At 40.2% G+C, this 144,179-nt stretch overlaps 1 protein-coding gene across 3 annotated transcripts; it reads left to right on the forward strand.

Annotated features, from left to right (window-relative positions):
* Positions 1 to 1,784: 1,784 nt before the first annotated feature.
* ZFAT (zinc finger and AT-hook domain containing) lies at positions 1,785 to 82,357 on the forward strand (the record flags this gene model as incomplete). 3 transcript variants are annotated; one of them, XM_082015248.1, is made up of 15 exons in its annotated part: positions 1,785 to 1,938; positions 7,271 to 7,531; positions 18,736 to 18,909; positions 28,775 to 28,925; positions 29,202 to 30,670; positions 31,836 to 32,068; positions 42,878 to 42,965; positions 47,621 to 47,770; positions 49,652 to 49,825; positions 54,395 to 54,483; positions 57,050 to 57,188; positions 66,978 to 67,096; positions 68,119 to 68,245; positions 70,314 to 70,444; positions 82,118 to 82,357. In XM_082015248.1, the coding sequence occupies 15 exons, from the start codon at positions 1,785 to 1,787 to the stop codon at positions 82,355 to 82,357; spliced, it is 3,699 nt and encodes a 1,232-aa protein (XP_081871374.1). The 3 variants fall into 3 exon arrangements, with proteins under 3 accessions (XP_081871374.1, XP_081871376.1, XP_081871375.1); XM_082015250.1 differs by lacking the exon at positions 18,736 to 18,909; XM_082015249.1 differs by lacking the exons at positions 68,119 to 68,245; positions 70,314 to 70,444.
* Positions 82,358 to 144,179: the final 61,822 nt, after the last annotated feature.

A 144,179-nucleotide genomic window follows, 5' to 3' on the forward strand; every position in this document is an offset into this window, starting at 1 on the left:
ACAGGTTTACTCTTCGCTGGGTGAGGAACTGGCTGGACGGCTGAGCCCAGAGGGTTGTGGTGAATGGCGTTAAATCCAGTTGGCGGCCAGTCACAAGCGGTGTTCCCCAGGGCTCGGTTCTGGGGCCGATCTTGTTCAATATCTTTATTGATGATCTGGATGAGGGAATCGAGTGCTCCCTCAGTTAAGTTTGCAGATGACACCAAGTTGGGTGGGAGTGTTGATCTGCTGGAGGGCAGGAGGGCTCTGCAGAGGGATCTGGACAGGCTGGATCGATGGGCAGAGGTCAACTATATGAGGCTTAATAGGGTCAAGTGCCGGGTCCTGCACTTCGGCCACAACAACCCCATGCAACGCTACAGGCTTGGGGAGGAGTGGCTGGAGAGCTGCCCGGCGGAAAAGGACCTGGGGGTGCTGGTTGACAGCCGGCTGAATATGAGCCAGCAGTTTGCCCGGGTGGCCAAGAAGGCCAACGGCATCTTGGCCTGTATCAGAAACAGTGTGGCCAGCAGGAGCAGGGCAGTGATCGTGCCCCTGTACTCGGCACTGGTGAGGCCACACCTCGAATCCTGTGTTCAGTTTTGGGCCCCTCACTACAAGAAGGACATTGAAGTGCTGGAGTGTGTCCAGAGAAGGGCGACGAAGCTGATGAGGGGTCTGGAGCACAAGTCTTATGGGGAGCGGCTGAGGGAACTGGGCTTTTTCAGTCTGGAGAAGAGGAGGCTGAGGGGAGACCTTGTCGCTCTCTACAACTACCTTAAAGAGGGTTGTGGTGAGGTGGGTGTTGGTCTCGTCTCCCAGGTAACTAGCAATAGGACAAGAGGAAATGGCCTCACATTGTGCCAGGGGAGGTTTAGATTGGATATTAGGAAAAATTCCTTTATTGCATGTGTGGTCAGGCATTGGAACAGGCTGCCCAGGGAGGTGGTGGAATCACCATCACTGGAGCTGTTTAAAAAACGCGTAGACGTGGCACTTCAGGATATGGTTTAGGGGGCTTGGTGGTGTTGGGTTGGTGGTTGGACTTGGTGATCTTAGAGTTCTTTTCCAACCTTAATGATTCTGTGATACTGTAATTATTTTTTTTCTAACAAATGTTACTATAGTGAAGGAAAAGTTTCTTTTTATCTTTTATGGTATTTAATTCTTCCTTCCTTCTTTTGTTTCCAGCACTTACACAGGTAATTAGAGAATTAGACTTCTTTAGTTAAGGTAAGTAGAAAGGTTAAGAACATGTAGGAAAGAACAGTGAGGTCCATGAACATAAATTAGGATTTGGAGTCCAGGTGTATTTCAGAGCTGCTTTGTAAAGGATGATATGTTTTACATTTATACCAAGTTGATAGACAACAAACCTGGACAGTGACTTAATGTCATATAAAACTTTACGATATGTTTGAAAAAAATATGATATTGTAACCTTGTCTGAGGTGGGAAGGGAAAAAAAGGTCTTAATCTCTCCTGCTTCCTTTTGGGTCTTTTTAGAAAATTTCTAAGATTTGAGCCAGAAGAAGTTTTTTGCCCTGAGAGGATCTGGGTAGAAGTTTACATCATTTCTTAAGTTAATTAATTTTGGGATTTATTATGAATGTCTTCATTTAACGGTGTAACATTCTTCATTTCAGCTCATTACTCTCTGTTAAGTGTATTAAGTTAACTGATAGTTACTCTCTTAGCTGAACCAAAATTCTCAGTAACTAGTGGTAGCACAAATAAACAACTTAAGTTTGGAAGTATTAACTCCTTGTTTTTAAACTTATTTTTCAGGCACCAATTCCATCTTTATGTGCAAGCTGTGTAACTTATTTTCACCAAATCAATCCGAACTATTATCTCATGTCTCTGAAAAGCATACAGAAGAAGGGACCAATGTGGATGACATCATTATTCCGCTCCAACCTCTAACAGTACCCACAAACACAAACAAAGATGGAGAAGGTACATTCAGAAATTGAGAGAATTGTAATTTTCCAAGTCATGTAGTTTTTCAATAAACCTGTGGTGTGATAATTCTGCATTGTGTACAGAACGTTTTACATAGCTTGTTTTTAGAATGGTCGCTGTACAACTGCCACCCTGAATTTCATTCAGTGCAGAACAGATCAGAGGACAGATGTGGTTGAACTCAGCATGTGATAGGGGATGATGATGACATTGGTCCATTAAGTTTAAATGTCAAGTACAGCAAACTCTGCTTCCTACAGCTATAATTTGAGCTGTGTAGTAGCAGTGGGAAGATTGTTTAATAGCAGTGGAAAACAACCAGGACACCATGGAGGTGGTGTCTTGAGGCTTAAGAATGGTGGTGTGCTGTTTGAGTTGTCTAACTTGTTTGTTGTGATTCAGATAATATCAAAAGTTCTATTCCAGAAAGGAAGTGGCATGATTCATAATTTATAACTGTGCTTTGATGTTGGCACTGGTAAATAAAGCAATCCGGTAGTCAAAGGTTGAATTAGTTATACAGAACAATTTTATTCTGCAGTGAAAGAAGTTACATTAATTCAATTTTTAACTGATTATAACTGCAATCCCTGGTAATATTAGCGATGAGCTGAAAATAATTTAGACTTCTGTGGTGGGTTGACCCTGACTGGATGCTAGGTGCCCACCAAAGCTGCTCTATCACTTCCCCTCCTCAGCTGGGCAGGGGAGAGAAAGTATAATGAAAGGCTCATGGGTGGAGATAAGGACAGGGAGATCAGTCAGCGATTACTGTCATGGGCAACACAGGCTTGACTTGGGGAAAATTAATTTAATTTATTGCCAATCACATCAGATAAGTATAATGAGAACTAAAATGGAACCTTAAAACCCCTTCCCCCTCACCCCCTCCCTTCTTCCCGGGCTCAACTTCACTCCCCGTTTCTCTCCCTCCTCCCCCCGAGCGGCGCAGGGGGACGGGGAATGGGGGTTGTGGTCAGTCCATCACACGCTGTCTCTGCCGCTCCTTCCTCCTCGGGGATTGAGATGTATATGCGTGTGTGTGTATATTTATAAAATAGACATATAATATCTATATAATATAGATATCTTATATATATTATATACATAATATGTATGTTTTATATATATTCTGCTCAGCTAAACTTCAGGGGATTAATTAAATATAATTCTGCTGTATAATAACATGAAGGCCTCATAAATAGAAATGTTCTGTGTTGGTCATGTTCTGAGTATTTTTGACACAATTGATTATTAAATGGACTGATTTGGAGAAGCTTATGTGAATAATTCCTGTGAAGGAACAGTAAAAAAAGTAGGCTTATAGTTTTATTTCATTATTCTCTTTTTGAAGTGCCTTTTTTATGTCTTTGGGTACATAGAGTGTCTTCCCTGAATATTGCCATTGCTCATCCAATGCCAGCCAACGTAAAGATTGGTTTCAGTGAGTCTGTGATGAGTGTAAAATCCCCAGAAACAACTAAGTTGGTCTTGGGGGAACAGGATCTTACTTTTAAAATCTTTTTAATGACCAATTTAAAACTTCTACTTCTGACTAAGCATCCTTGAAATCTCTTGGTGTTTTTTTTAAATTTATGTAATAGACTACTTTATTTTTAAAGGTTAAGTGGATTCTTTTTTCTAGCAAGTGGTGATGTTTCTGATTGACTTGGCTATGTGCTAACGAAGGACGACGTACTACTTTTCAGTTACTGTGTATTGTTAATCTTAGGTGATGCTTTGAACTGTGATTAGTACAATGCAGAGTGAATGGCTAGCTGGTGGCAAGCTGGGAAGAGAGAGACAGCTGGAATTTATGGTCATGTGCATCATTAAAAATTTAATTCTGGCATTGCTGACTCAAAGTAGTTTGAAATATGTTTTGTCCTGGAAGGAGGAGAACAAGGAGCAAGGAAATGAAATGACTGTCATAAGCATCAGAAGTTCTGGTGATGTATCGGTTGCCCATATGACCAGGTATGCCCAGACCTGTTCCTGTGTATGCTGCTACACAGCGCTTGCCACCAAGCCTTTTAAATGTTTGAGAACTGCTGTAAATTATCCTACCGGTAGGTTCATTTACAAACATTTGTAAAAGGTACACATTCTATATATGTTTGCCACACCATTAGTAGTCACAGTGATAAAAACTACAATTTTCTAAGCCATAGGAAAGGACCTACCACCAACCATCTAAAGGAGCAGTTTTCACATTTCCACTTGCAGACAAGATTTTGTTTCAATTTCTGTTTTAATACTTTTAAAATGTAAACTCATTAAAATTACATTGAAACAGTCAAGAAGCAGCATACCTCTTTTACCTGATTCTGCTTCATTTCTTTTTACTGGGTAATGTGATGATTGTAAAAGAATGAAAATAATATCATACACAGAGAATATAGTGGTTGTATTCACTCTTCAAATCTTGGGATTTAATTATTTCATAGTAACCTGAGCAGCATCCACATCTGTATTCCTCATATTATGTTTGACATGTTGGCGAACTGTGGCCTTTTTACAGGTTGATGTGAAGATAAATGTTGTTTATTTGCTTGTTTTAATTGGATGTTGATTTCTTTGACCAAGGCACCAAACACTGATTGCTGCCATTGACGGATATCAAAGTAACATGAATGGTAGCAAAGATAAGTTTTGAGAGCACCGAAATCACCTCTTTCTTTTTGTCTGATAACTGACAAAACCACTTTCACTGGAGTGCAATAGCACAGAAATTCAGAACACCACTGATGGAGTGTTGCAAAAACTTTTGTGAAAGGCTTGCTTTTTTCCTATTCATAATGAGGCTTTTAGTGTTCTTGTTACATTATGCTTAAGCAGACAGGTACTCAATCACTCCTATAACAAGACCATGCTTTCTTTTTCACTTGATATTAATTGCATGATTAACTCAAAGCTATGGTCTCTGTCTGTGGGTTTGTGTTTGTCTGGTGTACTTAAGGGAAATGTTGAAGAGATTTTGAATAAGATGCTACCGCCACCTCCGGTTCTCTTGCATCATCTTCCCTTAAGATTCCTTGAGGTCATTTATTTTTTCATATGCTCTAAGTCAAGCAATTTACTAAGGTCTTTTGGCATGGGTACTTGAAAATTATTCAGGTGGGGGTTTTTTATATTCTCTCATGATTTTTCAGACTTTTACATTGTCAGTGTCAATTTATCAGGCAGAAGGTAGGCTATTGGCTTGATAAAAAGCTTTAGACAGCTCTTAATCTTTACTCTTGATGTACTCTGGTTTTGGTGAAAGTTTCTGGAACAGGAGCAGGAGAAATGTAAGTTTTTCAGAAGAGGCACAATTTATGTGTAGTACTGTCAGTCTCTTTCAGTTTGAATAATCTCAAAATACTTTAAAACCTTTGGAACTGCAACAGTTGCTTAATTACATGTCGTTTTATAATCCAGAAGACATATTTCATGCTTCTCCCATCTGTGCTGTGAAAAAAGCAAAGCCTCCCGAAAAACCCCCCAAAACAGAAGTATGAAATTCTGAGCAGAATAGTTTTATTTTTTATTTTTGTACAAGTCTCAGGATGTGGAAATATTCTGGTGTAAAAAAACTTTAAGAGACTTCTTTGCTGTGGCTACCATAAGCTGAAACATGCATGAGATTTAAGTTTGCTTGGTTTTGTCTCAGCATTAAAAACGGAGTTCTTGGCAAAATTTTTGTATGTGCCAGTCCTTTGTCTCTGATATTACGAAGATGATGGCTGACAGGTGCTTCGTACCTGTTCTGTTTCACTTAGCACATATTAATGCACATTATACTCCGGGGATTTTTTGCAGTTACGACATCTGTATCAGGCTCTTTTAGTTCTCAAAGCTGGAATTCACAGCACGTAACTGAAGTTCTTAAACTGGGATCTTAGTCACCCTGGGATCAGAGATGATTCCAGCCTTATGTGGTCTGAACTGCACTCTGAAGAGTAGTTTCTCCGTTCCTTCAATACAGAAGACAAATACTAAGTAATCTGAGAGCTCAAGTGTTTAACATTAGATAAAATGAATCCTAAAAGCCTGGAAGAAGCCTGACTGTGTCCTGTTTCTCCATATACCGTCAGCCAAGCTCTTTTCGATGCACCCTAATTTTTCCTTCTATGCAGGGTAGATATGATACTTCACCAGATGTCTGCTAGACATCTCAAAAAAATCTTTTAAATGCTACCATCCTTTGCTTTTTGTGAACTGACTGCTTCTTCCAGAAGAGCAAGTTCAAAGTAAATAAGTAAAAACTATACAATAACAGAGAATTCCTCAAGAAGCACAATATAAAAAAGTATAAAAACAAGCAAATAACCCCCAAGATTAACAAGAAAAATAGAGACTGATAGAGACTGATTCTTTACATTGTATTAAATTATTAGAAGTAACTTGTGGCTAGGATGAAATCTCCGAAAATAACTTGATCGCTATCCAGAAATTTCCCCACTTCCCTCCGAGTATCTTCTTTTCTTGAGATCTAATTGGTTTGGTCAATGAAGTCAACAGTTACATCTGTGAGCGGATGATAGCAAGGTGGCTTTTGAAGTAACTACAGCAGTCATGAGAGAATTCTTAAGCAGGAAATATGAGTGTGTAGTTTTTTATGTTGTCGCGCATTTCTACATTCACTACATCGAATTGATTTTATCAATGTTTCCTCTGCAGAAATATGGAAATGCAGAGTTGTATTTATTAAGAATTGTGGATGACTTCTGTTTTTACTTATTTGTAATACTCATTAAGGAAACTTTTTTTTTTAAAATTTAGACTTCTGGAATTTATTTGTTGCCAACAATTTTTTATACCAACTTTAGGCTAGAAAGTGCTAACAATAAAAAAACACAGGAAATATTAGAGAGTAATTGTTCAACTTATTAAAAGGACAATGAGCTTTTGGTTTTAACGGGTAAACTGGTTTTCTCTGAATACATCTCAATACTTAAGCAATTTCTTTGAGAATGATTTAAATTAAAAAGGCTTTTTGTAGAGCATCAGAACACAGCAGAGCAACTGTGTAGAATATGCATGCTGATGCAGCTATACAACAATCTAAAAGAGTGCTTGCAGTGTAATTTCTGCAAAACTGTGGCACTTTGACATCTGCTGATCTCAGTAACACAAATGTTACTGCTTTGCAGCTAGCAAAAATGCCAACAAATACCACTGCTTAAAAATAAGTTTGTGTGAAGCTAACCTTTTTTTAAGCTTTAGGGGTAGAGGATCTCAAACTTCATTTAATAATGCTGTTTTACAAAGATCAGATGGATATTAGCTAATTAGCTGTGGAAATTAATTACAGCTTCTTTTTAACTTTAATTTTCTTTTCTAGAACTTCTTGTAGCGAAGAGGAAAAGGGGCAGACCAAAAGGGTCTACTAAGAAGTTTTGTGTGGATGAAGATGTGGCAGAAAATAACCCTGTTCCAAGTGAAGAAACTCCACCTGGGACAGAAGAAGGACTGGAACTGTCTGAAATCTCACCAGGAAGCTTGGAATGTAGAAAATGCAATCGCAAGTTCTCCAACACGCGTCAGCTGAGGAAGCATATCTGCATTATTGTTTTAAATGAAGGAGAGGAAGAAGGAGATGCAGGTAAGGAAATAGCCAACAAAAATATCTGAAGCATGTTGTGAAACAGTGTGTTTCCATCCTATGACCTGATTGGTAACAACTCATAACACAGTTAATTTTAAATGGAATGGAGTTATCTGTTTCTTTTAACACAAAAAGCACACTGAAGCAAAACTGAGAATAAAGTCAGACGAGGTATTTCAATTTTTTTCAAAAAGCTCAAAATGTTTATTTCACTAATGATTGTCTTAAACTTCCTGAAAGGATTCTTTTGCATATGCAACTGTTGTGTTTCTCACAAAGAGGATTGCAGTTTTCCAGTGAGAAGTGATATGGGCCACATAGCTAAGTATCACACATGGGTGAGGAAGGATGATGCTGTAGAGGCGTTTCTATACTGTGACTTGGGAAACCTGAATTCTGTCCTGTTCTTGTCATAGATTTAAAGACTGCTTTTCTGGATGGATTGTTTTACTGTATAAAAAATAATGCCAAACTCACTTCTATTTTACAAAAGTTTATGTGAATGACTGTCTCTGGAGTATGAGAGTTCATTGTTTAAAATTAGCTTTAAGATTGATTTGAATATATTCAGCCTCTCAAAGTTTTAAAATAGAACAGAAGAGAATGGAGTATTTTCAATTGGAAATCTACAATGATCATAGTAGATGATTGGGTTTGGGTTGGAAAGGACCTTAAAGATCATCTAGTTCCAACCCCCCTGCCATGGGCAGGCACACCTTCCACTAGACCAGTTTGCTCAAAGCCCCATCCAACCTGGCCTTGAAGCCTTCCAGGGATGGGGCATCCACAACTTCCCTGGGCAACCTGTTCCAGTACCTCACCACCCTCATGATCATCTAGTCCAACTGCAAGACCACTTCAGGGCTGACCAAAAGTTAAAGCATTTTGTTAAGGGCATTGTTCAAATGCCCCTTAAACACTGACTGACTTGGGGCGTTGATGATATCTCTGGGAAGTCTGTTTAAAAAGACAACAGCGGATATTCATTTAGAATAGAATCTAATTGAATTGAATCATAGAAGAATTTGGGTTGGAAGGGACCTATAAAGATCATCTAGTCCAACCCACCTGCAGTGAGCAGGGACATCTTCAACTAGATCTGGTTGCTCAAAACCCCGTCCAACCTGACCTGGAATGTTTCCAGGGACAGAAACATGGATTCAGCAATGACATAGACAGTGGGATTGAGTGCACTCTCAGCAAACTTGCAGATGACACCAAGCTGAGTAGTGCAGCTGACACCTCTCATATGAAGAAGGGCTGAGAGAGTTGGGGTTGTTCAGCGTGGAGAAGAGAAGGCTCCAGGGAGACCTTCTTGTGGCCTTCCAGTACTTAAAGGGAGCTGCTGAGAAAAATGGGGACAGACTTTTTAGCAGGGCCTGTTGCAATAGCACAAGGGGTAATGGTTTTAAACTAAAGGAGGCCAGAGTTCGACTAGCTATAAGGAATAAATTTTTGAACGTGAGGGTGGTGAAACCCTGGCACAGGTTGCCCAGAGAGGTGGTAGATGCCCCATCCGTGGAAACATTCAAGGTCAGGTTGGACGGGCCCCTGAGCAACCTGATGCATTTGAAGATGTCCCTGCTTATTGCAGGGCTGTTGGACTAGATGACTGTTAAAGGTCCTTTCCAACCCAAACTATTCTATGCTTCTACGGGCATCTACCATAGGAAAGGTGTTCCATCCCTCTGATAATTTTTGTGGTCCTCCTCTGGACCCACTCCAACAGGTCCATGTCTTTCCTGTGCTGAGAGCTCCAGAGCTGGACGCAGCACTTCAGAGGGGGTCTCAGCAGAGCGGAGGAGAGGAGCAGAATCCCCTCCCTTGACCTGCTGGCCACGCTGCTTTGGATGCAGCCCAGGATACGGTTGGCCTTCTGGACTGAAGCGCACATTACCGGCTCATGTCCAGCTTTTCATCCACCAGGACCCCCAAGTTCTTCTCGGCTGGGCTTCTCTCCATCCCTTCATCCTCCAGCCTGTATTGATACCGGGGGTTGCCCCGACCCAGGGGCAGGCCCCTACCCTTGGCCTTCTTGAATCTCATGAGACTCACACGGGCCCATGCCTTGAACTTGTTCAGGTCCCTCTGGATGGCATCCCATCCCTCAGGCGTGTCAACCGCACCACTCAGCTTTGTGTTTTCTGCAAACTTGCTGAGGGTGCACTCAATCCCAGTATGTCCTTGATGAAGAGATTAAAGGGTACTGGTCCCCAGTACGGACCCTGGAGGGACACCACGCATCATCGATCTCCTTGTGGACATTGAGCCGTTGACCAATACCTTCTGGATGCGACCATCCAACCAACTCCTCATCCACCCAACAGTCCACTCATCAAATCCATCTCCCTCCAATTTAGAAAGAAGGATGTTGGGGGGACCATGTCAAAAGCCTTACAGAGGTCCAGATAGATGACACTGGTAGCTCTTCCCTTGTCTACTGATGTGGTCACCCCATCATAGAAGGCCAGAGTAGAATAGAATAGAGTAGTTGGAAGGGACCTACAACAGTTGTCTAGTCCAACTGCCTATTTAACTTTGCTCAGAGGCGAATGTCACATGCATACAAAGTAATACATTTGTCCAAGTTCTCTGACTGTATGTGAGTTTTTTATTTGCATTAAAGTTAGGTTTTTGCATTTACTACAGCTGCTTAGCATGATATCCTGTTGAATCTTCTTGTAGACAAAATTTGCTATTGATTTTTCTCCAGTTTTCTATTACCCTTTTGTGTTCAGGCTGTCATGATATACAGCTAGTATGACTGTTTTACTTTCAGTGAGATGTAGAGTTTAACTTCTGTGGCAAAGACTAATTAAAATGGTTTTAGAATATGTTGACAGAGCACAGAAACTCTTGCTTTGATAAAGTACATGGTTATTTTTTTTCTATCATCAGTGGTAGGATTTTTCAAATATGCATAGTGACCTTTACTCCAGCTGTCTCACCTCTGACATCACAAGTGTCCATGCCCTTTGCTGTTTGTATGTGCTGGGTACGATGTTAACATTTGCATTATTTTGGCAATGTTGGCTTTTCTAATGTCCTTTTAAAATAAAATCTCAGATCAGAGTATAAACTTAAATTAACTGTTCTTGACCTGTTAGCTCATTAGAGCTCCTAAATCTTATCTTGATCTGTTTTGCTGCAAAGCACACTGGCAGATTTTTCAAAGTAAGTTGCTCATCCTTTTCCCTCCTTAAAAAGAAAATAACCTCAGTTTTGGGCAGATGAAATGTATTTTATTTATCCTCTGGCAAAAACAAACCAATTAAGCAAAGTCATTCTTGAGCAGCAAATAACAAGGGCTTCCAGTTGTTGGTGACTAGTGCAGCTAGAATGTGTCCAGCCCAAAGCTTCCTACCTTGACTGCAAACTGTGAAGGTATTGGGGACTGTTTTTTCCTGAAGGGATAATTCTTCCTTTGGAATACATCTGGGAAATTCAGTCTTCAGCCATCTATTGATTACAGTCCCATCACAGGAAAACTTTTCACTTTTGGCTTTACCATGTGAACTGCTTTGGGACAACTTTTCAGTTTCTGAATGCATGAGTATTATTTTCCTTTATACACCTATGTGTTTATGCACTAGGTTTTCTAAGCTTTAATTATACTCAGCAAAGATCAAGTCAGTACTTTAGGGGAGCCTGAGGAGCAACATAGTGTTAGCTGGATTGCTCGTAGGCTCCATGGACTGTGTTAACTAGAGCTCTGTCTATAATGGCAATTTAGAAATGTAGCTTGCGGATGCCTTAATCTGATTTAATTCCAGGTTGTTGTGTCACCAGTTACTGATTATTGAGAGATCTTTCTTTAGCTTCATTGTCATCAAATGGTGTTGCATCTAAATGTATTGGACACAGATGGTGGTGTAACTGTCTCAGCACATAGTACTGCAAGTATTACACCAGGTATTTATTTTGTGTGTGTGGTTTTTTGTGTGTAAAATGTTCAACCAATATTTCAGTTACTTGAGCAAATGTGGTTGATAACATTTTCTAGAGTGAGCTATCTCTGAGACAAAAACTTCTTGCAATCACACTTGTTTTGGTGTATATGAGAAGAGTAGTACTGAAACTTCTAATTTGATGAGATTTCTCTGCTGCTGAAGTTCTTAGAGCTAGGTGGAGAATTTTATTGAGGGTCTTTGAACCTTCCAGAGTTACAATATCTCCTCTCGCATTTCAGACACAGTAGTTCAGAGTGGTTGGCTAAAAATCGTAAGGAGCTTTGACTGCAAGTTCTTATCCCTTAGCCTCTGACCTCTTACCTAATACACACAGTGTTTTTCTTTCCCCTTTTTGTCCATGTCTTTCCCACTTGAAATTACTTTTATCAGTTTCTCTAATGGTTCTGGCATTATTCTGTTGTTTTTTTTACTACTTTCTCATGTTTTTCATTTCTTGCAAAGTTTAGCACTGTATGGACAGCTGATTAATAATCAAGTGTTTTCACTTTGCACTGGGTCTGGCTGGGATGGAGTTCATTTCCTTCGTAGCAGCTCATATGATGCAGAAGCATGGCCAGCAGGTTGAGGGAGGTGATTCTGCCCCTCTACTCCTCTCTGGTGAGACCCTCCCCTGCAAATGCTGCATCCAACTCTGTAGCCCTCAGCACAGGAAAGACATGGACCTCTTGGAGCGGGTCCAGAGGAGGCCACAGAAATGATCAGAGGGGTGGAATACCTCTCCTGGGAAGAAAGGCTGAGAGAGTTGGGGTTGGTCAGCCTGGAGAAGAGAAGGTTCCAGGGAGACCTTCTTGCAACCTTCCAGTACTTAAAGGGAGCTTCTGAGAAAGGTGGGGACAGACTTTTTAGCAGGGCCTGTAGCGATAGGACAAGGGGTAATGGTTTTAAACTGAAAGAGGGCAGATTTGGACTGGGTCGAAGGAAGAAATTTTTGACAATGAGGGTGGTGAAACCCTGGCCCAGGTTGCCCAGAAAGGTGGTAGATGCCCCATCCCTGGCAACATTCAAGGTCAGGTTGGACGGAGTTCAACTGATCAAGTTGAAGATGTCCCTGCTCATTGCGGGAGTGTTGGACTAGATGACCTTAAAACGCCCCTTCCAACCCAAACTATTCTGTGATTCTATGATTAACTATTATGTCACGATTTCAATACTTCTACCTAAACAAGCTACCAAGGAAAAGTCTTGTTTATTGTTCTTAATCACCTTAATATCTTACATGCTCAGCATTTGTGTATGAAGAGTATGATTCTATGATTCTATGAATTAGTGGCTGGGTAGTGGGATTTGGGTGGAAGACAGATTACAGCAGAGGGCAAATCCTCTTCTCTGGAGTGAGCTGTTCATTCCTACTGAATTAGGAGCATGCATAATTCTTAAAGATGGTACTTTTGGCCTTAGTTCAAAATGGTTTTGCCATCAGGATTCTAATTTAAATTATTTCTTTCTGTGAGTTATATGTCAATCTGCAGGGTAAGCAGCTGCATGTGTTCACTTTGAATGGCCATCTTATTTTTTTTTTCCCCATGCTGCTGTCTTGCTAGTATGGAAATATCAGCATCTTTTAGGGGATAAAAAAAGTAATTTGAATGAAGAGTAGTTTAAAAACATGCCAATTAGGGATGTGTAGCTGTGCCTGCAAAATGTCGTACATCCAATTATGAATGCAGAAAGCAGTATCTTCAATTAATGACTCAAATAGAATCATGGGACAGATGAACAACTAGTTCGACAGGACTCTGAAAGCAATGATTCACTCAGAGTTGACAGTAGCTTTACTCATCAACACAGATACGGCCATTTCTTAAACGTGTTAGAAGGCACAGGCACGGCGTTGTATTTCTTGCACAAACAGAAGCAAGCATTTAAAATGCCTGTCGCTAGATAGGGGAGGTCAGTTTATTTGTCTGTTGAATTGAAGTACCAGCTGACAGAGTGCTAAGCTGACTGTTTAGCAAGGGAGATGCAAAATGAGGCAGTTAGTCTAAATAAAATCTGTTTAGGAGTAAGCAAAACCCTTATGACTTGGAGGAACTTTGCTTAGCTGTGCTAAGTTATATATACTCCATTTTCTCATAAATCATCTTGAAATCGCTTATGGGTGTTCCTTTATAATACAACAAGAATTATTGTATTAAACAGGTGAATTGTCCTAGTTGTGAGAGAGAAAACACTTATTTTGACACTCTAATCCACAGTGCTAATCCTTAAGTAATTTCTTTCAGGAACACAGCTAAATTACTGATGAGATGTTCCCATATTATGGAAAGGCAGTTTGAGCCCTGTGGTCAAAGCTGAAGCTCTTGATTTTCACTAGAATATGCTTTTGTCTCCCTCATAATCCTTTCCTAAAGCACACCTTCTAGTTCATGGTTTTTTGGTATAGAGGGAATTCAGGAAGAAAGCAGCTGCCATTGAGAGTTAAGACATTTTTTGGTTTGGTGATTTGATGGAAAGTGTTGGTTTTGGGGTTTTTTTTAAGTCTCTTTCAGGTTACACATAGACTATGAAATAGTTATGTTTGAAGCAAAAAGTATTGGCAATGTGTGCAACCCCAGGTCCCTATCAACAAATTGTTTCTGGAAGATGCACGTTCCTCTCAGAAGGGGGAAGAATGGGGCTACTGCCATCAACATACATCAGACTAATGAATAAATTTTAACATTAAGTATCAGAACTTGACCAGTCTATAGACAGCTGACAATCTTTTTTTTTTTTTTTCATGTATCATGTGAGTGTTGAGAATGTTCGTACAAATACTCAGCACTAGTTGAAGGTGTATGATTAGCAAATCAATTGAATTCTCTTGCTTGCTTGTTTTTGGCCAATGTATGTGTGGGCTTTTTTTGTGTCAATGGAATTTGCATGGCACTCACCATCCTCACATCTTTGCAGATACTGAATGTAGTCCTCCTGTTAGTTGCTGGATGTTCTCAGCTTGTATTAAGAAGATGGAGGTTGAAATTCAATCCTTTGTTTGAAGTACTTATCAGCTTTGAGTTTCTTAAGAAAATATTTTCACATGGCCATAATCTTAATTTTTAGTGCTTAGCATCTGTGTACAAGGTTTATATGCATATGAAATAGTAAAATTTGAGTAACGAAATATTTTCATATTGCAATTCTGTATGTTATTTTAAAATCTTTTTCAATACCATTTTTGGAGTTCTGTTTTCAAAGCATAGTCGACTGTATTTATTGTAACACATCTGTTCTTTTCCACAGCTTTTACCCTTGGTTGAACTGAAGGAACTAGCAAACTGATCTGCCCGATAGGGGCACATTAGGGAAGAAAAACAAGCATGAAACATTTGTTAGCTTGTTACTGTGATAGTAGTTGTAGTGGGCTGACCCTGGCTGGACACCAGGAACCCACCAAAGCCGCTCTGTCCCTGCCCTGCTCAACTGGGCAGGGGAGAGAAAGTGTAACGGAAGGCTTGTGGGTGGAGATAAGGACAGGGAGAGATCAGTCAGCGATTACTGTCACCGGCAACACAGACTTGACTTGGGGAAATCAATTTAATTTATTGCCAGTCAAATCAGAGAAGGATAATGAGAACTAAAACCGAACCTTAAAACCCCTTCCCCCCATCCCTCCTTCTTCCTGGACTCAACTTCACTCCCCGTTTCTCTCCCTCCTCCCCCCGAGCGGCGCAGGGGGACGGGGAATGGGGGTTGTGGTCAGTCCATCACACGCTGTCTCTGCCGCTCCTTCCTCCTCAGGGGGAGGACTCCTCACCCTCTGCCCTGCTCCGGCCTGGGGTCCCTCCCACGGGAGACCATCCTCCATGGACTTCTCCAGCGTGAGTACTTCCCGTGGGCTGCAGTTCTTCACGAGCTGCTCCAGCCTGGGTCCCCCACGGGTGCCGTCCTTCAGGAACAGTCTGCTCCAGCCTGGGCCCCGCGGGGTCCCAGGTCCTGCCAGCAAACCTGCTCCAGCCGGGGCTCCTCTCTCTCCCCATGAGGCCACAGGCCCTGCCAGGAGCCGGCCCCAGCGCGGGCTGCCCACGGGGTCACGGCCTCCTTCGGGCATCCCCCTGCTCCGGTGTGGGGCCCTCCCCGGGTGCGGGTGCAGATCTGCTCCCCCGTGGAGCTCCATGGCCGCAGGGGCACAGCCGGCCCCCCCGTGGGCTTCCCCAGGGGCTGCCGGGGACCCTCTGCTCCGGCGCCTGGAGCCCTCCTGCCCCTCCTGCTCTGGGCCGGGGGCTGCAGGGCTGCTCCTCTCACACATGCTCACTCCTCTCTCCGGCTGCAGTTGCACAGGGGTTTTTCCCACTTCTCAACGCTGCTCTCCCAGAGGCACTGCCACCATCACTGATGGGCTCGGCCTTGGCCAGCAGTGGTTCCGTCTTGTAGCCGGCTGGCACTGGCTGTGTCTGACATGGGGGAAGCTTCTGGCAACTTCTCACAGAAGCTGCCCCTGCAGCCCCCCGCTACCAAAACCTGGCCATGCAAACCCAATACATAGTTATTTGTTAGAGTGGATCAGTAGCAAACTCAAGACTGTAGGTTGTCTTTTTCTTCCTTTTCTATTTTTTCATAGAACTCCAATATTCAAAAGTTAATAGAGTTACAGGTTAACATGAAAAGGAAATAAAACTGTTTTGTCATTTGGTTTCGTCCACTGTATTTTCTCACTGAAGTGACTAACTCTTGCCCTGTAATGGTTAGAAAGGACGATTTAGGAGTAGGGTGCTTAGATTCTATTCAAGCCTACTAGGAATTCATTATGTGATCCCAAGCAAAATGGAGAAAATTCTGTTGTCCTCATCATGGCTTTCCTTTAGCTAAAACATGCAAAAAATGACTTAGAGTTTTGTTCACAGTTATATCAAATCTTTTCTTTTTTTCTTTTTACCCATAATACTATCTCTAACTCTTACTGTCCACTGACAAAAGCAGAGTAATTAACCCAATTAATTTTTGGTTTTGTTGTTTAACAGTATGTGAAGTAGCCTCAGGGAAACAGGATGTAATAAGCAGCTTCCATTCTCTGTGTATTGTGATTCTTTATGAGAAGACTTTCTTCTGTTGGTGGCCTGGCCCTGCTGTGAAATTTGTGACGATTCATTTTGTTGTTGATAATAAAGTAACAGACGCTGTTTCATGAAGGAAATGTGGAAAAATGAACTTGTTTCCTCTCACCCTTGTTCATCACACCAAAAGAAAACATTGCACAAGAAATTGTGGGTTGAAGGGGATATTTCTGTATAGTCAAATATCCCTTTGAAGTATTGCAGAGAAATGCCGGTGTTAGAATTACATGGTTTCAAGATCGATCAGTAATTTACAACCATATTAAGGAGTTGAATGGGGACGTATTTATACCTATAAAGCAGCAGTATTTTCCAAAATCATAGAAATCTACAGAGAAAAAGGTAGTTGGGAAGAGGCATATATCTAATGTGTCTAATTTATCTAATGAAACTGAAGAAATCATTAGTGGGCACTGGAAAGCTGCGGGCTCGGAAGGCAGGATGTAATTTTCTGTAATCGAGAAACTGGAAGCTGGGGCAAAAACATGGCTAACGTGACTCCATGGAAAGATGGCTTGCTAACTGTGTTTCAACTCAGTTTGCCATGTGGTTGTTGCTCTTTCTAGGTATTGTAGATACGAATTTCAGATTAACGGATTAGCATCAAGTCATTAACAGTTGTCAGTATACAGATTTCTGCCTCAGTTTAGATTTCTCAGTATGCCTGAGGAATCTAAAATAATTCCTTCATCCTTTGTTTCCTTCTGGTTTTGTATGTAGTAACGAGCTTGCAGTTTATCCAGCTGATAGTTACATGATCAGTCCTAGCTCTGCTACTTGAGTTTGTGCTTGTGTCCTTCGTTTTTTTAAGGAACAGCCAACACTCTTTAACCAATTGTTCCATTAAGGTAAGGTCATGGGAGACAGACTTGCTTGAATCTCAGCTGAGTATTAACAAAATATTACTGAAATTAAACCACAGCTATTTCCATGTAGCATATCTTTTCACTGCTTTTGCTATTTGCATGTCATAAACAACTCTAGACACACTACAGCTTTGCTGTTACTGGTTTTATTTATATAGTGTTTCCCCATCTCAGCAGAGCAGCTACAGCATGTTATGAATACATTGAATGACTTATTCTGGAGATTGTGCCAGCTGCTTTAGATTCAGCGGAAAAAAAAGAAATTCACTGTGTTCATTTATAGTTTTCTTCCATCAGTTTTTTCTTTCCTTACTCATTACCTCTGGAACATTTCAATAGTGCCGTAATTTGCCAAGTTTGTTTTCTTTAGCCTTCATTTTCTACCACTTCATCTCATATATAAAAATATTTTGTTGGTATAAACTTGCAACCCTCAGTTTTTATTCTTTATGCTGCTAATTCTTTATATACAAGCATTTTTATTATTTTGTTTTTAAGAATTTCAGTAAGGAATTCCTCACTTGCTTTAAGGAATAAATAGCTTCAAGGAACAATTTAGGTGATTACTGACTATTCATTCTTATTCCAGATGAATGTTTTGACTACAACTTGTTGTGTTGTTTTCTAGTTAACAGGTCCGAAAGTTATCCAATGTAAGAGGCTGAAGACAATCTGAATAGTGACAGGGAATGATTTAGAAGTGCAGGTCTTCAAAATGGAAAGTTACATGTCAGGAGTTAGGTTGAACCAAAGAACTGTTTTAAACCTGAATTCTTGTGGAATCAACACTGAAAAAGAAAAGTATATTTCTAGCTATTGATTCACAATAACAGTGGCAAAAAAAAAAGTCTAATCCAGAGAGACTGTTGGAAGACTTTTCAATAAATAAGATGGATAAAGAATCTAATACTAGCAGAAATAATCCTAAAGTCATCAGAACAATTACATATGGGAAGGAGAAAAATAATTTGTTCATTAATGGTGAAATCATGAGAAATTCTACAAACTTGTAGAATTTTCACAAAAATCCACAATAATGACAAGATAATGTTGAAACACAAGTTTTTCTGAGAGTCCATTTCTAAAATTTTGATTTTTTTCTTTGTCTAATTTCTCTCGTTTCTCTATTTGTATAAGGATCATTAGATTTATTAAATAGTGGGAAAAAAGTTCCCCTTTAGGGACTCATGCACCATGTCTTGTTTTGATAACATGTATTTCTTTCTATAGTAGCATTAATTTTGTCCTAATTCTTTCTTGTAGTGTTAGTCACCCTGTTACCTGCATTTCTTTTGTACATAGTTACATTCTTTTTGATGTTTGCTCTTTAGGTAATGATTCTGACGTTGACCTTGACAGGAAGGAAGATGAGCGAGAAAAAACTCCAAAGAGGCCCAGAGTTCAGAAAACAGAGAAAACTCCATCAACTAAGGAGACTGAACAGGTTTCAGGAGCTAAAAATCCTATTATAAGTGTGGTTTTGACAGCACATGAAGCTATTCCAGGTAATCAGAATCGCTGATTATATAATCAAATTTGTTTTTATCCATGCTGACACTGTATAAAATGGTCATTGGTCTAAGTTTGACCTGCTTAGGATATTTGTTAGCTGAAAATTATTTAATATTATTTGGTTAATATCTGAATCTGGCAGCTACATAATTTTAGAACTACCATCACGTTTCTTCATAGGTATGACAAATGTTGGACCTGAGTGTAGTTATCTGCATTAATATCATTTATGTTTAATCTGTGAACAGTTTTAAAGAAGAAAATGAAAAAAACAGTGACCAAAGAACAGGAAAGTATTTTTCCCCTGTAATATCTTTATTACAGCTTTGATTTGTGTGATATTTATGATAAATGTAAATTTCTTTATGAAAACACAAACAGCTTAGTATATATAACTTAATATTTATGCATATAAATAGTTTGACAGAAAATTTGTATATATATTTGAAAATCAAGTAAAGTTCCTATATAATGATTAAAGGCGTCTTCATCCATAAATTTCTACAGAGCCTTTTCATCAAAGGATTTTGTAATAATTTAAAACCATTTATTTAAGAACTAAACTTGCATTTGCCTGTTTATATAAAACATTCACTCACCTGACTGGCAGAATCCCTTTTTAATAGTTTTGTGCATTATTTTCTGCTTTGTAGCTATATTGTTCTCCTTTTCATTATTGCTAACGTTTCTGAGTGTTTGTTTTGCTTATAGCTCTCAAGACAACTAGAATGTATTTATTTATGTTATTGTTGTGGGTTGGAAGCTAGCTGGATTTTCCATGTTCTTTAATATCTTTTGATATTGAGACCTGTGATATGCCTGGACTTCGTTTGCTAAAATGCATTTCTAATTGTGATGGTAGAGGAAGCTGGATGAGCTCACCTACAAATATCCTATGTGCTTAGAAGAGAAGTGAAAAACACTTTCACATTCATTGTTTGAGAAACATCAGACAGGGTTTGGGACTTACACTGAGCTGTTAAAAATTTGGTCTTGCAGTTTTGTAAATACGGGGGAACGTGGGAGAGGACCATGAGCACTAGAAGTGTGGAAACCTGGCTTCAGGGTGGTTTGAGATCTGCACCCTTCGTTTCACTAACCGCAGGCCCTTTTTTCTCGTGTGATGTAACCCTGGTCTCTTTCCTAGCTGTTGCAGAACACTCATTTTCCCACTGTCTCCCACCTCTTTTGCCTCTTTCCCACTGTATGTAGCTTCTCCTGCGTCCTGGTGCCCATTCCCCTCGCTGCCACACGTGAGGCTCCCCTCCTGTCCTCTACTTCTTCCTCCGGGCACAGGGGAGCATGGGATGGCTGGTTAAGGGACTCATGTAGGTGTCAGTAAATGGGTTCATATAGGTGTTGGTTTATGGATTTATACACCCATCCTCCCCTCCTCAGGGCTTTTGGGGAGAGCTGTAATTGGGGTCTCCTCCCTCCAGGTGCTAAATTTTATGAACCTTGTAAGAATTTTTGTCTTTGAGATCTTCACATTTCTGGTAAGGGCTAGAAGACTTTTCAAGAGGGGAAGGAAAGACGTGGTGGACAGTGCAATCAAAGACCTATTTTCTTAGGAAACTAGCCAAAAGATACAAACGAAATAATAGTAAATATAGATAGTGAAGAAAATTTAGTAAGCATGTGATGTGGGAGAGCAAATGAAAATCTAGAGGAGATTGGTGCCTTAATTACTACCTAGTAAAATTTTTCTTTGGACAAAAAAAGTTTCGATTTTCTTTACACATACGGTTTTTGAGTGACTCAAAATATTAAAACAACTTCAACTTTGGAGTTACTTATGCGTAGTACATTTTAGATTCAAAAGTATTTAATGAACTGAAGGGATTTACGGTCAAATGTGAATCTGGAGCTATTTTTGAAGGTACTCTCATTTATTTGATTGACCATTAGTAATCTTATGTTCAAGTTCCCAGCTAGAATATGTGTAATATAAAAGTCATTGCTGTTAAGACAGTTACGAATTACCATCCTACTTTTCAGAATTTGGAGGTTCTAGAAGATATTATATAAGTGGTTAACTCTTTGAAAAATCACAGGAAAAATATTACATTTAGTACAATTATGTTTTAATTTATTTTTCACTGCTTTGCCTTCTATTCTTTCATTAATTTCCATGATCTAGCTATATTTTAAGGTCAATAGCAATTCTTATGCTGTCCCCTTTCTCAGAAATACTTTAATGCCTGGAGTTTTTATAAAGATATTTCATAGTCTTTTGTTCCATTTTTCTGGAGTTTTATTATACGCTGAAAAGGTGAGTTATTGCTGTAGACTGCTGTTGAAGAATATAAATAGATAAAACATTTCTCCCTTCTCCCCTGTTTTCAGTGTGCTAGATCATCTGTAAAGTTAAGTTGAAAATAAAGTTTAAAAGTGGTTAAGCACTATCAGAACTTAGTCATCTTTCAGCAAGCATTAGCATTCTGAGGCCACCTGTTATCCTGCTTCAAAGATGTATGGAAATATCCCTTTTTGTGTCCAGTGCAGTAAAATCCTGTTGAAGATACCACATAAGCATTCTGCCAATTAGAAAAATAGAGAAGGCTTTAAGAATTAGTTGTATTTTATTCATGGTATAGAAGAAATATGCAAACTGTATGCCTCCTTAAATGAAAGAGGCTTTTAGGAGTATTACATTAACAGTTTGCTGTAATTTTCATAGACACTATTTAGGTTTGGGACACTGCTTTACATCATGTGTTCAGTAAAAAAAATGAATATGAGCCGGCAACGTGCGCTCGCAGCCCAGAAAGCCAATTGCATCCTGGGCTGCATCCAAAGCAGCGTGGCCAGCAGGTCGAGGGAGGGGATTCTGCCCCTCTACTCTGCTCTCGTGTGACTCTATCTTGAGGACTGTGTTCAGCTCTGGATCTCTTGGCATAAGAAAGACGTGGACCTGTTGGAGCGGGTCCAGGGGAGGCCACAGAAATGATTAGAGGGATGGCGCAGCTTCCTTATGAGGACAGACTGAGTTGGGGTTGTTTAGCCTGCATAAGAGAAGGCTCTGGGGAGACCTTATAGCAGCCTTCAGTACTGAAAGGGGGCCTACAGGAGAGATAGGGAGGAACTCCTTGTCAGGGAGTGTAGTGACAGGAGAAAGGGTAATGGTGTTAAACTGAAAGAGGGTAGATTTAGGTTCAATATTAGGAAGAAATTCTTTACTGTGAGGGTGTGAGACACTGGAACAGGTTGTCCAGAGAAGCTGTGGGATGTCCCCTCCCTGGAAGTGTTCAAGGCCAAGTTGAATGGGGCTTTGAGCAACCTAAGTGGAAGGTGTCCCTGTCTATGGCAGGGAGTTTGGATGATCTTTAAGGTCCCTTCTAACCCGAACCATTCTATGATTCTATAACCGGAGGGACCCCAAGGACCTTGAAGAGAGGGAGTGCTATGTTCATGAAAGTGGATGCCTGGTATCCAATTAAACGTAGTACAGTTTTTCATAAGCATCGCAATTAAGAATGAGAGTGAATAACTACAATTACATGCACATCTAAAAATACTTTGTTTTGAATGGCAGATACTTTTCTTGATAGTCTATTTTTAAGAACCAGTGAGTAAACTCTGCCAAATATTCAATCTCCTGTTTTTTTGTGTTTTATTTCACATGTTTAAATTCTGTAATATTATCAAGGCTTCTAAAACCAATTTATTTCTCATGTTCAATTAGTTTGATTCAGGAGAGATTCTACTTTGAACATTTAAATTGTTGTTTTATGAGAGTCCTGTAATATTTTAAAGTCTCAGCTTGTTACTAGGAGAATTGTTTTAAGTTGTTGTGAAGATGGTCGGTGGTAGAATTCTTGGGTTTTTTGGTAGAGCTCAAGATATAAAAAAATCGCAAAAAGTATTTAAATTCTTGATGCTAACTGTTTTTTGATTTCTGCTATCTGTAAAATGCCAGCTATGTTCTCATGATACTGTACGCTGTGCTGTAATTTATGAACACTTGGTTCCTTCTCCCATCGACATTTTTGGGAAAATCGGGGAAGAAGTGGAAGAATGTAATTTTGTGTACTATTTTGGGACTGACCTAGTTTAACTGATGACAGTCTTTTCCGTTAAACTGATAACAGTCTTCTGTTTAAGATGACTTTTTTGTAGCTCATGGAACGATGGCTGTGGGTTTATGACACATCCGAATGGATTTAATATCATACTGTTGCCAAGGGAACTTTCCTGCTTGTCTCTTATTTCCCAGTTCACTTCCCCTTTCTTGCAGCAGCGCTAGTGCTTGTGTCAGCCTGATTCAAAAAACTGGTAAAATAAACACACATACATGTGCATGTACGCACACACATACACTTTTTCTCTGTCAGAGAATTTTTTTCCTACGAGTTTTGCTTACTGAAATGTCTCACATTGGGGGCCACACGAGTTTCAAAAGTGGGAAGAGGGAAAGTGGTGACAGTTTTCTCAGGGGAAAGGAGGAGGATTGGGACTACCCCTTTTTAAAGTAGCTGGGTCAGTAAGTATAGACTGCTGTCACAGGGGCAGTACTGCCCTCCTGGCCCCACATTCCTGTCCTTTGGATCATTGTCTCTCTTTATGCAGTCGTGTAGTAAAACACACTAGAAAACTAATTATATATTTGCAGAAGGAGAGACCTGGTGTAGATTTTGGCCAGATCCCTTCTCTGATCCTCTTCATCTTTTGTAAACTCCTGTTGCTGGCACTTTTAAGGCATCACGAACATGTAGTTGAGTGGAGGGCTAGAGAAAAAGAAGCTAACCTTATGTGGAATTAAGCAAGGTTAGGAAAATTAAAGCTTTCCCCTCTGAATGTGAGCAGGTATCTATATTACCACAGGATAGTATAGAGTTAGTAGGTAATATTGATTTAGTATAGATTGATTTAGCTCAGCCAATCCAATGTCCAGCTCTGTTGAAAGGGGTAGTAATCTTCATCCCACCAGATGCAGCTCTGTGTTTCTATTTCTTTGAGTTAAAATATGTTTAACCTCATGGTGAGCTAACCTATAAAAATATTAAAATGTTCTTTTGCTTTTTTTTAAGCTTATTTTGGGGGTGAGGGGTAGGTTTGCATGGGGAACTTTATGGGTTAGTTTCTGTTGGTTTCACTTTCCAAGCAGTCTTACCAGGGGTCATATGCATTTGGAGCACATTCCAGAGGATATTGGAGAAGGTGGAAAAAATACATTCATTCAAAAAGAGACTGTAAGAATCAAATATTCACTTCATACCCTTAGCAAATTAATTTACCTGCACAGACCAGGGTGCCTAGATTATGAAGGTTTTTTTAAAACTTAAACATAAGCTGTGGGGCTTTTTTTTTTTTTTTTAAAGGTTCATCTAGTCAGATCAGTTGTCTCTAAAGGCAGCCTGTAGCACATCTATAGGAAGGTAATAAGAAACTTACTGTGTAAAGCCTCGCAGATTTTGACAGCCATTGAGGTGGTGGGTGCATGTGGATCATCATATTTAAAACATATCTATTCATTTGTATAAATTCTTTTGTGAATACATTTATATTTTCAGTCTCTGTAACATTGTGCAGTAATTTTTCCATAATTTAATTACACACAAGATGAAAGTGTACATTCTTTTGCTTTGTTTTAAGCCTGCTGACTGCTTATTTCTTTGAACTGGTCTTTGTTCGTGATTTATGAGATAGAGAATGATTATTCACAATGTTTTCACAGTATTTCTAATTTTAGAGGTCTTTCTGATATTCCTCTTTCATTTATCTCTCTTCCAAGCTGAAGGACTCTGAGATATGTATCCTTTTTCCACACAAAATGCTTCTGATTTTGTCTTTGTTGCTGTCTTCTGGTTCTTCCATATCCTTTTGTTGTCTATACTTGAAGTTGTAGGAGGTTCACAGAATTTAGTCGAATTTTAATAGAATTTGGTTAGTGATGTCTCCTGTTTTATTTCTGATCTATTCATAATAATTCCTTCCATTCTGATTACCTTTCAGTTTATTGATAAGTATTGGAGAGCTCAATAGTGAAGGGCAAGCTACTTTTCTAAGGGACAGACTATGAGAGACTAGAGGCCATCACCGAGTTTGAGCCAGAGATAAGGCATACTGGGTAATGCTTATCTGTAGAAGTTGCTGTCAGAATGTCATGAGGAACGCAAATCATTTTACTCTTAAAGCAGATTTACTTAGAACAGATGATATTGATTGAAAAGAGGAAAGCAAAAGTCATAAATAAAGTCTAGTAAATGAAAGTCCATTCTGCAGTTAAACTAGAGATATGATAGTGCTGGAGAAAGGATTTTTGTGAAAGAAATCATCAATACAGTTAACCTCTTTTTATCCCCTGATGTTTGTATCCTCTGACTTCTTGAAATGGTTCTCCAGGGAAACAGTTAGGAAAACTTTTTCTTCCTTATTGCCATAGGATATTTTTAATGGAAAACCAGTCCTTGTATCTGTTTGGCTTGTTCTTACGCTTTTCCCTAGCCTATGGCTGCTTTTAGAGACACAAATCTTGAGGGCATTCTCTTGGGATGTGGGACATGTGGGTTCACTACTTACTAGGCTGGGTAGAGCCTAGAAACCAAGTTGCTCACTTTCTGGGCATATGTCATGGGCTTCTCACTTTCTGGGCTTTAATCATTAGTTTATGACATAGCAGTGATTGCTGTGGCTACTGGACCATTAGTAACCCGTACTTAGGCAGCATCCCAAGCGGACGGAGGCATCTAATGTTTCTTAATGCTTCCGTATCTTCTAAGGGTAGGAAGTAACCATCTAACACGAGGGGACATGATCACCTACTGTGAGCAAGTACTCTGTCAGTATGTTCAAAGAACTGGATCTCCCTCTTTAGGTTTTGAGAGGCATTTGTCTCTCTATTAACTGCATAGGGAATTTAGAGGCGGTAATACTAGGATGACCTTTCGAGGGTGGTGAAACACTGGCACAGGTTGCCCAGAGAGGTGGTAAATGCCCCATCCTTGACAACATTCAAGGTCAGGTTGGACGGGGCTCTGAGCAACCTGATGGTAGTTGAAGATGTCCCTGCTCACTGCAGGGGGGTTGAACTAGATGACCTTTAAAGGTCCCTTCCAACCCAAACTATTCTATGATTCTGTGACCTGGAGCATTCTGTCCACTCCAAGTATGCAAAGTACTGGTGAGTTAGTACTTCTCTAGTTCATCTAGTTTAGGTGATGAAAATTTTATGCTGGTAGCACAAAAGTCTATTAAACAGTTCAACACTCTTTTGAGGAAATGCTCAAACATCCTGAAAGGCAGAAGAGCACAGAGGAGGGTTAGTGCAGAGCATTTAATGAGGATCTTTGTCTCACATTCAGGAAATGGGAGGCCTCAAAGAGGTAGCCATATAGAGCAGTTCTAGATCTGTTTTCTTTTAACTGTGTCATTCTAAATATAGAAGAATTTGCTTCAGTTTTAAGAATATTGAAGTATAGGAACACTGGTCTGATGTCTAATGTCTGTTTTATCATCTTTGTACTGAAGCCACTGATTGAACCACATCTCCTGTACTGCAGTGACAAGCTCCTGTCTCACTGGGCTACTACAGTGCGATTTGGGAGATGTGGTCCTGCTGGACAACCTGGCATTTGTGGGAGAGGGAGTGACAGGAAGAACAGAAATTATAATGTTCTGGAAACATTTAGGTTGAAAATGTGGAAGATCAGTTCTGATCAACTGGCAGAGTCTTTAGTACAGAACTGAAAGCATTATTAAAAATGAGTAGTAAAAAAAAGCCATTTTTCGATCCAGCCAGTTCAGTGAGCAACAGAGCTATTACGGTCTGTTTAGCCACAGAGTTGGCTGATATCCCATCTGACACAAAAAGCTTCAATAGCCTTATACACTCCCAAATGGCCCCTTTTCAATATATCTCCATTTCCCACTTTAAATCACTCTGAAGGACCCACAGGACCTCCATCTTTCTCCCCTGTCTTGTCTACAGCTCTGCTTTCCTCAACGTAATGTCTCTAAGTCTTTCACACATGTTGTTGGGTAACCCCCACTTATTACTGATTTTTCCTGTATACTCTCCCTGCCTTTTTCCTGATGCTTTTGCTAGTCTGCAGGCTAAAAGTTTTTTTAGAGAAACTAGTTTTATGGAAACTAGGGAAATTTGCTAACCAGCTAGTTTTCCTTGGACTGTGTGGTTTAGTTTTGCTGTTCTTATAACTGTTTTTTTCAGAGACTTTAAGTTAATACTGCATATATTTTGTAAATAATATCTTCAGGAACAGTGCTCTTTCAGTGGAACAAGAATTAATTTCATGCTTTTGTTAAAGGAATAGCTCATGCATCATTCTTTGAACTTTCTTCTTTCTATTCATCTATTTCATTTTATGTTGACATATACTAATAACAGTGAGAATCTGTTAAAAATATGTTGAGTATGTTGACTCTGTTTTTTGCTTTCTAGGCTCTTTCTAGGCTCTTGGGTCTCAGATTTCTTTGCTTCTTATTGTAAATTCTTTCCTCTGTCACTAAGGTGTATTGTACTTTTTTTACCTCTCAGCTTCTAATCAGGTGAATTGAAACGAGATCAGATACTAATGTAATATCCAACAAAAAGAAAATAAAGGGAAACTTACCAAATATCAGTTTTACCTGAAGTTGTTAACTTTGCTATTTAATTCAAAGAAATTTTCATGTGCAACCTCTCTTGCTTCCTTGTCCTCAGTATATGATATAATAATCTTTAATTACAGGTCCTGTAATATTTTTTTCCTAGGATGGATGGGTGATCATTTATTACTACATATTTAATATCTTATTTTCTTTTTGTTGTTCAGTATATGGTCCCTCATTTACGATTAATTTTTCATTATCAGACCAGAAAGCCAAATTTTTTTTTTGAAAGATTTTTCTATAGCACTTTTTAGTAGAATATGAAGATTTCACGAATATATATAGAATTGTAATATATATGTGAATAAATACATGAATATACTAATATATATAATTTCAACTTTTGAAGATGATAGCATTCCTGTTGAACACGTGGGTGGATGAGTTACAGACAGACAAAGAAGTTAAAAAGGAGGGCATCAATCAATAGCGGGTGCTTGGTTTGATACAAATCAGGTTTTGGTTTTGAGATTTTTTTTCAGTATAAATTATTATTTTCATGGGTTTTCATTACCTTCAATGCTAATTAAGAATGCCCAACATTAAGTTTTTTCTGCCACTGTTCAGAAAATAAAGAGCATCCAGCTAAATAATCTCAACTCAATCGCATCTCAGAATATGTTTATTTTTGCCTCAACTAACTGTAAAGCTCTGGGGGAGAGAATCTGATCTTACTGCATTCGGTAGAACGCCTTTATTCCTGCTTCTGATGGAGATTGAGAAGTGCTCATGGAACATATTCTTTCATTCTGGGGGGATGGCAGTATGCGCCAAAATATAAGCAGTAAAAGATCTGTTTAAGGAAAAGATGTGCAGGCTTTTAAATATTGACTAAACAGTGTCTTTTCCCCAGCCTTATTTGTGGAACTGATTCAACAGCTTGGCTGAAGTTTTCAAAGGATGTAGTATGAGGCAGAAGTAGAAAAATTAAAATTTCATTTTGAAAAGTTACAGTTTTTCAAAGGTGGAAGTATTTGGATGTAGGATCTCATAATAACAGGCATCAAGCACCATGAATAACCCTCAGAACCAGCAGTCCTGTCGTGTTATTTAAGCAGGTCTGTGGTGTGAGTACTGATGTATTCTGGTAGCATATCCATCATTTTAAGCACATGAATTTTAACAGCAGAAACTAAAATAGTTGAACTAATGATTAAAGAGTTTAATGTTTTGTTGACGCCTGTGTATTATAGACAATGCACATTTTAATATGACATTTTTAATAGCATTTTTTGTTCCGGCTTTTAGGAGCCACAAAAATTGTTCCTGTTGAGGCTGCTCCCCAAGAAAGTGAACCCACGACTCCAGAGGCAACAGTTCAAGACCCATCGCAACGAAGAGGATATCAAGAATATGCCATTCAGCAAACCCCATATGAACAGGCAATGAAATCAAGCAGGTAATTTTGAAGTACTTATTAGTTGTGTTCAAGCAAAATATGAATGAAATGCTTTCCGATCCATTTTCATGAAACTGAAAATTTTCTGAGCCTTTTAAATAAAGGAACAGCTGAAAACAATCTGTGCATAAGCTGTAGAATTTAAAAAGCCTGTGGAGAATACCTTCTCAAAATAAATTAAAAATTTCTTTCCATTATGAATATCTAGGGAAATTTTGATATATTGTGCCACCAAGTTTCAATATTGTAAATATAACTGGTTTGGGTTTTTTTTAGGTTGGGTCCAACTCAACTGAAGATTTTTACATGTGAATACTGTAACAAGGTGTTCAAATTTAAACACTCCCTCCAAGCACATTTGAGGATTCATACAAATGAAAAGCCTTACAAGTGTTCATACTGCAGTTATGCCAGTGCAATCAAAGCCAACCTTAATGTTCACATGCGGAAGCATACAGGGGAGAAGTTTAGCTGCGATTATTGTACATTCACTTGTCTCAGCAAAGGCCATCTCAAAGTCCATATTGAAAGAGTTCATAAGAAAATTAAGCAGCATTGTCGCTTCTGCAAAAAGAAATACTCAGATGTTAAAAATTTGATCAAGCATATCAAGGAAACACATGACCTTCAAGATAAAAAGGTGAAGGATGTTTTTGATGAGCTTCGCTTGATGACACGAGAGGGCAAAAGACAACTTCTTTATGACTGCCATATTTGTGAACGCAAATTCAAAAATGAACTTGATCGAGACCGTCACATGCTTGTTCATGGCGATGAAAGACCCTTTGCTTGTGAGCTCTGTGGTCATGGAGCCACTAAATACCAAGCCCTTGAGCTTCATGTTCGAAAGCACCCATTTGTATATGTGTGTTCTGTGTGCCTGAAGAAATTTGTCAGTTCTGTAAGACTCCGTGCTCACATCAAAGATGTACACGCAGATTTGCAGGAGACTTCTGTTTTTGAGAGTTCTATCAATCAGAGTTTCTGCCTGCTCGAACCAGGAGGTGATATCCAGCCAGAAGCCCTTGGTGAACGACTAGCACAGAGTGCAGATGAATTAACTATCGCGAGTACTGATGTTGTTAACACACCGCAACCGTCTACCTGTAAAGGTGAATCAACAGCTGCAGATGTAAACCATAATGGTCAACATAATGGTGACTTAAAAATCAATACGGTCCCTTCCTTAGAATTTGAAAATCCTCTGGTGGAGAATGTAACAGAGACACTGTGTCAGACAACAGACATAGCAGTCCCAAACGTTCAGTCCTGTGTAGCATCAGATTGCTTTCTGCTGAAAAATGGTACTTCTGGTCCTGATGAGTTAAAAGTTTCTCCTGCAAATGAAGAGGAGGTTAATCACTGCATTTCCATAAATGAGCAGGGTGAAGAAATTCAGCTTTTGCTGCCTGAAGACAAAAGTTTAAATCCCAGTCAGAACAATGCAATGACTGAGAACCTTTCAGTCTCTGAAGAGAGAAATCAATCTGTTCCTTCTAGTGAACCAGAAACAAGCAATCCACCAATTCAAAACTCAGCAGAAACCACAAACCCTTTGCCAGCACCAGAAGCTAGTGCAGCCGTCTGTCCACAGGCAGGCTCTTCTAATGCCGTTACACCAGACAGCAGGAGCGGAGCTGTTGCCTTTATGCAGATCTTGGATAGCTTGCAGAAGAGACAAATGAACACAGAGTTGTGTGAGAGGATAAGGAAGGTTTATGGAGACTTAGAATGTGAATATTGCGGTAAGGAGCAGTAGAATTATGTTTGGGTTTTTTAAAAGTTATGGAGTGGGCCATCTTTTTCCTGCTCCTCTGGTTTGTGTATCTTTGTAGCAGCATTGATTTTGTAGTTCAGTATAGATTCTGGGGTCCAGCGAGATTTACTTTTTGCTGTGTAAATACTGTGAAATGACTCAAATCTCCTCAAAAAAACCCACTAGCGGAATATCGCAAAGCAATGCTTTGCTAGGCTCAATTTTCTGTTGATGTGAAATTTGATAGAATTAGATTATTTCTGTCCACATGCCTCTCTCCATCTCATAACTTTCACTGGGATCAAGCACAGCAGATTTAGGCATACAGTCAGCATTAGTCAGTCCGTGCTTTAATGCTTAAGCTTCATTATCAGCTTAGTGTCAAATTCAGAGTCTTTTTCATATAGTATGGGAGGTTGTGTGATAATGTACATTCTATACAATAGGTAGGTATATACTGGCATATTTTTGTGACTTGTTTTGAACCATTCTTTTCGAGATAAAAGTTCACTGCATAGTATCAGATCAAGACTGTTCTGATTGTAATTCTTTTTTTTAATTTATGAAAGTGGGAATAATAGACCATTCCCATTCATTCTAACTGAATTTGTTTGTGTTTACATAACTGGAAAGAAAACGATTTGGGATATATATATGGTAGTCTTCATTCTTGAGAAGGGGAAGGAATCAAAGTTTGAAAAAAAAGTTTTTGAAACACCATAACATTATACATTAGATGAATTGCTATGCACTTTTTGGTGCCATTGTGTCAGAAAGGCTTTTAGGAAGGAGTAACACAAAAGGAAGTAACAAAAAAGATTTTGACAATCTCTTTTAGTGTACAGTTGTATTCAGGTCCTTTGTATAGGAGAACAGATTTAAAGGACTTTCTCATTAGGAAAAAGATCACTGATATGTATTAAAGTTGCCCTTGTTAGGCTGTTTCAGGATATATGACACAATCTTTTCAGACAAAAGTAGTTTTTTAAGCATTTTTTCAGTAGCGAAGGGTCTTTGGGACAAGTTTTCATTAAAGACAAAAGGGACAGCATTCAAACATTGTGTTTTGCCCTGAAATAAAATTGTGTATGTATTGGAATTTTCACTAAGAGTTTTTTAGAAATTACTTTCTTCATGTCTAATTTTCTTTTCAGGCAAGTTGTTCTGGTACCAAGTACATTATGACATGCATGTTCGTACGCATACTCGAGAACATTTATATTACTGCTCCCAGTGCAATTATTCTTCCATCACGAAAAACTGCCTTAAGCGTCACGTCATTCAGAAACACAGTAATATTTTGCTGAAATGTCCCACAGAACATTGTGACTACTCTACTCCAGATAAATACAAGCTCCAGGCACATCTTAAAGTTCACACAGAACTGGTAAGTAACAAACAAAACAATATGTTTTTCTAAATTCAGTGTCATCGTCATCGTGTTTGGAATTGCATGGCAATATTCGAAGACATAGGTAAGTTCTTACCCAAGCACTCTCTGCATACTTCTGTGCAGAGAATACATGAATTACACTAATTACATATTTAGTCCCTCTTGTAGTACTTTCCAATAGAATATGTCTGTATCCATTTTTTCATAGACTCATAGAATAGTTTGAATTGGAAGGGACCTTTAAAGGCCATCTAGTCCAACCTCCCTGCAATGAGCAGGGACATCTTCAACGAGATCAGGATGCTCAGAGCCCCGTCCAACCTGACATTGAATGTTGTCAAGGATGGGGCATCTACCACCTCTCTGGGCAACCTGTGCCAGGGTTTCACCACCCTTATTGTCAAAAATTTCTTCCTTATATCCAGTCGAAATCTACCCTCTTTTAGTTTAAAGGATTTAAATTAGTTTAAAACCATTACCCCTTGTCCTGTCGCAACAGACCCTGCTTAAAAGTCTGTCCCCATCTTTCTGAGAAGACCCCTTTAAGTACTGGAAGGCCGCAAGAAGGTCTCCTTGGAGCCTTCTCTTCTCCAGGCTGAACAACCCCAACTCTCTCAGCCTGTCTTCATAGGAGAGGTGTTCCATCCCACTGATCATTTTGGTGGCACTTCTCTGGACCCGCTCCAACAGGTCCATGTCTTTCCTGTGCTGAGGGCTCCAGAGCTGGACACAGCACTGCAGGTGGGGTCTCACCAGAGTAGAGCAGAGGGGCAGAACCACCTCCCTCGACCTGCTGGCCCCAATTGTTTGGATGCAGCCCAGGATACGGTTGGCCTTCTGGGCTGCAAGTGCACATTGCCGGCTCATGTCCAGCTTTTCATCCCTCAGGACCCCCAAGTCCTGCTCAGCAGGGCTGCTCACGATCCCTTCATCCCTCAGCCTGTACTGATACTGGGGATTGCCCCGACCCAGGTGCAGGACCCTGCCCTTGGTCATATTGAACCTCATGAGGTTCACATGGGCCCATTCCTCAAGCTTGTCCAGATCCCTCTGGATGGCATCCCGTCCCTCAGCTTGCACCACTCAGCTTGATGTCATCTGCAAACTTGCTGGTAGTGCACTTGATCCCACAGTTTATGTCACTGATGAAGGGATTAAAGGGTACTGGTCCCAGTACGGACCTCTGAAGTACACCATTTGTCATCCTTCTCCATCTGGTCATTGAGCCATTGACCACTACTGTCTCCATGTGACCATCCAACCAATTCCTTATCCACCCAACAGTCCACCTATCATGTCCATTTCTCTCCAATTTAGAGAGAAGGATGTTGTGGGGACCGTGTCAAAGGACTTACAGAAGTCCAGATAGATGACATCTGTAGCTCTTCCCTTGTCCACCGATGTCACTCCATCCCAGAAGGCCACTAGGTTGGTCAGGCAGGACTTGCCCTTGGTGAAGCCATGCTGGCTGTTTCGAATTACCTCCCTGCCTTCCATGTGCCTTAGCAGAGCTTCTAGGAGGATCTGTTCCATAGTCTTCCCAGGCACAGAGGTGAGGCTGACAGATCGGTAGTTCCCAGGATCCTCCTTGTTACCTTTTTTAAAAACAGGTGCAATATTTCCCTTTTACCAGACTCCAGGGACTTCACCTGACTGCCAGGACTTTTCCACTATCATGGAGAGTGGCTTGGCAACTACATCAGCCAATTCCCTCAGGACTCTGGGATGCATCTCGTCAGGTCCCATAGGCTTGTGTGTGTTCAAGTTCCTCAGGTGGTCTCGAACCTGATTTTCTCTTACAGTGGGAGGGACTTTGCTCGTCCAGTCCCTGTCTTGCAGTGCATCCACTCGAGAGGTGTGGGTAGAGACAATGCCAGTGAAGACTGAGGCAAAGAAGTCATTGAGTACCTCAGCCTTCCCCTCATCTGTTGTTACCAGGTTGCCAGTCTTGCTCATCAAGGGGGATACACTTACTTTGACCTTCCTTTTCTGTCTGACATACCTGTAGAAGCCCTTCTTATTATTCTTTGCATCCCTTGCAAAGTTCATCTCCAGCCATGCCTTGGCCTTCCTGACCCCATCCCTACACAACCGGGCAGCATCCCTGTACTCATCCCAGGATCCCTGTCCCTGCTTCCACTGCCTGTGCATTTCCTTCTTGCCCTTTAGTTTGCCCAGCAGGTCTCCCCTCAGCCACGCTGGTTTCTTGCCTTCCTTTCCTGATTTCTTACCCTGGGGATCAAGAGGTCTTGTGCTCTGTGGAAAGCATCCTTAAAGACCTGCCAGCTCTGTTCTTCTCCCTTGTCCCTGATGGCAGTTTCCCAAGGGGTCCTGTTGACCAACTCCCTGAAGAGCTGGAAATTTGCTTTCCCGAAATTCAGGGCCCTGACTTTACTCTTTGCTTGCCCCATATCCCTCCGGACTGTGAAGTCCACCCGTGCATGATCACTGCAGCCCAGGCTGCCTCCAATCTTGATGTCACCAATCTGCTCATGTGCGTTGGTGACCAAGAGGTCCAGTATGGCATCCCGTCTGGTAGGGCTGTCTATTAGCTGGCACAGGAAGCTATCCCCAATGTTCTCCAGGAGTCTCCTGGATTGCCTGTAGCTCACCATGCTACTTTTCCAGCAGATGTTGGGGTGGTTGAAGTCCCCCGCCAGGACGAGAGCCTGTGAGCTTGATGCCTCCTGTAGCTGCAGTCAGAAGTTTTCATCAATAGACTCCCCTTGATTGGTCAGCCTGTAGTAGACACCAACCACAAGGTTCCTTTGTTGCCTCAGTCGCTGATTCTTACCCATAAGTTTGGGGATCCCGTCCCTCTAACCTTGGTGTGTCATCCCACAGCTTGTAATGGGTAAGCCTGATATTATCCCCCTGCCACTTCAAGTCTAGTGTAAAGCCCTGCCAATAAGGTCAACAGTTTTGCCTTTAATTTTCCCCTTTGGTTTTCCCAGGATTCTCCGATTCTTTGGGTTTTGAGAGAGTAAAATGAGATCTGGTGCTCTTGTTACTTTACTTAATTCCATGGACCTGAATTCCCTTCCTTCAGAAATAAATGACTGCAGTAAAATGAAAATATGTTCCTATCTTAATTACTATAGACAGAAGAAGTTTAAGTTGTTGAAAATAATTATTTTTTTCCCCAGTAGCTCTAACTAGTTGCAGCCAATCTCTTTGAACATCTATAGGTTTCTGTTTTGGCTACAAAGATGAAGAGATCACTTTTTAAAGGGTCCTATCTTACTCAGTAAGCCTTCCAGCTCTGAATGCCATTGTGTTAAAAACAGGTCTGGTCTACTTCTTCAACGTGCCCTAATGCATGTTCTCTTTGAGACTATGAAGGGGCTGCATGCCCTCTTTGTGCAAGTGTGTGATCTTGCTCTGATCCAACACTATAACATGAGTAATCATTTGAGGAAAAATGTTTTCTACATCAACCCTGCTTGCATTAGTTTCAAAAGTATGTTTTAAAAAATATATTACGGTATTCAGAATAAGAAATATTTTAAAACTTAGGAATGAGATTTTTATTCTTCATTGTTGATTAAGATGCTTTTTTAGAAGTGAAATTATTTACATGCTTTTCTTGCAAGATTAAGAAAGAACAATTATTTTCTTTACATCAGTGTTGCCTCGCTTTTTCTTGTTGATCTTTTATTACTTTGCATGAGTGGCTCAAATAGGTTAAGCTATTGTCAGAAAAGTTCTGCATACCATGGACTTCTTTTCCTACCACGTGGCAGGATCCTTTCTTCTTGCATGGTATAATTGATGTGGGACATTCTAGACTTGCATATACCCAAAGAGGTTACAATATGCATACAGTCACAAAGTATATGAATACAGGTAAGTTCCTTCTTGTTCCAAACTGACCTCTAGAAAAGGTTATTCCTGCTCTTCAGGAATAATGAATTTATTCCACTTTTGACTGTAGTCTTTCCTGAAGACCTTTTGGAGTGCTTAGTTGGAGTGTATTACCTCATATAATTTTATATGAAGATACTGGTATTGAAGTACAGCTTAGGATTCCATAAAATGTTTGTCAACCATGCTACTTAAACTTTATTGACAGGTAACGCCAGAAAATTGGTATGAACCATGTCCTTACAATTTGGGTTTTTAATAATTTATGCAGTAAAATACTTCCAAAAGGCAATTTACCCTTCTCCTGAATTTAGTTTTATTCTTATTCCAGGAGAGGAGAAAAGAATGCCAGTTGTTTAATAACAACACTCACTCTTTTAACCTTTAAGAACAAGGAACTATTCACACAGATGGGCCTTTCTTCATTCTTTACACAACGTTATTCAGTTTTCACTGTCATTGTCATGTAAATAAGTCTTACAGACCCTTGATAGAATGCACCACATATGACACATTCCTCCTAATCACATGAGAAAGCAGCATCACAACTCATTTAAAGTGCTGTGATAAATATTGTCACACTTCCTTTTACTAGTGAAATGTGATGCTTAAATTAAGGATTCATGTTAATTTTTCCCCAGATGTGGACAATTTCTGCATAGCTACTTAAAAAAGCTGTTAACATACTGTGTTGACTGGTTTCAGGATGTCTTCTGCAGTCACCAGGTGGGCTCTTGGCCAATATTTCCAGCAGCTGAATTTACCTTAAAGGTGTTTGTAATAGAACAGAACACTTCGCCTTCTACTCTTTTTAAGTACTAATCTTTTGTAACTGAAGGGCAGCTTAAAAAACCAAAACAAAACAGGTGACACAAAAGGGAACATTTTTTCCCCTTTTGTCCCCCAGTTCTGTAGTATTTTAAACAGAATCTGAATTTGTTATGAAATGTACAGAAAGCTCACATAATAGACATTCATTAGGCTGCTTCTGAGCTTATTATGTTTGTGATGTCCATCTGATGGCAAAAATCTGTGTAAATGATGTCTGAGACTACTTAAGAAAAATTACATATCCTATATCCTTACAGAAGTACCTGTTTTTCAAGTGTGATGAATGTCCGGCAGCTCCCACCAGCAGGATCATTTTCATGTTACTGAATAGAACCGAGAAAATGCATTTCGTAATTAAAAACAGTGAGACAGCAAGATCTTTCAGAATTATGTTTCCCGATGCTTACCGTCAAATATATTTGAGTATTTCAATGAATTGAAAAATTAGATTTTACTCAGTAACTAAACTTGGCCATTCTCATATTGGCCTTTTTGCCTACTGCTTTGTGTATTTACTTAATGCATATCTCATTGAACAGGACCACTCATTCCAAATATAGTACTTTAACAAGCTATACGAAGTTAAATGTGGAAAGCTACTTTAATGTTAGGTTTTTTTTGCAAAACCAATACTTAATAAATATTAAGATTAAAGCTTCCCAAGAGATAGTGAATATCAAAATCTCATTTCAGTTCCTAGTATGAATGTATGCCTTTCCTTACCTTACTGCTGGCTGCTTTTCAGCTGGATCCTTGTCTTACTTGGTGAATAGGATAAATGATGGTTATTAAAAAGCAGTTTACTGTTCATTGCTGTCTCAGTGTTGGCCACACATCGTTGTCACAGTGAAGATTTTTACTGTTGAAATTTGGGAATTGTGGCTTGGCTTGATATAAACCCAAAATTTTGCGTATATTCTCTGATTTTCAGTACCCGTCATTTACTTCTAAGACTTGTGTAGTGTTTTTTGACAATTCTTGGCATTTATGGAGCTCTTAAGAAGTTCAAACCATGACACATGTGAATCACTTCCATGTCATAGAAGGGAAGGGGTGGGCAATTTGTAATGACTTTAGAATAATTTATAGTTATTAATGAGCTAGTGGTAAAGATTAGAGACTGGTTGTGAAACTAAACAACGCTGATGTGGGTAACAGAGTTTGTTTACAACCTCCAGTGGGATTTACAATACTCAGTATACTGAGCAGATAAACATCACAGAGAGGTTTGTCTCTGAAATGATTTTAAATCTATGTATGTACTTGATACTCCAAGATAAGCACCTCTATAAAACTGGAGTTCAGACCCAGAACCACCACTTGCTCTTAGGTGCCTACATCTGCATTCATGTACGTTTCTGCGTGTAAATGATTCTTGTCTTTGGAAGTGTGCACAGAAATTGCATTATGCTGCTGACCTTTTGTGTAATAGTGTAGTTAGAGCTTTCGGTAGGAAGTGAGATACTTATTTCCCCTTCCTGAGGACTGTTCATTTGCAGACCATCACTGGGCTGGCTGTGATACCTTTGCCTCTGGAGCAGTGCCACTGTGTAGTCGAGAATGCAAGGTACTGGCAAGGGAGGGAATGAACCAAAAAACCTGTGGTGCAGCGACTGGGCACTCAGTTAGAAAATGGCTTGTGTTCTTGGTCCTTGCTTCCATAATGGATGGCAGCTAGTCATTCATTTTTACTAGCAGTTATTTAAGAAAAAAATGCTTAAGCAGTACTGTGTGCGGGTGCTTGCCATTTTGTGAGCTGTAGTTTCTGCTGCTTTGCAGACTTCGTAAAAGTCTGTCTAACCATTTGCAATTTTTTCTGTCGCCTCCTTCACACGTGTGCATAGCCGCCTCCTGGGTATATCAGATCCTTTTAGTTTAGTTGCATTTTAATAGGACATCAGCTTAATTTGGGAATCTTTCATGAAAATTTTGATTTCAGCATCATGAGAACTGTGGTGAAGATTTCTGAATGTCTTCACTCCTCAGCGGCCTAATTCTGTTCCCATAGGCATTAGAAATTAAATTTTTGTTAATCTGAGCAGATGCAGGAACAGGCTTTGGCTCTCTATTGTCTACGAAATTATACAATCAAATGTGTTAATTGAGTTGTGGGAACTTTTGCAGGAAATGCTCTCAGAGTACCAATATTTAGTAGAGCTTTGTTTCATTTCCTGCTCATAAAATCATGTCTCTACTACTAAAAGAAGGGGAATGGACTGTTGATTCCTATAACATATTTGTCTAATTTGGGCCTAAACACTTTTTATTATGGCCGTGGTCTTAATTTTACATTATTAATGAAGTTGGTAACACTTGTAATAAGTGTTGGTACAGTTGGTAACAAAGCTGTCAAGTATTTCAGTCTTTGAAATTAGTGGCAGAATTGCTGTATAGGTCTTATAACATATGATCTTATATATTCTATGTATGTTTATAAGAGAAGATATTTGTGACATCAGAATGAATGTCTCTTTACTGATGAGTGTAATAGAATAGCTGCTAATGTTTCTGATGTTTTGCAGTGTAGGTCATGTTTAGTACTATTTGATTTATTAAGTAAACTTCAGAGTGGCCCGTTGGCTTGAATGCTACATATACAGAGGCTTTTAATTTCTTCAGGAAATTAGTACACCTCTCCCTTGAATTATCTTGAAACACATGCTTTAGAGAAACAAAATTCTCTTCACAGAGCTATAAATTGGTAATGCAATATAGCTGATGCTTTCTTAGCACAATTTTAATTCATTTACACAAGGCATTGTGATTCCTATGTAAGTGGCCTGATTTTATAATGAAACATAGCATAAACAATAAACTTCTGTGAGTTTCTTCCATTTTCTCAAGTTGGCTAATAGGGGGTTAAGCAAATCTCAGGAAGTGTGGATGTGACTTTGAAATTTAAGTAGCTGATTGGACTATGCAGCTGGTCTCTAACAAAGGTAGATCCAGCTCTCTTGATACTTTGCTTCTGTTCATGTCATCAAAAAAACCCTCAAAGGCATTTAAAAGGCAGGCACTCTGATAAGGCATAGGATAAATAACTTTTATTCTTACCAGAGGAAAACTTGCATGCTGAGAATGTGATGGAAGTATTACTACAACCTCAGTCTAAGTCCTTCAAAGTGTCTCTGTCATCGCCTATGACAAGGGCACTCTGAAGACCTAGAGCTGTGGTGGGAGAGACCTTCTCTGGGGCTCTGTGTTGAGACCTGGGTGCTCTGACATACTTTGCTTGCAACAGAGGATTTCTTAAAGGCTGGTTTTGAGAGGGGTGGGATTACGCTGAAGGACTAGCACTGTCACAAGGTCTCAAGGCAGTGACAGAAGTACACTTAAACCTTCAAAACTAATAACGTAAGCTCCAAAGGTCTGTGGCACTGACCTGGACAAACAACTGTGAAAGTTTTGGCTTCAGCTGGATGCTTTCTGTGATAGAATGGAGCTTGACAGATATGCTTGGAAGGGACTTTGCTTGGAATTCTAATCTGCTTGTTACACTGCACAAGAGACCCCTTCTGAAGATCATTTACTGCAGAACTTGTAATAGATAATTTTCTAACTCCTTGAAGAAAGCTGTTTGGATTAATTTGTTATTGAAAAATTTTGTTACCATCATCATGTGAAAAGATGTGTTCTTGGTGCCCATACTTTCATGCTGTTCTATAGCTCTTGATGCATTTAGTGATGACTTCGAGTTTTTTTCTCTCAGGCATAGGCTTATAGCCTTGCATTCCTGAAGAGTATTAGCAAGAGTGTAAAGTTGTCACAATTATACCATTTTACTTGAAGTAGTGTGTGTGGAGTGGATTGTTGGGTGTTTTTTTTCTTATTTAACTTTATGAAACAGCAAGGTGTATTTGTCCTAATGTTCTGAGCACACTGGGAAACACTTAATACAATGAGTATTAAAGACCAGCAACACCCAACTGTACATTAAGGGTATACTAATTTTTTTTTTTTGTTTTCATTTATTGTATGTTTTGAAACCAGTTATATAGCAAGTTTGAGGAACAGACTGAGATCTATCAACAAATTTCAGCTGGTCCCTCAAAAGCCCCTAAATGATACTGTGTTTATGTTTTTCTTACACACGCCAAATTATGAATGTGATCATGCAACCCAGTCTTTGAAAAGGTGCCACCATTGCTATGGGGCATTATTAGAATTAATCTACCAACTTTCATTTGAGCAACTTGTTTGTGTAGAGGTCCAAAATTATCAGTAGCAGTTTTATGTATAATAGGTTATATCATTTGAGAGACCCTAATTCTGCACATTAACAGCTCTTCCTCGAGAAGATTTTGTCAGCATTGTAGGCTCCTTGAACCTCTTCTTACAAAAACCAGCTGGTATTGTCTGCTGTTCCTTCTTCACTTGAGATTCAGAGCTCGAAATGGTGACTGCTCCAACTCCCTCATAGCAAGATATTCTCCTTGCTTTACTCAGGGTGGTAATCCTTTAGAAGCTGCCATCCCCAGGCCCTGGTGTAGGTTTGCTCACCAGAGCAAATGACCTTCTAACAGCGCAGGCAGAATTCTCAGTGTGCCATTGCCAAATTAACGGCAATGTCATCTTATGTTCCATATTCTACTGTAATGAAATTATTTATTGCTATTTCGGCCCATGAGTTCTAGGGCTACTTCTGGTTTTAACTTGTAGGTACTTCAGCGTAGGGATTTTCTTTCTCAGAGGTACATGATACTGAATGCAAATACTGCGTCATATTCCAAAACCTGTTTGCCATGAAAAATCATCAGTTTTGCTTTTCTTTTAAGAGAGCTGTCCATTTATATATGTGTAACTGTGGCATGCAGGCAATAATAACCTTCCTGTACATTTTTCCTCACTACTCAGAGATGCTGTTTGGTTTCAGGTCAGAAATTGGTAGTGTGCAGGACCCTTATTCTCCTGTAAACTGTTAATTTCTCTTTCATAACACAGGGATCTGTCTCTTTGATACAGTAATCTTCCTTCCACTCTCTTCAAGAAGTTTTCTGTCCTCTTGAAATAAGTAGTGAAATATCTGTTCTGTACCTTCAGCTCGCCTTTTACAGTGATCTCTTGGTAGTTTGGTAGGTACACATCTCCTACCAGGTAATATTTTACCTGGTTATGTGCCCAGTTGTCAGGACTAACTAGACTTTCTTCACTCCATCTGATGTTTTGATAATCCATTCCTTTGTTAATCTGGTCAGTGCAGAGGTGACTAGATGACCCACTCATCTGATTGACCGTCCAGTTTGTTGTGTCAGCAGGTACTTCTGGAAAGAACAACCTCTTCAATTTATATAATAAGCAGCAAAGATTATTTTAAATTAGCTAATTTACCAATTAATGGCGAAAAGTCCTAGATTTTATGTGGAAGTAGATGCATTTGTAAAAACACTAGAATTACAATTACACTAAAATTGCATGTAGGAAGAAATTGCATCAAAACTCTCCAGTTCAACTTGTTTAATGGTGTTAAATCTTTTATGACATCAGGGACACTGATAAAAGCCAGAGTAGTCTGTAAGTTTTTAAATAAAAATAGTAGAATACTTTATTGGTAATACATAAAATGCTGAATATTTATAAATAGTTAGAAAGGTAGACACTGAATAAGTGATGGCATCTGTCATTGTTAACTCTTCTACTCAGTTTCAGGCCATTAAGTAGTATTATAAATACACATACTGATGGATGTCTTCAGAATAATAAGATCTGATCCCTAGGTTTCAGAAGGGTGGACTTGTGAAAAAAAAAAAAACCAAAACCGCTGAATATTACTGCTTATATCAAATACGTTTTCTTCTGTTATGTGCCTTGATCTTTTGACTCTCGATTCTCTAAAGAGTCAGTCAGAAGATAGTGCTTACATTTATTGTGCATTTTCTCATGTGCTGTAACTTGGAGCCCTTCATTCATGAAGATTAATGATGTGCTTAGAATACTTTAATATTTCTCCTTCACTTATTTCACTATAAATATCTTCATTTTTTCCTTAAAAACTGAACCTTCAATTATAACTTTGTTGAGAATCATGTATTACTGAATAATGCCGATAGTGATTACACCAGTGGACTGATAATGCAATCTCTTTCTTTCTTTCTTTCTTTCTCACTTAAGGATAAAAAGAGTTATTCCTGTCCTGTATGTGAGAAGTCATTTTCTGAGGATCGACTTATAAAATCTCACATCAAGACAAATCACCCTGGTAAGAAAGAATCAAGGAAAATTTCTCAGTCTATTGCAATAAATGGATAAAGATTTAGAGTGAGCAGGGTAATGTGATTACATTCCAAAGAAAGAGAAGAGTCTATGTCTAATTTAACTGGTTTAGAGTAAGTATTGTATTGGGTTTGCAGATGTTAGAATTTAGAGTGAAAAAAGCTATTGTTACAGCTTGTATGTTGTGGAGTATATCAGATAATTGTGCTAGGAAATCTGTCTCCATCTGGCAAAGAACTAATTTCCAAAAGAGGACCTAGGTGAATTCAAATTAAGCATTGGGAAGTTTGGAATTAGGCATATAGACATCCTGTAACAACCCATGAGACATGAAATTCCCATTGGCTGTACATAAACTGACAGAAATTAATTTATTGTCCATTATTTTGTCTGTAGGTAATTCACATGAATGCAGAGGTCCCTGAGATGACACTATGCGTGCTCAGTTTGTGTGTGGCTGGGCTTTACCTCCAAGGCCAGATGAAGTCTGCAGCAGGCTCTTGAGCCAGCTGTGATATAGTATGGCCGGTGTTAAGCTGGAGCTGACAAGCCTGGCTGGATCCAAGCTAACCACTGCAGTCCATTAATGGAATCACAGAATGGTTTGGGTTGGAAGGGACCTTAAGGATCATCTAGTTCCAACCTCCCTGCCGTGGGCAGAGACACCTTCCACTAGACCAGGTTGCTCAAAGCCCCATCCAACGTGGCCTTGAACGCTTCCAGGGATGGGGCATCCACAACTTCTCTAGGCAACCAGTGCCAGTGTCTCATCACCCTCATAGTGAAGAATTTCTTCCTTATATATAATCTGAATCTTCCCTTTTTCAGTTTAAAGCCCTTGTCTTATCACTACATGCCCTTCCAAAAAGGCCCTCTCCAGCTTTCTTAGAAGCCCCCTTCAGGTACTAAAAAGGCTGCAATAAGGTCTCCCTGGAGCCTCCTCTTCTCCAGGCTAAACAACCCCAAGTCTCTCAGTCTGTCTTCATAAGAGAGGTGTTCCAGCTCTCTGGTCATCTTTGGCTGTCCTCTGGACCCGCTCCAGCAGGTCGATGACCTTCTTATGTTGGGGCCCCCAGAGCTGGACGCAGGACTCCAGCTCTGGGGTCTCACCAGAGTGGAGTAGAGGGGCAGAATCACCATCAGATCTCTCGATCTGCTGGCCACGCTTCTTATGATGCAGCCCAGGATATGGATGACTCTCTGGTCTGCGAGCGTACATTGCCAGCTGATGTTGAGCTTCTCATCAACCAACACCCCCAAGTCCTTCTTCTCAGGGCTGCTCTCGATCCATTCTCTGCCCAGCCTGTATTTATGCTTGGGATTGCACTGACCCAGGTGCAGGACATTGTACTTGGCCTTGTTGTACTTCATGGGACTCGCATGGACCCACCTCTCCAGCCTGTCAAGGTCCCTCTGTTTATACCTTGCATTCTACTGCCCTGATTTATCAGAGCAAGCACAACATAAAATGAATGCAGTAAGTCAGTGTGCTGTGCCAGAGTAAACAATCCTTTCTCAAATCTTGGGAACTCAATGCCAAAGTTCCCAAGTGACTGGTGCAGGGACTGATTTAAATCTAACTGATGTGAACTCGGCGGAGCCGCATTGGTGTGTCTATACTTTCCTCCTTGGTACCTGTACTATGTTGTGTAGAAAGGCCCACTGCTACTGTGGATCAAGGAGAGTTGACTGCATTGCCCAACATACTTTAACTTACCTACAGTGTTACAATTAAAATGATGTAACTTTTCTTGTCTTTGTCAGAAATACAACATAATGGGTAAAGCAGTAGTTTCTTACCTTGCTACTGCCACTAGATAGTGCTAGACCCGTGTTTTAAACTATTTCCTTCACTTATTTCAGACTAACTCCCACTTCAGCTCTTTAGTTACCAAACCTCTTTATTTGCAGACCACTCTACAACAGTGTGGTTGGAGGGCTTGTCATACATCAGGGGACATGTCTGATGCAGCAAATTGAAATGAGGAAGGGCTGCTGTGCTGTACTGTAGTCAGGAGGTATGTCACCCAGTAAGCATAGAAATTGAATCTCAAGAGTTGTGCCTATAAAGCATTTGTGCTGTCTCAGCCAGGGAGTATAGGAGGCCTCCCTAAATAATGTGATCTGTGAACTAGTACGTTATGTGCTGTGCCCATACAGGTTGCCATTGGTCAGCACTGGTCCATTGACTGCTGAATTATTAGTGTATGGTGTGACTGGGGTCCAGAAATACCAGTTAACTCTGGAGCCGTGACATGCTAAACTCTTGCGTTTAAATACTTTTGAACAATTCACTTGGTATCTGAATTGCTTTAAAAGTATAGTGTAAATTTTTTGATGCAGGAGAGTGTTATAATAGGGGTAAGCTTAAGAAAGAAAATCTGCACAGCCTATTATTGTGTGTCCTCATTTTTAATTCATATATCCTAGGCGAATAGAACTTAGAAGCAAAATGCCAGATTTATTAGATACGTCTCCATGGTGGTAAAGAAATACTACATCTAAGATATGCCTATGCAGTATCTATGCAACATATTTTAATATATGGAGGAGAATTAATGCACAAATATTTTTCCTGTGCATACTGTCCTTGTAATCAGGAGGAAATCGTTTATTCGTACAACATACTTAATTACAAGCCAAATAAATGTGAGGGGGTCTGATGGTATAAACTATCAAGTACTGCAGTGGAATGAGTGCAATGATATTTAAAAATGTAAATGGAAAAAAATAAAGATGAAAAGAAAAATGGAGACTGTTAAAAGGAACTGAATTTTAAAATGACATATCAAAAATTAATTTAAACTGAACTCTTCCATATTTATCATTAAAATGCTATTTCTGGAGCTCCCCTCTCCTTCCTTTCTTAATATCATTCAGCATGACCCCTCTCTTGTCTCTTTTATTTAATCAAGTAGAAAGTATGAAGTAAAACAGTACTCCTTACTCTTCTAGGTTTGCAGAGAATAGGAGTTGAATTCTGGTCCCGTGAAGGCACTGGGACAAAAATTTCTGTAGGCTTTGTTAGAGCAGTCTTTCAAACCAAAGAAATAAGAGAGCCTGGCTTTATTGCCAAATGGTTTGGGTACTCAGCAGTGAAGGAGGAGTCTTGGATTCTGGTCTCAGCTCTCAGAATTATCTACCTTTTCATCCACTGTCTGATTTAATATATTTGTTAATAGTCCTGAGACATGAGAGGCATCAGCTTTCATACTGAGCAGACATACTAGCCTGCAGTCATGAAGGATCTAAGCCATGGGAGGCAGATGAGGGTTCAGAACTGTGTCTGTATTTTTCTTTTTTGGGTACTTTAGAACGTATCGCTGCTTAGTTCATGGGCTTTTATATTTCCATTTTGAGGTTGTTTTCCTTGTGCATATGAGTTCAGGCAGGATTTTTGATTCCACTCTAGGGACCAGTCATCAGGAGACTAGGTATGGCAGTTCGTATATGGCAAAAATCTAAGTTTAAACTGTAACTTTCAAATTTTAAAAGATTTTGGGCATAATAAATCATCAGCTTTCATGTCTTAATGTTTGGATTGCATGAGTGCTGTACGTTCATTGATTCATGTGGTATTTAGTATTTTATTCATCTGAGTTGAATAATTTGATTTATTTTTTAAAAACATTTTTGGTAGTGTTTTCGTTATGTGTGTTTGGGATGTTTTCGTTCAAACTTCATTGTTTTGAGCTTTTTCAATGTGACAACCAAACCTTTAGATCGTATGAAGGAAAAACTTAAGAGAGTTGAGTGTGCTTAGGCTGAATAAGTGAAAGCTAGGAGAGGAATCTTAGTTGCTGTCTTCATCTCTCTAATAGCAAATTAAAAAGAAGACAGAGGCAGAGGCAGAATCTTCTTAGAAGTGTAAAGTGAAGGGACATGAGTTGAAGTAAGAAGATTCTGATTAGAAATTAGGAAAATAATTTTGACTGTAAAGGTGGTCGAACACTGGAATGGTCCAAGAGAGGCTGTAGAATCTCCATCCTTGGATATGTTCAGAACAGGACTGGATATGACCCCGAGCAACTTGTTGTAACTTTGAAGTTGGAACGCCAAAGTTGTCCCTGCTTGGAGCAGGTGACCTTAGAGGTCCCTTACAATCACATTTATTGCATGAGTCTCTTTTTTCCTTTTGCTTTAAAGTTTGTTTTTTTTTTTTTCCTGATTATCAGGCATTCTGATCATTATAGCTGTGGCTGAAGTGAATTGTCTTCAGATCCTTGACATCTGGAAATCTGGGGTGAAATTTTGAATAAAGTCTTTTGAAAATATTGAAGAAAAAAGTGCCAAATTAGCCTCTTGTTGGGAAAGTTCGTAGTTGGAAAATTATTTCTGAGGCAGTGGCACACCTATATATAATTTTTTATATTTAAAAAATATTTTTATATTTGATTTTTTTTTTTAACCAGGCAGTGAGGACATTGAGTACACAGATGAGGAGAGAAAGGACAGAACATCCTAGAAGCCCTAAAGGAAAAAAGTCCTTATGTTCTTTGCTCAGGTCTTACCTGAGTGGCAGTAGGGGAAGCAGAGCTTTTAAAAAGTTGAAGTGAATCAGGGTCTAGCTCTTCAATATTGCTTATAGAACAAATTCCCTCATGTCATTCTGGTTTTTATTATCTTTTACTTTTCTCTCAGAGGTTTCAATGACTACTATTTCTGAGATTCTTGGCAGAAGAGTTCAGCTAAAAGGACTTATTGGAAAACGAGCTGTGAAATGTCCCTACTGTGATTTTTATTTTATGAAGAATGGATCAGACCTTCAACGTCATATTTGGGCTCATGAAGGTAAAACTCTGGGTTTAAACTTTTGGGCATATAATCAGTCTCATATTCCACACAAGCTTTGCTGACATAGAAAGGAATTCAAATTTATTGCTATACCTGAATCAAATCTTTAAGCTACAGTAGAGGTTAAATAATTAGCTTAATAGATTCTGGATCACATATGAAACTGCACACTCATAACATGAGTAGACAGCTTAAATGTTTTATAAAATTAATAAGTTTCTCATTCATTTTTTTCCAAAACTCATTCATAAACACCTATAAAGTATTCTATAATAAATGTGAATAAGGAGGAGTGAATTAAATACATGCTCAGTCTCTTAAAACAAGTAATTTTCTGTATCTTTGAATGAATAACTGCTGCTCCTTTCACATTTGTCCAAGAACACTTGGTCTGAATATCTATTAGGAAAACAATTGAAATCCGATTGCTTTGATGTATACTTATAAATTCTGTGTGCATTTTAATTAAATCATGCTGAGCATGGCAGCTAGCTGACACAGACATAAACAGTGATGAAAAACCTGTAAGATAAAGCTGATCATATCTATGACTTTTTAGGGAGGAATTCCAGTAATATGGCAACACACAGATTAAAAATTCCCTTGAACTTAAAATCTATGCCCAGGAAAATCTTGTGTCTACCCAGTCTGTCTATTTTTATAACAGGTGGACGACCACTCATACACTCTTTAGTTAGTTAATAATCTATGGAAGAGATTGCCTGTGGTGTTTGAGCATTATTTTGAATTCTTTAGCCATCCCTCTGCATGAAGGGGATAAGAGGATTTGCTATGCCTGAACTGATATTTCAGGTTTCAAAGTGTTTGTGTCCATGCAGATAGTTCAGGCATTTATACTAGCGGTATATTTGTTTGAATGCCTTCACTATGAGCGTACTTGCCTGGGTGATACAGTAGCGGTCCTCTCCAGTAGCCTTTACTCCATTCAGGAGCTTAGGTAATTCAGAATTGTAGGCTTAGAGCAATTGCTTGTGTATTCCATAGATAGTTTGTTTATGCAACTGAGAAAGCTTGGAACCCATATCGTCTAACTAGCAGGAGAAAGAGGTGAATAGAAATTTATTCCAAAATCAAAGTGTGCAATCAAGTCTGCTTAAAGAAGGCTGTAATTCGTCATGCTTGTAAATCTAGTTTTAAGGTCATGAATATCAATGTAAAACTGCCAGAGCCTCATGAAGCTGTTGAACTACTCTGCCAGTTCAGATTTATTCAACTTTTCTTTGGAGGATTTACTTTGTTCTTGTAGACCTTCTGCTAGATGACATACTGTGTGTCTCTATTACATGCTTTGGACTCTTTGAAAGAAATGAAATTGTAAGTGCTTGCATCTTGCTGAGGGGGAAAGAAAATGTACTACTGCATGAGCCATTAGCAAATCTGATGCTAATTAAAATAAAACAGAGCTTTGCACGTTTAACTTATGAAGTACCTAGTGAAACACTCCTCCTAAAACAGGTTTCTTCCTTCTTTATTGTAGTAAATAGAGAATGGTAGTTACCTGAAAACTTAGAGAGGGAGATTTTGTTTTTACACCAGCTTAGGCAGTCTGGATTCTACTTTTAAATGAAAGATGGACATACCAAGACCAAAATATTAACATGGGTTCAATAGGGAAGTATTTAATTCTAAAAGAATCCCTCCATTCTCTTAGTAAGTTAAGTGATGCTGTCAAGAGGTCGGTGTCATTTACATAAAAGCTATAGAAGAAATTTCTTAAATGTAGGTATCAAAATATTAAAATATTGACCTTGTTGTCTGTGTTGTTCAAACAATCTGATATGTCTTTCAAGAAAATGTCTACCGTCTCATCAAAAAGTACAGCTCTTTTGTTTCACAGTATATTTTTTTTATTTTTAGGTGTCAAACCCTTCAAATGTTCTCTCTGTGAGTATGCCACTCGCAGCAAGAGTAACTTAAAAGCACATATGAATCGTCACAGCACTGAGAAAACACACCTTTGTGATATGTGTGGGAAAAAGTTCAAATCAAAAGGCACTTTGAAGAGCCATAAACTCCTTCATACTGCTGATGGTAAGTGCATGTTTCTTAAATCCAAGTTTATTTTAAGTCAATAAATACTGGCTGTACTATAGGACCTTATTAACAAGCATTTCTCGGTTGAACACTAAGTGCTACTTACATATTTTATTTATTCCCAGGAGACACTGTGAAATTATTCAAAACTTTGCAAAATGAATTTCTGTGAAAGACAGCCAGCTGTCCCTGGAATAACTGATTGTTCTGAAATTTTGGGTTGGCCTTATATCCCTCTTATAGAGAGCTGTTGATCTCAGCAGAAATTGGAAAATACAAATAGTTCTATGGTTAAGCCTCTTACTGCTTTCTTTTGTTAGAATATTGTTAGGAGTTGCCACATCCAGTAGCCCGATAGAGACAAGGCTGCTGCACCTCTGTGTCCTGAGGTCTAGTCAGTGGCAAGCCTGAGTGCGTATTTCCTGTAGGCACACATGCAGCACATGCATTTGCTCCATGATTTTAGTATTTCTGTGATGGTAACAGAAAAAAGTCAGAGGCACATCCAGAAAAATATCCTCTTTTATTTCAAAATTTGGGATGCAACAATACTTTATTCCCATATGATTATCAAAGTGAAGTAAATGAGTTAGCAAGATAAGTTGTACAGACCTTCATTGTGATTTAGTGGATTGATCTTTGTTACTCATGCAACCTTGTGAAACCTCATTCCACTCTTTATTGACCATTTCATGTAAATTCTTTTTAAAAATTTTTGCATGTTTACTAGCATTGTCCTTTCACAGAAAGCACGTATTCTCTGTTACGTCTTCAGAATATAGGTGAAGTTTTTGTGTCAGAGATATGTATTTATTTTTATGTATGCTTGTATCTATATGTATAACATTAGTGAAGTGGTCCCTTTTGCATTGATGATGCACATTATAGGAAGCATATAGTTGCTGTAGTATTACCAAAGTTGCTGTAGTATTACCAAAGTTACTGTAGTATTACGATGAGTCAGTAAATCACTCGTTATTCAAATGTACTTGCCATTATTTTGAAATAACTTAGTCAACAACAAGCAGGTGTTGCACATACACCTAAACTTCATATGCAAGAATCAATGACTTTACTTACGAAATGCAATCCTCAGCTGATTCCTGGCTGGGAGAAGGAGGCAGGCTGTATTTGAATTAAAGGGAAATCTGGAGCACAATCAGACTATAAAGGAAAAAAGGGCCTGTTTCTGTGGTGCCGTAAAAAAATCCCTGCATGGGGTTTCATTTCAAAACTTTTCTGTTTTGTTTTCACCATCTGGCCTGTCTAAATATTGAAAAGCAGCAATGAAAGTTGAATTTGGTTTTGCCTGTGAGTTACTTCTATTTCTTGAACAAAATACATACGTGTGTAAGTAATTATTGAGGCTGCTTTGAAATTTGGCACTGGTAAGAATAGCACTGTAGTTGTGCAGGAGCTAGCCTTGCCAGGGTTTGGTTTAAAGGTGTGAAGTTAGTTTTAAATTTACATTTAATTGCATGCAAAGAACTATGTTCTCTTATCATTTACTGCTAGGTCAGGCTGAAACCTTGACTCTAGAAGCAATGTTATTTCCAGGAGCCTTTTTTATCTGGCTTCAGACTGTCATCATCTTCTGCAATAACTGAGGTGACTGCATGTTTCTTTTTGATGCACCTCCCTTTTTCACTGATCCAAATAAATCCAAGACTACGCTCTTTCACCTTGCTTTTTGCACTTCCAAAAATGTTCCAGGTAATTCCCCGTACCTGTGGAAAACGTGTTTTGCCATCGGCTCCAGTGGGAACAGAATCTCAATGTCTGTGGAGTCTTAAGTAATTTTCCTAACTGCATCCACCCCAATAAACTCTTCATGCATTCCAAACACTTGTGAAAAATAAGATAACATTTGCCACTAGGAATGTAGTGTGTGAATTGTCAAAGGACTTTCAGCCTCTTGAATGCTGACAGTTTCTCTTTGTCCAGTGTCCCTTTCTATAGTGACAGCACTTCAAAAGTTCTTACTAGTGCATATCTAGTGTTCTTCAGTTATTTCACAAATAAATGAATTTGAAAGATGCTTTGCTGTTTATTAGTCTTGTCTTCCTGACTTATGAATCCAAGCAGTTTTTGTTCAAATATCAGCTCTGCAAGGTTAATTTAACCAGTGGAATATAAAGTAGTTTTCTATCTGCTTTATTCTTCTCCAGAAGGCAGACTTCTCAAGAGTGGCACAATAGGAAGCAATTCTGTAGTCCAGGCTTATTACTGTTTGTGATTAGAAATAAACCAGAAAACCTGTTTTTCATTATTTTAATCACATATCAGAAATTGTCTTCAGGTTTTTCATAGCTGTGTGTTATGGAAGTTTTTACCACTCAGTACAAAATGCTTGTAACTTTTTTGAGCAAGATCCAGGAACCTAACAAAACCTGATCTCTTCAGGATAATATAGAATATTCTGTATTGTACTTCTTCTCCATCCGTTCTTTTGGTTCTTTTGCTTTTGGAGTACTTTTTAGTACATACTTATTCCACGTCAGTCAAATACAGTTTGCGAACCATGGGGATTTAATACAGGACTGCAGTCTTTCTGTATTTAATACACCTAGTAATTTGGCTGGAGGTAGCAGGACTGATAGAATCTTAAAGCCGAAATATGGAGAAAGGGAGTATGAAACCCCAAGAATAAAAGGAAGGATATTGTGTTATTTTAAATCATAAGGAAAAAAAAGATCTGGGAGAGAGAATGCTTTGAAGGGAAAGTAAGAGAAACCTAAAGAATGGTAATATGTTTGGGAGTTTCACTCTTTGCAAAGCCACAAACAGCAACAGATGTTTCTCAAAAATGTCATTCATTCCTGTTAGAGAATCCTAAAAATATGTCGTGACAAAATTTGACCATCTTGCCTTGAGAAGGACTCAGACTAATGATTTCAGGGCCAAAGGCAGACTCTATCGATCACAAAGTCTGATATCTTGCAGAGTACAGGCCATGACTTAATCTAATAATTTTGCATCACATTTCTGCTGCATTGTAGTATATCTTTTTAGGAAGGGCTAAGCAGACTTGATATAAAGGCTTCATATGACAGGGCATCCATCTGATTTTTAAGTAAATTGTCACAGTCATTAATCATGCCCTCTGTTAAAAATACTGACTTTATTTTAGACAATGTTCTGAGTGTCAACTTTCCTTAGTTGAAATTCCAGTTCTTGTTCTTCCATTTTATTGTCGCTATTTCAGGTTGGAGACTTACCTTCAGTATTGATGCCTGACTAGAAAGCTCACAAGCTTGTAAAGAAATTTCAAGTATAATGTCTTGTCTGTAGAACTTAAAGTAACACCTTTCTTTGGATGATACTTCTGAACTGAAGTATTTTAAATTATTTTTCTAAAAAGCAACATATATAAATTGCTTTGACTATTTAATTGCATTAGGTTGTGTAGAAGACCTGCTTACCTGACCTTAACTAACTTTACCAGACAGTACAGTCTGCCAAGTACTCGAGAGACAGAGATTGTCTCCCAGTCCACTCTATGATTTTTGAAACAGTTGATGCAGAAGAGAAGTCATCCAACAAACAGTTAATTTAACTCCATAGATTTTGAGAAAATTTCTGCCCAGGTACAATAAAGAAATATGTATCAGCACTCTCCAAGAACAGGTCACAGAACTTACCCTTTATCCCTACTGTTTGGTAGCTTCCATCACTTAAGTCACCACATGTAAAGTTTGAACTAGTCCCAGTATGTGCTTTCTCTTGCCTTGTGTGGCTTTATGTGAGACTTAGGGGTACTGCAGAGATTTAGATGAGAAAGGACAAAATGTCATGATGAACAAGGCAAGCAGGCATCATTCAACCTGATGTTGATGGAGCAACTTGTGCCCATTGTTTTAAAATTGTGTGAGCAGAAGTGAAAGGTCAAAATGCAAAACCTTTGTATTATTTGCCATTCTAATCTTATTTTTGTCTACAGCATGTTTTATTTCTCCCTGTATGCAGGGTCAAGCCAGTGTAGAAAACCCTTTTATGACAGTTTGAGACATTATTGAAAGAGTGGTGCTAAACACATAACCAAATCTTGTGGTAGAAACAATAGGCATGTCATATCCTATCAGAAATACCTCAGTAAAACTTAGTGGAAAAACCAAGAAAATGTAAATGTATTTGAATCATAACAATTTAGTGCTTGAGTCAGAAGTAGGTAAAACATGTGAACATGATCAAACATCTGTGTTTTAAGGATTTCCAAACCTGCTTTACAAATAGCAAAATAACTATGCCTGCAGTTGTAAATAATTGATTTCCTTTTTTCATTTAGGCTACACTGTAACGATTCTTTTTCTTCTTTCCCAAGTGAATATCCCAGGAACATCTAGACTATTTAATGCTTATAATTTAAAGATGACATTCGAGCCTTTTGCCTTCCTTACTCTGCTCTTAGTTCTATTTAACCAAAATTTTGCAGAGCAAGTGCCAGACCTCTAGGATGGTTCATTGCTAATTCGTAGCATTTTTGAAATCATCTTTATGAGGAAATAGAATCAGTAGTTTTCTGAGCTTAATAGAAAAAAGTTATTCCATTTTCTATTCCCATTTCAGGAAAGCAGTTTAAATGTACAGTGTGTGACTATACAGCTGCCCAAAAACCACAGCTCCTACGTCATATGGAACAACATGTCTCTTTCAAGGTAAGAAAACATATAAATCATGCTTGCTGATAAGTCATTTAGAAATGCATGGAACTTCAGACAACAGTTTTAAAACTGGCACATTTTCCTGTTTGGTGGCAGTTATGGCATCTTGACATATTAGTATTTTGGCAATTTTTACTTTCTATTCAGACTTTTGAGATTCGGGTTATTGTATTCATGGACAATTTGTAATTAGTATCTTTACTTACCAAAACTATATGTACTTTGCAATATAAACATTATTGGGTTTTTTGACTGTCAGTTCTTGAGAGAACTAATCTAATATGTACCTTAAAATGTCCTAGGGAAGTAGGAAAGCAAATCCCGTACATCACTGTTCAGTGCCCACCTTAATTTTATCTGAAAGTTTGCCAGTCTAATGTACTACAGATGAGTTCATATACTTGAAGAAAATTGAAGAGGATTAATTTTAAAACACCCCATTTATCTGAAGCATGTCTTGGAAAGAGTTTTGAAGATTGTTAATGTTTCTCTGAAGTATTTAGATTAGGGATACGGTTTATTTTAATAAACTGTAGTATGGTTTTATTCCTAAATTTCACATTGGTTCTCAGCATGATAGGTCTTGATGTAATGAATTGTGAAATGTTATATTCAGGAAATAGAAATGATGCTAGTTTCTTTTCCAGAAAAATCCAGTATCTTGTTTGTATGAAAATGTTCATTTTAATGTAACACTTTATCTTAGCAATGAGCGTATTTCTTATTGAAAACATCATACTGCTTTCATATGCTGTATCTTTCATTATCTAACAAATCATTTTCCTTCTATAAAGAGTACACTTCAGCCATTCTTAATAAGTACCAATGCTACATACCCCTGTAAAGCAGAAAGGAAGACAGCCTTTTGATTCATGGTTTAAATTTTGGAAGACAAGACAGAGAAGAAAATTAAGCAAGTCATCTAAAGAGATGATACGTTTTGAACAAATACTTTTTTTTTTCTTAAGTATGTAGTTTTGCTGTGGACTTATCTTTTCAAAAGGATTTTTTAAAATAAAAATACATAATTTTCCTTCTTTAATGGCTAACAGGATGAATGTACTTATAATGCAGTTCTTGAAATATAGCTGGTTCTGACCTCAGGATCAGCTTTAGAATTGACTCAGCACCTCTTTGCGTCTCTTGTCATAGCCTGCATATGAGTATGGCTATTCAATGTGTTATCAAGAGAACTGCAAAACACTGAAATAGGTCAATCACGAGTATTTGTCAAAAGGAATTAAAAAACTCTCTGTTAGTAATGTATTGCCTCCTTCTGGGACAGTTGTTTGCATGCATGTCAAATTCAAAGAGGAATGTCAGTAGTTGTGTGACCTAATGACAATTTAATCCACCATGTTTCCAAGCTCCGTGAATTTGCAATCCTGCTATCCGATAGCAGATAACATGCAGGACATGCAAGTATGTAGAGAGTGGTACAAGAACACAGCAGTCTGTCTGGATTATAGTCTTTAAAAAAAAGACAGTTTCAACAGTAGAAAAGGAGACTACCCCTCTCTGAAAAAATGGATAGCTGAATATTACAGTACCCTCTGAATTGTAAGGTTAAGGAAATCTGAACAATACCTTTCTTCCTTATTTTTGCTGTTTGGAGACTGAAGGAAGGTCATGAGCAACAAGCTTAGGGGAATGTTCTGGTCAATGGACCCTGACTGCAGACATTTCCCTGCTTTAAATTTAGCTTCTTAATAAACATTTCTGTACCAGCCATTTTCTGCTGACTAGCTTTAGCTGGGCATGGTTGCTGTGCATGAAACATTTTGCATCCCATTCTGAGGTAATTGACTTTGACCCAAGGGCTTTGGTCAATGTCTGCATTCTTTTCCAGGACCCTAATGGTTGTGCCAAGCTTCCTATAATTGTGACATATCTCAGTCAGAAGGTTATTCTCAAAGGCTAACTTCAGGCCCGAACTTCTGTTTTCCTAAACTTTTTTCTTTAGAAATGTTTCTCCCTGTCAGTTGAAGGCAGACATATGTTCTTAAAAATTAATTTAGTTCCCAAAACTTAACTCACCAAATGGTCAGATGAATGCAAGTGCCAGTGAAAGGGAAGCAGCTGGGAGCATGTTGGAGAGAGAAGGAAAGGAAAGGGAAGAGATCAACCCTTTCAGGTACAGTTATTTGTTAAATTAGGTTGACTGTACAATCAGATTGTACCCTCAGTTATTTTAGCTCTCTTACTCCCCCTTTTCAGACCAAAGCTCACGGCAGCTGAGTCATTTGCTTGTAGTAGAAGGTCTCTGCGTGGTCAGACCTGTGATCATCAATTATGAAAACACACAGTTTACTGAATTACGAAAAGTAGGTAATAATCTTATAATGTTGAGAATACTCGGTGTCTTGCACGTGATAAAAAGTACCAAATTTTAGGTAACATCTAGTTACAACTTCCATTTATATCCAATTTTTGAAGGTCTCCTTGGAAGATGGCTAAACCAGAAATGAACATGGTTTCTTAGGATCAAAACATTGCAGCTTAGACCTGTGTCCTGAAGAGGTCAGGAAATGTGTTCTAACATTTTCCTTTTTCCTCCTAGCCTTTCCGTTGTGCACATTGCCACTATTCCTGCAACATATCTGGTTCCCTGAAAAGGCATTACAACAGAAAGCATCCTAATGAAGAGTATGTAAATGTAGGTTCTGGGGAGCCTGCAGCAGAAGCCCTTATCCAACAAGGTACATATGCACTATATAAGTCTTGTTATTTTTTTTGCTGAAGCAAACTTGATGTAAAGGTAAACTTCTGTGTGATATCCTCAGTTCATTAAGTGTTATATGATGACTCATTACTACTTTTTAGCGATTCTGAAACAGCCACCTTTTACCCTTCAGTGTCCTTTGTTCTTGGTTTCTAAGGGTGAGTCAACCAAAGCTTTGACTGACCTTGCTTGTGCTATTCATTGTTGCATTCATTTATCATTTTCACTTGTTTGACTCCTTTTGTGAGTAAAATATCACTGTCTGTTGAAATGAATGACAAATTTCTATCATTCTACTGATATATTTCTATGACAGTTTTGCAAGGTTGAGCTAAAGGTAAGGTTGAACAAATGTAAAGAAAGAGACTGAAGAGTAAATGGCAGCAGATTATTTCCCCACTAGAAAAATGGGGGAAAAAGAAAGTACAGGTAAAACTGGTTACAAGTCGTTATGCTCAGAATCTTGTTTATGGGCAAAGGAAGGACACCTTATCTATGTAAGTAACATCATGGATTTATTGTTAGTATAATGGAATTCTTAACAATGTAGTTCAAGAATCACAATTAGTCTAGATCTAATTATTAGTTTAAAAAATAATAAAATGTAGTTAGAGTACTTATATACAGAAGAAGTCTCAATAGTATTATTATTACAATTATAATGGTAACACACACACTTAGTTTCTACTCCTTTTCCTGGTTCCACTGTTTCTCTGACTCCTAAGATGGGTGGTTTCTCTCTGGTGTTGGTGTTGGAATGGGGGTTTCAGTAAGTTGTCAACATTTGGAGTTCTTCACTGGGAGGAGTATGATGTTCATCTTGATCTCCAAAGAAGAGCAACGAAGCTGGTGAGGGGTCTGGAGCACAAGTCTTATGAGGAGCGCCTGAGGGAACTGGGGTTGTTTAGCCAGGAGAAAAGGAGGCTCAGGGGAGACATTATCGTTTTCTACAACTACCTGAAAGGAGGTGTAGTGAGGTGGGTGTTGGTCTCTTCTCCCAAGTAACAAGTGATAGGTCAAGAGGAAATGGCCTCAAGTTGTGCCAGGGGAGGTTTAGATTGGATGTTAGGAAAAATGTCTTCCCTGAAAGGGTTGTCAAGCATTGGAACAGGCTGCCCAGGTAAGTGGTTGAGTCACCACCCCTGGAGGTATTTAAAAGACATGTAGATGTGGTACTTAGGGACATGGTTTAGTGGTGCGGTTGTCAGTGCTATGTTAACGGTTGGACTTGATGATCTTAAAGGTCTTTTCCAACCTAAATGATTCTATGATTCTATGGACTTCCTCTCCCTTTCCAGCTGGGGCCAGTTACATGTTTTCTTACACATAATTATGTTTTTCTTTTTCATTGGTCTGTAACTGTGGATTAAATCCAAATTTACTGCTTATAGTGCTCTTCATGTATGTTAAATACTATTTTTTGTTGTCCCTAAAACCAGTTTTATCTAACTCTGGATTTGCATATTTTTAACTAATGATTTCTGAGTTGTTTATAGCTGTGGGTTCTTATCACGCCATGCCTGCCCTCTGTGCTGCATCCTGTCTCTGCTTCTCAAGGCTGTCGTGCCAGGCCTGCAGTTCTCTACGTTACATCTCTATGTTGTAGTCCGAAATAGCTCATTCTGCCTAGAACAATTGCTTGTTGCTGCTATTTGTATAACTATAGTCAGACCACGCAAAGGTAAAGTCAAATAGATTAGATATAGACATCTGGTCCATTGGAATAATTGCTGTCACAGAGAAACTAAGTAAAGGCAACAATGATTTTGGGGAGGATCAAAAATTCAAGATTAAGTGTAAGGTCTAATGGAATGCCAGAAGGAAGAGCAAATCAGATTGTAGTACTTTTAACCACATTTATACAGTAGCATAAACAATTACATTCCTGGCTTTGTTTATAAATTTCATCCCAGCTGAAGTCCTCTACCCTTATGAAAAGATGGTCGGTGCCATTAGTTACTTTATTTCTGCTATTTCTGCTTGATACAGGTGTCACAAATGTAACTCATTCCTTGCAGTGTCTGAGTGCTAGCAAAGGAGGCATGTACAAGTTGTTGGTCTCCATAAATAGTTTTGCTATTGCACACTCGCGAGGCAAACCAAAGCAAACTATTGACTCTACAGTCAGATACTGGGTTTGGGTGTAAAATGTACTTAGACACTGAGGAAGCACAAAGCTCCTTCAGTTCTAGTGCCTGGTGTGGAGGGAAGTGGGGAAGAAGAGGAGAAAGCCAAATTAAATATTAAATTGTGTTGAAAATATTTTAATGCTTTGTAGAGTTGAGTTTCTTACTTTGTTTCTGATAATTTTAGAAAGTGTTTTCCCTATTTTTTAATAGAAACGACCAGCCTTTTTATAATATATTTTGGGATCTTCCAAATTTCTGGTTTTATTAAAGTAGAATAGACTAAAATAATGCTATTGTATTAGATAATGAATTAAATATAATTCTTCCGTGACACTATTTCTAAATAGTATTTCCAAATTGTTCATTTAACACAGAACATTTATCTACTGAAGGCATTAATTCATGTTAAAATAGTACTGAAATCATGACACAGAGAAAGACACTCGATTATGAGACTCTCCCTTTAAAGTTGCACTATAATGGAGAAGGGTACAACTACATTAAGCAGTTTGAGCCTGTCTTATTTTTATATGACACTTCTTTGTTTCCTTTCTGTCAAAATAAAAACAGAAATAATTTAAAAAGTAGATCTTTGTCTGTAAATTTTGGGGCAGGAATGTATAGTAGAATTTTACGATAATTTTCACAGACAGTGAAAGTTGTCAGGGAATCTGCAGTTTTAAAGAGGTGATATTTACTTGATGAGTACTTACAGCCTCAGTTCTGTAGTTATGCTGGTGAAGGAAGCACTGTGCACTGTGGGGAGCTTTGTTTGTCTTTCCAAATAGCTGCACACTGCGAGGAATTATTTGTCCATAGCCACTCTTAAGAATAGGTACCCAAGGTTGAATTCTGATAATATGAAATTAAGGATCATATTTATAATGTTTTGAAGAAATAAAACTAATATTATGCAAGTTAGGTTTTCCTTACCCTTTGGGAGCCAGATAAATGCACGTTTGAAAATAATTCTTTTCCACTGAAACAAAAAACCTATAAAGTTGTTGAGAACGCATCTTATAATGAAGACATTCAAGTGAGATGAGAGAGAAATGGCCTTTAATTTTTTCTGTGGTGGACATGCTTTCTCTACCACATTGGAGCTCTGGGCAATGATTAATGGGATGAAGATTAATAAGTGCAAATTCTGGATTCTGCACCTGGGATGGAGTAAGGTGGGGCACCAGTTAAACTGGGAGAGGAGTGGCTGGGGAGCAGCCCTGCAGAAAGGGGCCTGGGGGTGCTGGTCGGCAGCAGGCTCACCCGGAGCCAGCAGTGTGCCCGGGCAGCCAAGAGGGCAAACCGCGTCCTGGGGGGGCATCAAACACAGCACGGCCAGCCGCTCGACAGAGGCGATTGTCCTGCCGTGCTCAGCGTTGGTGCGGCCTCACCTCGGGTGCTGCAGGCAGTTCTGGGCCCCGCAGTTTAAGAAGGATGTGACGGTCCTTGAACGCGTCCAGAGGAGGGCAACAAAGCTGGTGACAGGGCTGGAAGGCATGTCCTGTGGGGAGTGGCTGAGGACTTTGGGCTTGTGTAGTTTGGAGAAAAGGAGGCTGAGGGGGGACCTCGTTGCTCTCTACAGCTTCCTGAGGAGGGGCGGTGGAGAGGGAGGTGGTGATCTCTTCTCCCTGGGATCCAGTGACAGGACACATGGGAATGGTTCACAGCTGCGTCAGGGGAGGTTTAGACTGGACATTAGGAAGCATTTCTGTACTGAGAAGGTGGTCAAACACTGGAACAGGCTTCCTAGAGAGGTGGTCGATGCCCCAAGCCTGTCAGCGTTTAAGAGGCATTTGGACAATGCCCTTAATAATTTGCTTTAACTTTCGGTCAGCCCTGAGTTGGTCAGGCAGTTGGACAAGATGATCGTTGTATGTCCCTTCCAACTGAAATACTCTATTCTGTTCTTTCAGTTTCTGACCTTGCATCCTTCTTTCTCTTCCCTTCCTTACACAGCATTTATATTTCCTGTGCTACCACTAGTGCTGTGCCTGCTTTCCATGTGTTCTTCTGCAGTGTGGAGTTTTAGAGCAGTAAAGGGACTTCAAATCCATGTAGTAGCTATGAAGTCAGTGCCTCTTACCCGGACTCCGCCATGAAGAAAGCCATCTTAGTAGGTGCACTTTTCCCACATGCTACCTCCTTTGCTGTCTCCATTTCCTGCTATGTGATGCATCTCATGGATCTTACACTTGAGCTCTAAATAAAAACAAGAGACCTGCAGATTTCTATCACACTATAGAAACATCAGTTTTGTCAATGTTTTGTTGTCTCACTGGGAAAAAAAAAGTTCCTTGTGGGAGACTTGAGTCAATTGGGATTTGCATTTGGAGTTGATAAACACAAGTCCTATTGAAGGTAATAAAAATTTTCCTGATTTTGGAATCAGAAGACCTTCTGTATCTGGGTCACACAGCACAAACAGATCAATATGAATGAATTACGCAGTATGACAACATATGTGCTTCTGAGCTGCTTGTGCCAGCAGTTGCAACTTGCTGCCTGACTAGCCTCTATCAAGTTTCAATTTACCATATTCATAGATCTGAAAAGCAATTTTGGAAAATTATTCATGTATTCATACAAGGGAAGAAGACCTTCAGACTTGATATTAAACAAGTCTTTTGAAATTAAAGGACTATAGACAAAAAGGAAAAGGCTGGAGAGCCAGCAAGCGAAAGCGTTTGGAAAAAAGTGAGAGGGGGAACTAACAAAGATTAACGTCTAATAAAAGCTGTCTATATCTATTCGTCTTTTTGTATTCTGCTTGTTCTAAGTTATCCACTGAGCCCAGAGTGAATTGCCTCATACTTCCTCATCTTTTCTTCTCTACTCTCAACCGGTTTTTGACTGCATTGCAGACATTGCAAACAGTCCTAACTGGAAATATTTATATGAATGTGGACTGCTGGACTCTACTTAAGATTCCTAGAATTAGTTTATAAACAAATGAATGATTCATAGAGTAGAAGAGGGAACATGCTCATTTGAGCAACTGCATTACCAGGGATAGACAGCAGTATTTAATTTCTGGGTTTATATTAGAAATTAGAAATTAGGATCAGCTAGGATCAGAGATATGCTTGAGATTTGTTTGTTTGTTTGTTTTTTAAATAGAAATCTATGATCTAACATTTATTTTAGTATTTTAAAGTAATAAAGGGAAATAAATACTATAAGAATTTGATGTATTCTGCATAGAGGACAAGAGTATTATACACACATGACCCATTAGTTTTTTTGTGAGACCCTGTCTACTTGCTCATTTGATAGCTTCCTTTTTTAGTTTCATTTGCTTTGTGCTGGACAAGTTGCATAAAATTTTTCCCCCAATTTTTTTTTTTTTCCCTTCACTGATATTCCCTACCATCCATTGTATTTCTTCACTCTCTGGGAGACGGATTTTCTGTTAGTGTTTGTGCAGCACATACATGATGATCCAGTTGTGGCATCTATGTTTTATTATACCACTATCACAGAATCACAGAATCACTAGGTTGGAAAGGACCTTTAAGATCATCAAGTCCAACCATTAATCCAGAACCACCATGTCCCCTAAACCATGTCCTGAAGCGCCACAGCCACACGTTTTTTGAACACTTCCAGAGATGGCGACTCTACCACCTCCCTGGGCAGTTTGTTCCAATGCCTGACCACCGTCTCAGTGAAGAAATTTTTCCTAATATCCAATCTAAACCTCCCCTGGCGCAACTTGAGGCCATTTCCTCTTGTCCTATCACTAGTTACTTGGGAGAAGAGACCAACACCCTCATCGCCACAACCCCCTTTCAGGTAGTTGTAGAGAGCGATAAGGTCTCCCCTCAGCCTCCTCTTCTCCAGACTAAACAACCCCAGTTCCCTCAGCCGCTCCTCGTAAGACTTGTGCTCCAGACCCCTCACCAGCTTCGTTGCCCTTCTCTGGACACGCTCCAGCACCTCAGCATCCTTCTTGTAGTGAGGGGCCCAAAACTGAACACAGTATTCAAGGTGCGGCCTCACCAGTGCCGAGTACAGGGGCACGATCACTTCCCTACTCCTGTTGGCCACACTATTCCTGATACAGGCCAGGACGCTGTTGGCCTTCTTGGCCACCTGGGCACACTGCCGGCTCATATTCAGCCAGCTGTCAACCAGCACCCCCAGGTCCCTTTCCGCCGGGCTGCTCTCCAGCCACTCCTCCCCAAGCCTGTAGCATTGCATGGGGTTGTTGTGGCCAAAGTGCAGGACCCTGCACTTGGCCTTATTAAACCTCATACAGTTGGCCTCTGCCCATCGATCCAGCCTGTCCAGATCCCTCTGCAGAGCCCTCCTATCCTCCAGCAGATCAACACTCCCACCCAGCTTGGTGTCATCTGCAAACTTACTGAGGGAGCACTCGATCCCCTCATCCAGATCATCTATAAAGATATTGAACAAGACTGGTCCCAGAACCGAGCCCTGGGGAACACCACTCGTGACCGGCCGCCAGCCGGATTTAACGCCATTCACCACAACTCTCTGGGCTCGGCCATCCAGCCAGTTCCTCACCCAGCGAAGAGTAAACCCGTCTAAGCCACGAGCCGCCAGTTTCTCCAGGAGAATGCTGTGGGAGACGCTGTCAAAGGCTTTACTAAAGTCCAGGTAGACAACGTCCACTGCCTTTCCCTCATCCACTAGGCGGGTCACCTGGTCATAGAAGGAGATCAGGTTGGTCAAGCAGGACCTGCCTTTCATGAACCCATGCTGGCTGGGCCTGATCCTTTGGCTGTTCTGCAGATGCCCTGTGAGCACTCTCAAAACCAACCGCTCCATAATCTTCCCTGGAACAGAGGTCAGGCTGACAGGCCTGTAGTTCCCAGGATCCTCCTTCTGGCCTTTCTTGTAGACGGGCGTCACATTGGCAAGCCTCCAGTCTTCTGGGATCTCCCCTGTTAACCAGGACTGCTGATAAACAATGGAGAGTGGCTTGGCAAGCTCCTCCGCCAGCTCTCTCAGTACTCTCGGGTGGATCCCATCAGGCCCCATAGACTTGTGGGTGTCCAGGTGGCTTAGCATGTCCTTGACTGCTTCCTCCTGGATTATGAGGAGATCATTACATGCTTTTTTTTAACATAAAACACTAGTTGTCTTGAGGAGTCTTTAGGCCAATAAATAAATTGTTCGGAGAGTGCGTATCAATGCCAGTTTGAAAAGTTGTGAAGCTGTATAATATTTGTGTGCATTATTTTGTTGCAAACATCAGTTTTGGTATTGAAAGTAGATAAGGTGTAATTTGTTGACTTTCTCTGTATGTTACCCATTACTTTAAAGAATTGTCTAGAAATTAGTTTTCCTGAGCTTTCATATCAAGTCACTGATGTGGAGTTATATATTACCAGTTTAATTGTATGCTTTTGTTATTTGTTCTTTAATTAAAGTCATAATGACAAAAGTTACAGCTTTAATTTATCTGGTGTATTGTTATAATAGTTTCAATATCAAAGGAAAGTGGAAAAGTGTCCACTCTTTCATGACAGCAGGTTTTTTCTAATAGTACATATTGGTGTGACATGAATATTTAATATTTTCTGCAACTGATAATGTCTTTGTCCTAATCTGAATGAAGGTATTTTGCTTTTGTGAACTGTTGAGTGTTAAGCCCCTTGGTAGGGAAACTATTTCAGTTTTGTGTAGAGACAGGGTATTGAGCATCTGCTATAATGGTAAAGACTTACAATACATTGAGAGCAAAGAGGGGAAATTGTAGAGCAGTAGTAAGTGTCAGTGAAAGACCCTAGCAACTAAGTGTAGTTCTATTTTGTTTTATCAAAATAAAAAGCTCATTTCTATTCACCTGATAGAATACCATATGGTAGGTTTCCGTTACTGTAAAGCTGAATGCTTTTTCTAATCACCTTATTCATTAAAGAATATGTGCAACAAGAACTTGGCTTATGACCAGCCTATGAGAGTATATTTGAAGCATTTGAACATGATGGGTAGAAGTCATCATTTGCCATGACAATGTGGAGACAGCCATCTGGTAGTATAGTTCCTAAAGTGGTGTAACACCCTTCCCTAGCCATTAGATTTGTTAGACTGAGTTCTGGTCACCTAATGCAGCAATTTATCACATGCAGATTATTTCTGTTCTGCTTTAGTCAATAGGGGGGAAAAAGAGAAATACTTATTTGCATAATTACAAGCAACTGAGATCTAACATTTGACCAAATGACTTTCATAAGAAAAAGAAGTAAAAACTGTTTAATCTAGTGTAGAAAATTGGATGCTTATGATTTTGTCATGCTCAGTTTTTTACCTGTAATGCTGCATACTCAGACAGTAAATGTGCTAAATTCATGCTATGCATCATTTTGTAGATAGACAGAAAACTTAAGTTTAAAGTTGTGTGTGTGTGTAAGTATAAACCGTAGAAACTCCCCAAAGGAAAGATAGTTGGGTGAAGATGACATTACATTGTTAACTCTTCCTGGTTTGCTTTGATGATGTGCCAGAAAAGTTAATAATACGTGTGTGAAACTTGAGAAGACTAGAACAGCTGTCTTAGAGAAGATTTTTTTTTTAAATTATTAACGTATTGCACTACTGTGTATGCTAAATATTAAGATTTCAGTGTTGTTTATAAACACTTAAAAAAAAATACTGGCACTTAATGAAAGTACAGTGCACTGTGGTTTTGCACTGTGTCCTGAAGGCCAGCAATGAGTTTCTAAGGGAGTCTATGACTTGAAATAAAAGAGTATTTACAGGGCAAAAGCATTAGTTCAGAATTATTTAAACCATGTGCTAGGCATGGTTTATGGTGGGCCTAAAGCTGAATATAAGTCATAGGCACCCTTGGACTTGAAAGAAATTTCACTTGGAAGCTAGGACTGTTCTCCAATGGTGCTGCTTAACTTCAATTTCAACCAGAATCATGACTGGGAATGATTCTGCACAGGCTGAAACATCTCTGAGGTTTGCAGTATTGTTTTGTGGCCAATCAAAAACCAGGGTGGCATTGGTCAAAGTTAATATGTTGTCATTCCTTCAAAAAACTTCACTTTCTACTATATGTGCTATTTCTAGAAAGGCTTTTGTTAGCAGAACAAGCACAAGTTCTCACCTGGTAGATAAGTTATTGTTTACTTTGCAATTTATGTTCTCTCTGTTATAGTTTGGCTCTATCTCCCTTAACACCTAGATCCTGAGAAATTAAACCAGTACTTCTAACATGGACCTAATTGCAGAGATGAGGCAGTATCTGAGATTAATGCAGATAGTTGTCTCTTCCTGCTCTTTCTAATTGGTCTGCGGTACAGGTTCCCCAGGGGGAGAGATGTAGAGGGAGCGAAAGATGGGAACAACATTCCTGCAACTTCACATCATCAGAGGGAGGCATGCAGAAAGGGAAGCAGGATTGCTATACCTTCACAGATATATGAGTTGTTCCAGAATCCTTCCATTACCATCATCCAAAGTTGCCCTTTAAGCATCGTAAGAGTTCAACAACTTCTCCCCCTCTCCTTTTTTAACGTTGGACGCATGGCTAAAGGAAACCTTCCTGAATTACAGTTACATGGCTTGACTGAGATGGGGTCAAATAAAATGGGTCTTTGCTGTTTGAAAAATAAATTACCTAAAAATAGCTCAAGGAATTTATTTGTGTTTCCTTGTAGGTGGCATTAAATGTCCTGTTTGCAGCTTTGTGTATGGTACAAAATGGGAGTTCAACAGACATCTTAAAAACAAGCATGGAATGAAGCTAGTGGAACACGATGGGGAGACCAAGTGGGAGGTAAGCCAAAGTTGTCATAGGTTTGGCCCTAAGATTTTAAAAAACTTTAGATACGGATAAGAATAAGAAGTATTTGCAAATGTGTTCTTGACTTTATATAAGATCAGGAGGTCATGTGATCTCTGATCTTCATTTTGAATACATACGTTGCTATGACTGTTGAGCTTGACTGCTTAACAAGTGCTTATTTCTGCATTTTAGGGCTCTAGTCCTCTATTTGCAGCAGAAAGGGTGAAAGTCTTAGCAAAAAATTGTGAAACTGAAAAACTTACTGCATATTGTTATATGCCAAATGTTCTCTGGTGTTAATTGCAAGATGTGCAAAGCTGCAAGCTTATATTGAATTAATGAAAAAAGCTTATAGTTTGGTCCAGAAAATGTTAGAATCTGGAAAACTGAGTTTGTAAATTGATCAACTAAAAAAAGGTACTATTATATAGAGTAAGTCTTCTATCATTTGTTCTGTGTTTCCAGCTTCAATCCAAATTATATAGGAATCACAGTATTGCTAAGATCAGACCTTAAAAAATTAAAGTTACACCTATGAATTTGGGTTATTAAGATAAAAAGAAACCAACAACCTGAATTTTCATGGTTTGGGGTGGGGTAGGGCAGCTACCTTGAAAGGGCTTACACTTTCAAGCTTTCCTCTGCTGTTATATGTGTAGCAATTTGTTTTAAAATGAAAAATAAAACTTTTACTCGTATAGAGCAGAGCTGACTGTAGATGCAGAAGCTATGGGAAAACCACAGAAATATCTAGACACTTTTATTTAAAGAACTATGGTTGGCAAGCTGAATCTTTTTCACTGCCTGAGTAGGTTATTGTTGGTGTCCAATGAGAGGAAATAGCCAGAAGTCAACTGCAGTTGGCTGACCTCTACAGTTTAAGACCTGTTCTACTAAATTCCAGGCATTCTAGCCCCCATTATAAACCTAATGCCTGATTTAGAAGAGCCATCCTGCAGTCCTTGTTCAACAGTTTTTGAGTATCTACATCTCGGCTTGGTTTTGTTTTCAAGTTAACTGCTGAAGTTTCTGAAGAAGCATCCACTCAGTATCTCCATATCACAGAGGCTGGAGAAGATGTTCAAGGTACTCAAGCTGCGGTAGCTGCATTACAGAACCTTAGGTATACTTCTGAGAATGGTAAGTTACCCTTTTTAAGTTAGAACACAAAATACATCCTTTTTCATAATTACCTAATTCTTTTGAGTATACTGGGTATTATATGGTCTCCTGTGAAACTATTAAAAATTATTAACTTACTTCTGGGGGTTTCTATTTTTCTTTGAGGATAAATAATGAGAAGTAACCATTCTTTACGAATTTCTGTATCCTTTAGTCATTAACACTTATCACACTCTGTTTTGCACTTTATTATTAGGTGTGTGGAATTTCCTGCCTGTATTATTAAATATATGTGAAATCAGCTATCTAGGCAGCGTAGATGATGTGTATCTAATGGCAATTCTCTAGCTATTATTTTTCTCCCTGCTTAAGTCAGCCAGACTGCAGAAGTGACATGGTGGAATAGCTCATTTACCATGTTCCCAAGACAGTACTAACAAACTTAATTCTGATGATACACAAAACAAAGTAAGCTATTCAATATTAGACTGAGGAGGAACAAGAGTGGCATTAGGTAATGATTGCTAAGTGGGAAAGAACAAAAACTGGGAGGAAAGAAAAAATGTCCAGGATTCTGAGAGTGTTAAAACATCAGAGACTAGAGAAGATGTTCATATATTTTGCTTTTATATATACAAATAAATGCATTGGTTATGAGAAGATAACATTTTACAATTGTTTACCATTGTGGTCTTTATAGTTCATAATACAGATGCATTTTAAAACCTCCCATTTTTAAAGGAATTTCCAATCATGTTGCAATTAAATTACGTTACTGACAATTACTGTATATTCTTTTATTTTAATGACTGGGAATTCTGAATGACTAAAAACCTCTTGAGAAATTTTTTTAAACTTTTATATATCTAAATTAAAATAAACATAATCACGGAATATACTGTACATCACATTTTTTATTTTAAGCATGAGGCTGTAGTTTTCAAAACACAATGATTTGCTTTAGTGCATCCAGCTTCGTATACTCTTCCAGCATATTCCCTCTAGGTATGAAAAACAGTAGTATCTTGTCTAAAGGCAGTTATATAAAAAAAAAAACCCTAAGGCAAGCAAATATTTTTCAGCACTCAGATAAATTTATTTCTTACGTAAATAACAAAGTATAACTACTTTCTGTTTGAAACGAAATTACCTGCTCTAGATCCCCATCACAGTATCAGCCTCAGTTTGAAAGGGTTTGGGATTAAGAGATTACCTTTATTCTATTTACTTTCTCTTTCCTAGTTCCAACAGTGATTACAGCAAATATAAGGCAGCTTTACCATGACCCTGAGAGTTTCTTTCCCTTTCTGACATATCTGTCATGCTGACACTGGGCGCGTGGGAGTGGTGGGCCACTGAAGGGGAATTCGTATTCCTGCATAACAAAAAACATTTTCCAGTGCACGAATCTTTCCTTTTCACACATTGGGAGAAGCGAGAGTACAGCTACATATGGTTGGGTTTTTTGTAAACTTGCCTTTCCTTTGGTGGGGCTACACACATCAAGAGGATTTTTTAAAATAGGGCAAACATGTTCTGATCCCATGCTTATAAAATGATAAGCATGAGCACTCTCAAGCAATTAACTTTTCCCTTCAGCACGTTAGTGATAACAGTACTTTAGGTTGAGGGGTATTGCAGATGGCCGGACAGATGGCAAACACAGGTTTGTAATATGCCAAATAGCTGTTGTGGTTATAGGTATAGAGTTCAGGTTCTGTTTAAGCTGGATGTCTGGCAATTTGTAAAGTCTTGCAGCTTCCCAATTTACAGTTACTGCTGTGAGTGGTACCTGTTGTTTGTTTATTCACTGTATTCTTTTAGAACTCTTTCACATAGGCATAAAAATGATCAGTGTGGCTTCACTTGCTGATTCATGCATTCCTCAGGCAAATTTGTTTTGTGAATACTTTCCTGCCACAGATCTATTATTAAAGTGTCATGTTACTGAGCTATTTGAAATTTATAAACAGCACTGTGGTTCAGGGTTCAGGTAGGAAGGGAGAGTGCCTGTAGCGCTTAGCTTCATATACCTTTAGAGCTGGTTTACTGTAATGATCTTATGGTTTACTGTCTTTCTGATAAGGTGAAAGACTGGATCCAACAGCTGTAAACATCCTGCAGCAAATCATTGAGTTGGGTTCGGAAACCCATGATGCCACTGCAGTTGCTTCTGTAGTTACCATGGCACCTGGCACTGTGACCGTGGTAAAGCAGGTAGGAGCTCTTTTCTTCTCTAAAACAGGTATATTTAATTTTTATGTACTTACTGTGAAATGAGTATTATTTTGCAAGGGCCAAATTTTGAATGACCATGCAAGACACACCTAGAATTTTTCCTAAAATAATTTTTTACTACATGTTGTGTGTATGTGTGTTTGTATGCCCACACACATACAAGTTTATACATATATACACATATATGTTTATACATATAAAGAAGCATGCATTTTTGCATGTATATAAAATATGAGTGAACAAATGCACATATATATGTATGCGTGTGTGTGAAAATACAGCTTTTTTCTAGCAGGTGTTTTCAGGCTTTTTAAAATAACATACCTGCATTGTGCATGGGCACTTAGTTCCATTGTCATCTAAAAGAATCAAGAGGCCTTTGAATTGAAGGTCCAGAAGAGCATGAAAGGGCATTGTTTGTGCAGAATTGTGCGTGCTCTGCAACAGCGTGGTAGGACCATACCCAAACATGAACCACTGTCTTTAGTCTTTGCAGTGCTGGCCTGTGGCTGAAGTTAGAAAGACTTGCAGGGTCCTAAAGTCATGTACCCTGGGGACAAATAAGACTTCTACTCAGTCTGAGTTCACACTGCCTTTCTAATGAGGGGTGCAACAGGAGTGATCTGCAGCTCTAGGAAGAATATTGAAGGTGTTCCTTACAGCCGTTCCTTATATGAGACAAAAGTCAGCATGGCCACCGACATTTGAGATGAATGAAGAAAAACTCAATTGAGTAGTTGGTTGATCTGTAATTAATTTTGTTGTTACCAGGGAAATTGTGCAAGACCAGAAGATATAGATCAATATTAAAAAAAAAAGTATAAGATCAATTGTTAATTTTAGGCTTTTGCACAAATTCTCTTTCCAGAAAAATGGTGGATTCAGCTGATAATTAAGTGATATAATTTGTGGTAGGCAACATGGTTCCTCTTAAAACGAGGCAAACCTCATAAGGTATCGATAGAAGTAACTTGTATGTCTGTATATTTTTCTTGAAGTTTGGTACTGCACAGTTTTTGCTAAAAATATTTGCAATGTACAGTATTACTAAAGCACTTTAGGAATTAAGAATGAGAAGATATACAAAATAAACAAATGAAAGGAAAAAAAAATTTCAATTTGAGGTGGCTATTGAGTGCAAATGTCAAGACATTTGCTTAGTATTTCTTCCTCACGGGTGTCTGCCAACTTTATTGCTGACATTTTACCTTTCCCCTCATGGTGTTCTCCAAGCTCCACTTGTTCCTCCTGTTTCGTCATACCTCTCTGCTTATCCCTTTTCCCATTCTGCTCAGTGATTCACTGAGGTCTCTGCACTTAATGTGGTTGATAAGTGAGGGAAGGAAAATACATGAGAAGTCTTAAATTCATGAAGAGTTTAAGTAACTCCTTTTAGTTAAATGAACCAAAACTCTGATTATTCTGAGTGCTAGAACTAACTTTTGAGTTCAGTATTTTTTTGTGGCGTTGTGAACGTTGAATTCGTGAGAGCTTCATAGAAGTGGGAAGTCTGTAGTCTGTGAAGGCAGTGTTTGAATAATTCCTAGATTTGCTGCCCAAATGTCAGAGAGACAAGGCAGAATTTCAAGACAAAGCATTTTGAGATGTTCCTGTGCAATATTGAACAGGTATTTTGATTAGAAACCATGTAAGGGATTTGTTTGGTTTTTTTTTAAGAATAACAGATCCAAATTTGGAAACTAAATTCAGTCACTAAAGAGAAGAGACATGTTAGTCCTATTATGTGGAAGTTTCAAAACAATTTTAACAGTGGAGTCGCTGCCAACATCTATGCTGTGCTATACATATGACCTGTTTAAGGGTTGAATGCAGTATTAGCCATTGCTGTTTGTCTATGCTGTCTGTCAATATTACTGAAACCTGTTCTTCCCTTAAAAATGCATCTTTTGAGGCCCCTCTGCTAAAAGCCAAGGAGAAAGTGACTGTTGAAGTCACAGCTGCCAAGGAGAAACTACGTTTCGATATTTGAATGTTAAACTTTAAAAATACATAATTAAAAAAATTCTCCTCCAATTCTCCTCTTCTGCCTCCAAGTATTAAATCTGATCAATGTCTGATTCATCTCAAAATCTATCGTCTTCCGTGTTCGACCATCTGAATTTGATGATAGCTTTTTGTAAGTAAATGTTTATATTCCAAATTAATTTTCTCTCTCACTTTTTAATCCATATTTCTAGCCTTTTGAGTTTACAAGCTGCTAAGCATTGATCACTTCTTTTTCCCCTGCCTTGTATACATCAATGACTCTCACTGGTCTGATGTCAAACTGTTACAAGCTCCACTCCTATATCAAATCAAATATTGAATTCTCAGAGCACAGAATCTCTTTGGTGCTTTTCTTTTTTGTTTTCTCCCTCTGCCTTTGGAGTCTTATTAATATAAAATGCCCTAACTTGAAGTTGCGCAGAAGCAAAATCAGTAAAGAATTTAAGTACATCTCAAGCTGAGTGATCTTCTGCTACCTCTGTTTACGCTGGATTTTACTAATGCCTTACTTTGCTGCTCAAAGCACCGTTTCTCTATTACCATGTTTCTTGCGTGTACTGGAATGCCTACTCATTTCTTTCTCTGGGAGCCTCCATGACTTTTCACTCTGTGTGTGCAGGAGTGTGCAGATCGGTGATTTCCCAGGGGAGGATTGGGTGGCAGTACACCTAGAGACAGCTGTCTGACCTTCAGTGGGCTTCATGGAAGTAGAGCAAGGACCAAGGGAGGTCTCTAGATGATGGTGATGATGATGATATTTCTCTTTTAAATTTTTCTCCTTTCATTTTTCTATTTTAATTTTTTTCTCTTTCAATTTTCTATATAAATCACTGTTTTATCAAAGTCTGTTTGATCTGTTACACAGTTTAGTTAGTTTCCACTTCTTCCCACCAGAAGATTGCTTCAGAATTACAGCCCCACCCATTTTTAATTTGAGGGAAAGAAGTCTTTAAATGTTATTAACGTGACCGTAATGCTCTCCTATTCAGAATTGTTAGCTTTTTTTCTTCAATACTGAGTTCCTTTCTGTGGGATATCATTCATTTGTACCTACAACTTTGTCAGGTTTTAATTATGCTGAGTTCCTAATTGTTAACCTTGAAGTGATCTTAAGACATGCTCATATTTCACTTTCCTGATGGAAAAATTATTCCACACTTTCTTCTCTGACCTTCAGCTTCTCTTGTGGATTGTGAGACAAAAAATTCATTCAGGGTGTCAGCAATATATCAGCATCATCTGTCACTGAATTTCCACTCTTGTTCTTTAATGGCCTCACCAAGTCCTTGCTTAGCAGCTTGGTTCCATTTTTTTTTCTTAACAACATTTCTTGTAGCTGCTCTGTTTTTTATGCGGTTGTGGTGTTTTTTTTCTTTTTCTCTAAGGACATACATTGTCCAGTTTTTTCATTACTTCTTACCTTCATATCTCATTTTTAGCTAGCCCTTGCAAGTTGCCTTCATATTTCTATATTTGCACCAAGAACTTTTTTCTAAATCCTAAATTATTAGAACATTTAAAAAGTATGTAAATGTTACACTGTATTGTTGCTATCTTTGTCTCCCATTTCCTCCCTGGGACCTTCACCCACAGCTGTCATCTTCCTCACTTTTCACCCATAAAAGTGCCATTTACGCTTGATCCTTAAAATTCTGTGTGAATCCAGATGTATCAGTAGTGCCTTCACCCTTTAGCACTTCCCCATGCCTGTGTGCTCAGGTACCTTCGGTGTACGGTACCTGTCGTGGTTCAGGTTAATGCAAGACTTTTGACTGCAGAAATAACCTTTGTCTTCATCCATAAGTCCTTTTCAGCAAGGATGAAAGATCTACAAGATGTCCAGTGTATTAGCTAGATCTGACTGGTATATTTTTTTAAATTGTTTTTTGCTAAGTCAGCAGAGGATAGAAAAGGGTACAAGACAGAAAGGATACCGTGTTTGAGGTGTTCTTCTATTAAATTATTGCTCTGGGTTGTATGTAGTCTTATTGCATGTATATTAAATCATAAGTACACATTATAATGGACGTCAAATTAAGATCAAATTCTCCATTCAAAGCCCCCAGCTCCTGAACAGGGTGTTGAGAAGAACAAAAGTGTCTATTATTTTAACTGTGGAAATTTTATGGTTTTTGTTCATAGGAATGATTTTATAAAAGAAAACCCTTTGACAATATAACAGTAACCAATCCCAGCCTCAATTGGGATTCAGCTTATGATTTTAAACCAAAAAAAATGCAAAGTAGTCCGATTTAGCTTGGATTGTGATTGGGAAATAGGAATTGTTGTTGGCTCTCATAGTGTCATGTGTTTGAGGCCTTTCAAAGGTTGTGTCTAGAGCCCAAAATGACTTTAGCTCATTCTTGCCTGACACTCAGTATACTAACTTGTTATCAAGATTAAACTTTTACTGGTATCTGATTTGGGAGAGATCCTGTTGCGCGACAGCTGTGAAAACAACACAGCTGCTAAGCAATGTAATACACACCAAATGCCCAAGAGGAAAACAAGTTCATAGTGTGAAGTTTTACCAGTATGGCCTGAGACTGGCAAAAATCCCCACTGAAGCTTTGATCACAGCATGGCAGGAGAAGAGTGTCCTTGACAGTTTTGAGTCCTTTCCAGTTACTAGTGATCCAGTCTGGATCTTCTTCTGAGACAGATATGTCTTTATGGCATGGTATTTGAGCTGTTCTGCACTGCTTAAAGACAAAAAAAAGTAAGAAGGTGGGGAAAAGGTGAAAGCAGAGAGTGACAAGTTTGAAGAATAACTAGGGAAGAGACTAATAAATGCTTACAAAAGACAAGAAATATCATTCGTAATGGATGGTAAACGTGGATGAGAAATTGAGGAGAAAGCAGCTTTATGGGAACAGTTCATAGCAAGATGGAGGGACTGGAAATGCAAAACAAGTCGCTTTACATTTTGCGGATTTGATTCTCTATGTCCTGTTACAGATATACTTTTAGCCTCATGCCTTAGGGTAGAGATTGGTTCATTAAGGTTTTCATTTGTTTTGCTAGCAGAGGCTGTTCTGTTCAGGTGGACTATTTTCCTAGCTCACACGCTAAATACAAAGGCAGGATTGGAGGATGAGCAGTTATACCAGTATCACAACCACCCTTGATTTGCAGTGTCTGCAGGTCTATGTTCAAAAACTTGTTTTTCACAGAATATATCTGTATGTAAACTAGAAAAGAGAGAGGGTTCAACTACAAACTACCTTGATGTATAGTTATTTATTTCAGTTAGTATATACATCAAATAAAGATATTAATTGGTCCTGAAGAAGTAGTTTGTTCCAAGTTTTTGATTTAAGTAGAGTTCCCTGTGAAGAAGCATTTCCCTCAGAAATGAGCACTCCTGTTATCGTATTTCCTGCAGAGGAGACTCTCTCTGTGTGTAGTGTCTGTAAGTTGTTCTCTAGTGAGACAAGGTTCAAAGTGCATTTTCTTGGTTTCACAATATGAACATCCTCAAATGCTTATTTCCTGAATCCCTCACTGCATTGACCAGAACATCAAAAGAGTTGCCCCTTCTTGGTCTGTGTCCATCAGCTCTAGTATTTTTTCATCTTGTTGCTCTTCCATTTCCAATGCTTGTTAGCAGGAATATGTAATGGTAGCAATATACTTTCTGTTTTAATTCTGGTGGTGGTGTGTTTTTTTTTTTTTTTTTGTAAATGCACTGCATTACTTGTACCACATCTCTTTGAAATAACAAGTAGAAACTATATATGGTTCTTTGTCCAAATTTGATTTTTTTCTTTTTGCCTCAAATTACTGAACCAGAGCAGTACATTTCTGGATTCCTAGTCTCAAACGAAGTTTTAAATTAGTATACTATAGTAACCAGTTAAATTTGGTTGCTTGTTATCTGGTTTTCATACTTTTTTCATTTAGATATTGTTAGACAAATGTGCCACAAATTTGCCATGTTTAGGCATGTAATATGTTTTCTGTGTCATACTGAACCAGATATTATTGTCCTTATGTGAGAAACTCATCAGCAGGTGGTTGTATAAAGCTTTAAATCTTGTCCCGGGTATTATTTTTCCTGTATGAACAAGCCGCTGAGATCCTTCTTCCTTCAGAGCAAATCCTGCCTACCTCGTATACAGAAAACTGCTAGAGACCAGAGCAAGAGTCTTTGTTTTCTCTAATAAAACAAAACCAACCCCCCAAAAAAACAACTTGTTTTTAACTTGTTCACCACGTCAACTCCCCATTCTTTTCCTTAATTTCTAATTCTTCTGAACAATGTGTCTGGGTAAGCACTGCAAAATGACATTTTTATGCCACCTTACTTGTAGCACATTAGCATGTAAAAGCTTTAGTCAGAGATCCAGGACTTCACATGCCAAGTAATACACAGACATTTGGTTTGCATGATCTTTGTCTGCAAAATTACATTGCCACTCCAGACAATCTTCTCCTGTCCCCAGTAAAGACTGCATCTATCCTCTAAAGTTTTCCTGTTGCTCTAGAGCCATCACTTCAAGCTCACTCTGAAGATGGCCAAGAAGATTGTATTAATCACTAATCGTTATTATTAATCACTAAGATATATCAGTCTTTCTGCACAGCTGTTCATCAGTAGTCCACTTTATTTTTCAACCCTATGGGATGCAAGTCTTCCCTGTTATTCAAGCCAGAAAGCTGATGTCCTCTTCAGGTAGGATTCTTGGGCCTTGCATGCTGGTCATTAGCTAAATGGTGCTGACTTGTTCTGCATGACAACTTTCATATAGTCTCTTATTTCAACCACTTAGCTAAAACGGTTGACCAAGCCATCATTATTTTATGCTACAGTTAACTCCGATAGTCTTTTTTTCTGACATTCACAGGTTATGTTTTGCCCCTTTTGTATTCTTCATTCAAAAATTCAAAGATTACTTTTCTCTGCCCCCCTTGACATCACCCTCTCTTATTCTGTTCACTTGATCTTCCTTTTTTGCCACATCAGACAAAACCTTGTTTTCAGCTCCAAGGCTTTTTACTCCTTTCTGACTCCCATTCTCATTAGCTGTAAAGATTTTGACTCCTACCTTTGCTCAGTCCATGAAGATTTATTTTCTCATTACTTTTTTCAAACAAGTTTCTTAATGCCTTCTTCCATATTGTGCTTAGTGATGTGGATTTTTAATGAAAAGCAATTAGTCCCTCCTTGTCTTCTCTCAATTACTCTTCAAGAATATGATGACAGTAATTATCTGTGGTTAGGCTATTGGTATATTGATACTAATGCTTGTCATGCAAAACTACCACTGTGTCATTCATGTTGTACTCCCCCACCTCCCTTTTTCTGTGTCTGCTTATTGCCACTTGTTTTATATTGAAATCATAAGGCCTTTTTGCATGTAGCATACCTGACACAATCCAGCTCCTGGTCGAAAGCATTACACTAATATTAACAGTAAAGAGCAGTAATTGGCTGCTGATTTTTTTTTTTTTCTTTTTCTCACATTCAGAAATATTCTTACTGCAAATGTTTTCTTTTTATTCCTTTTCAGGGAAGGGAAGGAGTATATTTTCCTTAATAGCTTGAATTAATTACTCTCAAATTAAAAAAGACTTGCTTGGTTTGAGAGGAAGCGACTCCTCTAAGAGATACCCGTTTTTTTATGTCACTTTCATGTATTTGGATCATCCTTGGATATTTAAATTAAGAACTTTTATAATTTAGAAATGTTGAGCTTTTTCTGAAGATGTGGCGGCAACAGTCCCATTGGCTTTTGTGAGAGACACATTTAGCTAGTAAAGAATATTTATGCAGGTACTGAATTGATTTAACGTGCCAGCTGTGTGTGGTTTCAGCTTCTTGCTGTCATTCTTTAGTGAAGGATAAGCAGCCAGATGCTTTTCAGCTGGCTCTCAAACAGAAAAGAGGTCTTGAATGCTACTCTTCAAAATATTTCAGATGCCAATAAAAAGAATTGAGCGTAGTGACTTCATTCATTCTGATGGCAGCTGTCCCACTGTTTCACCAATTTGAGGGATGTAAATTAACGTTTTGAGATAATTCCCTGTGGAACAATCTAATAGGGACCAAGCAGAAGCATGTAAACATTGAACTGATTTGAAATGTAAATATCCAAAATAATGTGGTGATTTCTCAAACTAATAGGAGTACAGATAGCTGTCCGAAAAAGATACTGGAGCTAGAAACATCAGAAATAAGGGCATTAGTCTTCCTTACCTTGCCATGACAAGGGTAATAAAACCACATTGATAAAGTTAGGTAGGGAGGTCAAATTAACTTTCGTTATTGGCCATTTTCATTTCAAAAGCATATAAAACTGAGTGAGTATTGGATTGCTGCTATTGAATTGAATGAGATTCTGGTTTCATTTAATTTTCATGCCAGCTGTGCTTTATTTATTTTCTTTTCTTCATTATTTATGTACACTCACAAAACTATATATTTAAAATTATTTATGAGTTTTGATTTACAGTTACTAAAGCAAGACTGTACTAGACCCTTCTTAGACCGTGGTGTGCATTCTTGCAGCTCTTAGGAACTGTTGTGTAATTTTTCTGGCCTAAGGCATGTTGTCAGGATAATGGATAGCGTATTAAACACAGGAGAAGTCACTGTGTATTACATAATTAAAAGGACAAATTTTAGACAGCCCTATTTATGTATATTTTTGAAGATCTCTAGCATCAAGGACAGTAATTGTGAGCTGATTCATAAGAAGCTGCAAGATTTTAATTATCCAACGTTTTTTAATTGCAGCCTACCTATTATGTTCTTCGTTAGTAGATCTTGTGTGGATCCTTCCATTTTGCACAGGAGCTGCCACTGGAGCAGGTAGCCTCAGGAAAGAGGAGGACGCAGTTACAAAAAGGGAGTCCTGTGTCTGAATTGACAAAATTCCTGTTGCTTTCAGCAGGACTGAGGATTTCTTTTAAAAAAACATTAAAAGAGGTGCATGGGGAAGAACAGGAGAAGAAAGTTAACCATGCTTTATTTCTTTTCATGATTTATCTCCTTGCTTTTTAAAGAGAGTCTCAAGCTTCCACTAGTAAAAGGTAACTTTGGGGATACACATGTTTTGTGACAACATCAGTTACTGAGGGTGTTTACAACTTTTTTTGTGTCAAGACAAGCATCCAGCATCACCCACCTCTGTAGGAGCTTGTTGAGCTTGCACTTCAGCAGGAGCTATTTAAAGTAACTCTCAATTAAAATGTTCAGATATGCTTGGTAAAAGAAACAGAAGGTGGAAAGGACTTCAACCCATTCCTGTAGTTTTATCCTTATAATCTGAATCATAGAATCTTTGGGTCAGAAGGGACCTTTTACGGTCATCTAGTCCAACCCCCTGGCAATGAGCAGGGACATCTTCAAACCAGATCAGGTTGCTCAGAGCCCTGTCCAACCTGCCCTGGAATGTTGCCAGGGATGGGGCATCTACCACCTCTCTGGGCAACCTGTGCCAGGGTTTCACCACCCTCACTGTGAAAAATTTCTTCTTTATATCTAGTGTGCAACAAAGCCAGAGTCACCATCAGTAGGTACGATTGTGCCATTGCATGAAGGTCAAGACCAATGGCAGAATTCTCTTTAGAAGTTAAATCTTTCACCAGATAAAATCCGCATACATTTCATCAATGTGTCACGGGCATACTGGTGCTGGGACCTGTGAATAATTTAACACCTGAACATACTTGTTATTGTTCAAGAAAAGGCTTTGTACAGCCTGATGAATTGAGTGAAAGTCCAAAGTGGTGTGAAGTCCTAAGGGGTGTGTGCATCTCTGAAATCTTCTTCATCTGACAGATATTTTAAACACGGAATAAAAAAGTTAAAAGAAAAGTCAGTGTACAACAATGGGAATGGTTGCTTAGGGAAAAAAAGTTAAATTAGAAAAGAGCATCAGGAAAACAAACATTAAGAACTTTTTCTTCTTTCTGGTCTCTAAGGATTCAAACACATGCTTGGAAGCTTCACTGTAGTTCTTCCCTTCTGTTCCCACTCCCCTCTTAAGAAACAATAGTGATCTTAATTATATTTTCTTGAATTTGATTGCTCTAATACTACTGTTCACAAAACAATGTGGTATAAATGAGAATTGGAAAAGAACTTTTGAATCAGCTTCTAATTTAAAAAAATAGCCCTTTTCTAACTTGCATAATTTTGATTCCACACTGTGAAATCTACCACGTTTGACCTGTTCTTTACAAAATCGCTTACGACTTTGTTGCTGCCAAGAGCACACCGTACACTGCTCTGAGATACAAGGGTACACTGAGGTCCAGTAAATTGATATCTATCAATCCTTTGTTCTCTTCTTATTACACTTCATATGGTTATTGGAGATACCACAGTGTTTTGTTTTCCATCATGGAGATGCAGGTGAGCCAGCAATTCTGTCTTCTTTCCCTGTTGTTTGTGTAAGTGGACAATTTATAGGTGCTCTTGATGATACAAAAAAGTATTTGTTGTAGAGAATATGACCTCCTAAAAATTGTCAGCTACTTTCTTACAGTGAGGAATAAACATGATTTATCTCGGGGAGCTCACTTCATAAAACATTTGCTAAGCCTAAATGAAAGAAGAGAAATAGGCCTTAACAAAAACAACCCATTTTCTAGAAAGAGAAGGAAGAGCGGATTTGATTAACTGCATGTTGCAGTTGCAGGTGCGTTGACATTTATGATCCAGCAAATGAAACAGCTCTCTTCAATGAGCACAGGAAGTGGTCTTGTACTGAAAACATCTAACAAATGCCTTTGCATATATCTTGCATACCAAAAAATTGCTATTCCATTCTCTCCTCAAAAGTACATTATTTTATCACTAATGTTGGAGAGAATGCATTTGCTCCACGTGACTTAAAGTTTTCTGGCCTGGAGTACTGTGCATAGGAATTTTGTATGGATCTGGTAAAGAATTAAGATTTGTTCCTGAATTCTAGTAAGTACAGTATTTTAATAATTCACAGACAGCAGTTTGAACTCTTTGAAATTTGATACCAAACAGAGGTGGGTTTGGGTGTGTTGTTTTTTTTTTTACAAGAAGCAAAATGTTCAGTAAAAATTCTGTTATTTTCAATTGTTCCTCTCACTATCTTTTCAGTAATGTAAAAATTGCTGCCTCACAAACAGTAGGTCTTAGGGATCAATGTCCGTAATACCTACATTTCACAGATTTCTAATAAAAGTCCATTAAGATTTACAATGAATTTTTTACTTCTATGAGCAATCTGTTGGCTAGGAAAAAAAAGGACACGAAAAAGAAGAAAGAAATGGATACAGGAGATGCTTTTTTATGTGGTTTTCAGTGGATTCTCATCTCAGTGCTACTGGAGGAATTGTTTGACTTCTTACTTATTTAAATAAGAGCAGTTTTGATTTAATGACTGCTGAGATATTAAAGTTGTCTCCAAAGACCTATGTTCATGGAACTTTGCAGCTCTCTCTGCACAGAACTGAGATGCTGTGTTACTGCTTTCAGTATTCTGTCTAGAAATACAGTTCTTAATCAACAGCGCTCACTACAAATTTTGTAGTGAAACTGCCATTTTCATTCAAAACTATCTGATTTCTAATTTCTATGCTGTATTTCCATTAATCATCACAATACCAGGTGCTTATTGGAAAGGTGAAATTTCTGTAATCTCTTCAATGTCTCCTCAGGTAAAAGAAGAGGAGCAATCAGCCAATCACACTTTGATGATTCAAGAGACACTGCAGCAGGCTTCAGTGGAGCTTTCTGAACAGCATCACCTGGTAGTCTCATCAGATGAAGTGGAGGGAATTGAGACAGTGACTGTCTATACACAGGGTGGAGAGGCTTCAGAATTCATAGTTTATGTTCAGGAAGCTATGCAGCCTGTAGAAGAACAAAGTGTGGAACAATCGGTGCAGGATCTGTAGAGAAGTGTTCAAAGGAAATGGCTACTTGATTTGCCAAAGCCAAAAGTTGACCTTTCTTTTTCCTAATGCAGCCGAAGGCAAGCAAGCTGACAAATTTTCAATTAATTTGTGAAGCGAGACCATGTTATTAGATAGTGACCTGGCTGTCTGGAATGTATCAGTTACTTAGATATATTATATACAAAAACTCCTCAGACTTTCTTTTTGTAAAAATTGTTTATATTTTGAGGAAAAAGTATTCTTCCCTTCTAAGAAGATCTCTCACTTGATTCCTGTAAATCCCCCAAAATATTGCCTGATCAAAGCCATGTTCTCACAATAATAAAACATCTATAATGGTAGCTAGAATTTCTAGAAAAGTTCATACATCCCATTTTATACATATTTAACATGTGCTTGTCTTCACTGGAAGCAGGGTTGAGGTTTTCCTTTAAACTAGAAGAGCTTCATATTTCTGAGTACGTGCTTAGAATGTGTTTGCAGAGTTGTGGATCTAACCCAAAGAAAGGCTCAAGACTTGAATTAGAAACATGCCACAAATGGACTGTAGTTTGTACTTGTGAGATGATCCTTTGAGTTTGGAAAGTATTTAAAGCCATGTATGATAATTCTGGGTACCAGTAGGATGACTATTATTTAGATAACTGAATAATGGTAACTCCTTCCATCACACTGGATAAATGCCTGTCCACTACCATATGATGAAACCAAATCTGTCAAATCAACAAAATATGCTTTGTTTTTAAGAAACAAAAATATATTCAAATTATTTGTAAATGCTATAAAAGTTCTATGTTCATATGTTTTAAACAGACATGCTTGTAAATATGATTGTGTGAAAGAACTTGTACAAAAAACTTAAATATTGACAAGAATCTAGATATTCTTAATTATGCATGTATATAGTTCCAGATTTTTCTTCATGAATCTTGAATTGTTTCTGATTTACTATTTTTAAAATTGAGCTATAAAAGTTATTAATTAATAACAAAATTGTCATGTTTTCTTCTAATGCTCTAATTTCTTAAGTGTTGGCTTCCCTTTCACAGCTAAGTAAAAAACGCTATTTTGCATTGACTGACAATTATTCTTCCAGTTAGTAGTCTCTAACCGAGCAAATAGCATAATAAAGTCTAGGTAGACCTTTTTATGTGATTGAACTTACTTATGGGCATTCTGTGTAGAAAAGTGGAAAAAACCTTTTGACTAAGTTAATGTAATGTAGCGAGTTGGTTGTCTACCTCTTCTAAGTCTGCTGGGTTCTAGTAATTCTATACAAAATCAGAGTGCAAACGTTTAGTGATAGCTTCTCCCTCAACTGTGGTGATAGGGAATTTGAATGTGTTAATGGAAAGGAACTGAACAAATACTTTAAAATTAGTATCATAGAATATCTCAAGTTGGAAGGGACCCATCGAGTCCAACTCCCTCCTCCTTGCAGAACTACCTAAACCTAAACCATATGACCAAGAGCATCATCCGGATGCTCCTTGAACTCTGACAGGCTTGGTGCCATGACCAGTTCCCTGGGGAGCCTGTTCCAGTGACCAGCCACCCTCTCAGTGAAGAACCTTTTCCTAATGTCTAACCTGAACTTCCCTGATGCAGCTTCATCCCATTTCCTTATGTCCTGTCTCTGCTCACCAGAGAGAGGAGATCAGCACCTCCCCCTCCACTGCCCCCCTTGAGGAGGTTGCAGATTGCAATGAGGTCTCCCCTCAGCCTTCTCTTCTCCAAGCTGAACAAGTGACCTCAGCCACTCCTTGTAAGCCTTTCCCTCAAGACCTTTCACCATCTTGGTTGCCCTCTTCTGGACACACTCTAGCAGCCTGATGACCTTCTTATATTGAGGCACCAAAAACTGCACACAGTACTCAAGGTGGGACTGCACCAGTGCAGTGTAGAGTGGGGCAATCCCCTCCATTGACCGGCTCACTATGTTGTGCTTGATGCACCCCAGGACACAGTTGGCCCTTTTGGCTGCCAGGGCACACTGTTCACTCGTGCCCAACTTGCCACCAACCCAAACCCCCAGATCTCTTTCCACAGAGCTGCTCTCCAGCCTTTCATCCCTCAATTTGTACGTATAACCAGGATTACCCTATCCCAGGTGGAGAATCCGGCACTTGCTCTTGTTAAATTTCATATGATTGGCCATTGTGGAATGAAGATCATTTTACTTTGGTGGTAACTGTGTTTCCTCTTTCTATTATCTAAAAGAGAAGGTAACAGTCTCAAAAGGTTTTCTTAGAATATACTGAAATATTCACAGCCCACTTGCCGTTAAAACCACATTTGGAAGCGCATCGTGGTCATATGTGGTAACAGCTATGATGTTCTTAATGTAAAACCTGTTCTTAATGTAAAACCTTTCTGAATCCATTCAGCAATGTATTGTGTTATCTGACTGGGGGGGGGAACAGAAAAGTGTTTTGCTGTGCATCGCTCAAGAATTCTTAAGTGAATTCTTTCCAGATAGACATACTGAGTCTGTGAGAGGTATGTCTGTATTTGGAGGAAGGGTTTTGGTTTTTTGTGTATTTTAATTACAGTATATCATGGTTATGCATAACTACTGTAATTTAAGGCTTGACTTGCATTTTTTTTTAAACAGTAGAAGTGCTGTACTTTCCCCCTGATTTGAAGGAGGAAAGTCCAGTTCATTTTACTAAATTTTCTGAATTTTACAATGGAGCAATTAAAGTGTGATTATATACAAGTTGCATCACATTTTCTTATATTAAACCATAAACATTTATGTGAATTTTCGTTGTGGTTTAACCCAGCAGGCAGCTAAACACCACACCCCGCTCATGCCCCCTGCAGTGGGATCGGGGAGAGAATCAGAAAAAAGGTAAAACACTTGGGCTGAGATAAAGGCGGTTTAATGGGACAGAAAAGGCAAGGTACATAATAATAATGATAGAAGGATATACAAAACAACTGCATTGTTGCCCACCACCTGCTAACTGATGCCCAGCCGGTCCCTGAGCAGCGGCCACTGCCCCCCAGCCAACCTCCCCTGGTTTTTAGTTTATCATGTTGTCATATGGTGTGTAACAGCCCTTTGGCCAGCCCGAGTCAGCTGTCCTGGCTGTGTCCCCTCCCAGCTTCTTGTGCACCCTCAGCCTCCTTGCTGGCAGGGCAGTATGAGAAGCTGAGAAGTCCTTGACTGAGCGTAAGCACTGCTCAGCAACAACTAAAACATCAGTGTGTTATCAACACTATTCTCATCCTAAATCCAAAACGCAGCACTCTACCAGCTACCAGGAAGAAAAATTAACTCCATCCCAGCTGAAACCAGGACCATTTTCTATAACCTTTTTTTTTTTAATTTTAAAAACACTTTTCAATTCAGGTCTTAAATTCCAGGTTTTTTCCCAACTCTGCTTGGAAATGCAACGGTTGTGAAAATACGAGGTGTAAGTTGGGAAAGGCCTTCAGCTGTGTGGAGTACTGCACATTGATTTCTTGCCTCCATAATTAATACATTTTCCTCTTTCCAGAATATGCAACATCTGTAATGCTGTAAGGCAGTAACTACTTTCTCTTTAATGTAAGCCGTTGTACTTCACAAAGTGAATGTCCAAAGATTTGCATTTTTTCAGAAGCATAAAGAAAACAAAGAGAGGTTTGTTCATACCAGGCGTCTGTTTTGAGAGACCATGGCTGTTCCAGATGTCTTTTGTCTGGACTTGGAACCACTGAAAAGGTAAGAATTTAATCTTCTGCTTGGCAAGCTCTGCTGCTATTATCACCTACACAGCACAGATTGTTTTTACTATAGATTCAACTCCTTTTATCCAATTAATCTTTCCTGAGGGTGTCGTGGTTTAACCCCCGACGCAACTAAGCATGACACAACCATTCGCTCACTCCCGCCAAGTGGGATGGGGGAGAGAATCGGAAGGGTGAAAGTGAGAAAACTCGTGGGTTGAGATAAAGACAGTTTAACGGGTAAAGCAAAAGCTGTGCACGCAAGCAAAGAGAACAAGGCATTCGTTCCCCACTCCCCATGGGCAGGCAGGGGTTCAGCCATCTCCAGGGAAGCAGGGCTGCATCACGTGTAATGGTTACTTGGGAAGACAAATGCCGTCGCTCTGCATGTCCCCCCCTTCCTTCTTCCCCCAGGTTTATATGCTGAGCGTGACATCATAGGGTACGGGATATCCCTTTGGTCAGTTGGGGTCAGCTGTCCTGGCTGTGTCCCCTCCCAGCTTGACTCTGTGTAAGCGCTGCTCAGCAATAATGAAAACATCCCTGTGTTATAAACACTAGTTTAGTCACAAATCCAAAACACAGCCTCATACTGGCTACTGTGAAGAAAATTAACGAAACCGGGAAGGTTAGGCGACCTTTTCCATTCAGGGGAGACAAGCAGTTGTCGTTTTGAGTTAGTCAGGTAGCTCCTTTTTCTGAAGATGATACATTCTTCCCACGCACGAGTAATTTTTATTAGCATTTACTACACTGTATGATCTTCTGTTTTTTCCTCTTTCTCTGACACCTGAGGAGTATCCTGGCTTTAGGCTAACACTTGGCAAATAATTGCTCTTTAAAAGCTTATGCATGCATGAATCGAGTAACTGATGGGCTAACTGATCTGCACGGCTAATAACACATCAAATGTTTCTGGGAATGTGTTGAGCACGGGGGGAGGTAGGTCTTAGAACTGTGCAAAGATTTTTTAAAAAATGGAAAGAGGATGCTGCAAATAATTTTAGTGGCAGCAGAGTCTTATTTAACGGAAGGTAAGATTATGATGCTTGAAGCTGACTTCTTCAAAAAGGACCATAGAAATGAACTAGGAACGCTGGTTCTGGAAGGACCTCATCTTACGGAATGGAACAAGCATCTGTACACAAAAAGGAAAATTTGGACCTCACAGGGCAAAAGACCTTTCTGAAAATCAAACTCTGGGGATAGGAGCATACTGAATACTTGAGACTGACCCCTTGGGAGAACTTTGTTCCTAAGTCACACCTAATTTTTTATGGAAGGAGGAAAATTTTCAACCAGTCTTACACCTTAAAAGACTGCAAGCCTGTCTTTTCTTGTTTTGCTTAAATGTGGAGTTGCATTTCTGTAAGAACAGTGAGGTTCAGCTGAGGACTGTGCAAGTAGTATTGAATTGAAAAGACTATTGATTTTTATTTTTTAATTATTTTGATCAGAAAATAATGATGACTTATCAGAGTGCACATAGCAGAGCTGACTGAAACATGGTGTACACAAAATCATAGTATATGGATTGTTATAGTTTGTGGGTTTTTTGGTGGTTTTTTTTACACTAGATTATGATTTCTGCTTTTTGTAGATGTGCTTGAGCTGTGTCTGAAAATTTAAACAGGGAAAGACATGAGCACATTTGCAGACTGCATCATTAGCAAAAATGTGGTTTCTTTAGGTAATACTAATAATACAGTCTTTGCTCATAACATTATAAACTGCAGATGTTCTTTTCCCTTTTGTAACCTGATCACAGTGAGGTTACTGGGTTGTACTGCACACGGCTTGACAGCTTCTCAATTTGCATTTCCAGCTTTGCCATCATTAGCAGACATCATTTCCATCAATTAGTAGCACTACTCCATTTGTCTTTTTTTCTTCCTTGAAATGAGGACAACTTTTCATCTTGGAAGACTTTCATGTTCACTCGGTCACAGAGATGTATTTTGGCACACCCTAAGAGTATCAAACTTGATATTATGACATAAATATGTAGTATCCTGTTAATCTCTGCTATAATTCCACAAGGTACAGGTAATTGGTTAGGTGATCTTTCATGTGTTCCTGTTCTCAGCTTGCCTGTATTGGGCTTTAAGTGATCAAAAGCAGTGCCACACATTTCAAAGGGCAGTGCAAATTACAGAGCCTTTGTTGTATGTTCCTGGCAAAATATTCTGTTCAAGTCTATTGTGTTCCCCCCTGACAATCTTCAAGATAGTTGAGGCAGAGAAAGGAAACCATCACGTGTTTCTCTCTTGCTAAATACTAATGGATAAAAATGCTTCTATGTAAACATAATTCCTTGGACTTGAACCCTGGGATCTGAATCCTGCATCACTGCTGATCCCAGTGAAAATTCACCATCCCAGAATGACTTTTTCTTTCTCAGAGAGGGTTGCCAGTGACCAACCGGATCACCTTTTCTCAGAATAACCAGCAAAATGTTTTAGAGCACGGAACACATTTACGCTTATGGGAATGACTTGCCATATCGATAGTAAAATACCAGTTACTATGGATATTTGTCCAGGGGTTCAGACAGCCCTTGGTTACAGTGGAGCTGAAGTTCAAGATAAAAATGCTAGAAAGAGACTACTGCAGCTGCAGCAGCATCTGGTCGCCAAGTGATTCCAGCGAGGCAGCGTATTCCTGCTCTGATAGCACTATGCGCAGGAGGGGGCTTCAGCTGAAGAGTTCACGAGTTGCTTGCTTCTTTTAGTGCAGCTACCTATTTTCCTCTCTCTGCTCTAGTTTAAGGTGCCTAATAAATCTTAAATGAATTTGTAAGCTCTTTGGATTAAAGAAAAGAATAGTAATAGTCATTCTGGTTTAAAAAAAAAAATCTCTTACATGCACACATTGGTCCCACACTCCCGACCCATCCAGCCAGTTCTTTACCCAGCGAAGAGTAAACCTGTCCAAGCCACGAGCCGCCAGTTTCTCCAGGAGAATGCTGTGGGAGACGCTGTCAAAGGCTTTACTAAACTCCAGGTAGACAACGTCCACAGCCTTTCCCTCATCCACTAGGCGGGTCACCATCCTTAAGGATCTGCCAGCTCTGTTCTGCATCCTTGTCTCTGAGGGCAGTTTCCCAGGGGGTCCTAATGACTGACTCCCTGAAGAGATGGAAGTTTGTTTTCCTAAAATTCAGGGTCCTGACTTTACTCTTTGCTTGTCCTCTATCCCTCAGGGCTGCAAACTCTACCAGTGCATCACCACTGCAGCCCAGGCTGCCTCCAATCTTGACATGACCAATTAGCTCACTTGCATTGGTGACCATCAGGTCCAGTATGGCATCCCCTCTGGTGGGGCTGTCTATTACCTGGCACAGGAAGTTCTCCTCCATGCACTCCAGGAGTCTCCTGGATTTCCTACAACTCGCAGTGCTGCTTTTCCAGCAGATGTCACGGTGGCTGAAGTTCCCCAGCCAGACAAGAGCCTGAAAGCATGAGGGGGCAATGGTGACTGGAGAAAACTCTCTACACTGGTATAGCTAAGTTTGGGAATATCATGATAAGATATTTTAGAGTTTTATATTTGTGTTTCTTATTCAGAGTAAATTCTTTTCCCATTTGCCTGAACAGAGTATTTTTTGCTGGCAAAAAGTCTTTTGTTAACATAACAGCATCTGAATTAGAAATGTGACCCACTATCACTCTCTCTTTAGGCGTGATTTAAAAAAAAATTCTTTTTAAAAATGGACAAAGCTGTAGATGGTGTACTTTAGCTGGTCTCAGTGCTTTATTTTGCCTGGGTCAAAATGGAAAAAACCCCAACAAAAAACTATGTGACAGAACATTTAAATTTGTAGGTACTTTAGCTGAAAGTAAATAACAGAGGGACTGCCACAGTGATTGTTTTATGATTTTTAGTGATTAGTGCAATACTATTTTTATTTTACTTTTCCTGAAGCTGCACCAGAACTTCAGCTTTCCATGTTGTGCATTTAACTACAGAGCCTCTCCAGAGCCCTGTCTGAGGTGAGGAAAACAGGGGAATCAGGCAGACTTCTGTGTAAAGATGCAAGATATTACTTTTGAGTAAACTTAGCATTCATTTAGTCATACTTAAAACCGGGAGTCAGAGTGAAATCTATTCCTGATATTCTATAGTAAGGAACATGCACTCTGTGCAAATTTTACTAGATTTGGGGGGGGGAAGGTGTGTTTAACCATCACCTTAAAAACTGTTACAGCAGAAAGCAAAGTGTAACACAAGATCTGACAAGAACTAATAAAAAAGAAATATATTACTATGTCATATTTTGGAGTTAATATAGGCCTATTTATTTTACCATTCGTTTGTACTAGAGCAGAATTTAGTCACCCATTGATCTTGTGGTAGGTGCTGTAAAATCACACCAAAAATCCTTGCCCCAAAGATCTTACTTGCCTTGCCCCCAAAGATCTAAGTAGGCAGGATTGATATGAGTTCTTAAAATACAGTTTTTCCATGTCTGTAAATGGAGAATTAGAGTAGAGGGTAGCTGTAAATCTGGGGCAGAATCAAGAGAAGCCAGGTATCCTTACGTGGTCTTTCCTCGTGAGATACAAAACATAAGGAAGTTGCAGAAAAGTCTACAGGAAGGTAGAGGGAATCACAGAATCACAGAATCACTAAGGTTGGAAAGGACCTCCAAGATCATCAAGTCCAACCATTAACCCAACGCCACCATGCCCCCTAAGCCATGTCCGGAAGCGCCACATCCACATGTTTTTTGAATATGAAAACCTTACCAGAACCATTACATCTCAAGCTCCCTGAATATCTTCAGCCTCTTAACAAAGATGGCCCAAACACACCCCTCCCCAGAGAGACTCACCACCTGCCTTCCTAGGCAGCTCCAACAGGATCCTACTTCACAGAATCACTAGGTTGGAAAGGACCTTCCAGATCATCAAGTCCAATCATTAATCCAGCGCCACCATGTCCCCTAAACATGTCCTGAAGTGCCACATCCACACGTTTTTTGAACACTTCCAGAGATGGCGACTCCACCACCTCCCTGGGCAGCCTGTTCCAATGCCTGACCACTCTCTCAGTGAAGAAATTTTTCCTAATATCCAATCTAAACCTCCCCTGGCGCAACTTGAGGCCATTTCCTCTTGTCCTATCACTAGTTACTTGGGAGAAGAGGCCAACACCCTCGTCGCCACAACCCCCTTTCAGGTAGTTGTAGAGAGCGATAAGGTCTCCCCTCAGCCTCCTCTTCTCCAGACTAAACAACCCCAGTTCCCTCAGCCGCTCCTCATAAGACTTGTGCTCCAGACCCCTCACCAGCTTCGTTGCCCTTCTCTGGACACGCTCCAGCACCTCAGCATCCTTCTTGTAGTGAGGGGCCCAAAACTGAACACAGTATTCAAGGTGCGGCCTCACCAGTGCCGAGTACAGGGGCACGATCACTGCCCTGCTCCTGCTGGCCACACTATTGCTGATACAGGCCAGGACGCTGTTGGATATGTTGGAAGCATATGTGGAACCTCTCCTGGAAGAAAGTTTTTTCTCACAGCTGAAAGGAGTCTTAACTGACATTCCTCTCTACTTTATCTTTGTACAGTGCCGTGTCTTTATAAGTGCAGTGTGGAGACAGTGCCATAGAGAGTTGTATGGATCTGTAGCTCTGTGGACAAGTGAGAGCTGCTTGAATTCTGGTAGCTGGTATTTCTGTGGCAGGGCGAGTGGAAACATGAAAGGACAGACACTGGCTGAATGATGGCAGCACGATTTCAGTTGTTATGCTATTTTTCAAACAGTTACATTTTTGGTTAGTATTCTCAGCATGGCAGTCTAAGTGGGACCATCTGTAGATAGATAACATGAGTGTATTTTGTCATATAGCTACTGTCTAGCTCCTCCTTGCCAAGGTAGGAGCGTAACACCAAGGCAAGCGTAAACACATCTCGCAAAACCACATGTAAGGGATATTCTTGCAAAGTGAAATTTTGTAGTGTTGCAAGAGAGAATTATGTCTGTCTTGATTTAACAATATTAATGTGTTTAGCAGCAAAATTCTGTATTTATATCTTTGTATAGGTAGGCTACCAGGACTTCTTTCCTCCTGAGCACCCCTCAAAGCAATGAAAGTGTTTTGTCTTAAGCTGCAAACTTTGTTTTTTATTTTCTTCTCTTTTCACAGCCTTGTTCACTAGCTGTTAGCGTCTGTACTTTATGCTTAAGTTGGTTCACAAAGACTTCAGGGCACTGAGTGCTGTGAGGCATCAATAAGGTTTCTACGCTAGATGTCAGAATGTCCTACATCACAGCTCAGCATAAAGCCAGATTGTCATTTAATTGCATATTTCCCAGTTGAGCCAAGATCCGTGTGAATTGGACATTCATGCGTATTCCCTTGTGCTATATATTCAGAAGAATATGCCTTGCCACTTATGCTCTGCTCTCAGATCTCTTGATGCTCCTTTGTTATGCTGAATGCTTAGTTTGGTCCATTTTTCAACCTTTGTTCAACGCAGTTTGCTTTATCCACATACTCAGAAATGTAAAATAATTCTGTGTATTAAAGGATTTTACTCGTTCTGAGACAATAGATACTGCTTATAAAACAGAAGGCACTAAGACTTGGATACTGTGTGATTTACTGCAAACCCAAACCATTTCACCTAGGCTGACACCACAAGGGTATATGAAATTGTGTTTAAATCACCCACTCAGTGATTTAGAAGGACTAGTTAAATACCTGATTTAGAAACTAATAATTGAGCCTATGTGAGCTGGTAATTATGCGTGCAGAAATTGCATGTGTTAGCAGCATGTATCATGAAAATGGGAACCAATGGGATTATACCACTACTCAGGAGGTTTTAGAGACTGAGAGGAACAGCTAGTGTGGTTAAAAACAAAATTAGCTATGCATATGTAGAGATTATAAAGCATCAGCACGCAAACAACAGAACTAATTCTCCAATGCCAATCAACAAGCTTGGGAGCTCATCGCCACTAAGTGAGCATCCAACTGCGCGGTGGATTGAGGTGGGAGCTGGGTAGCAATTGCTGCGCTCCTGACACACAGGCGGCTGGGGGACTCTTGCAATATCTGAACTCTATGAAGTGAGGTTGCCGTAAAAATAGATGCAGAAGAGTTGCTGAGGGCTTGTTGAAGAGCTTCACCGCAGGTTTCTCAGAATCCAGAGGTCAAGTCTTATTTGCATAAAACAGAGCATTGCAACTGCTCTCCACGCAGGTAAGAAGGTAAGGGCTCGCAAAGATCCCAGCACGCTGCGGTGTCTTTTGAGCCAAGTGGCCTTGTGATGATTTTTGGTTTTGTTGTGTTGTAGGTGGGGGCTGACCTTCTAAGAAGTCAGTCCAGTGAAAGAGGTAGTTTAAAACTTTCACCAGCAATATGTACATTATCGTAGCAGAAATGCACAACTACTAATAAAGCATTTCTCCCTAGACGTAACGCGCTCACATTCAATTACACAAAGCTTGTAAAGCTGTCTATAGTAAGGTTGTCTGCTGACTGCAAATAGTGTCACAATCCTTCTGGGTTATTCTTGTCATCCATTTTTGCCATTTGTAGGATAGAAACAGTAAAGGTTAAAGCAGTATCATTCTTTAGTCAGTGACAGGTAGCTACAACTTCAATAAGGATGCAATTCCTATTTGGATTAAAAATGAATTTTTAGTAATCTTAAAAAGAAAATTCATAGGATTATGGTCTTAAAGATTGCACAGAGCTAGATGTCCAGGGCTGGTCATCAGAGGTGAGGAGTACTTTACATGCCCTCTGAAGTTTTTGAAAATCAAGCAGTATGTAACACGACCTGGGCTTCCAGTCTTAGTTTCTCCTTTCTTAACAAGGGTATCAAGAGTACTTGCCTACATCATGGCTGGTGTAACAGTATGCTTATTAGGTCTGCATAACAGAAAACCAACAGGCAACAGAAGTATTTTGGAAGCAGGGATCAACATTGAAAATGTCGTGGATATTTTGGAGACCTGTCTGGTCTTATTTCCTAAAAGGACCTAGGTTGTCGGTAGCTTTTCTCCAATCCTGCCTCTGCCGCTGTCTCCCAGATGAACCTCAGACCTACACTGTAGCTTTGCCTTCATCTGAGCATCCTGCCCAGTATCCTGCTCTTCCTCGCTGCATTCCCTAAATGAACCCTGGATCTGATTCATCACCTTGCCTTGCCTGGGACTGCTGATGGACCCTGTTACAACCACCCAGCTCTGCCCATGCAGTTTTAGGTCTGATTGACAGACTGAATAAAGCAGTTGGACCCTAGTGCATGACGGGCTTGTGAGTGCTACTGTGATATGAATATTTGGGAATAATTAGCTTGACCATTTAAGCATGTCTAATGTTTTCTGTGGCCTTTATGTAGCTGCAAAGCACAAATATAAGCCAAAGCAAGTACATCTATCCCAACTTCAGTATGTGTATTTGTAAATAATTTGAACATTTTTTTCCTAAAGACTTTTTTATTTTGTAGTGTAAAACTAGAACTTCAATTCTAGATCCCAAATTAAGTTATTTGGCACTAAAAAGAAGCCTGGGAAATTAATTCATCTGTACATTAAGAACTTTGAGCATTGGAAGACATCTTCCACACTATCTAGTGTGCTAGGGGCTGAGATGTCGCTGAATTTTTGAAAGGAAAATGTTGTCTTAGTGCAAAATAAACTACTCTATTTAATTTTTTTCCCTAATCTGCATATTAATTACTGTCACACAGCTGATGCAGTGGGCTGCAGCTAGATTCATCCCATTTAAATCAGTTTAATCCTTTGCAAGCTTGCAGAAGTAATTATTCTGCATTTCCATCTAACACTGTGTAATAGAAACTTCAATCTCTTCAGCTCCTGCTCCAGACCCTTGGTGACCTTTCTGCTCATACACCAGCAACACTGACTGCAATGAATTTCTTCTCTTATTGGAACATTCTTACATTGATCTACTGTTCATAAAAGATGGTAAATTCTTACCTGTTGGATTACCCTTTGAATAATCTCTCTCTCTCATTTTTACTTTTATCAACTGAAATGTTTGGGTCATGCATTTTATGGCAAGGCTTTCTTGTTCAGCATGTAGACCATATTGCCATTAATTTCTGGTAGCATTTCCCTGCTTTCAGGCCAGCACGGCACTCCCTGGGAGTACAGCATCTTCTCTGCATCTGCTCCGTGTGTTACATTTCTGCCTTGGCAATGATACGTTCTGTGCCACTTAATTTGTCCTTTGGCTGAATTCTTCTGCTTCATCAGCTTGATTTAATTTACCATTTAGTGAACCTGAGGTACAGTGTATTACAGTGGGTAGAGCCTCTTTGTAATGGTGATGCAGCAAACATATTAATGTGGCGGAGATCTCCTCTCTTAAAAGCCTTGAATTCCGTTCTACTTCACGATTATATAGTCCACAGAAAATTGCAGTAAATCACTTCCTTATGGATTCAGGTTTTAGATTCTCCCATTTATTCCTTACCTCTTCTGCAAAATTCATTTCCAATTCAGAGCTCATTGAGCCTAAGCCTTTCTTCTGTGTCCGTCATTAACACAATGATGGTAATCACTTTCATGAGTGTTACTATTGTCTTGCCTGGTTTTCAGAAGTGTTAAGAGAAAACAGCAAAGACATCGCTTGATGTCAAACATATATATATATAATTGCATGACATTTAGATTAAGTGAGTGACTTGCAGAGCTGTGACTGTTTCTAGCAAGTGGCCCAGAATAAATGAAGTTGTCATTACAACATTCCTGTAGCCTTTCTTCTGGGTACAGGTGACAGTTTATTACAGTCATTCTACGTAGCTAAACAAGATGTAGAAAGTGTGCAGATCCGTAATATGGGGCAATTTCACAGCTTTTCAGCCTTCACAGGTGATTCAGAGATTAGCCCACCTACAATTTTTCTTACATTACTTAGTATGTTATTTTTATGTGTATGTTTAATCCTTTTATATAATCCCGCTTCCTTGTTAAACTTGCAAGAACAGATAATTACAACTGTTTGAATTGATGTGGAATCTCAGCCATGTTGAGACAAGTGGGGATCCAACAGTAATGCAGAAAGGTGAGAAAGATGGAGCTTATTGCAACTGCTATATTTAGCTATGTGCATGTTATTAACTAACAGATACCATTTTTTATACATAATGAAATTACAGAGAAATTATAATAATTTACTTACCATTATTAAACATTTCTGTAGTTGTAGCAATTGAAACCTCAGCCAGGGTCCTTCGCAGTAGGTGCTTCCTATGCACCTGAGAAATTACAGTCCCTGTCCAACCCGTCTGCAAGTTGAATTCTGAGGTATTTGCATTGTCCAGTAAACTGTCTTACCTGTAATGTATTCTGACAGAACTGATTAAACCGTTATTACACTGCAAATAAAGGACCTAGTGTCTTGGCAGCTTGGGAATTTTGTAGACATGATGATCCTCAGCTGCCCACTCTTTCACACTCTCCCTATGGATTTTGCCTTGTGAATCAGCTGCTGAACTTCTCCTGATTTGCATTCTGCTAATACAAGGTGATCTCGGATCATACTACCATTGTGTGGTCGGGTTCAGTACTTGCTTCAGCAGTAGCTGAGCTACAGCAAGAAAGGGAATCCTTAATGTAGTGTAGCATCATCAGCTGCTGCAGCCATCTAGTTCACTGATCAGAGCCCTACAGGTATGAAAATGAAAATTTGGCCTCAAATAATCAAGGAAATTGCAGGAAGAAAGGAAATTTTGATCTCCCGACACAGTCACTGTTGGATCAGTTTGTCACTCCCTGAGATCAAGGAGAGTTTTGCTGATAATTTCAGAAGCAAAACTCAGTCCGCTTTCCTACCACGGGACTGGAAGACATCGCAGTCTAGATGAATATGGAAAAATATACCATTAGATCAAATTCTTACTCAAGCAATAGGTTTCATTCTGTACAAAGGATAAACCCATCTGGCAGCTGCTGATGATTCAAAATGTCAAAGATTACATGTTAATTGACTCTCTAACTAGGAGTTGCTTATTACCTTTCAGCAAAGTCTGTGCGCAAGACGAATTGAGCTTTCAGAAACACATGGAACAGCCGTGAAAGTACTCTAATGGGAAACAGCATCATGTGCAAAGGACATCAAAAGTCTGTCCCTGTTTGCTGTTCTGCCTCATTCTTTCTCCCTTTCTAGTTTCTAACAGTTTCAGCCCCGCTGTGCAGCTTTTTAATTAACATCTCTTATTTTATAAAAATGGTGGGGGTAATGCTGCCCCAACCTCCTGTCACTGGGTGTATAGATTGGAAAAAATGGTTTCTAATCACAAACATGAGACAGAAAAAGCCCTGCTTTCTAATCCATCGGGTCTCTCTGAGTCTGATCCAAAATCCAATGAAAGAAAGGAGATCTTTTTCCATCGGCTTCAGTGGGCTTTGGAGAGAGCGCTCTGTTCGAACAAGTGCCAGCTGTTCTCCTTTAGTGATTGTAATTGGTAACAGCGCTGCTGTAGCTAAGGATAAAGGAAGCAACGTTCAATGTCTCCATGGGAAAAAGAATGCCCTTGTAACATCTTGTCCCCTGTGTTTATAATAGCAACATGTAGTGAACGTTTGCCGAGGGTATGGTGGTTGAATGCTGGATATACCCCATTAAGGCACTGCAGCCTGCTCCGAGGGTATGGTGGATTCAAGAGACCCGTATCGGTATCTCCAGCTACAATGACTTAATCCTTGTTTTGCACTTGCCCGCATCCATTTATCTGGGAAGCGCTAGAAATTAGGAAACTCATTAAGGCTCCCAGCCCCTTCCTGGAATCAGCATCCTGAACAGGTGCTTAGATACTCTGTAATGGAGATTGCACATGAAGTGAACAGAGCAATTTTGCCTGAACGCCTCAAGCATCTGCCCCGCTGTTGCAGGCAGGGAGGGGGGGCTGCAATTTGCTGCCAGAGTCAGAGGGACCCCCAGAACGCTTTGTGCCGCCCGTCGAAAACAAACCCACCACTTCCAACCATCTGGGAAAGGAAGCAGGATTGTTTTCTTTACAAACCTCTGCAAAGCAGCTAGTGATTCTTCAGCACATAGGGAAGGTACGCGGCGTGTCCTGCATGCACCATCCCGCACAGGTTTTGGGAAGACTCCAGCAGTGCTGGAGTTTACACCATGCCCTGCCAGCTCAGGCCCAAAAGTTCTTTAGCATCAATGGGAAACACATAGTTCTTTCCATATGCAGTCTTTTATTATCTGGCCTAAAATCTGGCATTGTGTCCCACCACTTTTGCTAAAAAAGAGAGCCTTTTTTTCCTCTCAAGCCCCTGGAGACACCGTTATCATACAAGCTTTAGCTGGGTGCTGATCCCAAAGCAACATTTAAAGTCTGTGCTTTTTGAAGCGCGGTCAATCCAAATATGTAACCGGAGGAAAAACAACGGGCAGAAGAAGCCCTGCACATCATCAGGCATCATTAACATACAGCTCCTTCTCTGAGGGACAAGAGTGCAGACCGCACATTGAAGAGTGGCAGATCTCTGTTATCGGGAGGTGAAGGGAATGACAGGGCATGCCAGCGTTTGTCACAACTGTGTCAGGGACTGAACCACAAAGGAAGGACAGCAATGTGTCTCTCCCGGCAGATAGTCAAAGATAAGTAGCCTGGAGTCAGAGCCACCGTTGTCACTCAGCCATTGTGAAATGTGACAAAGAAGCAGCGGCTGCCCTGTTGTTCAGAAGCAGCATGAATTATTAATGGTGCACTTGTAAAAGTAAGTTACCAAAAAAAAAAAAAAAAAGAAAAGAAAAAAGTCAGTGTGCTATGCTGCAAATAGAGTGATAACAATTCTCTTCCCTCTTCTCCTTTTAATCAGAAGATGGAGCATTGGAGGTTGGTTGCTTTTATTTCCATTTAATAAGCGAGCGGGGTTGGAGTGACACAGCCCGTGTTCTGGGCAGATTCTGCACGATCTGTCTTCAGTAAATGTTTTAGCTCTCTTTCTCCCTTTTCAAAACCCCCTATATAAAACCCTGAGTGCAAAAGGTAAACTTTCTCTCCCCCTCCAACCCCTTCTAATAATGTAAGTTCTTTTTTTTTTTCTCCCTGAAAAGTTTTGTCACCTTGTGCAAACTGGCAAGATTTGGTCTACTCTGTTTTTAAATTTTAAGTACAATACCAATTTTTCTCTTCACAAAGTATAGGAGATTGTGGGGTTAAAGTAATGAATTGGATTTTAAAGTTTAATCGCTGCTGGTCTGTTGTCCAGAGAAATTTTTCTTTGAGGGCTCAAGCTGAAAGGCAGCTGTGTAGGCAGGCAGTAAATAACAAACTTGAGATGATTTGCGTTAGTGTTTTTAAAGGAATCAAGGATTTATAACCTGTAACTCTGTACTGGTGCTCTTCTAAATCCTGGCTGCAGGATTTCTTTGAATTAGTGATGTGCTTATGCTAGCCTTTAATTTTTTCTCAAGTGCTCTTGGGTCCTTTCCTTTCCTTTTTTCCTCACAAAGACATGTAACTTGGGTCTGACAGCCTGAAAACATTCTTGATGGGTTAAAATTAGTCCCTTTTTTCACTTCCTTTGTGTCTGAGGTGCACTTGTAATGCTGGAGATGATTTGTAAACACGCTGCCAGCAAAGCACGGGGAAATTGAAGTTCTGAGTCATCATTTCCATAAATGCAGTTTGTAGGACACCGTGGGGACCCGTCTGGGGTGTGAACGGTTTCGTGCTCTGCTGGGTCGAGGGAGATGCTCTGTGTGTCTCTCTTCCAGTTCATGCTGGTTTTCTGTCAAGTATTTGTTTGTTCCTGGCCCTTTCTAATCCTCAACTTACAAAATAACTCGCATATTCCATCTCCTCCCAACTACTGCGCCGTACAGCTGCAGAAAGGCAGCTGAGCCCATCTGCAGCGTAACAAAATGTGAGAAAACAGAAAAGGGCATCGGCAGCACTGTCGGCTGTCACAGTGAATCCCTGGATATGGTGTTTTGTTATTAAGTTCATACTCAATAGTCATTCTGAGGAGTTGTTTTACTGGGCTCTGAATATTTGCCCTTAGGAGCAGCAAGGATAATCTTCACAGCGGTTTAAGGAAAGGCCGTGATAAATCTGAGTGAGGTGAAATGTGATATAAATATCTGTGTTAACAAAAGAGCAGCTGGCAGCGGCTGTATCTTCCAGGGTGAGATGAAGGGAGTGAGATACGTGTGGTCTAGCGGCAGCATGGGCTCTCTCTGCGGGGGGGGATGATGCCCTGCAGCCGTCCCACCGCTGGTCCCCAGGTCTGGAGGTTGAGGAGGAGCTGTCCCTTGGGCATGGGGCATTGCCCGGGCTGTTTTGCGGACTGGTGAACAGAGGATTTGTGTTTATTGTGTTGTCTGGCACCTTCCGACAGCGTTATGTACAAACACGTTTTAAAAGGAAAAATAAAATCTTCACTTCCCACAAAAAGTGAATAGAAATATGTCTTCTGCTACTGCTGTGTTGCCTATAACATAAATAGAGTTTCACACTGCTCCAAAAGCTCTTTCATAGCCATTTAAACAGACATGATAAACTACTCTTGGTAGTAGATGATCAACCCTTCGTTGCATGATTCTGACTGACAAACACACACTGCGACCAGCGATGGAAAGAACCGGACACTTCATTTTTTCAGTTTAGTTTCATTGCACTATATTTTCAGATACCATTTCTTTTTTTCAAATAATTTTAAAATTAAATGAGTCCTCCTCAGTCTGGAGAAGGCAGCCAGAAATATCGTCCTTCTTTTCTCAATCCTGTCCTGTGCTGGTGTAGTCCTGGGTCCTTGTGTCATGACAGTAAGGATCATGGGTCTGGCTTGTTTAAGACTGGAAAAGCAGAAGAGACCTCAGCTCCCCCATTTCCAGAGGCCTCAGTAACTGCCCTGCTCTGCACAGGCTGAGCAGTTGCATTTTCTGATTGTAAGGGATGCTTTATGCATGAAATACTGTGAGAAATGGAAAGCAATTTTCCTTTCAAAATGTTGGCACTATTACATCCAGCTGAGATGCAGCTGCACAGGAACGCATGAAAATGAAAATTTACTTAGGAAGAAGGGAATTGAACTAAATAACGAGCCTTTTTCCAATGACACAGCATGGCTTTGGAAACACAGGTAGTTCTCCAAATGCTGCCTCACCCACCTCCACCCAGTGTCCGGGACGTCAGTGTGACTAGAAAGGGAGATCATCCCCTCTGTAGCTAAATTTGACAAGAGGGCTTTGTAATGGTGTAATAAGTAAAAGTCATTCTCTGTGACGAAGATGAAGAAGTGATTAATTAACCTTGTTTTATAGAGGTGTCTTCCAATAATAATTTCCTTATAACTGTACCTGTTGGGAAAATACTGTGCACAGGGGAGTCTTGAATCTCTTTATCTCTGCCACCAATAATACATAAAAAAGCAAAGGGGAGAAAAAAAGCCTGTAATAACAAATTTTTTACTCACAACAACTTTCATGTGCAGTTTGCAAAGAGGTGTCTGTATAATATAACAGCATGCTTCATCAGTTTGAGGTGACGTATTGGTAGCAGGACAGAAACAGGCCAGCCTTGGGACTGGACAGGCTGCTGTCTGCTCTTGGGGCAGGCAATGGTCATCCACTTGCACTTAAATCACTAAATATACATTAGATTTTTACACAAACTAGATCAAAACTTTACATTACCGAATTACTTAGCTCTTGGCTTTGAGTGCTGTAGATAGGAAAGCTCACCTGTATTATATCCCCAACTCCTTAGCCTTGTCATTCAGCATATAAATAAATATATACATGTATGAATGCTGCTGTGAGTTGTTCCTTTCCCTCCCCCAGGGCACTTAGTGCCTGTATGACAAATGTAGAAGAAAAATCAAATGTTATTGCTCCTGCCTGAGACGGCATCATTGAGATTCACAGCAATGAGAATATCTGAAAGAACTTTGTTTTCTATTACCTAGTCATGACTGCTGCTATTTCAAATGAACCAGAAATACTTTCGAGTTTCATCTTTCTAAGTTATCACACTTTCCCCTGCTGGGTTGAATGTTGCAAAATCTCTGTTTGTCAAGAGACTGGAGAAACTTTGACATGAAGCTTTTCAAGAGAATGCTTAAGGAGACATTGATCACGAACGCATGCAGCAGAGGCTGTCTCTTCCGTCTGGCTTTATTCCTAAGGTGATTTATCTGTGGTTTCTGAACAGGTTTCCAGTCTTCCTTTCATGAAGTCACTGGGATATTCAAGCTTCGCTTTTTATGCCCAAGTGAAGACTAGTAGTTTTAGTAGGGGAAATGCTTGGCACCTTCTGAAAATCAGAGCACATCCTAGCTATTTGAATTGGATTGGGCTCTTGTCATAACCTGCTATTTTAGAAAACAAATGCATTCTTAATATATATAAATAGGTGACTATGACTTGCTGGGTGCTGCCAAGTGTATCTTCTGTATGGAATCATGTAACTCCTCAGTCTTAAAAAAAGTATTTTTCTTGAATCCAAGATACCTTCTCATAACTTGAGGAAATGTGTTTATCGGGTCACATTTTCCACTCGGACTTCACTGAAGTTCTGTCTGGTTTTGCTAGCAGTGTATTTGACCTCCTGCCCTTAATTTAAAGAAGATATTTTGCTTACAGAGACATTTATCTAACAGGGACCTGTAAGGGAAGAAAAAAATTTGGTTTACAGATGACTTGATTCCCTCAAGGTACGCAAATCAATCACGTAAATTGCAGCATGTCCTGCACTTCAGCTTCAATCAATAGGGGATTAAAACTCTAGTTTCAGTGTGGGGGAAATAAATGCCCATATTGATGCTATTAATAACACCTGAGATTACTAAAAGTGTACTGATGCTTTAAAAATCTCACTTTTTAGCAGTTATGTGTCTTGTTCGGCATTTACAGTGTTCCTCTCTGCTGGGAGGGTAAGAACAGAGGAGGAACTTTGACTTATCCTAACCTGCTGCCAGGCATTGCTAAAAAGGTTTCTTTCGTGCAACTCAGTACCCTGTGTGGCGTGTCTGGCTTCTCCTGGCTGCAGCAGAATATTAACATGAAAGTAACTCGTGAGCAAAATTAAGAAGGACTTGAGTTTAACACAGATTTTTTAGAGGGTCTCTGCTCCACTGTGCTGGTCCTTGCTCTGCCACACCCCTCCTGTGTTGCCTTGGGCAAGACACTTAGGTAAAAACCACCGCTGGTTGCATGGCTGTAGGATCCCTAACTCGAAAGCAGGTATTTCCGTAGGGCAATTCAGGTTGTGTTTGTACCACTGATTTGGCATATCTCTCCTTTGGCTCCAGGTTTCTGGCCAATCCCCAGTCTCACTAACTGCCTACTATTTTTTTCTCCATCTACAGTGATTAATCACTTGTAGAGTAGTTTGTCTGAGATCTGCTAAGATCTGTATGGCTGGTGGGGAGGGATCGCTCTGGTGTGGTCACACAATACCACCTCTGGGAGCAGGCTCCCTCTCTGGAGGGTGAAACTGGCTCTGGTAGAGGATGAGGGGTGCTTTTCACACCGACTAGGAGCAACCTGGAGGCAAACAAAGGAAATAAAAGTGCTTGATGCAGTGCTGCATGTTATGCTTGTCAGTCTGCTGTGTGGTCAGAGCATTTGCTCTTCTTGCAGAGATGATACCTATGTAATATCATCTCTGTTGAGATGAGTCAACCTTGTATGTTGACTACCTTTTCCATAGCATGTCCAGGGTCTGCGAGACCTCCATTAAATTCCTTCCTCAGGATGAGAGGACTCAAACATGCATCCCTATCAGGTGGATGTGGCATTTTCTCTAAAGTCATTTGGGTCACAGCTAAAACCACTGAGTCACATGGGAGAGCAAACTGCAGGAGGCCTTTGTGGAGTAGGCAGGTTACTGGGTCCTGGTCCCTGCTTACAGGGACCTTTACAGTGTCTGGTATCAGTCAGGATACTTCAGCCCATTTCACAGGCACCCCTTGAGAGCACTTGATAGTCTGTCTGACCTTTTGGTTTTTATAAAGGGCCAGAGAGACCTCTCCACAACCTGGAGCCTGGTCAGTTTGAAAGGACCATTCTTTGTTGGGATTAAGATCTGCTGCTCTAGCATTTACTATATCTTCTGACAGACCTTTCCAGTCCTAGACAAAAAGCCAGATTTACTTCTATATATTTTTTGCTGGCCCACATCTATTATCACATGTTTTTTTTTTTCTTTTGTAATTAGAAATTGGAGCTTAAACAATTTTCTTCAGAAATGAAAATGATAGAATATATTATGCTACATCAAATATTATTTCCATATCAGGGTGTTTTTGAGCTAGTAACTCTATTGCAGTTGTTAGTGAGTTTTAGAATGATCTCTTGTCTGCTTTAGATGGTTGTCCTTGATTTTGAAAAGTGCTTGATGTACATGAAATACGGTTTTGTAGATTGCGTGGTTTAAACTTTGGAGACTTCTGCTTTAATTTACTACAGCTCTCAAAGACTTTTGGCAAAGAAAGCAGCCTGCCAATGTAGGTCTGAAACCAGATGTAATTAGGATTGTTTCCCATCAGGAGAAGTCTGCCTTGGCTCTTTACATGATTGTTTTGTATCATCGTTTTCTGTGAAAGCTGTTGCAGGGAATTGGTGTCTGTCTTCACTCCAATCTGTCAGTGACTTGGAAACTTATAAGCTTTTCAGTGAATTTTGACTCACGGAAGACCTGATCTTTAGCCAAGCCATCCTGAGAGGTGATGATCTAACCTGTTTGTAGACATCTCTGAGCAATGAGGGCTTCACAACTCTCACAGGCAGTGTTCTTGCCTGAACTAGTCATGTTGAAATCAAAAGTCCAGCATTCTTTGTCTATCTTCCATTTGACCTATACTTGACCTAAATTACCCAAACTAGTCTCCAGCTGAGGTCTTATGAGAGCTGTATGAGAAGGAAAGATGTACTTTTGTGGCTGTTGTAATCTTCTGCTGTCAGTGCACTGCATCCACTGTTCCACGATCTTGCTTCTCACAGCAGGACCACAGGCTCTGTTTGGTGGCAAAAAATTCATCCAGGTTTATGGGTGTGATGGGTTGGCCCTGGCTGGATGCCAGGTGCCCACCAAAGCTGTTCTATCACTCCTCTCCTCAGCTGGGCAGGGGAAAGTATAATGAGAAGCTTGTGGGTGGAGATAAGGACAGGGAGAGATCAGTCAGCAATTATCGTCACAGGCAAAACAGACTCGACTTGGGGAAATTAATTTAATTTATTGCCAATCAAAGATCAGAATAGGGTAATGAGAACTAAAACCAAATCTTAAAACCCCTTCCCCTCACCCCTCCCTTCTTCCCGGGCTCAACTTCACTCCCCATTTCTCTCCCTCCTCCCCCCGAGCGGCGCAGGGGGACGGGGAATGGGGGTTGTGGTCAGTCCATCTCACGCTGTCTCTGCCGCTCCTTCCTCCTCAGGGGGAGGACTCCTCACCCTCTGCCCTGCTCCAGCCTGGGGTCCCTCCCACGGGAGACCGTCCTCCACGGACTTCTCCAGCGTGAGTCCTTCCCACGGGCTGCAGTTCTTCACGAGCTGCTCCAGCCTGGGTCCCCCACGGGTGCCGTCCTTCAGGAAGAGGCTGCTCCAGCCTGGGTCCCCCCACGGGTGCCGTCCTTCAGGAAGAGGCTGCTCCAGCCTGGGTCCCCCACGGGTGCCATCCTTCAGGAACAGGCTGCTCCAGCCTGGGCCCCGCGGGGTCCCAGGTCCTGCCAGCAAACCTGCTCCAGCCGGGGCTCCTCTCTCTCCCCACGGGGACACAGGCCCTGCCAGGAGCCGGCCCCAACGCGGGCTGCCCACGGGGTCACGGCCTCCTTCGGGCATCCCCCTGCTCCGGCGTGGGGCCCTCCCCGGGTGCGGGTGCAGATCTGCTCCCCCGTGGAGCTCCATGGCCGCAGGGGCACAGCCGGCCTCCCCGTGGGCTTCCCCAGGGGCTGCCGGGAACCCTCTGCTCCGGCGCCTGGAGCCCTCCTGCCCCTCCTGCTCTGGGCCGGGGGCTGCAGGGCTGCTCCTCTCACACATGCTCACTCCTCTCTCTGGCTGCAGTCGCACAGGGGTTTTTGCCTCTTCTCAACGCTGCTCTCCCAGAGGCACTGCCACCATCACTGATGGGCTCGGCCTTGGCCAGCGGTGGGTCCATCTTGGAGCCGGCTGGCACTGGCTCTGTCAGACCTGGGGGAAGCTTCTGGCAGCTTCTCACAGAAGCCACCCCTGCAGCTCCTCCACTACCAAAACCTGGCCACGCAAACCCAATACAGGTGGGTGAACCTTGGACAGTCACCAAACTGTCACTCAGCCTGTCACTCACTCCCAGGGCAGGGGCTGAGGCAGCAGCTCGTATCTCTGACTGGGGTGTCACATCTCTCCCAGTGCCCTTGTACCTCTGGGCGACTCTGCGTGTGTGCAAATGAGCCTTTTCTCATACAACCTATTATAATACACTGGTCAAAACAATCCCATGTTATTTTGTAAAATCTATGAAATTGCACATTTCATTCCTGGCAAAGGATGCCACAAACTCTGTCTTTAATTAATTTGCCTCTCTTACCCTCTTTTTACGGACTGTTCACCTTGTGACATCTTCCTGATCTCCTTAGCATTATCTTAGACAAACATTTCATCTGTGATCACATCTTCTGTGAGACCTGCTTTCACTGCTGTGTGAGCGAAACTTTTATATGATTACAAATACTAATAAATGTCTACAGCAAGGTCTGCATCTTCACATCTTCTGTAGGCCGCATGCTGCTTTTCATGCATCCAAGGATCTTTTTTGCTTTTTCACACACCAAGACATTGTTGACTCAGCTCCAACTTGTCACTCCCTATAACCCTCATCTCCTTTTCTGAATAGCTACTGCCTGGAGAGTTAGTCCATATTGTGCGTTTGTACAGTTGATTCTTCCTGCCTTGCACGCTTTCACATTGAATTACACCCTGCGTGTTTCAGATATCAAGATCATCTGGGAGTTTGAGCCTCAAAGAGGCCCAGCAGTACCTTCATGCCATTTGATAATTCATTGAAGACTTGCTGCTAAACACTCAGTGGAAGGATGGCATCCCACCCAATGGATTTTTCTCAAATTGGCAAAAAACTACTGATAAAAGACCTGAGCAACAGTACTGAACAATACTGGTGTGAAAAACAGGTATGGTGTCCTACTATTTCTGTACCTACTATATATGATTTTGTCTGCACTGTGCTCTTTCTTATTTATAATATAATACTTTGGAAAATAGTGTCAAAAATAGTGCCAAAAACTACTACAAACCAAAACTACTTTGCTGCCATGTGAACTTGTATCTAGCTTTGGAAAGTAATTAGATAGATTCAGTCATGATTTAATTCTTGGCAAATCAGTATTTTTCTTATCTAACTCCTTCTTATCTTCTGGATTCTTACACACAGCTGATCTGATGATTTGATCCAGAACTTCACTGTGGATTTAAGCCAAGATGAAAGGTCTTTGTTCGTCCTATGTCCTCTCTATTCCCCCTTTTTGGGACTGGGAATGCTTTTGACTTTCACAGGCTGTTAGTATTTCACCTATTTACAAATTCTCTCAGCTGGCCGACAGACCCCAAGGTTAACCTCATAAGGCCGAACTGCATTGAAAATACCAAAAGCCCAAATAAATTGTTGAAACATAGAGTGGCATTTGGGATTCCTGAGTGTGTCTGAGCATCTGCATGGTGTGTGGGGTGGACTGCATCCTTCTGTACCAGCAGCTGGAGGTGGGGTGAACATCTACCAGTACTCTTTAATATCTTCATCAATGACATATTCAGTGGGATCGAGTGCACTCTCAGCAAGTTTGCAGATGACACCAAGCTGAGTGGTGCAGTTGACACACCTGAGGGACGGGATGCCATCCAGAGAGTCCTGGACAAGCTTGAGGCATGGGGATGTTTGAACATCATGACGTTCAACAAAACCAGGTGCAGGGTCCTGCACCTGGGTCAGGGCAACCCCCGGTATCAGTACAGGCTGGGGAATGAAGGAATGGAGAGCAGCCCTGCCAAGAAGGACTTGGGGGTCCTGGTGGATGGAAAGCTGGACATGAGCAGACAGTGTGCACTTGCAGCCCAGAAGGCCAACTGTATCCTGGGCTGCATCCAAATCAGCATGTCCAGCAGGTCAAGGGAGGTGGTTCTGCCCCTCTACTCCGCTCTGGCGAGACCCTACCTGCAGTGCTGTGTCCAGCTCTGGAGCCCTCAGCACAGGAGAGACACGGACCTGCTGGAGCAGGTCCAGAGGGGGGCCACCAAAATGATCTCCTGTGAGGATAGGCTGAGAGAGTTGGGTTTGTTCAGCCTGGAGAAGAGAAAGCTCAGGAGAAACCTTATTGCAGCCTTCTAGCATTTAAAGGGGGCTTCTAAGAAAGATGGGGACAGACTTTTTAGCAGGGCCTGTTGTGATAGGACAAGGGGTAATGGTTTTAAACTAAAAGGTAAAAAACGATAAAAAAAAGGGACATCTTTGCCCTTCAGGTCTGCCTCCCAAGGGACTCTGTCAACCAGACACTAAACAGCCCCTCTGGATTCCAAGGTACCAGTTCTGCTGACCCCCTCTCCTTACTTCTTGGAGACTTGAAAATTCGATCATTTTGTGATCACTGTGCCCAAGACAGCCTCCAACCATCACATCACGCACAAGTCCTTATCTGTTCCAAACAACAGTTCCAGCAGGGCAGCTTCCCTAGTTGGCTCAGTCACCATCTGTATCAGGAAGTTATCTTCCACACACTCCGGGAAACTCCTAGACTCTTTCCTCTCTGCTGTATTGTACTTCCAGCAGATATCTCCTAAGTTGAAGTCCCCCATGAGAACAAGGGCTAGCGATTGTGGTACTTCTCCCAGTTGTATATGGTATTTTGTCTGCTTCCATCCTGGTTGGGTGCTCTATAACAGACTCCCACCATAATATCCACCTTGTTGGCCTTCCCCCTGATTCTTACCCATAAACACTCAACCATATCATCACCATCATTAAGCTTTAGACAATCAAAACACTCCCTAACATACAGGGCTACCCCACTGCCCCTCCTTCCTTGCCTATCCCTTCTGGAGAGTTTATAGCCATCCCTTGCACCATTCCAGTTGCGAGAGTCATCCCACCATGTTTCCGTGATTGCAACTATATCAGTTTCCCAGCTCCTCCTGTCTGTTGCCCATACTGTGTGCATTGGTGTAGATGCACTTTGGTTGGGTTATTGATCCCATCACCTTTTTTAAGGGAGAAGCCCTAATTCCTATGGGAATGTTCTCAAGTGCTTCCATTGTCTATACTGTGTCAACAACCCTAACGTCTTTTCTGCCACATCGATCTCCATCCCGTACTCCCACTGAGACAACTGAGGTGCTGCACATATTAATACAGGGACATTTCAAATGTACTTCAGTGTACTTAGCACAGTGTGGAGCAGACCAAAGGGCCTCACTAGCACACCATCCCTCAGATATTGGTGTGCTGTCCTCAGGCAATAAGCAAGCTGGTTTTATCCCCTTCCCCGCTCAAAGCTAATTTAAAGCTCTTTCAATGAGCCATGCTAACTCAACAGTAGATACCGTTGCTCCCTGGTCAGGCTGGCAGAGTTACAGCGCCCTTTCTGTGCACCCTTCCATGCCAACTGCCAACGCAAACTGCTGCACTGCACCCAGCTTGCTCGTCCTGTTCGCGGGGCAACCCAGGCGTGTCTTTTATACTTGAGGGGCTTGGCTGATGTTGCTCTGAGCACCACCCAGGTCTTGTCAGCTGCTGTGGTGCAAGCTGCAGGCTCCTGGCAGGTCTCTTCACTCTCCTGAGGTTTCCCCAGTTCAGGAACCCACCCTGTGCACCACACTAGAGTGCTCTGCTGCCGATAGTGCCGGCATCGAGATGCTCACCTTGGCGATGGAGTTTTCATTTGCTTCTTTCATTCTACTCCTTTCATTTGCTTCATTTACTGTCAAAATACATAGTTTCTGGCAATTCTTTCCATCCCTTTCTAATCTTTTCTAGGCTTCTCTGCTGAAAAATGGTAGCATTAAGAGAATTTGCATTTCCAGTCCTGGTAGACAACACAGTGCTGTGGGGCAGTTATAAATAAAATTTTTCAAGTAAATCATGGAAATGAAGTGTTGAAGATTATCGGCATGTAGTTGTTTAGAATTGACTTAAATGACTTCGTCATAAAAGAATATCTAAGTAGTTCCAATAATTAAACCAGACCAAGTTCTCTGATCCCACCTGTTAAGTAATGCCAAATGCAAAGTGGTTTTCATTATATCTCCAAAATTGAAAGCATATTCTCCATAAAAAAATTAATTGCTTTAACCTGGCTTTGCACTTACTCATAAGAAATAACTATGTTGGCTGTAGGCCTGCAGCAGTGAAAACAGCATGGTATTGAAAATCTTTACTACTTTCAAGCTTCTCTTTTGATCATCATCACTCTGGCTCCTTTAATAACTTTATGGTACTGGAATTTGTGCTTTGAGAATGGAAAGAATGACCTTCCTCTTTAATTACATCCAAAACTGTCCCTTTTCTTTTTTCTTTTTGTTGCTGTTTTGGTAAGCTGTTTCTTACAGGAGGCACTGATGATTCTAGTTCCACCAAAATCCTTGGCAAGTGGGTATTCATGGACCTTTAAAAGGCTGGTACTAAGAATCGGGTCAAAACATCCTTCTGTGTTAATAGAACAGCACTTTGAAAGCATGGAAATAGCACATATCTTTGATAATATACACTTAAAAGCAAGGAATAACACAAAACCAATGGAACTTTCAACCAGAATAAACACAGAGAACATGATATACTCTGCCCATTTTTGAGTTTCACATTTGGACAATACAAAACCTGTTTTTCTGTTAGTTAAGAGAAGCCACCACCAACTTTCTGCTATGAAAGGTAAAATCAGTACTGCAGCATTTATGCTATTATTTTTATTTTAAATTGTTTGGTTTATGCTGTTTTTTCAGTTTTCTTTATGATGATATTTTTCTACTAACAATACATCATGAAAATTAGTTCTTGTTAATTAAATACATTAGCCTGCCATGCTTATTAAAGCTCTAATTCAGTCCAATATAGATGCTTAATTCCTGTGTATTTTTCAGATCAGTCACAATTTCCTGAGTCATGGGTCATTGTTCTTTGGTACCTTGGACGATCAGGCTGCGCTATTTTACTTTACCTGGAATATTAGACCAGAAGGTTCATCAGACTGCCTCCTGCTATTACAGGTACACACAGTTTCTTATCCCTGTGATCTACTGATCAGGATCTGTCTCAAAACTTTGTTCTTGTTCTTGCTGTTTACTGGGTGTGATCCAGGCTTCCAATGCTCAGACAGTTGGAAACTTTCTCATGGTTTCTATCTAAATGTACTCATGCCCAGTTTATTTTTCGTGCATTAACCTAGGTTAACCCCTCTGGAATTGAAAAAATGGAGGGAAGGAAGTAATTTTTAATAAAATCTTTCTTTCTTTTGTCATGACAGCTTGAGCAAGGCCTGTGTGCCCAGTTTCCCTTTGCACAGCAGCCCAGCCCCATTATTGGCCTTTTCTTTACCATGCCCAGTTTGGGTTCTTGAGTGTGGGACCTCACTGACTCAGAGTACTGCAGGTGAGGTTTCTCCAGGAAGAAGGGCACCAAGCTGCTGTGAGATACAATGACATTTGTATTTCACTGTATGTATTGGAAAAATCTCACCTCTATGTCCTAGGAATACCTTTGCCTTTCTCACATATGCAGCAGTGACTCTCATTTACTCATGATGGGCAAGTAGAAACCAGCCTTCCTCCGTGGTTGTTCCAAGATATTACTGTTCTATATAAATTATTCCACTAACTAATTGACCTGACAACTAAATGTCACTAATCACTTCCAAATAGCATAATTAAATTTCCACTCTTACTGACATTATTTTAATACATTCTCTAAATATTGTTTATTGCTGTATCCGTCAGCTGGTTGTTCTGTACACTGTATGTTGTCCTTTAGCTGTTTTTGCCATGTCACACCTTGAAATTCTTCTGTTGACTTTGCGGCCCTTGTCTGGCATTATTCCACTTTATGTCAGACTTTTGGATGCCAATATATATCCTCTTTCTGCATGTCAAAACAGTTTCAAGGGTCAACAGGAAATGTGCCGTTGTACAGAATAGTACTTTCTAGGCAGGGCATCCATTAGGCAAAAGAAACAGGAGAATTTTCTACTACTTCACTTCATATAAAAAAAAAAGTCACTTCATGTTGTATGAACTCTTTGTGACAGCCTGTGGAAGCAACAAAATTTAACAAGAATTAGGAACCATTGTGTCATTTAAGTAAACTGTGGCTCCTCTGCAGTGCTCCAACACAATTTGTTGGTTTTCTGAAGCCCAACATTTTTACATCTGAACATATATCTATGAGGCAAATGTATACATTAAGGTTTACATACCTACCAAATAAAAACAAGCACATAGTAAAACAACCACTATTAAAAGTTAAGTTTTTAAAGACTATAAGAAAATATTGTGGAGGTAAAATAGGTGCTGTACTCAATCATGTCTCTGTGAAACATTGTACTCATTCAAATAAATTATCCTTCTGCAGATGTGATTTCATAAAGGGATAATTAGTTCATGTCTGGAATTGCATCATCAAAACCAATCTATTTTAATTGTTTCTGTATCAGTGAACTGCAACACATTTTTTTTTCTAACCACAAAACAAATTCAATCAATCAACTCTGCCAAATAAGAAGTGATTTGTCACTTGAAAGATGAAATTCTTTTTCTAACTTTCAGCCAAAAAAAAATATTTGCCATATATCTTCATGCATACATTTTTTGCATCTATAAATGCACCTATTTTGGCCTTTTGTAAAAATCCACTTGCACTGGAGAATCATGCAGGTGATTCTCCCATTCTTCCATTACTTTTCATAGAAGTTTCTCTTGGGTATACAAGGACTGTGCATGGCAGAGGTCCTGTTGACTCCTATTTAAAGACTTCTTTAACCAGGTGAAATTAAAAATCTCTGCTTGCAAGTTTGTTTCTGAAAGTCACATATGACACATGAATGATGTCTTTCATTTTTCTCAGAAGGAATTTATTAAACAGACTAAACTAATACAAAGGTGAGGAAGCTCAATGGAAAACCAGCACATTTTGAGTGAAATACAGTCAAAATGCATGAATATGGGAGGTGCACTCCAAAGACTTTCCTTTAGCCCAGCAGAGTGGATGTGGATGCATAGACCCATACAGGACACACTTTGCAAACCTCAGGTTCCAAGGGCAGTGAATTTTCCTGGTCCTCTGCAGTCAGCAAGCATGAGCCTGTGTCCTACAACCAGCACTGGGAGCTGTGGGTCTGCCCCATCCAGCCTGGATGTGCCAGCACTGAGAAGGGAACAAAGGACGTCACCAGCCCACGCTTTCTAGTCTCTGTGCTGTGAATTGTCTGTTAACATGATGGACCAGGTGTTCTAGTTCATGTGTGTAGAGTAGCCAGCCCTAATGGTGACTTTTTTAACCATATTATCCTACAAGAAGGATGCTGAGGTGCTTGAGCATGTCCAGAGAAGGGCAAAGAAGCTGGTGAGGGGTCTGGAGAACAAGTCTTACGAGGAATGGCTGAGGGAACTGGGGTTGTTTCGTCTGGAGAAGAGGAGGCTGAGGGGAGACCTTCTTGCTCTCTACAACTACCTGAAAGGGGGTTGTGGCGACATGGGTGTTGGTCTTTTCTCCCAAGTACCCAGCAACAGGATGAGAGGAAATGGTCTCAAGTTGCGCCAGGGGAGGTTTAGATTGGGTATTAGGAAAAATTTCTTCACCGAGAGAGTGGTCAAGTGTTGGAACAGGTTGCCTAGGGAGGTGGTGGAGTCACCATCTCTGGAAGTATTCAAAAAATGTGCGGATGTGGCACTTTAGGACATTGTTTAGAGGGCATGGTGGTGTTGGGTTGGTGGTTGGACTTGATGATCTTGAAGGTCCTGTCCAGCCTTAGTGATTCTGTGATTCTGTGATTCCTGCCCTACCAGCGAAATACCAGTTCTGCAGCCATTTGCATACCAAGGCTGCTTCTGTAATTTCCATCATATTCCTGGGCACAGGAATGTTGCTGTATGTGCTGATAAACCCCTAGAGTGTTCTTCCCTGTCACGAATTTGTTCTGTTCCAACTCATGCAGTCCTCAGCAGTCGCTGGATACAATTCAACATCTGGTATGGTCCAGGGATCATTCCCCAAAGTGGTTTGTGTGCAGCCACCTTATTTTGAGGACTACCATGGTTTACTAGTGTGGATGCGGGCTGATGTGTACCACTTGACTTCAAGGTCCAGGAACATTTATTTGTCATTGTAAGCAGCCACGTCCTTTTCTCAGTGCCTGTCAGCTACCCTGTGGCACCTGCCATTTCAGATCTCAGCTGCTGCAATAGACCCTTATTCACTCTCAGTCCAAATAATTTTCAAAAGCCTCCTGCATATCAAGATCCAAGCTCAGACTCATCACTCAACAGCAGGCACAAAGCTCTCTTCTCCTACAGAGGCTTATTCCACAAAGCCCGGTCTAACTGCAGAGCAACAGTTCTCACATCTCTCAGCCTGTCATTGATGTAGCTGCCAAAAGAAACATTAACTGTAACAACAAATAGTCATAATTTTCCCTAGAATATGAACAGTGGGGATCTATTTCCTGGTGTATTTCTTTCCTAGGCCTCGGAATGCAATAATCTGATAAAATTCTTATTAGTATTAATACTAATATATTGTCACTGCTTGATGAGACAGTTGGAATAGTTGAAATATACCCACAGTATGTTGAATTGTGTCTTTTCTGATAAGACCTAGACCTCTGTAGTAGAGGGCAGAGATTTGCAGGATGACTCTCATGACTCTCTGCACTGATAGCTGGGTAATTGGGAAAACAAGGGCAATTCAGACTCTGATTCTCATTGGATTTACCTGCAGTGGCAGAAGAGTTTACTGGCCTGAAAGATAAACTCTTCAACTCTTGCAGCTAAATCAGAGATGATTGCGAATCAGAGTCGTCAGCCTGCACAGTTTACAGCTTGATGTTTTAATGTAAACTGAGATTAACAGTGGTTTACACTTACTGGCAGTAGCAAAATCAGCACCACACCTAATCAGTAATCTGGCAGGGACATTTGGGGATGGCAAGCTTTTAAATCATCTTGGCCTGAAGTGCCAAATCTTGTGAAAAAGGTGGCTTTAAAGACAGGACTGTAATATCTAAGACTGAATTCACAAGCCCATGTTCATCAGCCCTGTGGATTTCAGTGGACTAATGAAAAATAGCTGACCTGTGGTGATGTGGTAAGTATTTTTCCTCTGCATAGTTTCTCTGCATATCTCTTGATCTCATCAAAATCAGATGATTGGAGTAGATTTATTGAAGTGGGTGAAAAAAAAAGAACTGGCTAATTAAAACTCAATTAGTTCAATGGCAGTTATATCTAAGACTCTAGCCAAATTTTTTAAGGAAAATATAGACGTACAGAGCAATGAATTAATATACTGCAAGACTTTGTCAAAAAGAGTTTCCCCAGAATAATCTGAAATCTTCTTTGAGAAGATATGAGATTCTGTAAATTAGTCAGCAATATATTTTTCTCTTGACATGTAAGAAATTATTACTTAAGATGAATAAACTGGATATCAGTAAAGACCTGTGAACTGAATAGAGATGAAATTAAAAGAAAATTTACAATAGCTTGTGATGAGGGTTAGATTATCACAGGGGAAAAAAAGGGTCTCTGGATTTGGAAACTAATATTTAAAAGCATGCATTAACAACCTCTACAGAAAAAGCAGAGGTAAACTTAAGAAAATTGCTTATGAGAAAAATTAAGCAGCACTTTCATCTCAGAGCAGGCTAGGGATATAATTTAGGAAGAGTTAGATGACCATAGGGTGGAGGTGGCCTAAAACATATCAGAATGAAATGCAAGTCACACAGGCCTTGAGAACAAGAATTTTGGCTCCAGTGTGGGAGATCATGATATAAAACAGAGGAGACATACCTGCCTATCCATTCAAATGTACTTCTAAGATCAGGATTACCAGGCAAGGTGCTTTTAATGGAGATAAAGAAATACAAGACTGTCATGAGACTTCATCTGTAATAGCATGGGAATTCTGGTTTCCCATGTCTGAGAAAAAGGAATATAAACTAAAGCAGGTAGAGAAAAGGGTAACCCAGCAGATTATTTTATTGGAGGAAACCAAAAGAGCTTAATTTATTTCACAACGAAAATGATACCAGAGTACATCCATGATAGGTGTGTGCCTCCATCTGGGAGGGAATGCAGTTCCTGGTGGAGAAGACTGGCAGGTCCCCTGCATGCCTGGCTGGGGAAACACAGTTCGGTGCCAGAACAGTTCAGAAGAAAACATTTCAAGCCATTCTGAAAAAATATTTCAGTTGCATAAAGGCCAAAATGTTTCATTGCCCTTTGAAAATTCCTGAACAAGAATGTGGCATATGAAAATTATTAAATTGGAGGAGGTGAGGAAGATCAAATGGAGAGGTGGGATCTCAGTTCCTCGGTCTCTCACTGTATGGGAGTGCAGAGGGATGTGACTGCCTTGACTTTCTTTGGTTGAAGGCTTTCTTGTACTTTTTCTGTCCTGTGCCACCTTCTGCAGATTACCCCAGCCACAGCTTGTGTGACACTACGGTTCAAGAAACCTTCCCAGTAGCAGTTTGCTGACACCTCCATGACAGCATGGGCAGATCAGAGGAAGACCACAGTACCCTGCCCCAGCTTGTGCAGTGTCTGCACTCTGCTGCAATGTGTCAAACTAACACTGAGTGGTGATAAAACTCATGGGCTGTGGAGTCCAGACTCAGGCTTGAGAGGGAAGGATGAAATTTCCTATCAGAGTTTGATGTGAAAGAAGGAATTAATAAAAATATCGATGCTAATATGTCATTCAAGCTCTATGAAGAACCCCAAGGCTGTTTATCCATTGTTTAAACAGATGTAACAGACCTTACCTGCCTCAGAGAAGATTCATAAGAGACAGCAATCAATAAATACTTGTGAAGACCTTTGATGCTTGAAAGTGGAAAATGCTATTTTCGCTAGACTTTTACAACAATCCAATTACTGTTTTGGAGGACCAGAGGGAGAAGAGCAAACAGATTTGATCAAGACTGAGGTTCTTTGCCACGATTACACTGACACTTAAATATAAAAAATAATAACACTAGGATAAGAAAGAACTGATTCAAATCATTATCTTCCAAACTTAGAATAAGATCTAGAAATGTAAAAAAAAATATTGAAGAAGATAGGCAAGGGCCCTTCTGTCATATCAACTGTTTCTGTGTCAAGACTAATGGAAGCAGTGTATCAGGTTAGGAAGGCACAGTCACAAAACTAATGAAAATATAGGGAGATGAAAAATGTGTTTTGACACCATCCAAAGAGCTAGGTGTCCCTGAAGAGCTTACTGCAGAAGTAAGCACAGGACACAATTCAATTCCATTTAATTGCAATGAAGGCAAGATTGAAGTCACCTAAATTAAGACTGAATTTAGACTAATGTTCTGCAGAATTTGGATACCAATAGCTCAGACCACTGCTTTAAAATGGCAATCTCTTGATATCCTGTTTATTGTCCATTGTCTATGTGTCCCTTTAGTCAAGCGCAAAGATCCTGTTCTGTATAAATATGAACATTGCACATGTCTGCTGTCACCCATTCAAATCAGGTTGGTACCCATGTCACCTTCAAGATCCCTTGACATTCAGATTTAGGCACCAATGCCTAATGCCATCCAAGAGCCTGGAGAGCTTCTGGCCCATGGTGCTATACTTGCAGGAGCCCTCTGCAGTGCATACATCCATATGGTTGACAGACCGCAGATGTTTAAACCCATGACAGTGAAGAAGACAGTACCCAGAAACCAGGAAATTAACCTTTCCTGATGTGAGGGGTTTTGAGTCTCTGTCTCTCACATCCCCAGCCTTCATGCTCCAAGGACATATACTCCAACCCTCTGCATGCACAACTGGGAGTTCGAGATTTGTGAGACCAGGAGAAGAACAAAGAAACAACAACTTGACTCTGAGAAAAACAGGCTGGGTTTCTGTCTGGGCTAATAAACCTTGTTGAAGGAGAGAGCAAAGGTGGGTTTCATTTGGTCCTGAGCACTACTGTAGTAACAGTTTAGCAGTTGGAAAGTTCTGCACCGTGCACTTGTGTGTGAAAGGGACCTGCCAGACTTACCTTTCTTGCCATTAAAGTTTGCTCCCATTGTGCAGACTTGTTTAAAAATGCCTCTCTCCGTGTATTTGTTATGCTCTTTGCCATCTGTCTCCTACAAAAGGAAAAAATGTCATTTGAATATAATGGAAAACCTACTACCATGATTAAATGCAATGAAGAAACCATTGAATACAATGATTTTCTAGCAAGAGACTCATACATCTTTAAATCAATAGACTTGCATTTGCTTGCTGTGATGAGCCAATGGCCCACCTATGGCTGGCAGAAGCTGGATCAGCAGGCTGGCTGCAGGACTCCTGAAGCATGTATTATAAAATCATCAAAAAGAGCAAATCTGTCCTGTCAGCTGTTTTGAGAATAAATCCTGTGCTGGGCAGTACATGAAGACTGCACCACGATCATTCTCTTACCTAACATCTCAGACTATCTCTTGTATCTCTTTTGTGCTTGTGTAGTCTCACCACAGCCCTTAATCTGGCCCTGATTCTGCCCTCTTGCCTGCCCCATCTCTTGGCTTTGTCACTGTGGTGACATCATCTACCTGCCTCTTTGTTATAACGTGGACATCTTCCCCTTCCCCTCTCCTGCCCATTCAAAACATTGCTGTTTATGACTTCCATCATCTCTTCCAAATGCTTGCGCTGTTCACTGGCCTACAGTATATCCAGGAGAAACCAGTTGAAAATATTTCACAGCCTACAGTTTTTGCCCTCTTTTCCTTGCCTTCGCCATCTTTCTGTCCTCGCTTGGGCCTTGACATCAGCTCGGTTGATTATTTTGTGCTTTGAAGCGAGCTCCTCTGTGGCTTCTCTGAAGTTTCCTCTTGCATCAGGCAGGAAAATCCCACAGACTGGAACTACTGTGTTATGATCCTCCTCCAAAATCCCTCTCTAAAACACCTGTTTGCTGTGTGAGCAAGGCTTAGGTCCTTCTGAAACCGGTGGCCTTACCGCTTTCACCAACAGTGTGTGCTGGTTTCCTTGTATTTCCCTTGCCTGCCTGTTGCTTCTCATCCTACACTTACCCCGTGAGCTCTGCAAGGCAGAGAGCTCCCCTTTGCCCTTTTTGCAGAGTGTTTAACTCCAGGAGGAGGACTGGGACAGAGGTAGTGTCCAACTGATTTAATACCCTACAGGCAGCTGTTTACTCTTTTTGTTGAGGCAGGGTCCATTTTCTCCCATTGCCTGTCCATGTTATTTTTCCTGCTCACCCCTATGAACAGAATACTTTCCTTATTGCTATATAGCATGTACTTTTCCTCATCTTAATCCCTAAAAGAGGCCTACTTTTTTATAACAGCTCTCTTAGACTCCCAGCTCTCCAGGCTTGGTGCTTCTTTTGCTGTGTGTATTTTATTTTTAAGCCCAGAAAGGATCCCTGTTAGCCTGACCTTTGCTGCAACCCATGCCAGGACAGCAATATTCCAGCCTGCTATTCTGAATGTCATCAAGGCCACTGGGCTGTTGGGAAACACACTCAAATTGGTCCAAAAAGCCCAGAGAGAGAGTTATCAACTATTTCTCCTGGCTCCAGCCGAAATTTCTGCAGCTGTTGTTTTTAAAAAAAATTTCCAGGCTGGATTTTTAAGTTTCAGCTTTCAGACCTCTTATCCCAATTATGTCTTCATTAGGCACATGAAAGAACTCCTTAAACGCCAGTATATTCTACAACTGCAGTCTGGTCACTTTTCAGCCATATCCTGTACCTTTAAGTGTACAATAAATGCCATAACAAAAATAATAACTGACAAAGATGATAGAATCCATTATTCACAGAAGAGACAAAACACACAAAGTGCAAAATATATAGGGTCGAAAGTGAAGGCTTAAGCATAGCCCAAGACATAAGATGAAAAATGAAGGCTTGAGCATAACCCAAAACATTTCATTGTCTGGGACATAATTGCTCTTGATTTCTTTATATTGGCTTTTTATCTCAAAGAAACCAGATGACGAATTGCCACGTGATTTATCATAGGCCATTAGTACGTGGTTTCCCTCCCTTCCTCCTCCTCCTCATGCTTTTCTCTTTTGCCTTTGGATTCTTTCCTTTTGATATTTGTAAGTTTACACAATTTGGAAAGGCCAAAAAGTGCAGAGCACAAGCCTTTCACACTCTGCAACCGGCTGGCCTCCTTCTTACTATTTACACACTGCAGTTGCACTTGAGGAACTCAGTCATCTTTGGTGTTAGACAAATCCATTTAAGTGCTCCTGCCCTAAAAGATTTGCACCGAATAGATGAAGCAACTAAGAGAAAGAGGATAAATGACAGTGACTCATCCCAAGTCAGCAGGCAGGCAAAGGGCAGGCCTGGGAAGGAATTTGTATCTCAGTGATGCCTTAGTCACTGCTTTTCCCATGAGGTAGTGTCCTTTTCCTGGGGCAAAGAATACTGTGGCTGAGAAATTGTGTTTCTCTAACCTGTCGATGGCCAGCCAGTCCATAAATGACCACTGAGGTGGTCCAATGCAGCTTAATAATCTTTCAGTGTTCCTGTATCCCTAGAGAGCACAACTGCATTTTGAAGCTGATGGCCAGATCTAGTTTCCTGGGAAAAAGCAAGGGAGAGATTTCAATGTCCCTTCCTTCCCTCACCCCAATAGACCCCATTGCTATTCCTCCATCAGGGCACTCAAACCTTGAGCACCGTGGGTGTTGGGGCCCTGGCACTCCCCACCTGATTGCTGGTTGTGGGCAGCTGGAGACAGCTTGCAATGCTGGCAGCATCAGGGTACGCGTTTTTCATCCTCCCTGTGATAGGAACAGGGGTGAGGAGTTCAGCACTCTCCCTTACCTCCACTGACATCAGTGCTGTGTCAGCCCTGATGGTATTAGCACAATCTTTTAAAAGCAGTTCTTCTTATTACCATGGTGTACACTCCCTGAAGGCCATGGGCAAATGCTAAAGTCTGGAACTGCATGTGATGTCATGGAAGAAATATGAAACAGCAGCTGAACTGCTAGCTGCTACAGGGGCAAATTTTGGTTAATGTTTCCTATCAACGCCTAGCTCCTTCTGTCATCCTGCTATCATGGTAGGGAGAGACTAAAGGAAATAGCTTCCTTGTCTTCTGCTCGAAATTGCCATTCGCCAAGGATTTGCTAGAGGTCTAATTAGAGCAAAATAAATGTATTTTGCATTTCTCACCCAAGAGGGTAGTTTAGCTCATAATCAGTGGAATGAATACTGCATGTTTCTGACTGAATTTCCAGTGCTAATAAAAAGGGATGCTCTGAATGATGAAGACAAATGTACTTCAAATGAAGAATTAACACTATTCATAACAGCACAAATATGAAAATCCCTATTATTAGAACAAATACTTTGCTACTATGAGGCACTTATGTGTCTAAGTCTCCGTTAGAATCTACAGCTGGAATAGACAAATATTTATGTTGATATTTAGTTCTTAGTATTAATGTGGCTGTAATTTATATTCCCCAATAATCATGCCAGAATGCCACTTTGTGTGCTTTGTGCTGCGCATTTCCACTTTTGATTTTAATGTCCCTGAAGCAGCTCTTCATGGGGAAACCTATTGTTCCAGTCAAAGAACAACTGTTCTCAAATCTCTGTGGTGCTCTCTGAAATACAAATAATAACACTAATAAGGCCCAGAAGCTTCTGCATTGAACAATACACAACTAGCTTGTGAGTAACGGCTTCTTCACAGGGGACCTTATGTTCTTAAGCAAGATGCATCAAGTCATTTTTGCAAACAAGCAGTTACGGAGGGAAACCATAGCTAGCCAAAATATGTGGTTATGAAGACGATCTATAAATGTGAGTTGCAAGAATGTCTTGTTTTTACAGACAGAAGCAAACAAAAAATGTTCATGAGATCACAGGCCTTACTAGGAAACAGCCTTGCTTGCTTCTGCTCCAGGATCCCTCTGAGACACATGTCCTCTGGACAGACTTTGTACTGGATTAGCCCCCCAAATGGATGCAGGCTTAACATCTGCAAAGGTTCTTAAAGGCGGATGAGATGTTTAACCAGATTGCTCTCTCACATAGTCTTTCTTGAAGCTCCCACAGCTTCCCCTTGATCATGCACTTGAAAGCACATTCTTGACACCCTCAACTCGCTCTCTTTGCTTATAGTGGGCCAAATGGTGACCAAAGCACATGTCTCCCGTAACATGAAGGAGCATGCTTCATTCCCTACTAGGGGAAGCCTGAGCCTGGCAGCATAAAACTTTCCCACAAAACTAAATTGAAGCCAATTTCAAAATTTAACATATATTCCTGAGGGCTTTGTTAGAAGAGTGGTGCAGACTGTTGAAAGTGGCAATTGATGGAGGATTTTCTCCAGAAAATTTTCTCCATTCTGAGATCAGAAACATATTGTAAAATCTAAGATATATTTTCTTGCTAAGTCTTGCTTTGCATGGTGATTTACTGTCACTGTTTTGCAGTGAAATTTCGGTAGTGGTGGTTTGTCGGTTGGAGCGTAAGCTGGAAGGCTTCCTCTGTTCAAAATCTCATTTTATTGACAGAAGTGACTTGAACAGGACTTGGAGCTACACAAGTCTTTAAGTAGCCTTTTGGCTTGCAGATGCATTTAATGATAATTCAACATGATGGACTCTGTACCATAATTTGTTTTAATCTCTCAGTCTAATTTTTAGAAACAAAGATAGCAATCAGCTTTGCAGAACTATTATGTCATCCTACAGAAGATAGTATTTCAACCATTGCTGTTAGTACTTTAAATGTATTATTCAAGGTTTGCCCCATTCTTGCCTTACAGACTGTGACTGTCTACCAGACTAACTCCATTTGCTCCCATTTAATAAAGTGTTGTGGTAGTTTCTCCAAGTTAATTTTTTTTGCAGGTTTTCAGTGAACTATTGCTGTTTACTCATGAGAAAAATCTTTGGTGATATCTTGGTTCCATGTGATAATGAAGATATTGGCTTACACAGTGAATAGATGTTCCTTTGCCATCAACTTTATGTTAACATTCACAGTATCAATTAAACAACATTTGCGGATCAAATATGTGACAATAACTGGAGGGGCTGAAATAATTGCAAAGTTTAGGTCACAGTGATCAAGCTTTCAAGTGCATTTTACAGACTGCTGATGTGAAGTCTGCAGGTTATTTCTTCTTTCTTCAGGTGTCAGAACTCATTTAGGCTTTAGACACCGCCATAAAAGGCAATCAGATCTTCCTTTCCAATCTCAAAATTATTTTAACACAAGTAATATCAACAGTCACATCATTTAAAGCCTTCTCCTACTGCCGTGCAGCTGCTCAGGCAGTTAATTACAATCTGTTCCCAAGATGAGACGCTGAATAGGCAGTCACATTTCTGCGCTTCATTAAAATGAGCTTAGCAAAATTAGGCTGATAGGATAATGGGGATACCTTGTGCAATTTCCACTATTCCCGGCAGCAAGGATCGTGCCAGATGTTGCTCTCTGTGTGTAAATTATATACCTTGTATTTGTTGACTAGGAATAAGTAATGGACACATGATTTCATCTTATGTCAAGCTGCTGAACAGGATTATTTTAAAGCCTTATGAATGAACGTAACATTTACTCATGCAAAATAACAGTACATCTACTATCAAGCTTATCATTTAGTGCTGAGGAGAGATAGCAGCTTGAAATACTTTTGTTAGGAAAGTACAGGAAACAAGCCACTCCAGGAGAACAGGGGCATTACATGGAATGTAATGTCGTTTTTTGCAGTTCTAAGTTTATGCAGCTTTTCTCTCACCTTCTAGAGTTATTAAGGCTGGAAATTCAAATTATTTTAATGGCATTGATTTGCCAGTTGCTGATTCATTTGCAGTGGGTCAGGGCCCCAAATGTGGGATTCATCTCATCTGTCTTTCTCTCTGAAAAACTGTCATCTAGTTAGCTGAATACAGTGTAAAATAATTAGGGGAACAAACTGCCCTTCAAGGAAATCCATCTTAGATGAGGAAACACCTTTGACTACAGAAAGAGCCCCAAAACTGACCTGAGACAAATCAGGTAAATGTGAGGCACCTAATGTCAGGAAGGGGGATTCAGGTCAAAGGTGCCCATCTTTTTAACCCATCCATTAATATGCTTTACTTGGTTAACAGAAAGATGTCAGATTCAAATAAAATAAAGTTATTTATTGTTGTTTTGGGGTTTTTTTTGGTGGTGGTGGTTGGTTTGCTTTTTCAGGCTGTACATCTTAGTTTCTCTTTTTGCTTTTCATGGTAACGAATGAGGAACTTTGGCACTTCCTAGCATCCTCCTCTTGGCTTAGCACAGAGCAGAACGAATATAGGAGTGCAGGTTATACTTTACCAAGTCCCTTTAGCCATTTCTCTGGGCAGATAATGAGGGGCCAGTGTGTGTGGCTCCCATGTATGAGGTTAGGGAAAGAAAAGTGCTATAGCCTGTTCCAGAAGCTGGTTTTGGTCCTCATCTCTGGGACATCTGCAACAAGCTAAGTAGAATCCTAATCAGAGACTTCCAAGACCCAAACAGTGAACAAGACTATTAAGTCTGACTTCAGGTCGTCCATCCTCAGGGTGTAGCCTCCTGGATATTGCAGACCAGGTCTCTGCAGAGAGAGCATATGAGGTGTATTCTGCTGAATACTTCAAACATGACACCTGCAATTTTGGAATTTCATGGTCAAATGCCAAGTCAGAAATAAGCCTTCAGCATCTGTTCCTTTGCTAACCACACTGCAATGAAAATGACAAGTAGTGTCAGGCTATTACTTTTAAATGGCCATGGGGGGAAGTATGTGTCCCTCTCTTTGCCATTAGCAAGAGCTGTGTTCTATAGATAAGTGAATGAAGCAATTGCTAAGAAAAGTAAGACATTATTCCATACACCTTCCATCACAGATATACCTATTATTTATGATATATGGATAAAAGAGAAGGATTTTTCTTTTTTTTTTTTTAAATGCCTATTGTTCTATGGCAGTGGGGCGTGTGTTTTTATGAACAGACATACTTGTAATTGCAGTGGTTTTATTGTGTTCAGAATTGCTGAAAATAATTAGCCACACTACCAATTTCCCTTCTGGAGCTTAAGCAGCAGGTTGAGAGCAATGGTGTTATTAAGAATAATTTCAGAGCAGTAAATATAGCTATCTAATCTTGTATAATGGCAAGCTAGACATCTACATTTGACTGAAATGAAGAAATATATCACTGCACATTCTATATCTGTGAAAATATACATACATCCATCCTGAATGCAGCAAATGTGATGTGTAGAGAATATTTTCCAAAGCACATAATTCCTTCACTGATCAGCTCCTAACCCTCACTCTTGCCCCCAAAGTATTAAAACAAAAACACTACATAAAGTATTGCATCTATTATGTTATGCATCTTGATCTACTAAAAAGTTGGAATACTTTAAATATGTTTCATATAGATATAAAAACCACTTTGGATCAAAGCTTACATCCTGGAAGACAATAAGACTCTCACTTTTTTTCAGTTAAATTGATAAGGTCCTGGAGATCTTATTGACATTCAGTACTGGGTCCACATCAAAAATACTAGTCAGTACTTGTGGAGCTACATTAACAGATGGGACTGTAACTCTCAGCTCGGGAGCATGCAACTTCCATACTCCCTGACAGCAAAACATATGGCCTAATAAACATAAATGAGGGTCAACATTTAACTCTCTGCTCTTGAGATATTTAGTATTCACCTAATGCCCTTCTGACAGAAACCCTTATGGGACATATGTGGCCAACACTTTCCATACAGTGTAAGTATAACCATTTCTATTCAGCTTGGCACATATTATTTACACTACGTATTTTTAATTTGTGTAGTCTGGAGCATTTAATAAATCATATGTTTCTACATTTAGAGATGAGGCCAGTAATATAGAGAGGTGGCTGAGGCTGAGCTTGACACAAATTTTGCAAATTTTGTTGTTTTCGGAGAATCTCGGCAATGCAAACTGACTGTGACCACAGCCTGGGCTCTATGTGTTCAGTGCCATGCACTGGCCCACATCTCAAGGCAAGCACTGCAAATCAGAGCTTGCTCTCACAGGAGGAGAACCAGGTGGACTGACACTGCAAACTGCAGCTGGTTTTGCTAAGGTATTTTAACAGATTCATACACTTTTTAAAGGAAAATTAAACTATCAATCGGGTTAAATAATTTGACTTCTGCAGGGAACATCAGCGTTTGTTAGATGAAACTCCCTAGTGCTGGTTTCCTGTTTCCAGGTGAGATCACCTCTCTGCTCACATTCACTAGTCATCTCCCATCTGCCCACAGCTTGATTTTAACTTAGCGTTGCACCAGGATTCATGGTGAGTTGCTATTTCCCAATCCATTCCCAAGGTATGGCTTGTGTTAGGTACTTTCAGGTGTTTTCTCACATGAGCCGGATTAATTAAGTAGAGCAGATGACTCTATGTGACTGATCTGGCTCATCAATATCTGGTATTTCACTGGCCTGGATGTGGTTTACAAACTTTATCGGGGTCAGTGCAGATGCACTTATTGTTGAACCTCAGGTGACTGACAAAGGTGTCTTCTGGACATCAGGTAACCCATTATTAAAGTTTTAAAATATATTCATAGTTTCTACTTATTTACTTTCCTAATAATCCTATGACAATAAGTCATAACTTGAAGGACCTTCACTACACAGAGTATGCAGTGAAAAAGGTGAACAGTGAACAGCTTAGGCTTGCTGCTGTTAAGTATACTTCACCCTCCCAGATGACATTTAACACCCTTTCCATTTAAAAATAGACCCCGGGGGTGTTAGTTCATACCTCCATGGCTTTTCTGAGCTTAGAAAGTCTTTGGGTATTACTTTCCATCTGACAAGAAAGAGAAGTAAGAAAGAAAACCTGTCTCTATTTAGAAAATCAGCATCAGGCACAGCTTTTCAGTGTTGTTTTATTTTTCTCTCTTTAACACTTTCACGGTTGTATTACTAGACATGAAAAATGTAAATGTGCTATGAGAAGACATTTAGCATACAGAACATTAGTGACATCACTGCTACTAGTTAAAAAAAAACCCAACAAAACCCCCCAAAAAAACAATCACTCCAAAACCCCACCCTCCAATGATTAGAGCTGTTTTCTTACGTAATTAAACCAACCAGCTCATTAGCATTAACCATACTACCCATTCTAATGACCCAATTTATTTTACACTACAGATCCAAACAGATCTGATAAGGCCACCGCATCCTAATTCTAAAATAATTCCCAATTTAAAGCAGCCTTCTAGGCATTGGCTGCCGCATCAAACCATGTCCCATTACAATTGGATTTACTCAGCAGTCCAGTTCAAAGTGAGGGAATTGAGAGAGAGATCTTGCAAGGTTTTGGCTCAATATGTTCTTTATAGGAATTTGCTGATTCTTTTTTAATTTAAATGTATCTAAGGACCAAAAAGCAAAATTATTACAGCAAATGAACTCTTTCCTTTAAGTTACAGATCCTTCTCTCTCCCAAGGGCAGCATCTGGCAGATGGTACGATACGTTGCGTTGGAATGCAGCTCATACTTTTGTTTAAGAAGTTTAGGAATACATACATGTGTTTATAAAGCAAGCTGTAATTACAAAGGCAAAGCTTAGAGGATGATTTCTTTTGACACAGCATTTTAGTCCCAAACACCAGCCAGATTTCTTGGCCTTCCTTGACTTTAGCACTTCATATAAGGAACCCTAGACACATTCCCAGTAGTTTTATAATGCATCCAGAAAGTGACTATGCTTACATGATGGTGACTACTTCAGAATGATGAACTGCCTGTGCACTGAGGCCCCAGGATCCAGCCCAGATGCCAGGCAAAACCTGTGTGACTCCATCAACACAATGCTTGGCCTGACCTCCTTCTGCTTGGTGCCACCCTAACACAGTCAGGGGGTTTTGGCCAGCTCAAAGCACAGGCAGAGCATGTTCATGTCTTCACACAGTGTATAGTGTAGCCACACATTGAATGGCATCACTGGCTGTCACACTGGAGTCTTCCCTTCCGGGCAACTTCATTGCTTATCAACGATCCTTGTTAGGAGAGGATTTTGAGTTTAAATCCAATAAACTCAAGTTATCTTCAAAGAGGAAGGTTATTTGCTGTGATCAGATGAGATGGCAGGCGCTTGCCTTTCAGAGGAGCTCCATTAAATGAAAAAATTAACCTCTCATCAGTGAGGAATTTAGCTCAAGATGCTAAAAATCTACATCCTGGTATTGATTCTGGATACACTTCATAGACAGAATAATTTAAATGTTTACTGTATCTAATCTTTCATTATGTATGATATTTCCATATCTGGATGTTTCATAAACCAGTTTACCTTAGGTATGGAAAGATCAAGCAGTGGAGATGCAAACTATATATAACTTCTGTGCAAGAGCATCAGAACATGACATTAATCCTCTTTGTAATTTCCTACGCTCTCATCTTTGTCATACAAGGTGACATCTCTCACAGCAACTGTGTGATTGATACTGTGGAGGGTAACTCTTAACTATCTTTAATGTTGGTGCAATAGCTCATTCATCTTAAATCAAACGATATATGTAAGTTTATGTAATCAGGACAGGCATTGAATAATTAAAAAAAAGTCTTATTCCTGAATAAATACAGCATATCTGTGTTTGTGAGTCTGGTATCAAGCAAATTACATGTGTCTATTATAAGTATATGCAACCTGCCCCAAATAAACATACTCTAAAATCTCACAATGAAATACCTCCCTGAAACAGAATAAGGACTTGAAAAATAAAACTAAAATAAAAAATAAAAATAAAACTACCCTCTTCTGTCCATAATATAAAATTTTATATAAGTACCATGACATGATGTCAGAAAAGCGGAGCCAAAAAAATAATAGTATATAGTCTAGTCTAGTCTAACAGAATGTCAAGGATTTTTATGTGGACTGCATGAAGGGCAGCATTATGGTTTATTGCTATCCATATATTAATATCTTCATGTGTAGTAATTAACTTCCTCAATAACACTCTGTTTTTGATATACTTGAAGCTTTCTTCATTATTTCTCCACAAATTGAGAAAGGTTGTCAGCTGTAAGTCCCTTAAGTTTCTGCTTGCTTATGTCTGGGAATGAATGAGGTCGGACTCTTTGACTACAGTCTGTCAACCAGAAGTTTTGTAGGATGCGTTTGGGTTGACCACTTTCCATTGAGAAAGCACGTAGCAAATCTAATCTCCTAGAGCTGCACATGGCCAGGTGAGCGACCTGCTCAACCTGGGGCAGAGTTGGTAGAGGCCGTGGAGAGGCTGAGGAGCATCAGAGGGTGTGAGAGGGAGATGGGTCGGTGGAGCCACACCCGGCCGTCCCTGAGGCAGAGGCAGCCGGTGGAGGCTCCACAATAGCAGGGGATCCCCTGCCCTCTTGCTGCGGGGCAGAAGGAGGGGACCTAAGAGATGAGGGGGGATGGAAACAGGTCCCTGCTCGGGGCAGCAGGTGAATCCCCTCCCAGCCTCCCTCACCATCCCAGCTGCCCTCACACAACAGGTATGGGGTTCTGGGACTTGAGGGCCAGGAACATGAGGACCTTGATGAAAGTCCCTCCAGGGGGTGCCTAGGGCGAGTCAGCCAGCCCCACACATCAAGTCATCCTCTGTTAAGAAAAAAAGGAGGGTAATTGTTGTAGGTGACCCCCTTCTGAGGGGAACAGAGGGCCCAATATGCCGACCAGACCCAACCCACAGGGAAGGTTGCTGCCTCCCTGGAGCCCGGGTGAGAGATGTCACCAGGAAACTCCCTGGTCTGGTTTGGCCCACTGGTTACTACCCGCTGTTGGTCATGCAGGTTGGCAACAACAAGGTTGCACAAAGAAGTCTAAAAGCAATTAAAAAGGACGTCAGACCGCTGGGGCGACTGGTGGAAGGACCAGGAGCACAGGTAATGTTTTCGTCAATCCCTTCAGTGGCAGCGAGGAACACTGACAGGAACAGGACAACACACCTGGTTAACACATGGCTCAGAGGCTGGTGCCATCGGCGGAATTTTGGTTTTTTTGACCATGGGGCAGTTTACCCGGCACTGGGCCTCCTGGCAGCAGATGGAGTTCATCTGTCTCCAAGGGGGAAAAGGATTCTCACTTACAAGTTGTCGGGCCTCATCGAGAGGGCTTTAAACTAGATTTGAAGGGGGAAGGGGATAAAACCAGGCTCACTAGAGATGAGCCGTTGTTGGGGGTGAAATCAATAGCCCAGCTCAAGTGCTTCTACAGCAATGCACGCAGCATGGACAGCAAACAGGAGGGGCTGGAAGCCATTGTGCAGCGGGACATCCATGACTTAGTCGCCATCACAGAAACATGGTGAGATGACTCTCATGACTGGAGTGCTGCAATGGCTATAAGCTCTTCAGAAGGGATAGGCAAAGAAGGACAGGCAATGGGGTGGCTCTGTATGTGATGACAAAGTCGAGTGCTTATGGGTAAGGATGAGGGGGAAAGCAAACAAGGCCAATATCCTGCTGTGCACCTGTTATAGACCACCCAACCAGGACAAAGAGGCAGACAAAGCATTCTACAAGCGACTGGCAGAAGTGTCACAATTGCTAGCCCTTGTTCTTGTGGGTGAGTTCAACTTACCAGACGTCTGCTGGAAATACAACACAGCAGAGAGGAAACAATCTGGGAGGTTCCTGGAGTGTGTGGAAGATAACTTCCTGACACAGCTGGTAAGTGAGCCCACCAGGGGACCTGCCCTGCTTGACCTGCTGTTTACAAACAGGGAAGGATTGGTGGGAGATGTGGTGGTTGGAGGCCGTCTTGGGCATAGCGACCATGACATGATGAAATTCTCAATTCTTGGTGAAGTAAGGAGGAGGGTCAGCAAAACTGCTACCACGGACTTCCGGGGGGCAGACTTCAGCCTGTTCAGGTCACTGGTTGAGAGAGTCCGTTGGGAGACAGCAAGTTGAAACAGGCAGTTTTAAAAATTTGTGGTCTTGGTTTACAGTTACAATACTCATATTCAATTGTCTGCATCAAATTAAACATACATCCATTGAGAGAGGAGGGTCTGTTCACTTTTAAGCACATTTGGCTACCTCATGCTGAAATCTAGGAAAACAGAAACCAGCAGTCTTAGAAGCCAACCTCAGCTCGACCTGATCCAAAACTCATGGAGGTCAATGGAGAGATTGTCAGAGTCTTCAGTGTGTTTTGAATCAGTTCTCCTTGAGAGCAGCCATCATCAATCCCTGCTGTGAAGAATACAGAGAAAACAAAGACAATCAGAAGAAAAATTCAATCTTCTGAAAAATCCCCTGGTGTTTATTTGAGTGTCTAATGTAGAAGAACAAATTACTACAAATTTTTCTTCCATGGGAATTACCAAAAAACCATTTTGCTTTGAAAAGTTGGGGTTCGTGTTTTGTGGCATCACTTTTCTTTCTTTTACAGGAATTGCCTCAAATACAAAATGCATGCTTGAAGAAAGAAAAATCAATCAAAGCATAATAACTTATTCAATAGTATAGACCTGTGCTGCCAGTGAAAATTGATAAAGGAATAATCAAAGTGCATTAGACCCCATCCTTTCCTGAATCACATGAATGCAGCTCTTGATATAGCAGAGGCAGTTTTGATACTTCAGAATCTATACAAAAAGCATGAGCCCAAATCTCCTCCCATATTAATTTTATGCCAGGGTAATTTCATACATTTTAATGAGATCATTTTGCATTTACACCAGTGAGAGAGACACAAGAAAAAGTTTCCACAAATACTGGGGGAAAAGCTGTAATTTGGATGTAATAATTTTCAGAAACATGATTCTTTTCCTTTGTGGAAGGATGATCTTCAATACTGTAAATACAAATAATGGCCATTGAGCAAGGTTCATATATTATACTGTCAACAAAATACTGACCTGAAGACCAAAAAAAAAGAAAAAAAAAATCCCTGATAAAAATACTGATTCTAACATAGGGTCAAGTAAATTAACTTTTTGGTATAGAAGCAGCCATCTAAAAGAGGGAGTCTTTTATCCTGAACTATTTAGCTTGCTGCTTTTTTTTTTTTTGGTAATTTTTTTCTTTAACCTTCATTCAGTTTGTATCCTGAAGAAGGTCTCTCTGCTAATAAGGTTACTTGTTCATCCCTTCTTGCCTCCTGTAATTTGCCTAAATTACGGAAGGCAAATTAAGCCAGCTCAAAACAATATTAACAGACTGGTGCTACCATCATAATTAAATCACAGCAGATGCAAAGGGATGATGGAGACTTGGTTGTAAATATATCAAGTGGTTCTGATGACAGTAATGCATTTTATTAGGGAAAACTATCATCGTTTTTATGATAAAATACACATTTACCCTTTTCTTGCCCTTCAGTCACCAGGTAAGGACATAAGGTAAATTGGATTCCTGTATGTTAAATTTTTTTCCTAGTTAACAGATATTAATATTATATTCTATGTTATTTAGTGGTTGCTTTTGCACCTGCACTAGGTACTGTCAATAAAGGAGAATCGCTTTTTTTGAGAGGTATTAGTGTCCTGCACAGTTATCTCAACAAGAGCCTCATGCAGTGGGCTCCACAAGAGACACAGACTCAGCTCTGCCTGTTCTTCCTCTGAGCAGCCACAAGCCTCAGTGTTCCAGCAGGAGCTGGAAGAGGGCTGTGGTGGAGTAAGGACAGGACTGTGAGGAGTATGGGACAGAATTTTCTCAGCTGGGTGGAGGTGTGAACCCAAATTTGCAGTCCCTGGAGGCATGCACTAATCACTTGGTTAACAGCATGTCCACCGCCTCCTCCAGCCATAACTTAAAAGCATGCAATAGAATATTTGACAAAAACAGCTACCGCTGTTTGCCATCAGACGCGTAGTGGGAGCTGAGCATCAAGAAGGAAGGAATGTGTTGCCTCAAAAATTCAAATGTCATTATAGTTTCACATGATGTCCTGTGCAAATTGGGTTAATGGCACCTTAGGGTACCTGGACTTAGATACCTTAAATCCCCAGGCCAAAGACAAATGTTAGTACTTGGTGACTCCTTAGTGCCCTCCTCTTTTGGGCTCTGCTCCAAGGCACCCTCCTCTCACTGTGCTTGCGGGGCAAGTGCCTCGTGGTTAGGACTAGACTTGAGCACTGCTGTCCTCTAAATTCCGACCAGGAGGGAGCACAAAATTTATACTTGCAACATGCTACAGAGTTGTCACACATAGCCCATCTCTTTGGGTATTTATCGGTGTGGGTAACCAACCTTGGAGATGTTGATGTTTTTCTCATTCCTACAGGACACTGGGATGTACTCAATTCTGGTATCCTTCATTTGATTTTAGGTTGTTGGCTTCCTGTGCTACCCAGTGTACACATATCTGCTTGTTTACACTTGAGAAAGAAAATCAACTCAGAAAAAAAAGACTCTTTTCCTTAGCTTGGAGCATCAATCAAACCAAGCAATGGGAAATGAAGTGGAAATGGAGTGTGACATCTGGGGAAAGCCTTCCTTTCATCTTTCTTGATATTGTTGGTTACAGCTAAAGGGGAAAACACAATTCTTTCATTACTCTCTGGTATGTTAAGTAGTTGTTTCGGATAAAGGTAATGGAGGAATGTCTACATACTGCAGCCTATGGAGGAATGTCTACATACTGCAGCCTACGCTGGGGAACAATGTTGCGATGTTATGTAGTACAAACTGCAGAGGACAGCTTATCTGATGGGAAAAGCTAATTAATAGACTTGTGTTCATCCAGACCTAATATTACCTATATATTGTCCAACAAATTTTAATTATGTCAGAGTCTGCAAGGTACAGACATGATTGGAATAGTGTGGACGCCTTCCATTGCACTCCTTCTCCTATTACAATGCTGTATGTGCTTGCTAACTTGCTTGTATATCATATCTGTTTACTAGGTTACATATGAAATACCTAAATTTTACCCTGCTAATTAGTCCTTTAATGTTACCCACAGACAAAGATAGTCCTACTGTCTTCTCAGGTTTTATCTGCTGAAATGAAAGTCTGGATGGCTTGTGGTTGTAGAATAGGTGCATAAAGACATCCTAAATGGTAGGGCACTCTTTATCATAATAACTTTTCCTGGCTCTAGACGATAGTAGCTTTAATCAGAAGAAGATATTTGTAATCAGAATGAACAGAGAAGGTGTTTTGATCATAGATGACATCTGAACTCTCAGTTCAGCAATTATGAACTTCAGTGACCTGCATTTTTATTTTTGTTTTTTTCCTTTTAATGCCAAACAAAGCAAGTTTCCCCCTTTCCACTTAGGTGATCACTGTCTGCTTGCCAACATGTGGAAACTCCCATTAGCACAGGATATGACAGTGGCCCCTGCAGTGAGGTGGGCTACCTTTGCATACTCAGACCTGCTCTAGCCTCTATGACTCCTAAGTCTTGGTCCTCATCATCAAGGAACACAGCAACCTGGCACAAGAGTTTCTGAATGGCAGCCTTACAGTTTTAAATCATTCCCATTCTAGAAATATCATCAGCAGTTCTGCCTCTCAGGCATAACAGAGTTAGCCCGAAAAGAAGCTAATTCCCCCAAGACTCAAAAGGACATTTCCAACACCTATTTTTTCAATTTTTCTAACTTATTGCATTTTCATAACTCTCTATAAGAACAACAGACATTAAAAACATGCAAACATAGCACTGAGACTCTCACATCAACCTTCTCTGGAAACCAAGAGAAAAATGAGCCATGAGTGACAAAGACTAGGCACACCAATGCAGTGCCAGGAGGTGAGGTGCTCAGTGATATGGTGGTATGGGCAGAATAAGTCCCCTCTGCAGAAGAGAACAAAACTGAAATCCCCTTAATGATTCACTGTTACAGTTTTAAGTAATTAAACCAAAAGATCTTTCAGACCTAGCAGCTTAAGCTTGACTTCTCCTGGTTAAGCAGGCAAAGGCTGGTGACTGCACAGTCCCAGTTAGTGGCTTGTAACACTGCCACTCACTACATATTTTTACCTCAGTAAGTGCCTCACTGTCCATTTATTTTCAAGCTGCTGTGTGAAACTTATTCACTATTCTAAACGATCTGGGTTAATATAGAACATAAATTCACATAAAGGATATTTTTTTCATTATATGTGCAATAATACCTCTAGCAAGTTTCTTTTTATGTGGGCTAAGCATTATAGATGAAAAAAACAAAAATATAGCAGAATACTGTGGGATCGTCATAAGTGTCTGCCTCCAATCTTGTGGGTCTGACAGACATTGAAGTAAACAGAAAATTTTTTTTGTTTGTTTCTTTTTTTCATGTGGTACAGCAGCAAAAATAGGGTATTTGTTTAACCACTGTTGTGAACAGTTCAGAATTTGAGGAACATTAGATCTAGATCCAATGTTTGTGATCTATATTGCTAACAAATGACCAGTTTTGACAAACTGGGCATCTAGTTTTGAACTTCGTGTTTGGACAAAGCGCAATGGTCCACATCAAAACCATGCCCTAGAACACCTTTCATCTCTGGTCTCAGATCTCTTCTCTTCCCAGATGAGGGTTTTTTTTGTTATTGAATTAAAGCAAAACTCAGTAGTCACTAGAGTGCCCTGAAAAACTGAGAAACAAAGTGATTTTTACTAGTTTCTCTACAATAGCAAATTGCTTCTGTTTTAAATATTTCCCAGGAAGGACTTTTTTTTTTTCCCCAGGTCCGTCAAATAAAGCTAACAGTTCCAGAGAGGGTGGGAGTACTTATATTTATTATCTTACAAGCTTTATGTAGCAAAAGATTACATCTGTCTGTATGTTTTGGCTGTTTTGTGGGAGCTGATGCCATCAGAAATAAAAAAAACAACTTTTGAGAATGCTTCCTTTTGGTTTGTTCCCTCACTTTGTTTTATGAATGCAGCCTCCATATTCTTTTGTTTTTATTCTGGCTTTCCATGTTGCTGTGCCTGCTACTCTAGCTAGTTGTGTCGTCACTTACACCATAAAACCCAGGGGCTCTGTCTGGACATAAAAATAACCTCATATAAAATTTGTGAACTTCCACAAAATGAATTTGAAATAACAACAGTAATAAAAGCTTCATGCATTTAGAAACAAACTAATTTGTCCTTTTTGTAATGTAAAAAAAAGAAATCTTAAAAATGCAAGAGGATAAAATCCCACCTTTGCCTGAGTTGCAAGCCCTCTCTGTAACCAGCCAAAGGAGCAAATTTCTCCAGCAGAGAAAACTCATATAGAGACCACGTGTGCAAGCTTCTGCTCCAACTAATACCACCCCTTCAGTGTAAGGAGGACACTGTAAGAGAAAAAAGCTGGGGAACCGACCTCATATGCCAATTCCTATTCAATGTATAATCTCACAAGCTAAGGGGATTGAATGCACATGGGGTTGCGAGAAAAGAAGAGGGATGAAGGAGAAAAATATAATTTTCCCCAAATAAAATGCAAGTTTCCTCAATATATGTTTCCCTCCCCTCCTTCCAAGAGCACAAATTTCTATCAGATCTTTCCTGAACCTCGTTTGATTCCCAGCAGTCCTCCACGCATTTTTCTCTGGAGGCCTTGCACGTATGCACATATTCCAGTTTTCATTTGCTGTGTCTGTGCCCTCCATTTTTCAAAGCTAATAGATGAGTCTGATATTTTCTGCTATTTTATATTCTGGAGAAGTTTTACAGCAAATACCTTGTGAAAAATTGCAGTATGCAGCTTTAACTCACACGCTGCAGGTTGCCCCATGGAATTGGAGCTCTGTGATTTTCTTCATTTGCCCAAGCAGAATATGCTCCATGTAAGGCAGAGATGTCAAATGCACTCAGAGAAAAAGGACAATTACAAATTTTAGCCATGGTCTGTAGTCTTCATCTGTAAAGCTGGAGCCTCAGATTACACTCAATAAACAGCCTCTCTTCAAACTAAATATAGACCACTTACTCATGCAAATTACATTATCCGGAGTGGAGCACACCATTACAGTAATTGCATTTACAAATGATGCGAGCATGCCTAAGCCTTTTGGGAAAAGTTTCTTTCCTCCACCTACATTAATCTTAAGAGTCAGGGCTCCCTTGAGATGAAGGGCTTGTTCACACCTCAGGCTCCCTGTGACAGCCCTCCATCAATTCAGGTTGGAGAGCCCTGGGAAGCAGGAGGAGGAGTGGGCATTTGCCTGCGATTCTCCAGATGGTGCTCCTGGTGTGGCCGTTCACATCTGAGTGTTAAGTGAATATAAAATGCCCTCAAGTGAAATGGGAATATTTTACACCTCCTTTGTTCTGAAAGTAATTGTGTAAGAAGAATGATAGCATCAGTATGAAGCTATGGTTAAAAAAAAGAAGTGAAAAAAAGAAAAGAGTTGTTATGCTGAGGAAGGAGGTGCAGAAGGAGGTGAATAAGGCTATGAAGCAAGCTGAGATTATGGCTTTCCCCATCACCTTTCTACTAATACTTATTTCTGAAAATTAAAAATCGCTTTGCAAATGCAGGTAGTTACATAAAAAAAATCACATCATAACCTACTTTGCTACTTCCAAATCTTTCTGCTGTGAAAACCAGCAACCAGCTAGTAAAAAGGAGGATAGGAGTTCAGGAGAGGAGGAAAATACCACATCAACAAGAAGGTATTTTTGGTTCCTAAGGTATAATGTGGTATATGGAATTTAGACATGATTTCAGCACTTAGACTCCATTGCTTATTCCAGAGCTGGAATGAAGATGTGATGGCCCAAAAAAACCCAGATCTAGGAAGACCTCTCTCATCTTAGAGAGAAAACAGTAAGTACAGTAAATGGTGCCTTAGATAACAGAGAAACTCAGGGAAAAGTTGAATAACCTACACCAGACTGATATAACTACCTATTGCAGAGAGGGCCTGCTAAGGCATTTTCAGCAGAAAAAATGGGCAGTTTGGTCTGACAGGAATTTTCTGGCTCTCATGTGGGGAGTGAAACTTCCAAAAAAGGGGACATAACCACACCCAAGCAGCTCTGCTTTGCTCCTACCGCTGAGCCGACGGGAGTGCAGGGCACGCACTAGGTGGTAGAAGTCATTAGGAAACATTAAGGCTAAAAGCAAACTTGCAGATGTTCACAAGGATTAAATAATGATTAAATAAAATAGATTTTAAAAAAAAGATTAAATAAAGGCATGAGGGTGGCTGCATGGAAAGCCAAACGAGATCTTAAACAGTCTGCAGCTTGATGGCACATTCCCTGAGTGACCGGAGACACCCCTAGTCATAGAGAGAGCTTGAAAATATGCTAATGGCTCCTGGAGGAGGTAAGAACAGAAAGGAGAGATGTTTGCAGTGAGTAAATCTCTCCCTTGGGGGCAGATGAGCAAATCAGATCGATTGTGAAGCTCTGCGGCCGCAAATGCCTAAAGGTGGTAGATGGAATAGTAAGCAGGAAAGAAAACCATCTCCCAGGTGGGTGCGAGGAGCCCTGCGCTGGGCTGTCAAGGCAGCATCAGTCTGGATGTGGCGTTATTAGCAACCATAAAGGATGAGGGAAGAGACATGTCTTCTGCAGGGCTGGTGGGACCAGCCAAGGCACCAGGGATGGGATGCTGCTTGGCTGTAGACAGCGGTGGGGATATGCAGCTCTGCTGCTTACGACTGCTGGATAAGATGTTGGGACTGCTGCCGCGGCAGCATAACAAATCAGCGTTAAGAGCTGTCAAGAGGACACTGTTATTAATGTAAAGCTACTCTTAATCAGTTGAAGGAAGCTGCAAAATTAGCCTCCCCTAGTAGAGCAGCTGAAAATTGTGGCATATAGAACAAGGAGGGAATTATTTGATCAAGTCAGTATGGGAAACTTGGGCTAGAAATCCTGTGATTTCAGTCCCACTAAGGGAAAGCCATAAATTTAAATATATTTGTATCTGCCTTCCCCTTCTATTCCCCACACTTCCCTTTCCTCCCAACCTCTCATTGGCAGCACTGGCACATGGGGAAAATACAAGTACAACCCTGCTATGTCCATATCAAAAAGACCTTTGTCATGGACATCAGGGGCAGAAGGGTCAAGCAAAGCTTTCCCATGCAATACCCACATGGCCAGACCCAAGGCAGGGTCTTTCTGCTTCCTCAGGTGCGTAAGCACTGGCAAGGCGCAGAAAGAAAGATACGAACAGCAGTGAGGGGAAAGGTACAGCAGAAAAAGACTCTCTATGTGGATGACCTTTAGGAATGACTATATACAAGCATCAGGCAGAGATGAGGAGGAAGAATGAGTAGAGGACCTGCTGCTGCATGTGGTGTGATTTGGTCCCAGGATAGAGAGGGAGAGAGAGAGATTTGCTGATGTTGTGAAGAAACACAAGGACAAGTGAATTTCAGCTGGTTGGAGCCTTAGGGGACAGCATGAGTACAGTAGCAAACGTTCTGCTTAGCCTCATTAAACCAGAAAGCTCCAGGCTGTGTGGCATAGGTGTGCTGCAGCATTGCTGTTGTCAATAGCTCTGTGATGGCTTTTTGCTGGAGTTAGATGGAAATGCTTGTGGGCAGCTCTCGGCTCGTCTCAGGCTAGCTCATCTCCCAGAGCATCTGCCCAGGATGCAGCAGCACTCCTATGACCTCACAGGACTTGGGGACCAAGAGCACCGCACCAGCTGCCCACAGCAGACATCTGCAGGCTGTATGCTGGGGCTGTGAGGGTGCAATGCACTGGGGAACTGACACTGCGGATGGGGTCTCCCCTGGTATGGTGAAACACATGACTGCACTTCATCAGACGTGCTCTGAGCCCTCTAGACATTAATTTCTCTGCAAAGACCCATGTATTGTTTAATGTTAATCAAACACGTTTAAAATAAAAGACCCATTAATTGTTTAATTAACAATTGTTGAATTCATTAATTGTTTAATATCTTTATTGATGACCTGGATAAGGGGATCAAGTGCTCCCTCAGTAAGTTTGCAGATGACATGCAGTTGGGTGGGAGTGTTGATCTGCTGGAGGGTAGGAGGGCTCTGCAGAGGGATCTGGACAGGTTGGATTGATGGGCTGAGGTCACCTGTATGAGGTTCAACAAGGCCAAGTGCAGGGTCCTGCACTTGGGTCACAACAACACTACAGGCTTGGGAAGGAGTAGCTGGAGAGCTGCCCGGTGGAAAGGGACCTGGGGGTGCTGGTTGGCAGCCGGCTGAACATGAGCCGGCAGTGTGCCCAGGTGGCCAAGAAGGCCAACAGCGTCCTGGCCTGTATCAGAAATCGTGTGGCCAGCAGGAGTAGGGAAGTGATCGTGCCCCTGTACTCGGCACTGGTGAGGCTGCACCTCAAATCCTGTGTTCAGTTTTGGGCCCCTCACTACAAGAAGGATGTTGAAGTGCTGGAGTGTGTCCAGAGAAGGGCAACAAAGCTGGTGAAGGGTCTGGAGCACAAGTCTTATGAGGAGCGACTGAGGGAACTGGTGTTGTTCAGTCTGGAGGAGGCTGAGGGGAGACCTTATCGCTCTCTACAACTACCTGAAAGGGGGTTGTGGTGAGGTGGGTGTTGGTCTCTTCTCCCAAGTAACCAGCAATAGAACAAAAGGAAATGGCCTCAAGTTGCACCAGGGGAAGTTTAGACTAGATACTAGGAAGAATTTCTTTACTAAGAGAGTGCTCAAACATTGGAACAGGCTGCCCAGGGAGGTGGTGGAGTCACCAAAGAAGTATTTAAAACATGTGTGGACATGGTGCTTCAGGACATAGTTTAGTGGGCATGGTGGTGTTGGGTTGGTGGTTGGACTTCATGATCTTAAAGGTCTTTTCCTACCTTAATGGTTCTGTGATTCTGTGATTCTGTATTCTCACCTCAGAGTCCTTTTGTGTAGCCAGACCAGCAAAAAGAGTTTCTAAATGGACCGGTTATAAACTCAGCCCAGACTGTGCTAGCACCCAAGCAGTTTCAGAGTGAGTTGTAAGTGTCCAATACAAAGATTCAAATACACTATCTACTTCATTTCACACAAATCTTTCTCTCCAGGACATAAAACACTAAATAAAAGCTGCTGTAACGCCTGGGATGTTATGTTTCTCTAATGATATAAAGCAGACCAGCCTCTTAGGGATTTTTCTAATTGACAGAAGATGATTAAACGGAGAGGAGTGAGACAGGAAGTGCCCTAGGTGTTAAATACTTAAAACTGCTTTGTGCCATTGTGAGTAAAAGGAATCAATGCTCTGTATCATTATTTAAACACTGTAATTAAATCTGGAAATTCAGGTGCTTAATGTTCCCTCTGGCCCACAGCCAGAAAAAATTACGGTGAAAGGAGAGCAGGCCAATAAACCAGCAAGGCAGCTCAGGTGTGCTGGAGATCAGAGGAGAAATTAGTTCCAGGGTACTAATTGAAATCAGTGGACTTAAAGGAAAGCTCAGACGATCCCAGGGAGCTGAGACAGGTTTGTTCTCACTTTGTATTGGTTTGGAGAGATGTTGTCTGGCACTCTGTGCCGCCATCTTGGGTTGTTTCTCCATCATCTCTGTTGAGGTGACGATGGCACTACCTTGGGGATGATTTTGCAGTGATATTTACCTTGAAAGGCTGCTGTTCTCCATAGCATCAGCCAAAACACAGCTACTCTAAAAAAATCTTTAAACTTTCAGAAGTGGAAGAGAGAGGGACCACTCTTTCTAATGATAGAGCCCCACTCCCAGAAGAAGGACCTAGTCCTGTCCCTGAACAAATTGTCTCTTAAGTGGCCTTGAGCATCTTTCTGCATGTCCCTCAGCAAGCGACAGCAATGACGCTCTCTTTGGCAGCTCTGCACTTCAGTCTTTATGTGGCTCTGGGCTGATTATTTAGATATGAGCCCCAGAGAACACCTGGCATGGTCTCATCCCAGTACTTACAGCTTAGAAATTATCAGACTTGGTCTAAATTATGCTATATTAATTGAAGCAATTTTTGTGCCTTCTTTAGGTGGATGTACCTGTTACAACAGGCTGAACAGGGAGCATTACATCACCTTCTTTGGATCCTGCCTTCTGGGTAAGGCGTTTTCCCGCACAATAGGAATATTGGGTTTGTGTCCCCATTTTTAATGTGACAGAGTGGGGGCATGATGGTAATGTTTCTGCCTCCATCATCTACAGAGGATAATTTAATTTTGATTCCCCTCAGGTAGCCTAATAGCTGAGAAGTGATGTCAAGGAAATCCATAGTGAAAATAAACTTTGATTAGCAAGGCCAGTTGGCCACTGGAGCATATTGCAAAGATTTTCCATCTGTGATGTCTTTAAATCAAGAATAGGAATTTCCTGGAAGTTACTGGTTGGGCAATTTACTGAACTCAGCATAGAAGTAAAAGAGTGAAAGGTGCCTGATACTAGGATAAGGTCAAACTAACTGATCAAACAGTCCTGTCAAGTCCTCATCTATGAGAATCTATGAATCATTGGTGCAAAAAGTTTTTGCAGCCACTAGATTTGTGATGTAATGCTGGATTTACTTTTTTTTTAATTTCAAGATTAATAGATAAAAATAATTGGTGCCAAGGTTTTAAAAGCAAACTTCATCCTATGTATAACCCCAGGATAGCAAATTATCCAATCATATTTATGCTATTTGTGACAAAACTGTGCCTCCCATTGCTTGAAAAATAATACCGTGGAGCAAGGTTTCTAAGAGGGTTTCTTATTTTCATCTAACAAATTTTAAGGTCAAGCTCAGTAGTTTGTCATTGACAAGGCTTTTAGTCATTTTGAAGAATTTGGAAAACAAGGCAGTCAGTGGTTTTCAATGCGTTGTCCTACCACCGTTGCATTCAGAGAGATAAGTGTCCTCATTCAAGTTGCATTTTTCTTAGCGTATTTTAACAGGTATATCTGTCTTTGGCAACCCACTCTAGGGAAAAAGAAAATAAAGATCAAAGAAAATTACAATGTGAATTGCAGAAAGATACCTTTGAGCAGGGTCTATAAAGATGAGATTGCCTACTAGAGATGATCTTTAGAGCAGTTTCCAAGGTACATGCAAACAACCTTAATGCAAAATTATGCCTGAGTCTCTATCAGATGTTCCTTTATCTAAAACAAGCAACATGAACAGCTCATTCACACTACCACCTTACTTCACAGTGACACTGAAATCAGCAACAAGGATGGCAAAATCAGTTCTTGGGTAATCATGCTTTTCAAGAGGATTTCAGTTCTGCAAGATGCTCAGCAGATCCTGTAGAACTGGCATGGACTTGGGGACAATTAAGACTTTGCAGAATCAAACTGATAACAATCAGGCTTTGTTTAGTGTTACCTCCTGGATAGGAAGCTTATATTTCAAATTTTGAACTCATAAGTCATTTCTACAATTTTTTCTTATTACAGCTTGTTGAAATAAAGTCATCAAATAACTTTGGCATATAGATAAATTAATACCTCACAGTTTATTTAGGTAATCCTAATGACTTTTGGGGCATACTAATTAACCCAATGTCTCTTTTACATTGTCCACGCTCGAGCAAATAAAAAACTCTGATTTTCAGATATATTTCCCAATTTATTGAAGTATATATAAATAAATTATACACACGAATACAGATATTTTTTTATAGTGAGGTGATAATTCTTATATTGCTGTCGTACAGCCTGAACAACATACATTACTTTAATGTGTATCTCTCACCCTTACATCAGAGGTGTCACCCTTAGACAGCAAACTCCTTGGAGCAGGCAACAGTAGTGCTCTTGCTATGTAGTCAAAAAAGTTGACTTTGTAGTCTGTCTTGTGCCATTTTGTGCTTATGTTTGTATAGAAGAGGAATAGAAGCAGGGCTTTTTGTCTTTTGTAGTAACACGTGTGACTGGTTGGATGGAGAGAGTAAGGCTTTTCATGTGTAGGATAGGCAGAAATAAGGTGGGATGGCACATTCTCAAGAAATGTGGTGGGTATATAGTGGTTGCCTGTGAATGCAGAGGCCTGGAAAGTGTCCATCTAGGATCAGCGCTTCTGGTGCTACAGAGGTTCCCAGCAGTGGTGGC

Source organism: Phaethon aethereus, assembly GCF_964289735.1.
Source record: "Phaethon aethereus genome assembly, chromosome: 2".
Lineage (NCBI taxonomy): Eukaryota > Metazoa > Chordata > Aves > Phaethontiformes > Phaethontidae > Phaethon > Phaethon aethereus.